The 106178-nt window shown below is 32.9% G+C and overlaps 10 protein-coding genes and 3 pseudogenes across 14 annotated transcripts; 11 read left to right on the top strand and 2 right to left on the bottom strand.

The window, feature by feature from the left end:
- The first annotated feature begins 26770 nt into the window (after positions 1–26770).
- On the top strand, positions 26771–31884 carry ATMS1 (Cobalamin-independent synthase family protein). 2 transcript variants are annotated; one of them, XM_085730982.1, is made up of 12 exons: positions 26771–26860; positions 27580–27933; positions 28040–28127; positions 28627–28754; positions 28849–29240; positions 29333–29496; positions 29865–29945; positions 30042–30208; positions 30290–30395; positions 30607–30857; positions 30984–31185; positions 31270–31884. In XM_085730982.1, exons 2-12 carry the CDS (start codon positions 27584–27586, stop codon positions 31630–31632), a joined length of 2292 nt encoding a protein of 763 aa, XP_085587108.1. In that variant the 5' UTR covers positions 26771–26860; positions 27580–27583; the 3' UTR covers positions 31633–31884. The 2 variants fall into 2 exon arrangements, with proteins under 2 accessions (XP_085587108.1, XP_085587109.1); XM_085730983.1 differs by having other exon boundaries at positions 26771–26864.
- Positions 31885–33630: 1746 nt separating this feature from the next.
- On the bottom strand, positions 33631–42148 carry LOC146909393 (MIF4G domain-containing protein / MA3 domain-containing protein). 2 transcript variants are annotated; one of them, XM_085730980.1, is made up of 13 exons: positions 42016–42148; positions 41822–41919; positions 40916–41723; positions 40756–40823; positions 39997–40079; positions 39233–39332; positions 38980–39065; positions 38812–38894; positions 37163–37290; positions 36862–36954; positions 34912–35205; positions 34701–34823; positions 33631–34397 (listed from the first exon to the last, which is right to left on the bottom strand). In XM_085730980.1, the coding sequence occupies exons 1-13, from the start codon at positions 42017–42019 to the stop codon at positions 34008–34010; spliced, it is 2358 nt and encodes a 785-aa protein (XP_085587106.1). In that variant the 5' UTR covers positions 42020–42148; the 3' UTR covers positions 33631–34007. The 2 variants fall into 2 exon arrangements, with proteins under 2 accessions (XP_085587106.1, XP_085587107.1); XM_085730981.1 differs by having other exon boundaries at positions 41822–41916.
- A 4490-nt stretch (positions 42149–46638) lies between these two features.
- Positions 46639–47373, top strand: LOC146909392 (blue copper protein 1a-like). The gene is made up of 2 exons (XM_085729897.1): positions 46639–46837; positions 46973–47373. Exons 1-2 carry the CDS (start codon positions 46672–46674, stop codon positions 47335–47337), a joined length of 531 nt encoding a protein of 176 aa, XP_085586023.1. The 5' UTR covers positions 46639–46671; the 3' UTR covers positions 47338–47373.
- Positions 47374–49863: 2490 nt separating this feature from the next.
- LOC146909391 (uncharacterized) lies at positions 49864–51226 on the top strand. Its single transcript, XM_085727057.1, has 3 exons — positions 49864–50251; positions 50528–50757; positions 50977–51226. The coding sequence occupies exons 1-3, from the start codon at positions 50147–50149 to the stop codon at positions 51020–51022; spliced, it is 381 nt and encodes a 126-aa protein (XP_085583183.1). The 5' UTR covers positions 49864–50146; the 3' UTR covers positions 51023–51226.
- Positions 51227–52360: 1134 nt separating this feature from the next.
- Positions 52361–53179, top strand: LOC146909390 (blue copper protein 1a-like). Its single transcript, XM_085727901.1, has 2 exons — positions 52361–52619; positions 52749–53179. The coding sequence occupies exons 1-2, from the start codon at positions 52361–52363 to the stop codon at positions 53111–53113; spliced, it is 624 nt and encodes a 207-aa protein (XP_085584027.1). The 3' UTR covers positions 53114–53179.
- A 2672-nt stretch (positions 53180–55851) lies between these two features.
- Positions 55852–56918, top strand: LOC146909389 (blue copper protein 1a-like). Its single transcript, XM_085730979.1, has 2 exons — positions 55852–56108; positions 56421–56918. The coding sequence occupies exons 1-2, from the start codon at positions 55946–55948 to the stop codon at positions 56738–56740; spliced, it is 483 nt and encodes a 160-aa protein (XP_085587105.1). The 5' UTR covers positions 55852–55945; the 3' UTR covers positions 56741–56918.
- Positions 56919–63472: 6554 nt separating this feature from the next.
- LOC146909388 (uncharacterized) lies at positions 63473–65059 on the top strand. Its single transcript, XM_085726342.1, has 5 exons — positions 63473–63737; positions 63826–64278; positions 64370–64562; positions 64651–64745; positions 64928–65059. Exons 1-5 carry the CDS (start codon positions 63489–63491, stop codon positions 65057–65059), a joined length of 1122 nt encoding a protein of 373 aa, XP_085582468.1. The 5' UTR covers positions 63473–63488.
- A 13994-nt stretch (positions 65060–79053) lies between these two features.
- LOC146909387 (uncharacterized) lies at positions 79054–81141 on the top strand (annotated as a pseudogene). The gene is made up of 7 exons (XR_015019483.1): positions 79054–79200; positions 79311–79391; positions 79502–79774; positions 79872–80353; positions 80445–80640; positions 80732–80826; positions 81010–81141. The product of XR_015019483.1 is annotated as an uncharacterized LOC146909387 (transcript).
- Positions 81142–86116: 4975 nt separating this feature from the next.
- Positions 86117–86756, top strand: LOC146909386 (blue copper protein 1a pseudogene; annotated as a pseudogene).
- A 3577-nt stretch (positions 86757–90333) lies between these two features.
- LOC146909385 (uncharacterized) lies at positions 90334–92197 on the top strand. Its single transcript, XM_085725357.1, has 4 exons — positions 90334–90442; positions 90553–90679; positions 91652–91797; positions 91904–92197. The coding sequence occupies exons 1-4, from the start codon at positions 90362–90364 to the stop codon at positions 92180–92182; spliced, it is 633 nt and encodes a 210-aa protein (XP_085581483.1). The 5' UTR covers positions 90334–90361; the 3' UTR covers positions 92183–92197.
- A 1497-nt stretch (positions 92198–93694) lies between these two features.
- LOC146909384 (blue copper protein 1a-like) lies at positions 93695–94315 on the top strand. The gene is made up of 2 exons (XM_085727657.1): positions 93695–93906; positions 93999–94315. Exons 1-2 carry the CDS (start codon positions 93744–93746, stop codon positions 94313–94315), a joined length of 480 nt encoding a protein of 159 aa, XP_085583783.1. The 5' UTR covers positions 93695–93743.
- Positions 94316–100216: 5901 nt separating this feature from the next.
- On the bottom strand, positions 100217–101281 carry LOC146909383 (uncharacterized). Its single transcript, XM_085729349.1, has 5 exons — positions 101224–101281; positions 101007–101104; positions 100649–100876; positions 100509–100604; positions 100217–100405 (listed from the first exon to the last, which is right to left on the bottom strand). Exons 1-5 carry the CDS (start codon positions 101279–101281, stop codon positions 100217–100219), a joined length of 669 nt encoding a protein of 222 aa, XP_085585475.1.
- Positions 101282–104267: 2986 nt separating this feature from the next.
- Positions 104268–104934, top strand: LOC146909382 (blue copper protein 1a pseudogene; annotated as a pseudogene). Its single transcript, XR_015020232.1, has 2 exons — positions 104268–104448; positions 104606–104934. The product of XR_015020232.1 is annotated as a blue copper protein 1a pseudogene (transcript).
- The last annotated feature ends 1244 nt before the right edge of the window (positions 104935–106178 follow it).

Below are 106178 nucleotides of genomic sequence, written 5' to 3'. Positions count from 1 at the left end.
CTTAATCCATCAAATAAATTCAATACATGAGCTACGGACCAATACATTCCAAAGGATTGACATACCATTCAATAAAATAAACACAGATACCCAAAAAAATTCCGCAAAAAACATTTCCAAGATGAGTATTTGATCCCTTCTACCACCTCCTGTACAGTGAATCTTTTGAACAAAAAATTATGTCATTCCTAGCCTTTCATATTGAACCCATAGCCGTGTGCCAAATCAACAACAATTCTTGCAACTTTCCTTTCTTAATGTAAAAACATAAGCTTTCTAGGAACATAAATAGAATTCCAGGTAATACCGATACTACACTGATCCACTTGTATATAAATGACATACCAAATTACCCCTGCAAAATGGCAATTATGAAACAATTATGAAACCATCTAATACAAGATGGTTTTCACCTACCCAAAAACTCTTCTTTTTGAGAGATTTATTCTTGTAGGTAAGAGAATATGACACCTTTGATAGTGCTCGACTTTGCCAAAATTTAGCCATTAATTCCCCTTTTATGTCCTTCAAAGAAAAATCTGTAGAAGAATGGAAGTTTCACCCATTCATACATCCTCATACAAACGTACCCTCCTAGGCTCCTACCATCACCTATTTTGCACCATACTGTACTATGTTGTTAAAAGCCAATCAAATATTGTTTATCAAATAGATATAATCATCAATAAAAGCTAGGGGGTGTATAATTGAAACTCTAAAAACTAACTAATCTTAAAACTACAAAGAGTTTTGAGTCCAAAAACATCACAATATATCAATACTCTATTTTTTATGTGTTGCAAATAAAGCACGGTAATTGGTTTCATTCATACTCGTGAAGTTTAAATAAATGTGTTCTACATTCTTTTTCTTTCGTCATGAATTTGTCACATTGTTCTTTTCTGATAAGGATTTTAACGATAAAATTTACATAAAAAAGATGATGTACTGTTTTTCATTCATTAAAAAAAAAAAATCACTTGTGTTTTTTTAGTAAATTCATGCATATGCACATTGAACATCCAAGAGGGTGTTATGAATAATTTGACCGCATGTCCACTTGTCATTGGTCCATACCATTTACTCATGTCATTGATCAATATCATTATTTTCCTATAAATAGGACTCTTCTTATAATAGAAACACCTTCTTGGAGAGTTTAAAAAATATTATATCTTCTCTTTCTCTCTTCTCTCTCTTTCATCTTTACTCTTATTTTGAAGAGATTCCTAACAAATTCAACAAAAAATTGACATAATATGAAAATTCAGTACATATTAATTTGAGTTCGCTTTGGAAGATTAGAAATATTGAAAGATTTGTATAAAATAATAAATAAATCTGTTAACTATAAATTTTATTTTGGTATGCTTTAGAGTTTTTTTTCCTTTTATGCAACGACCATGAATTTCAATTAAAATTGATTGTACCTCTAAAATTTGTAGCTTTTATCTTTCTTATAAATGTTTTGTATTTTTCAACTCATATAAATGGTTTTTATCAACTCACTTTCTGTTAAATGTATATAAAATATAAACCATTTTTATCTTACGATCACCTTTTCAAACCCTTGAACCAGACATATATACTACATTTGTTGTAATAAGTGTTCTATTTCTATAGTATGATTGACATCTTCAATTTTCAATACAATATTAATTATTTTTTCAATTGTTAACATGTTAAGCAATGATTGACATCTTCAATTTTCAATACAATACTTAATTATTTTTTACATGCGCTACTTCAAAGTTAACATGTTATACAAGCTAGCAAATGATGATATTAAAGAAACTCGTTCAAACAAGTTGTATCTTAAAAATATTAGTCAAACAATTCTCAAAATAAAAATGCCACATTATTTTTATATAAATTACTTCTTTTATTTTGTTAAAGAATGTCGTAGGAATATATTTTTTAAAGAAGAAGTGAATACGCATTTTCTAATTAACATTATTTTTCTTTCATTTATACGCATTTTTAAATTGTAAAACGGTCATCAAGAACAAATTGTTTAGAAAAACCTAAATTCGATTAGATTAAACAAATTCTTTTTCAAACTTATCTTGTGGCCGAACTTTAAATTATAGATGAAGATCAATCTAGGACATAGGACAGTTTGAGTAATTAATAGGGGAGTGCTAAATTAGTTGAGCAAATAGAAACCACTGGTTTTGAGTTTCCATGTATTCCTAGACAATACAAGTGGCAACAACACGCATAGAAAAAATCAGCGGTGCCGCTACAATAAACAATAGAAACCAAACCACTGATTTTGTTTTACCGTTAAAACAAAAACAGCAGTTCCAGCTAACAGAAAACACACAATCTGTGACCACTTTATATTCCTTCATTCTCTATATATAACTTTTGATATTTTCCTTCTTAACCATCAACTGCTATATACAATACAAATCTTGAAATTGAATTGCAATGGCTTCACTGATACTTCTATTTTCAGAACTTGTTAGGAACCATGAGTGGAATGCTACAGCTTTATTAGCCGCATATCCTCCCTCTTCTTTTCCTTCTTCTTCTTCTTCATGTGCTTCTGCTGCTGAGAAAAATTTGTTGAAAGATGAGGAAGCTCTTAAAGATGAGAGTGTATTGGAATCGAGGGTGTGTGTGGATTTTGTTTGGCCTTGAAGAACATCTTCAAGTTTCATTGCATTATTATTATGCATGTCTCCTCCTTCTTGTAAAATATGTAATGTTTAATGTAGTAACTAATTAGTTAGTGTGTAAATTATTTAGTCTTTGCATCATTTTGTTTAGTTTTTTTATGTTATTAATTATTAGGGGATGAAGTTTTAGTTCACCTTGTTTTGCTCTCTGTTATGACTTATGAGATAATGTATCTTGAGACCTCTTTTCCTTCATTAGCTTCCCTTAGATTTGTTGCACTCACCAATCCAAACATTCACTGATTCAGCATCTGATTTAAGATTAAACCGTTTAGATTTCAAGTTTGATATTTTACTTTTTTGAAAATTAAAATCTAACCATTAATTTGATCTAAATCCAACAATCACTGACATACTGAACGCGTGAATGTGCATTTATTAGTTAAGATGTACAATTGGTATGATTAATCTAGATAGGTTCATAGAAACAAAAAAAAAAAAATGTAAACATGTTCATTATTTTTAGTAAACTTTTCCCATGTTAGAGTAGTGGTATGAACGTCGCATAAGGGTCTTGGTTTAAACTTCAATTTCCTCACTTCTCTATGTTTAAAGTGTATGAACTTAATCACTAATATACTTGATTGAAAAAAAGTAGTGGTCCAAACTACGTCAAATAAAAAAATAGTGGTCCAGACATGCCAATTTTGGTTTAGTTTGTATTGTCGATAGCCTAAAAACAAGGCAAAGTAATTAAAAATCAATTAATCATTTGGACATTTGATCATAGTTGGCAAATCTTAGACTCCTATTTCATATATCCGAGTTGATCACTATACCCCCACGTTCTTTGTTCTATTTTGAAAAACAAAAACTAGATTACTAATTAGGTGTTTGTTTTCATGATCGATTAAGGGTAGACTCATGTCCAAGATAAAGTTTGTAGCTTCTTCAATTTCATGTGTACTACGGGTAGACTCGTGCCCAAGCTACACTTTCTAGCTTCTTCAATTTCATGTGTAATTGTTTTTAATAAATGTATTATTAAGCTTCTTGAAAGTGACACAACAACAATGTGAATTAAGAGAAAGAGGAGAACAAACATAAATCAAATAGGAATCTATGAAAACTCAATTTCAATTTTCAACACATTGTTTTTCAAAAAAATCATATATTTTAAAAAATTGAATTTAAAACACTCAAATTTCAGTTTTCGTTGACATATTTTTCGTTCCGAAATTTGATTACTATGAGAGAAAAATGGCAAAATGAAAAATTTTGAAAAATTGATGAATGGGGTCCAGGTGTGGGCCTAAAGAAAAAATAATCCAAATTTTAGTTGGGCCTGCCTCCTTATGATGATTACTATCTACACTCCGAAAAATGCTAAGAAACACCAATAAATGACAATTTTATTCCCGAATTCTATCTTCTATCGGCGGTTGCCACCGGTTAAAAATCATCGACAGTTAACTGGTATTTTTCTGGTGTTTCCTACCACCCTTTGATGTGGGAACAACAATCTTCCCTGCTTATTATTAGTTGGGCTTACTGACTTTATAGGAACTTTACTCGACAAAGCTGATTTTTTTTTCTTTCTTTTTTAATGAATAAACTTTAGCTTAAAAAAAATAGTCTCAAAATTTATTATCTATATTAGTTTTTATTGTTGACTAAAAAATATTTTTCTTACGTGTGCTTTGGACCAAATCAATATCACTGTACTTCATTTCGATTGTTCAAAAAAAAAATATTAGTGTACTTCAATCATAATTCTATTCTACTTGAATAAAATAATAGCCAGATGTACAACACATCTGTGTTTAATTTTATAATCTAGTAGTAGTCAAATCAAAACAAGTTAAATTTAGACCATAGTAGTAATTTAATAAATTCATTTTTGTCTGATCTTGTCCTCCCTTCTCCTTCATTTTCACGGTGTCACTATAAAATTATTATTACGTCACTATATCAATTTAAAAAGCAGAACATGGTCAAATCAAATGTTCAAATATACCAACTTGTAATATATTGAGAATCGAACATTTTAGATGGCTTAAAGTCGTGGTTTGTAATAAAAACAAGAAGTGTATCATGATTCATGAAAATGATTTGTTTGCGTTTGGTTGAAGTAGTAAAACGTAACAATCAATGGTTGGTGTCAAAATTTGGGTTGATGGATTTAGGTGTTACCAAACTAATGTATATTGCATGTAAACCAACCCTTTGAAACTTCTATGCCTTATGAGTTTATTCACCTACTACCAGTCACCATTTTGAACTTAAATTCCAAATAATCCCAACAACATTCGATGGCTTATTCAAGGTGTGCGTTTGGTTGGTTAAGTATGACATTTGCCCTTGGTCTATTATAGTTTTGCTATTTTCTTTTTGACTAAAACGTTATCAAAACGCACTATACATATTTGATTATCCTATTTTGACCAAGATTGCGTGATTTCCACTTAAGTACTTTTAAGATCTCATTAAAAAAAAAAGTGTGGATGTTATGTGAGAGGGGAAATATGAAGAAAAAAACTACAATTTTTTTATACCAAAAGAAAAACTAGAATTAAAAAAAAAATGCTTTAACATAAAGTTGAAAATGATATTTTATAACTGCGCATACTTTTCTTCAAATATTTAAACCAAGTATCCCACCCTAGCTTTCATTAGGTTCCAATGTATTATTCCGTTCCAAAAAAATTTCAATGTATTATTGCTTCAAGTGAATGCATGTATATGTTTCTTCTCCACAAACAAGCAGTAAGTTGCATATTATTTTCCATACCATTGATTTGCATACTTATACCTGTTTTATTCATAAGCTTGGTTAAGAAAATGTATATTTTCTTACTTCAACATTCAATCTCCAGTTTCTATATGAACACCAAACTAGAATTAATCCATAAAAAAATGATTTGATTTAATTTGTTGTTCATTTTCTAGGTTTGGTTCTTAGTCTCCAAAAGAAATTACTAAGATGATTTGATTTTATTGCCTAATGCTATACTTGTACAAATGATAATTAAATTCCATCTGCTTTATTTACTTTTTTAATAAATTCTTGCATTCATGACACTAGTACAAGATTTTCTAGCTTCATGATTTTATCATTGTTTGTTTGACTCATCTCAACCGATGATAAAGTACTATGTAGTAAGATAAATTATGCATATACATTTATGTACAAGTTAAATGATGTTTTTGAGTTGAAATGGCTCCTAGAGTATATATATATATATATGTCTGATTTTCTTCTTCTAGGAATCTCAGAGTAATGTATATCCAGCATCCATGTCATTTGCATCTTCTTCTAAAAGTTCTCTCTTAAAAGTGAAAACAAAATCTAAATATATCCTTCAAATGGAAGCATATATGATTCATCCACAGACTCAGAGCTTGATGAAAAATCATCAGAGAGTAAATGCCAAGGTAGATAATGGAGAGAATAGAGCAACTACAAGCCAATGTGCTTAGGGGAAGATGAAGTAACATTGAATAAGAACGTGTTCAATCACTACAATTCTCCTTATACACATGAGAAATTCTGACGAATATTTTGAATGTCTTCTTTCACATTGTAAATATTTTTTTCGAATAGGTATTTTTCTAGTGTTCTTTTTCATGAACATTTTTTTAATTATAAAAAATTTACAAATTTAGTATTTTATAAAACCTTAATTTCTATAAGTTAACATTTTATAAATCACATACTTATAGCTTTTTAAAATTAAGATAATTATGAATTAATTAGTAAACCATTGTTAAAGTATGATAATATTGGATTATTAGTAATGTTTTTGAAGGGGTAGGAATTGAGAAATAAACACTTCTAATTATTATTGAAGTTAATAGGTAAAACTGAGTAATTTCTTTTTGTGTTAATCCTCTAGTTCCGAAGGATTAAAGCCACGCAAATTAAGTAACACATGGATAATGAAGAGTTGTACGAGATTAGAGCAAGAAGGAATAAGAAATGGCGAAGAGAAAAAACCTGAAAATGAGGGGCTATTAACGAAATAGAAAAAGCAAGGATAAAATTGTAATTGAAATATTAATGTTTACATTTCATTGGATACGCTCCAAATTGGGGGAATGGGAAAAATAGTTAAATGAGCAGTATTGGATGGAATTGTTCCATCACATTCCATTCTTTTTTTACAAAACCAAACAATGGTGGCAAATGGTGACTTTATTTCACTCCATTCAATTTTATTCTACCATTTGCCACCAATCCAAACATAGTCTTAGCTCTCTCCCTTCGTACATGTTTGATGTCTATCATAATTAAGATTTTCATTACTTTTAATCCTTTTAATCCACACGAACATATATTTTACACGACAATGATATATCCTAAATCTTCTTACATTTATCTAACATTTCATTTTCTCTCTAACTTATCACATCATTTTCTCGTCTTGTTTATATCTCTCTCAATTAATTATTGTTAGAGATTGAATTCAAACTCAAATTCTTCTAAATAATTCATCATAAACTAAGATTCATTAATCACTTAGGTTGAATCCGTTAATTCGCCATAAATAATTTGATCAAGTTTTGCTTTATTTCATTATTTATTTGTGATGCATAGTTTTTAAGTTAAAATATATTTTTGGTTCGTTAACTATCTTGAGATTTTACTTGACAAAAAAATATATCTTGAGTTTTGTTTTTAATTCCTCTAACCACTCTTCATACCTAAAAAGTCATTCTATATTGTAATTTCTAAAAAGTGGATATAGGAATTAAAAATAAAATTTGAAATATTTATGTGAAATCAAAATTTAATCTTAGTTTTCTGTATAATATATCACCGTATTTTCTAGGTAGCATGGGTCCATATCACGTGAGCTTTGAGCATCTCAACTGAACTAGTACCGTAGTACCACCGACAGTTACCTAGTACCGACACCATAGAATACTAAAACCCAATCAATTTAAAATAAAAATAAAAAAAATAAACAACTGAATCTGGCCACTTATTCACCCATGTTCAACTTAAATCTGATCAATAAATATATTGATATAATGGCGATTTTGTCCCTGTCACAGAAAAACAAATTAACAAACACAGCACTCCTTCGTTGCCAGTCACAAAACGATGTTATTTAGAATCTCACATTTAACAGAATAAAATGGTTACTTTTTTTAATTTAAAGGGAATAAATGGTTATTCAATCCATAAAAAATATTTATTCATTCGATTATTTATTAAATATAAAAGGTTTTTGAAAAGAGAGGTAGCAAAGTAAGTAAAACAAAAACAATTTAATTGTAATAATTATCTTCAAATTTAAGTAAATTTTTTTTAATGGCAAAATATATTATATATAAATAGGGGATTAAATCTCAAGTATTACACCAGAAAGAAAATAAAAATACACCAAAACACCCAGCGGAAAATCAACAAACAATCAATTTTCCACTACCACCAACGGCGATAAAAAAAGTAGCCGACGATGATATGTTGCATCAAACAATCAGATTCACCCACTACTCAACACCGATAAGTTGGAGGAGCCACCAAAAAGCCGAAAAGAACTTGCATAAAAAAAACTAGCTCCCGATCTCGAATCAAAAATGACCGGTCCACCAGACTCCCGACACAAATCAAGACGACGCCCCTCAACTCACGACCCACCAAAGCAGACACCTTAACCTGTCCAAACTCGGCCCACCAATATCCCAATGTCAAACTCGAAGACAGAGAAAAGGTAGAAGAACAACGCAAATCGATCCAGCTCGAACAACAACAAACCAACACAAAAGCCACAACTCTACTACCACCACAAGCACCACCCCGAACACCTTATCAGCGCTACCCTCTGGACCACTGTACCGTCTTTCTTCGCGGAGGAGAATCAAATTTAAGTAAATAAATCTATATTTACTTTTGAAATTTATTTGACTTAATTTTATATTTTTGTCCACATAGTTTGACCAATATTCGACTTTGTCCCTTAGTAACTTTGTGAGTGATCTTAGTATCTCATTGTGTGGACAAAAGTCGAATATTTTGTTCATATAATTTGACTAATATTCGACTATTGTCCACATGATTTGACCATAAATTAGGAAGACCAAATATGTTACGAGCATCCTACCGAATGATATTTTGGGTACAAAACTTAAAATTAGCTAGCCTAGTGGCACAAATATTTTCTTCTCTAAAGATACGACAAAGTCGAAAATTCACCTTATTGGATGAAAATGATACAGTTTTCAATTGTTCAGTAAACCACAAAGAACATGTAAAAAACTTATAAACCAAAAGAAGCAAGTCACATTCCAACGAGTTTTACTCTTTTTCTTGTTGACGTTAAATATTTCACAACCTTAAATCAAAGATTGATGATCATCGCAAGCTCAACATATTTCTATTTCTATGATCTCTTGCTAGTACTTTTGGAAGTGTCAACAATATGTATAATTTTGTACGAAGGATTTAAACGTTCAAATGACTCGGCAAATCTTATACTACCGCTAGCGGTAGAGATTAAGACTGATAACCTTTTGAAGTATATTGTCAGTCATTTGCAACTGGAGATCATAGTTTTTTGTTGGATTTATCCTAATCAAAATTGGATCAAACTCAATTGTGATGACGCTTGCATAACCAATTTGGCCATTGGTGGATGTGGAGGCCTTTTACATTATTATTCTAGGCAATGAATAAAGGTGAATTGCGGGCAATATTGTTGTTTTTGGATTTCCAAACTGTTGTATTTGGATTTCCAAATTCTATTATCTACCGAAGTTGTTACTAGGTTGAGTCACGACCAGGTCGCTCTCTTTAAGACGTTTCGTGGCACTACCCAAAATTGTGCAAGGTAGACTATCAACCACGCCGCCTCCAGGATAAAACAAGCCCAGCTACAACTGTTCGATTAACTACTGCACTGTAGAAAATCGTTCGAGAATTACACCGTCAAATATGGTACTAAGACCACTCTTTAATACTGAAACCACTTTAATATGGTATTATTACCATTCTATTATGGTGCTAAGACCACTCAAATATGGTGTTTCCACCATTCTACCCTTTAAGTTCTCCAAACTTTCAACAGTTTGGAAATCCAAAAACAACAATTTTAAGACGTTTCGATCTGCTATGTCTACCGAAGGAATTACTTATTGAGATTTCGTTGTCCCTAAATACATAAATCAAGCTATAAAATTACATCTTTCGACTGAAACAATGAAGTGTATGTTGTTATAACAACAACACTAAGAAATTCACAATACGGTTATGTGAATAAATAACCTTAATTGGTACATGAATAGAACCCCCGAGTGTTGATGCATCGTTTCTAATTTTCTATTGAATCTTTGATGATTGACAAAGACAAACATTTAACGTAACACAGGGCTGATCGAGTAGGATAAAACTAATTGTCAAGGATTGGGAAATTTTGTACGGTGCATTGACAAATGAAAAAGGATGCTACGGTTCTGATTGAAAGATGAGTGTACATTGTTAGAATCAATGTGTGCCTGCTCTGCCAAAATTGCTTCAGTTCAGCACGTGCACTAAATAAATTTCTTTTGGTAAATGAAAGCTACAACATATATTATATTTATGTTATCGATTAAAACCATGTGCTAGAGCATCAATTTTGGCAGACGGATATAAATTTGAGCACTCAATTATTTTAGGATGTTAATCCTATAAGAACAGGTCTAGTGACTTGTACTTGTACTCTATGCATTCTTATGAGAAAAGACTGCACTTTGATGACATGATCAAAATTAAATTCTGCTTCTATTTTATTAGTTGTGTGATTTTAATATTTGACATGTGAACAAGCTTTTAATTTTAAATTTGAGTAACTTGGATTTAATTCCAACGTTATATGATTAGACAATTTTATTTATTGCAGTCAAGATATATGAACCAAAAGTTCATATAAATCAGAATTTAGAGAATATGAATCTCTAAACATAATAAATTATGATATGTGTGAATTTGATGACACATAAACTAGAAATGATAAAATGATATTTTATCATATTTATTGATGACTGTGCATTTTGAAAAATAAAATTGATATGCTTGAATGTTCAATTTTTATAACAAAAATTGAAATTTATGTTGTATAGAGAACCCAAGTCTAAGAACAAAAATTCTAATTAAGAAATTTTTGAAGAAAAGACAACTCAACTTGTCTTATTTTTTGAACTTGGGATTGCCTGACATAAGTTCGGACTTTGAACCCAAGAGAGTTAAACTCACTAGTAGAGCCTATGAATGTGTATTCATCGGGTATGCGATAAATAACGAAACATATAGGTTTTAGGACCTAAATGTTAAAGTGATCATAGAATTAAAAGATGCTGATTTCTATGAAGTAAGTACCCCTGTAAATTAAAGGATAGTGGGGGCACTAGTGGGGGTAAACTAAATTCCGTAATTAGAAATAGTTATGAGAACATCGTACGGGATGTTATAGAACCTCAAAGAGGTAAGAAAGCAAGAATTGCTAAAGAGTATGGACCTTATGGTTTATACATTGGAAGAAGATTCATTAAGCCTTAAACGAAGCTATATCCTTATTTGGATGTTGAATTTTGGCTAAAAGCAATAAACGATGAAATGAATTTTCTAGAGTCTAACAAAACATGACACTTTGTTGACTTGTCTCATAGTTGCAAAATCAATCGGTTATATTTGGATTTTGGAAAAAGGAACTAAAACCTGATGGAACAGTTGATGAATACAAGGCTCTCCTTGTAGTCAAAGGTTTTAGACAAAGAGAAAAATATAGACTTCTTCGACATTCATTCACCAGTCACGAAAATGCTATCCATGAAAGTACTAGTCCCTTTAGCCGCCGTTCATAACTCGATAGTACTCCAAATGGATGTGAAAGTTGCCTTTTTTATGGTGAATTAGAAGAAGAAATCTATATGAAACAACCTAAACGTTTTGCGATTCATGGACAAGAAAACAAAGTCTGTAAGTTAGATAATTCTTTGTGAGGTCTAAAATAAACTCTTAAGGAATGACATGAAAAATTTGACATTCTAATGCTATCGAATGAGTATAAAGTGAATGAAAGTGACAAATAATATTTGCACGATCATATGTCTCTATGAAGACGACTTGATCATATTTGATTTAAAGATTCATGTTATGGATTATGTGAAATCATTGTTTATCAATAACATTGATAAGAAAGACCAAGACAAAGTTGAAGTAATTCTTGGTTTCAAGATTACTAGATCAGAAAAGAGAATTTTTTTGATAAATCTCACAAAGTTGAGAAGTTCTTAAGGAAATATTATTATTTCGCCGTAAACTTGCAATCATATATTATGATCCAAGTGTAAGAACACTTGAGATGGAGTTAGAAAAACAGAATATGTGAGCATCATTGACAGTACTTAGGTATGTCACTGAATGTATTAGACCCGACATTGTTGATGTCGTAAAACTCTTGTGCAAGTTTACTAGTAGACGGATGAGAAGCATTGTCATGCTATAGAAAGAGTCATGAGGTGCCTTAAGAAGACTATGACTCTAGGATTACTTCATGAGGAGTAACCTATTGTACTTAAATGGTACAAGATATAAGAACATCTTCAGATGAGTATTAAAGCGACCAGTGAGTGCACATTGAGCATCACTGTAAGAATTGTTTGTTGAAACAAATGATATTGACTCAGTCCACTATGGAATGAATCTGAGATGAGAACACTAGAGAAAACTAGTGAAGAAGCAAGTTGATAAGATACTTGCTAGTTGAAATCCCTTAGTGGATAAAACCGGTTCCAGAAGTGTTAATTTATTGTGATAGTCTGCAGCTATTACAAAATTGAGAATCGTTACCACAATGGTAAGAGGCGATTATTAAGGCACGAACACATAGAGAAATAGAGAGCTAGCTACTCTCAAAAGGAACGGTTAAAGTAGATCATGTACGTACTGATAAAGAATTAGTCAATCCTTTGACGAAAGGAATTACTAAAAAGAAAGTCCTAAACACATCCAACAGGATGGGACTAATGCCCAAAGGTCACAAGTGATGGTAACCCGACCTACATGAATGGAGATCCCAAGAAATAGGTTCAATGGGTAATAACAAGTCGCAAGTGATAGAACATGCTATGTTAAAAGTAAGAAAGCATGATTCCTGCAGCGATAGAAGGATGAGATAATAGAAACTCTTAATGATATCTATACTCTATTTGGAGTGGAGTACATAGCTACAGGAGTACTCTTGATAGACTCACCTATACGAATGTGGAACTAAGGGCCGGTTCCTATGGAATTCGGGGCAGAATACCGAGAGCGTTCGTTAAAACCGGGATACACATGCAAGGCCATAAACGCACGGGCTTTTAGAATACACCTTATGAAAAGGTTTGTGTGTGGGTTCTATGTCTGAGATAGAGTTCAATGCTGTAAGCAACTCTTGTTAATCAGAATTTTACTCGCTATGCAAAGGTTCAAGTTGTAAGCGACACCTTTGTTTACTAGCAAATCTTATGGAGACGTTTTTGACGTTACTTCTGAAACCATTTTTTAAATTCAAGTGGGGGATTGTTGGAACATGTGTGGAAATTGAGTTAAAAGACTAAACACAAATTCCCATGTTGGGTAGAACTAGTGTTGTGTGAATTGAAAAAAGTGGAAGTCCCACATCGGATGGAACACACACATTAGTAGTGTTTATATAGTGGGGGTGTACCTCTAATTAATGGGGGTACATAAGCACTAGAGAAAAAATATATATTGATATATATTTTATTATTTGGAAATGATAAATTTAATCATTATTAGAAAGTGCTTTCTTAGTCCCCAAGTTTTGCTAAAATATTTTGGTACATAATATAATATATTTTTGTACTAAATTTAATATATTTTAGTACTCAATTAAGATATTTTTGTACTAGATCTAATATGTGAATTACTTAATCGCAAAGTAATATGTTACTTGTTCCCAAAGTTTCTCATATTACTTGTTCCCAAAGTTTCTTACTTATTAGTTGCGAGTTTTCCCTATAAATAGAGAACTCACATAGTGCATTCCACACACCGAAAAGAATTTCATTGAGTTGTCGGGAATTCTTTTCGGTGTGTGGAATGCACTATGTGAGTTCTCTATTTATAGGGAAAACTCGCAACTAATAAGTAAGAAACTTTGGGAACAAGTAATATGAGAAACTTTGGGAACAAGTAACATATTACTTTGCGATTAAGTAATTCACATATTAGATCTAGTACAAAAATATCTTAATTGAGTACTAAAATATATTAAATTTAGTACAAAAATATATTATATTATGTACCAAAATATTTTAGCAAAACTTGGGGACTAAGAAAGCACTTTCTAATAATGATTAAATTTATCATTTCCAAATAATAAAATATATATCAATATATATTTTTTCTCTAGTGCTTATGTACCCCCATTAATTAGAGGTACACCCCCACTATATAAACACTACTAATGTGTGTGTTCCATCCGATGTGGGACTTCCACTTTTTTCAATTCACACAACACTAGTTCTACCCAACATGGGAATTTGTGTTTAGTCTTTTAACTCAATTTCCACACATGTTCCAACAAATATTGAATGGTATGGACATAGCTTAAAGAGTCTAACTAAAAACTTGTTGTGGAAAATAACTCTAAAGCTTTGATTGACATGGTCCATCAAAATAATATGGACGATCACATTGTGAAAACCTTACTCCGTAGAATCAAAATGATAACTCAAAATGATTGGCATGTCAAATTCAATCATATATGGCATGAAAGCAAGTAGATTTGCTTGAACAATACAAAGTTATTAATTCCTCAAAATGTCCCATCAAATATATTGAAGATTCTTTTAGTTAATGATATTATCAGGGTCTCATCTGCCATAGTTGTTAGTTGTTTTCTTATTTTGATCCTTCGTGCTCTCTTTGGTACCAAAAATAAAACAAATCATACACATCAATTTTAAATTTAAAGAATAAGCCTAAATGTTGTAGAGAATCGATTTTATTTGACCAAATTAGACTATTTAAAGTTTATATTTGTACATAAAACTATTTAACATTTATATATGTCACACACAAAAAATTCACATAGTTTGTTTTTATAATTAGATTTGTCACATATTAAAGCAATCAAAAGCAGCAACTATTTAATGAAAAACAACAATTACTTATTAAAAATATCATTGATATCGGTCCCTGCCATCCCTTGTTAGGAAATATTATCCTTTTCGAAAAATAGACCCTTCATTTTAATTAATTTTTTAAGTGTCTTCATGCTTCGTTTTAAATGTAGATATATTATTGGGTCGACATCACTCGTGGTATAATAAAGAGTGCTGTTTGATTCTTAGCCATCGTTATGGACTAGAGTTGCATATAGGGGAACGGGATTACATTTCAGCGTACATATAATAGAGGAATATTATAAGGACAAATTTGTTGTACTTCATGTTTCAAGCGATTCAGCCAAATATACTTAGGTATACACGTTAAAAATGCAAAGCAATTGAGGTCAAAATAGGATGTCACTACAAAATTTCAATTGAGCACTTACATGAAGTGGCTGGTTAACTAAAGTTTGGCTGCTCATAACTTGCATAAATGATATCATAGTTGCAACTTTGTGAAAGTGACATCTACAGAAAAATACAACACATTGAATTTGGAAAGTGTTTATGAATCATTGATGTTGGATCTCTCACTTTCTTAGTTTCTTTAAGGGAAGATAAACTCTCCTTGATATGGGAATCAGAAAATTGTATTAGAGGATAAATTTGGAGTGGTTAAATAAATTCTTCAAAGTATTTTAATATTTTTATAATCAATATTGGTTCAACATGTTTAGAGGTCTAAAACAAATTTTATAGTGAATCTATAAAAATTGAAAAAAATATATATCCTCCCATCATTTACCCTCCAAACTCCGGAAGAGAACCAAAAAAATAATTATTTCTTGATTTTTTTCATAAAAAAAAGTCAAAATGGGAATCGCTACAATGTCAATGTACTTGCAGTGAGTACAATCTATCAGACTAGGGTTAATCTGTTTTTGTCATGTCTTGAGAATGCTCTCAAGGAGGTATTTATAGTGGTAATTGGGCATGTTTCTCCACTAGCTTAGGCATTAAGTTACTTGGGCTGAGATAAGCATCGAGGCTTCTAGAAGGTTTCAAAGGCGGCGCCCATGTAGAGGGCGTCTAAGGCCACTTTAGTCCCTATAGAGGGCGTTGTATCCTATATTCGGATATCTCCGGTCCTGTCAGTTTTAGTAAAATATCGCATATTTTTCTATCTTATTTAATATATATTTACAGATTCTTATTTTACTAAAAATGACAACAACAAAAATAGCTTTAGACCCTCTTTCTCGGGTCCATTATCATATATTTTCTTATCTGGATGGTATTTATTCGGTGAAAGCTGGGTATAAGTGGCTCTTGAAGTGGAATGCTAGAGAGAACGAGGTCAGATCGTGGAAGTGGATTTGGCGTTTAGCTGCTCCTAAAAAGATTAAATTTCTTTATTGGACGGTTTGTTGTTCCTACGAGGTTGTTGCTACACAACAGAGGTATTCTAGACACTAATAATTGTTTGAGTTGCTTAAATAGTGGTGAAAGTATCATGCACTGTTTTCGGGATTGTCCGTTTGTTAAACATCTTTGGCTTTCTCTTGGATTTGACAATATTAACTTCCATTTGGGGAATTCTATGGTCACCTAGCTCAGGCAAGGCGCGTTTAGCACAAATAATCATTTATTCTCTGCTGCTCTTTGGTGAATTTGGTGCGCTCGAAACTCTTTTTCTCTAGAGAATGATATAATTTCTATTGTCTCCTTAAAGGTAAAAATCTACAATTTGGCAGCCCTTCTTCATTCTGTTTTCTCTCCGGCTTTATCCACGGATATAGGAGGTCGTTATGTGACTTGGCATCCTAATGAGAGTATGGCCGTTGTCCTGAATGTTGATGACAGTAGTTTTGGAAATCCTGGAATATCTGGTTTTGGTGGCGTTCTTCGTAGGAATGATGGCAGTTGGCTATATGGGTTTGCTGGAAATGTTGGTATTTCGATAATCTTACATGTAGAGTTGTTAGCTTTGTATCATGGCTTGAAAGCAGCTTGGGAAAGAGGATATAGGGATGTGATTTGCTACTCTGACTCAACTTTGGTTGTTCAGTTAGTTTCAACCATGGTGAATCATTGGCATCATTATGCGGCAATAATCAGTAATGTGCATGATTTATTACAAAGGAGTTGGCGCGTCCAGTTAAAGCATTCTTTGAGGGAGGCGAATTCGTCTGCTGATTTCATGGCTAAACTAGGAGCTACAAGTACTTAGATTTTGCGTGAGTTTCTGGAGCCACCGGAGGGCTTGCTTCCTCAACTACATGCTGATGCCCGTCAAGAGATGTATCACAGAGATTAATTTTTAGCTATTTTTTTTTCTTTTCTTTTCTTTTTGCTAGCCTCCTTTCCCAAAAAAATAATCACCGAAGTTGTAATTCCACTCATCATGCAATTAACCACTGACAAAAAAAAATAACACAACTTTTTAGAGGATCCTCTTCCTATAGTCAATGATGTGGTGAACTCTGGAGTAGGTAAAGTTGTTAATCAACTTAATCCACTCAAATCTTCATTTTGAATAGTGTTTTAACTGGAAGAAAAAATCAAAAATAAAATACGAGAGAAAAAGAGAAGATTTTTCAAAATGACACTATTCCATTAGTGGATATCTACATATAAACCCTCTTGACTTATGACGTAACATAGAGACCGGAAAATGACACTTTTTGTCACTCATTCTCTTCAATTAGCTGCATATTATCAAACTTGTTTTTTATTTAACCAAAGAAAAAAAAGAAAAGAGCTTGAGAAATAGAAAAGAGAATGAGAATGAGTGATCATATATATAGCAAGTTATTTTTCTATTCCTTGGCACAAACACTTTTCACCACATAGACAACGCTTACCAACATCTTTATTCTTGGAAAAGGGTAGGTAAGATCCCTTTATCACATCTTCGTAGTGCTCATCCAACTAGACTCACCATCAGAATCTTTCCAACTATAATTAGTTGTTGGATGGGTGATATTAAATTAGAAACTATATAGTATTATATCCATTACAACAATGTGCACGATGGGGAAAATGGTTTGAAATATATGTGAAATTCTGTCATGTATGTATTATTAGGAGTGAAGATTTCCTGCAATGTGAACAAAAAAATTAGGAGTGAAGATTTCTTGCAATGTGAACAAAAAATGGAAGAAAATAAAAGTGTGAAATCCGCCGTGCAAAATCAAGAGAGGTTGAAAGTGTAACGTGAGAATAGATATCAACAAGGCTTTGGCTTCTTTTTTCTTTTCTTTTCATATTACTATAGACATGGGTACAAAGTTTTCATTATCGCTTAACAACAGCTAATCTCCATTGATAGAAATTTGTGGAGCTAACAAGGTGACTTTCCCACTTCAACCGTGTTTTTCGTGCGCATGAGACGGAAATTGAACATCTGACCACATGTTTAAGGTGCCTAAGTCCCTTATTACTTTGACCAATTCATTGTTGGCAAGACTTCAGCTTAATTTATTCGAGTTTAATTTCATTTGCAAACTATTTTCCTGACTCTCCAAAAAAAATTACATTATTTTTAGAACCGTCTTAAACAATTTGAAGACTCTAGTATAATCTTAAAACATAAACTTTAGTGCAAATTTGTTAGGCACTTAATTTTGAAACCATGTGTTAAGGGTCTTGTTACACTTACTAATAGTCGATTCAAGCTATGATTATTTTTATACTAGTGTATTTTTTTAAACATGTTCTACTAATTTTAGAGTTTAGTCTAATTAAGACCAGCAATGTAGTTGTTGTTCACAATTGAGTACGACATTTCTACAAAATTAGTTAGCTTTTAGATTTCTACTATTTTTCTATTTATTACTAATTTTTATAAAATAAAAATGGTTCTATTTTAGTAAAATAAGATGTAATATATATGCATCAACAACAACAAAAGGTGCCTCACAACAAAACATACAAATGAAATTGGATTAAGTTGGTTTGTACTAATTTCCACCTACCCTTGCATGATCGCACGACAAAAAAAAAAGGCACGTTAACCTTAAACCTACCAAGCCGCCATTTTTTGTAGTAGGAGAAGGGTATTGTGGGTAGTATCAAAAAAAAATTATACTAATTAAATACTAGTAATTATATTATTAAATGTAAATTATAGCCTAAAAAACATCGTGCAAACAGTTTCGAACCATGGGGCCCACCACCAATCCTCCACCAACTCCCATGACCAACCGCCATGGTCCCACCGACTTCCCAAAAACTTGCACTCACGTACGTAACATTTCTTCAGCTTCAATTCATTTCAATCACCGTTTCGCAATTTATTTTCTCACGATTTAGATTTTTGTCGTCTAAACAGAGATAGCGTCGTTTATATGGCGCGTGTCCGCGTGATGCTACGTTGGGAAAACAATCGGTTGGTGTTTTGCGAACGTGTCGTAATATGATTGTTGTTTTTTTTTGGGCCACCGATCCGTGCCTTTGTTTTGGAGGAAACGAAGTGTCGTTGAGTTTTGTTAACACTTGGCATTATGGTAGCGGAGGAAGTGAGGAAGATACTTTTTGTTTTTGTTTTTCTTCACAAAAAGGAAGAAACTTGATGTAAGGGCTCTGCTATTTGCTAACAGTACGCTAATAAGATTTGTTTGTTGATTTATAGTTGATGGTTGATCATCAATAAACTACGCTAATTAGTAAATGATTCAACTAATTGATAAATCAGATATCTTATGTACGTACACCATTTATAATCAATAGAACGCTTGAGTATACATGACATACCTCCTTAACATTCTCAACAAATTTTACATATGACATTCATTGACAATTGTTTAATCATATGCAATACTTTGATAAAATTGTTTAATTGACAATTGTTGCATTAACTTGTTCATTTGTTTTAAGGGATAATTGTTCCATCGGCAATAGAATGTGATCGTACCTAATAGAAATGATGACGTCTGACACAGTTGCTTTTGATTGTTTGTGAGCTCTAGAACGGTGGGGGTGTACCTGCAGACACTCTGACGCACAAGTCAATTCAGAGAATGGGAGTGAGGGTTTAGGTTAGAAAGAGTATTGTATCTTTTAGGACTGTGTAAAGTCCCCTTATATAGAGCTAACGTGGAGGAGCCGTTGTTAGTGGCACGTCGTGGGCTCGACGGTTACGAATTTGCAAGAATCGTAACCAGCGATCAAGATTTTAGGCACGTGGGGGAGACGTTACGACTCAATTTGAATTGATCTCCTGTAATGCTACGAACAACTCCCTCGTGGAGAGGGGTGTGTTAAGGAGAAGTTAACCCAGGTATGATATTGGGCTAGCTTGGTTTGGGTTTAAAGAAATAGGCCTTTTTACGTGTTTGCTCAGGTCTAGAACAAAATTCTAACGAGTGTCTCATTGCACCATTTAAGGATTTTTTGATAATAACTTTTCATAAATGATAATTGAACACATTTTTTTAAACACATACAACACACCATGGGTATTTATGTCATTTCAACTTTAATTGGAAGTGCAATTTTGTCATTTTCTCTCTTCTTCCTCCTCCTTTCGCTGTAGTTTCCCCTTTCTCTCTCTAACTGTTCTTCTTCTCTGGAACATCGCCTTCCATTCACTTTTCCTTCCTCAACAAAAGTTACAAAAATAGACCATAACAGACCACCACGAAAATAGAATCGGAGTAGAAACTTGTCTTCCAAAGCAAAGTAATGAACGGATCTGAGACAACGGGAACGACCAGATCTAAGACAACCGGAGATCCAGCCACCGGACGCATCATAATTGATGATGGATGGTGGCGGTTCTGATGGTGTTGTTACATTCGGAACATGGCGGTTACAACAAGGAGAGAGCACAAGGAGGTTGCGCAGAGAACTGACCCATCTTCGATGGCGGTGGCCGGCGTATGTCAGATGAACTGAGGCGATGGTGTAAGAAAGAGAAGTCTTGTGTTGAAGGAGAAAGAAGAAAAGGAAATAAAAAAATAAAAAAAAATAGATGTATTAAGCAACAGGGAAACGGTATACGGTTGAGATGGATCATAGAAGAATGTTAGAGGGTAGTGGTGTCGGAGCCGAAGAGAGGAAGCGGCGGTTGGTTGGTTGCTGGGTGGGTGGGAGATGACAGAGAAAGGAAGCAACATGGATGGGAGGGAGAAAAGAGAGAAAAAGAAAAAAGAAAAAAAGAAAAAAATAGATTATACGTATTTTATATGTGGTGTCTGTATTGTGTGAGATTGTGTGTTCAGTTATCATAACTGTAACGTTTTATAAAAACTTGTGTATTCAGTAAAAAAAAATTGTGGTGTCTGGGGTTCGAACCCCAAACCTTGCATATATTATGCATTGTCATGATCAACTAAGCTAAGCTCACAGGAACGTGTATTTAGTATATTTAAATTTGTAATATTTAACTTTTAAAATGAAAGATTTCTAAATTTAAGATCCTTAAATAATATTCGAGAGGCACTCGTTAAAAAAACCATTGTTTTAATTCATTCCATTCAAATACTCATTCAACCAAAATCATTTGGAAGGTGTATTCGATTATTATAGAGGGAAAAAATTAGTCACACTTCATCCTCACTAATTTGTGGCACCTGATGAAAAAATAGATCACAAATTATATTTTTAATATAATAAAAAGTGGTTGGCACATTGCTAATATACAAATATTTGTTACCAACAGATATTAAAAAAAATACAAGACAACTGTTTTTCACTAATACATAGATAAAATACGCAACAAATTATTTGTAATATTTGTCAAAAAAAAAAAAAATTGTAATGTATTCGGTGAATTTTGCGAGCTTCTTCGCCCCCCGCCCCCTCCAAAAAAAAAAAAAGATTGAAGGAAAGAAATTATATTTGTGGGAGCTTCGAAGAAAAAAAGAGAATAAACTGGAAGTGTCAACAAGACATATTTAATGAGCACAAGTCGATCACTTATTGAGATATTTTTACTCTTCAAACACGATAACTTTTTACGAACATGATGAAGCAATGGTTGCCAAAAAGATAATCGAAGGCGATTCCCTCCAATAGGAAGATCCAAATAAACGAAATGATTACATTTCATCACAACAACCGCTTCCACCAACCAGGAATCTCATACACTTACTTTGGCAGGCAAGCTTTTATGAAAATTCACTTTTAAGCCTTGTATAAGTTCAAAGAGAATCAAAATAGCTTTCAACCCTCAGATATTCCCCCAATGTTTGTCTCCCATGATGAATGTATCATCGACAAATTGAAGACGAGAGATTCTTAAAGGATAAGCTCTCGTGATTAAAAAAATACAATGACTAAATAATTATTTTCTAATTCCTTAAAGCTCTTTACCTCTTCTCCTAAATGTCATCACTTTTCTTCTTCTTTGTCTACCGAAGAAGGGTGATTTAAGGTCAATTTTGACTCAAAACTACCCATCTGAATTGTTTTTGTTCTTTTTTAGTTAAAAAAGTGACTTTTACATATTTTCAATTTTATTTCGTTTGTAATTGTGATTTCGTCGTCTTTGCACGACTTTGTTTGTTTTGATATCCCGTATTTGTGCGGTGTGTTTTTGATTTTTCATCTTAGTCCAATGTTTATTTGATTCAGTTGAAAGTTTAGCTTTGACAAAGTGCAGATTCAATCTATGACTTTAGCGTCATCAACGTTGCTGATCTGGAGACATGAGTATTCCGGAGACTTAAATATAGTCATATTTGTCGGCATATTTACTATACCGTTTTATCCCACTAACAAAGATACTTTGAGTTTGTTCGTAGATTTATCATTTATGTTTTTACCATATTTGAATTTGTATTGTATTGATGTATTGTATCAATTTGAATCAATGATTATCGTTTTTTCTATCAAAAAAGCAATACAATGACTTCCAATAAATATTTATTACGAGAAATTTATTTTTTAATAATACAATAATAAGAAAATCTACCAAAAAAACAATAATCAAAATATATTGAAAATTTATTTATTCAAATTTTAACTTTTAGAGTGAAACAACTTTTTATCTTTACTTTTTTAACTTTTCACAAAAGAAGTTTATTTTTAATTAATAATATTTAAAATACTTTAATTTTTTTTAAAGAACTTTTTTTTTAACTTTTTTTTAAAATATTATACACCCTCCGGTCACTAATATAAGCAAGAGTTAACATTTTAGATTCATTCATTAAATGATGTATGTGGTCTATAATAAAGACTATATACATCATTAATTGAATGAATGCAAAATGTAAATTTTTGTTTATATTGGTGATCGGAGGGTGTATAATATTTTAAAATACTTTATAATATTTGTTTTTTTTTGTAGGAATTCTTGTTATAATATTTGATGTTGACAATAAAATGAAAAAAGAAAATAATGGGAATGTAAAGGCAAAATATCCAGAGTTGGAAAAGAAAAAAGAAACGTTATTTTTTTATTGAGTAAGGAAAAAAACCAAAGAAAAAAGGAAACAGTATTACCTGGATTACGCGGCGTTCATTCTGTTAAATAAGGTTGTAATTTTCCTTTATTTTAGGCAATAAATCCCAGGCACGATCTATTTTCGCCTGAGAGCTACCATCACGTGCCATAAAAGCGCGTAGATTTTAAAACCTTCAAAATATCTCAATTGTTTGTTTGATAAAACAAAATATGTCAATTTTAATATTTTATTCATCTAGATTTTGTTTTTTAAAAATCATCGTTAACATTAAACTGAGAAATGAGTTTCTTATTTTGTATACCAAAAAAGAAAAAGAATTTTTTTTTTTGAGAAATGAGTCAAGTCGAACTCATTTCATCTCAATTTGATAGGAAGTAGTTTAGCTCAAAAATCAAAATTAAGTTTAAGCTAATTTTTTATTTTTGACAGGAGAAAAATTATATTAAATCAAACTAAAAAGATACAAAGATTGAGGGGACGTTAGACCCGACTCAAGAACAACCGAAACGAGAATATAGAGTGTATGTCAAACCTAGTAGATTAACCATACTTCATCCTTCAAAATAATAACTCATCATGAACGCAGCCCAGTGAACCTGAATACGACCGTGAAACCAAACTACAAAAAATATGAAGAACGAACATTTGCAAAGAAAGTGTAGAGTATAAAATTGGTGAATGGATTGACCGCTAACACGGTATCCAAATCTACGTACCAACAACCCTGACAAAAGTATCAAGTATAAAAGCTCTTTCGAGCATAACAATATCAGAGTAAAGGCATATCTGACGCCTTGATACATGCGAATCTCAACGGATCTAGAGCATCATATAATCAAAGATCATAGCACCAAAGCAACCAATTTCATTTGACGCGTAAAAACTTAGATCTAGGGATGAGTTCAATACGTTAATAACCAACTGACCTTTTCAGGTTAACATAACCATACCATTTCGAGTTTGCGAAACCTATCCACCATAGAAGAACAAATATGAAGCCACACCCAGTCTTTGAACAACCATAAACAACACAAAATAACATAGTCGGAGACCCACAAAAACAAACTTCCCCCCTGCGGTGAAGATCTGGCAACATACGAACAAAACAACTCGACGACCCAACACAAACAGAACACAACAGCTGGACCGACGACGGTGAACAACCCAAAAAGAGGTGCTGGGAACTTACAAGGCGCCCACCACCCAAAAAAACAACCACCCACCTCCAAGGAACATCATCACAACACCACGAGATCAAAGACACGCTCCTATGCTGCCGGACAACAACAAGACGACGATGCACCAAACAAGATACATCACTAAGTTTAAGTTTGATACACACTTTTATTTAGTTTGAGTTTTACTCATTTGTTTGAATTACAAATTTCAAAAGTCGTTTTTGTAAAAAAAAAATAAAAATCCTTGACCTTATAATTTTTTAAGACAAACGTTGAAATAAAGTTATCATTGATACAAAACGAGCACAACTATACATCGTTCATGTTCAATATGAGTGTTATGTGTTCAAATCTAAACCGATTCAAATTGAAACCGCATACTGATATAAAAAAGTGAAAATCTCACAAAATCGAATATTATTGGATGTTTTTTATGCCATTATACGAAAAATGCTCGAAAACGTAAATAAACATGACATATTATATTAGGCTATTATATATATTATTTTAACACTACATATTAGTTTAATTTAATATATTTTGTCACTATTTAATATGTTTGAAAAATAATCAATCATTGTTATTTCATACCGTTAATTTTTATCAAATCATATGTTATGTTTTGTATGAGATCTATATTTTACCGTATTTTTATAATATTATTAATAAAAGACATTACAATTATTTTTAAGAAAAAATATTACAAATTATAATTTGAATATCCAAAAACCAATCCAAATTAAACAATATTAAATTGGATTGTTTTTTCAAATTAACCGTTCAAAGCCAAATCGAACTGCATATAATTTTATCAACTCGATTTTCGTTCGAGTTCGCTTGATTTATTACCAGGCCAAATTACCTTTTAAAAAAACGAAAACTAATATATCCGTCTAAAATGTTTGTAAAAATGTAAATTACTTGTTTTTCAAACTATGGTATGCCTTTAGCAACTATTGTTCTTTATTTAACAACAACAGGTTGATTGCAAGAACAAAGATCGAACCTCTAATAACCATATATGAATTCTTTGCTATAATAAAAATTCCAAAGTTACAACCCCATGGATTGAGAGGTTAGACATCTCTAGTTTAAGTCAAGGGTTAAAAAGTTGGATGTCCTGAATTCAAACCCGGATAAAAATCAAACATTAATAAAACAACTAACTGCTAACATCTGGCAGGTAGTGTAGGTTTTAGACATTAAAATGTGTTGCTGTCTGTGTTCGATTGCCCTATGTGCCAACAATTTATGTGTTTGATTAGTTTTTGCTCCAACTTCAAGTGGACCATGACTAGTAGAATGTGTGTATGATCCCCCTTGATTAGCTTGTCTTTGAGTTGAATACCAAGTTTTGTAAAAAAATAAATAAGCAATTACTTGTTGTTTTAATTCTCGACAGTAGATCTATGATTTAAAACTTTAATTACTTGTTGTTTTAATTCTCGACAGTAGATCTATGATTTAAAACTTTATTTAAGCAGTACAGATCTCGATAGATTCACACAATTTGAGATGCTCTAACAGTCCACATACAATGACATCAAAGTTTCTAATCATTGAGTGCTCAAATTTTTTAACCAAATAGGATGTAGATGGATCTATCGCACCTCAAATGGATTAAAAAAAAAGGAAAAATATAGAAAACTAAGGGGATACAAAACTTTGACCCCATGCAAACAGAAAACAAACAATGAGCCACAAATCTCAAACGAAACAATCAACCACACACCAATTGCACAATCTAAAGAACCCACTTTTGTGCGCATAACCAAATTGCGAACAAAAAGAGGAGTGTAAGTAGACGAGCACTGATATAAGTTATTGATATAGGCGAATGAGTCCGTCTGCCAACACAGTAACAAATTCACGCACAAATAGTTTACTGAGACAAACAACAACTAATCGACACAGAAACACATGAGGTTCACATCGAACCCAACCATCCACGAAAGGACAGAAACTTTGCAAACATCCGCCACGTAGTCACCATAGGTTTTTGCCTTGAAATTACAACTGGACCAATCTAGAACCACCCAAAATCGCGTCACCACACCATACACACACAACCACTTGAAATGGCCACTTACTGGTAAATCTTGTTTATAATGTTTTCCTGAGGCCACTTGAAACAGGCCACTAAAACAACTAATTAATTTGTTCGAGTTTGTTTATAATGCCTCTGTCATTTCGTCTAATCTCAAACAACAACAATCAAACTTTATCTCACTAAGTGAGATTAATTATATGGATCAAATTACACCATAATGTTATTTGGATTGAACTTATTGACCAATAATTAATTCCAATATTATTCTACTAATTTAATTAAAGAAAATAATAACGTGAGTAGAAAATGAGGTGAAGGTGGGATTGTGATTGTGTGAGAGTCAGATCAGATCTGAGAGAAAACGGCTATAAATAACAGGAAAGACACTCTTAACACCTCGCACTCTGTTCTCTGCTTCAAGCTACTCCTTAACAAGAAGCGAAGAAGATTCACAGAGAACACTAGTCTCCTCTACACTAACACCGAAAGGTTCGTATGAGACTCTCTTCTTTCTCCCTCTTTTACGTCCTTCCCTTTTCCGTCTACCCATTTTCCTTCCCCCTTAATCATAATCATAATAATCACAATAATAAATAATTAACACTTAATTACTTCAATTCAACTTAATTTTCCACTCTAGATCCACCGCTAAACCTAACAAGAACACTCTTAGTTCTAGATCTGTATCATAACGTGTAGATCCATTAGATCTGAATCTGAAAATATGTTAGTTCATCAAATCGTTATTCTAAAACCATAATTTTCGTTAATTCACACTTAGATCCTTAATCACTAATCCATACTCCAATCAACTCCAATTCAATTAGTTTTACTCGTAATTTTTGTTTAATCATCAAATCACTGTTCTAAAACCTTCATGTTCGTTAAATTCACACTCTATTTTCAAGATCGAGTACATTTTAGGAACCTAGTTGCTTATTCCTTAATCCTCCAGTGAACTATTTAATTAATTTTCACTTCAATTAGTATTATTTAAGAGTTAACTAGCTTGAAATGTGCATCTTGTAATAATTTTAACATAAGAATATTATCAGTTTTATTAGTGGGATTTGTTCGCGATCCAATAGATTAGTCGGCCCTTAGGTCTGATACCGAGCTTTCAACAAAAAAATAAAAATAATATTAGTATTATGATTTTGTTGTTATTGTTGTTGGAATTTTGATTTGATTTGATTTGATTTATACAGAAAAATGGCTTCTCACATTGTTGGATACCCTCGTATGGGACCCAAGAGAGAGTTGAAATTTGCTTTGGAATCATTCTGGGACAAAAAGAGCAGTGCCGAGGATTTGAAGAAGGTTTCTGCTGATCTAAGAGCATCCATCTGGAAACAGATGTCTGATGTTGGGATCAAGTATATCCCAAGCAACACTTTTACTTACTATGATCATGTACTTGATACTACCGCCACTCTTGGCGCCGTTCCACCCAGGTATGGATGGACTGGTGGTGAGATTGGATTCGATACTTACTTTTCAATGGCTAGAGGTAATGCCACCGTCCCTGCTATGGAGATGACCAAGTGGTTCGACACCAACTAGTAAGTGACTGCGATGCAATGATCTCTTGTATTGTTTGATGAGTTAGTGACTCTGGGTTGTATTGATCTGGTAATTGAACTGTTTGTTTTGTTTGTGTTGATGCAGCCACTTTATTGTCCCAGAATTGGGTCCCGAGGTGAACTTTGTGTACTCTTCTCACAAGGCTGTTGAAGAATACAAGGAAGCCAAGGCGGTATGTGTTTTTTTCGTTTTGTTTTTGCTTATGCAGGAAAAAATGTTAGCTTTGTTAGCCTGGCTTAATGTTTAATGTCATTGGGAAGTATTGTTGGGTTCGAGTTTTTAATTAGAAGTGTGTGACATTTTTAACTAGATTTAGGTTGGAGTTTTTAATTAGGAGGGTGTGACATTTTTAATTAGATTTGGGATCGAGTTTGAACATTATGGTGTAATTTGATCCATGTAGCTAGCTTCACTTAGTGGAATAAGGCTTTGGTTTTTGTTGTTGTTTTTGGGTGAGTTTGAAAGATCTTTGGTTGGTGGGTTGCTAAATAAGAAATGATTGTTAGTTTGTCCTTTTTTGTATGGTTCTTGTTAACTGTTGCCAAGTGAATGCTTGGCAGAGTAGTGTTCTGTTATGTTCACCTGTGTGGTCTATTATAGTAGAAGTTTATTTTTTTAGCATTTTTATGTGTTGTAGATATTGTTGTTGAATATTTTGATTTGTCTTACAGCTTGGAGTAGACACTGTTCCCGTTCTTGTTGGCCCTGTTTCATACTTGTTGCTCTCCAAAGCCGCCAAGGGAGTTGACAAATCCTTTGATCTCCTATCTTTGCTTCCCAAGGTCCTTGCCGTCTACAAGTAAGAAGTTTAAATTGTTTTGGGGGATTATTGTTTTCTCAGCATGTATTAATGTCATTTTATTTTTCTAACTTGCTTTTAACTACTAATGCAGGGAGGTTATTGCTGATCTTAAGGCAGCTGGTGCTCAGTTTATTCAATTTGATGAACCCACACTTGTCCTGGATCTTGAAGCTCACAAGTTACAAGCATTTACTGATGCATATGCAGCACTTACACCTTCTTTTGAAGGTCTCCATGTTCTTGTTGAGACCTACTTCGCTGATATTCCCGCTGAGGCATACAAGACCCTCACATCTTTGAGTGGTGTCGCCGCTTATGGATTTGATTTAGTCCGTGGAACTAAGACTCTTGATTTGATCAAGGCTGGATTTCCCAGTGGAAAATGGATCTTTGCTGGAGTCGTTGATGGAAGGAACATCTGGGCAAATGATCTTGAGGCTTCTCTCAGTACATTAGAGGCTCTTGCCGGCATTGTGGGCAAAGGTATTTATTGAACATTCATTACATTGGAATATCTAAGAGTCTTTGAAGTAAACGTTGTCACTTGATGTATCTGATTTTCAAACTATATGCAGAGAGAATTGTTGTGTCCACTTCCTGCTCACTTCTTCACACTGCTGTGGATCTTGTTAACGAGACCAAGTTGGATGATGAAATTAAGTCATGGTTAGCTTTTGCTGCCCAAAAAGTTGTTGAAGTAAATGCATTGGCTAATGCACTTGCAGGCAACAAGGATGAGGTAATGTCCATTTCTTTCATTTCATCTCACATTTGACAACATATTTAGTTAACATAATTTGATTGTGTTTCTTAGCTGCAGACATTGTGGTATTCTATTTAATAAAAAAAAAAATATAATTGCACTATAATCGCTAGAATCAGAATTAAGTAAATTCAAGTATTGGTTGCCTATAATAGCATTAACAAGTGTCAATAGAAACATCAGACAATTGTTAGCAGTGGTAAACAATATATGAAAGTGTCAATAGTTTTTTTTTTTTTGGTGACTTTTTAACCTTTATGATAAAAGGTTCTATAGAAATGCAAATTCCTGTTTATTTCACCACATAATTCACTTAGTTAATGTTTTTATGGTTTCATTTTCAGGCCATCTTCTCTGCAAGTTCTGCAGCTCAGGCTTCAAGGAAGTCCTCTCCAAGAGTGACTAACGAGGCTGTTCAGAAGGCTGTGAGTGCTTATTTTTTATTCCCTCTGTTCTAATACTCGTTTTGTTTATTTGGATCTGTGGTGATATTAATTATACCCTTTCTATTCAACTTTCAGGCTGCTGCATTGAAGGGTTCAGACCATCGCCGTGCTACTAATGTCAGTGCCAGGTTGGATGCTCAACAAAAGAAGCTTAATCTTCCAATCCTCCCAACCACCACCATTGGATCATTCCCCCAGACCGTGGAACTAAGGAGGGTTCGCCGTGAATTCAAGGCTAAGAAGTAAGATAATGCTGCGATTGTTGATCTCTGCCTTGTTTATTTGACATTGTGTCTACCTTTATTGACTCTTGTTTTATTCAGGATCTCCGAGGAAGAGTACATTAAGGCAATTAAGGAGGAAATCCGCTCAGTTGTTGAGCTTCAAGAAGAGCTTGATATTGATGTCCTAGTACACGGAGAGCCCGAGGTCAGCTTTAATCATCTCTTATGACCTTCTTTTAGTCAATTGAAGCAAAGATAGCTTTATTACACCCGGATTTATTTAATTTTGTTAATATTTTCTCCGCCTCTTCTGTTTTGAAGAGAAACTGCTCTTGCCATATTTTATGCCCTTGATGTTAGATTGCCGATTCCCAATTGTACTTCCAACTAATTGTGGATCCTCTTTTTTTATGCAGAGGAATGATATGGTTGAGTATTTTGGCGAGCAGTTGTCAGGCTTCGCCTTTACTGCTAATGGATGGGTGCAATCCTATGGATCTCGTTGTGTCAAGCCACCAATCATCTATGGTGATGTGAGCCGCCCAAAGGCAATGACTGTCTTCTGGTCAGCTCTTGCTCAGAGCTTTACCAAGCGCCCAATGAAGGGAATGCTTACTGGCCCTGTCACCATTCTCAACTGGTCCTTCGTTAGAGTTGACCAGCCTAGGTATAAACTCGACCCCCCCTTGTAACATCACAGGAAAAGTTCAACATACAGAGCTAAATAAAGAGATGATCAGCATTCATATCATATATTTGGCATTTCTAACTTTGTATGTGAATCTATTTGCAGATCTGAGACCTGCTACCAGATTGCTTTGGCTATTAAGGATGAAGTTGAAGACCTTGAGAAAGGTGGTATTGGTGTCATCCAAATTGATGAGGCTGCTTTGAGAGAGGGACTACCACTGAGGAAGTCCGAGCACGCTCACTACTTGGACTGGGCTGTCCACTCCTTCAGAATCACCAATGTCGGTGTTCAGGACTCCACCCAGGTATGTTTGGCTCACAAGTCACTGTGTTCAAATTTTTTCCTTCTCTATTTGCCTACATGTTATAATAAAATTTCAAATTGACAGATCCACACTCACATGTGCTACTCCAACTTCAACGACATCATTCATTCCATCATTGATATGGATGCTGATGTTATCACAATTGAGAACTCCCGTTCCGACGAAAAGCTTCTATCAGTCTTCCGTGAAGGAGTTGTTTATGGTGCTGGAATTGGCCCTGGTGTGTATGACATCCACTCCCCAAGAATCCCACCAACTGACGAGATCGCCGACAGGATCAACAAGATGCTTGCTGTCCTTGAGAAGAACGTTTTGTGGGTCAACCCTGACTGTGGGCTAAAAACCCGTAAGTACACAGAGGTTAAGCCTGCCCTCCTCAACATGGTTGCTGCAGCCAAACAAATCCGTAACGAGCTTGCCAAGTGAAAAGGTTGAAGGAAAGAGAATCTCAGCAGTGATATTGAATCTGTTTGATTTACACAAAAGGATAATTTTCTATTTTGGATGTTTCAATAACTGTGTGCAATATTTAGGTATTTAGTATGCTCTGTGAGCAAATTAATCCCCCCTCCCAAAATTTCATTTTACCCCACTTTTCTGTTTTTCCAAATGTCTCTGTATCCGTGGCTCTGCCACAATCTTTATTGATATTGCAATTTTCCAGTTTTGTGCAAATAATCATGAGCGTTTCAATTCACTATTTTCAAATGCGGCTTTATACCTTAAAATATTAGGGCATAGTTTCACGCCATGGTTTCCAAGGATATTGTCACATCTTGGTTTGCAAGGATATTGTTGAAAGGTTAAACGTATAAGAGGTGATCTAAATTTTCAATGCCCTGTAATCAATATCTTACAATCTCTCAACTGTGAAATTCCCACATCAATTACTCCCTTGAATAAAGTAGGATCATAGGCATGATTTGGTTGGATTGACGGTGAAGTTAGATTGTGTATTCTGTAATGACAGCGGTGCGAGTATAGTGATGACTCATTCATGTGAGAAACAGATATATTATGCACGGTAGGCCCTTGCTACTTTTTGGCTAGATTTACTTTCCGACATGCATCGGTGGTCCAGAATAACAAAAATAAATGCAACTACTACTAATTCAGAGTGTTATAGCTATTTTTAACTAAAGAGCTATAGCCACTGTATTTATCATAAAAGGAATTCCGAAATTTGGACATGGATTTTGCTGTATGTCGGTGCAAGAAACTAATCATTGTAGATCAAACAAAAGAAACGGTGTGCATTTATTTTTGGCTTGGTTAATGTTTCTCCGTGGTGTATAAATGAGACATATACTAACCTCTTGTCGGAGCTACAAGCCTACAACTGTTTGAGGGGATGTGTTCGGAGCATTCAAACCAAAATTTTAAAGCTTAAAGCATGATTTTGTTATTCAGAATTATGTATAGAATAAGTTAATTTATTTTTTAATAAGACTTATAATGCACTTATAGTTTTGACATCTTATGTTTTTCTTTATCCCTTTATAATTTGGCAGTCCCTCCCTAAATTATACACCCTCCCCCTTAATTTAATTTTTTGAGCGATTTACTTTGCTACTTTCAACCGACATTCATTACACCTCTATTTGTTGAAAAATTGTACACCTATTCTAAATTTAAATGACACATTCTCTCTATGACTAAACAATGCCTTCTGAGCATTGATTAAGCAATCAAAACAAATACTAACTTCTTACAAAAAGTAGTGTAATTATTACTTAATCAAAAGTCAAAACTTATATTTTCAAGACAAATTTTCTATTTATAGTTTCCTTAATCATTGCCCTGAGGCACTGATTAGCAAGACCCTATTTTTTATTACTCCCTCCGTTTCAAAATGAGTGTCGCTTTAGCCAAAAAAAATTGTTTCAAAATGAGTGTCGCTTTCAGTTTCCAATGCAATAATAACTTTTTTTTTCAATTGTACCCTCCAATTAATACTCTGTACACTACTTCCAAAGTATTACTTTTAAAACTAACCAATAGTTAATAAGGATAATTTGGTAAAATAACCATTCTCTTTCTCTTAATCATTGCATTTCTTAATATGTGTGTAAATACCTAAAACGACACTCATTTTGAAACGGAGGGAGTATATAATACTACCTCCGTTCCTTTTTAAGTGTCACTTTTTAATATTTTACACAAACCAAGACACTCAATAAATGTTACTTTTTTTTATACAATAATCTATACTTTTACTATAATAGCCTTAGTCATTTAATATCTTATTTCATATATTTCTCTCTCCACAATAAATAACTAAGGGTAATGTTGGTAAAACAACATTTATTGTTGCATTGAACTTTGAAAGTGACAGTTAAATAGGAACAAAAATTTTCTCCAAAAGTGACACTTAAAAAGGAACGGAGGGAGTAACAGATGTTTAAAATTAAAGAGATCAACATCTTTCACACAATAGAAAGAGTGAACATGTCATTGAAGAATATATGAGAGGCGATATGGGAAATACTTCAGTGACTTAGAAATGGTGCCATTGGTGCCATAGCAGAGATCCTGGCCGTTGATGTGTGTGGGTCCGCGTGGGGATGTGTGTGTGTGTGGTGGAGATGGAATTGGATGGTGCCATTGGTGCCATTGATGGCACCAAAGTGGAACCCGATATGGGAAATACTATTACAAAAATCCTATTACAAAAATGATTGTAAGGCCTATACCAAAGTAATTGTACAATTCCTACTGGTCATAACTCAAAAGGACATCCAGAAGAATGATATAAATAGAAAATGATACAAGAAGCTCCAAAACTTGGTATTCTCCAAAATTTACTCTTGCATCAGGACTCCTTCTATGTTATTAAGGGCTCTTTTTACCAACTTAAATTTTTGAGATGCAGCTTTATTTGTTTTCACAATGTACTCCTTAATGAAAAACTCAATGCCTTGTCTAAAACCTTCAAGTTCCGGGGTCCCTGCTATACGTGTAAATATCTTCCACACCACGGTTTCAGGATATTCGAAAATGGCCTCAAACAGAATGCGGAAATGCATAATCCTTTTTGGGGTTAGCTGGGTGATATCACTCAGATCCACAGTTTTCAAAACTGCAAGGGAGAGAGTAAAAGAGGCAGCCATTTCAGCCACAAACTTTGCTAGGTGCATTGATCTCAAAAGAGCCATAGACTCCAGCTCCTTAAAGTGGTCCCATAGGCAAAACTGCAAATAAAAGGCAAAGGTATTATTATCATAATGTCAATTAAATCAAATTCCATTTTCAAGCCTTAGAAGGACTAGTTTGGCAATATTACTAGCTGATGTGGGATCTTAACACACACATATGAAATGTTGACAACTGCGGATGGCCCAACAACAGAGATCTTAACACCCTTTTCATACCCAGGACTAGACATATGTAATGTGAACAAATACAAGTGATCCAATAACAAATCTAGGATAGATTTTGAATTTTGAAACTATATTAAAATTTGGATTAGATCTAACCTAAAGAAAAAAAATTACCTGTAGAGTAAACTTGTGATTTTTGTCATGCTCACACAACTTGGAAGCCAGCACTGTATAGTACTTGTTAAAAACTTTCTCTTGCAAGCAACACTCAACAAGAACCCGCATTATATCTCTGTCCTAAAGCACATGAACGAAAAATATATCACAACATGGAAGGCCTCATAATTCGAAGAAGACATTACGAACCAGAGAAAAAATGGCTGACCTGCTTGCCCGGTAGTTCTAATCTTAGAAGCTTTTCAAATGCATCAATATAGTCCTCCCCAGACATTATAATACAAAAGATTGCCCTTCTGGAATCTGTGTTCATCCTTTGAGCAGCAGCAAGCTGCAACATTCGTTGGGTTTCAGCCACATCTTTGTCTATTTTGTTGGCAACTTCTTCAACATTATCTGTTGCTGAAACCATATCTCCGGACAACCACCATTGGCCCTTCTTGTCAGGATCAAGTAACTTACTCCATGTAAGCCCTCTAATTGAAATATCATCAACTCTTAACTGGAAACAAAGTTCAAATTAAGAATTTGAGGGACAAATGAATGCTTGCTGATTAACAGAAAAAAAATCAAATAGCAATCTGAAACAAGAATTTTCTTTTCAATAATACATTTATTAGTGTTTAATGTTATAGGCTTATGAGAATGCAAGCGAAAGTGATAGAAAATCAGGGAAAAAAAAGGAGAAAGAGAGTTCGCAATGTTTTGTAAGTAAGGATACAAATGATTTTCTTACATAGAACTGAGTCACACTGTATATATAGCTGATAGTAACTGTAAAAGAATGTTACTAGAACACTTATTGATCCATAACTACCAGAAACTGTTAATAATGACAGAACTATGGTTAACTAACACAATGTATATATCACGTGCCAAGTAAAAAGACAGACGGCAATTACTGATTCAGTAACTGTAAAAGCTATTTGTTCTATTATATAGATTACAGTAACTGTAAGAGAATGTTCACAGAACAATTACTGATTCAGATCTACTGAAAGAAACTGTTAATAATGACAGAACTAAATATGGTTAACACAATGCATCTATCACGTTCCAAGTAAAAAGACAAACAACATAACAAGAATTTGAAGAAAGCAATTTACAAGCCACTAGGCAAATAAAGTTAACACCTCATCTTTCAATAAGCAAATGACTTCAACAAGTCCTCCTTACTATTCCTAAATAAACCGTAGTATCTAAAGCTAGGATCTTCAATTATATATGTTTGAATAAAAAAGGGCAACCCGGTGCACTAAAGCTCCCGCATACGCAGGGTCTAGGAAGGGGTCCCACCATTTGGTGTATTGTACGCAGTCTTACCTTGTTTTTTACACAAGAGGCTGTTTCCAAGACTTGAACCCGTGACCTTTCAGTCACATGACAACAACTTTACCAGTTGCGCCAAGGTTACCCTTCAATTATATATGTTAGAATAATTTCAGAAAATAAAATGCACGATTTGGTCTAATAAATAATATCATTTCCAGCAAGGATCACAATCAGAGGAACTTCAGTTTTGTGCTGGCCAAGTAAAGTCATTAAAAAAAATCTTTTAGCACTGCATTAATGGTATGCTAATCAAAGGAGAGAAAATGCAAAAAAGAATGCCCTCTATCAGAAGAAAGTTGGACATTAGATAAGTACTACCTACACAATACAACAGTTGGAGTAGCCGCTGGGCTATGATGCATAGGTGCAGGTATGGTATGCGTACCCAGTACTGGTGCTTACCCGGTATGCGTACCCAGTACTGGTGCTTACCCGGTACGGGTACTTCACCATTTTTAGAGTACCCATGTTTCAAAGCTGGTGGGTCATTGGAATTCAGAAGGTCATAAATTCGAGTTATGATGTAAATCCAAGGTACTGCTGTTTAAATAGACCCATAACGGGTCCGACACTTCCCTGGACCCTAACATGGTAAGAGTTTTATAGCACCAGTACCAGTTAAGGAATTCCATGTTTTGCGGTGTCATTTAAGTTTCTTTAACGCATGTAGATGATCTCACCTAATGAAAAAGGCTATGGTTGTGGTTTGTAAGGAATTCCATTATATTTTGAAAATAAGCTATGGCGGAACATTAAATGTAATATATTCACAGAAAGGAACTCAAATAATAAAAAATGCCATAAAACATGGATCAGAGAATAGGACCTTCTGTAGCCACTTTTTAATTCGAGGGTTAACCTCTTCTGCCTTCTTCTTGTTGTTCTTGATGTCATATATGGTTTCAAGCATGAACTCCATCTACAAGTGTTACCAAGTAATCAGTGCTGAACTATGGGCAGAAAAACTAGAGGCAGTTTTCTGACAAGTAATGATAAAACAGTGTGTTTGGTTTTGTATTCAAAGTCTCCAAACCGTGGTTTGCAAAAGCTACAAGAGACAAGGTTTTGCCGAAGCCATGGTTTGGGACTTTCAAATGCAAAACAAAACATGCACTTTGCATGCTTACTCTTTTACTGTTATTCTTTTCAGGACCATCTCCAGAGGAAGCCTTCATCTTATTTGACGTGTCCTGAACATTAACAATGAATGTTTTCATGGCAGCGGGGTCATCAGCCCTTATTTTCATCCCACAACCTATATTTTTTTATAAAGCAACGGAATTTATTAAAAAGAAAAAAGAAAAGGTACAATATTGGGGGGACAAAGCCAAAACCCAATTAAACAAGAAAATAGACTAAAGCAGTTATGCATGCATCCTCCTGAAGAAGCCTATAACCACTTCTAAAGAAGGAGAGACGAAAATCCCAACTAAAAGTGATTCAAGAACCACTTCCTCTGTGAAAAACAAACTAAGATTGGAACCTTATTACAATTTGCTGCTATTGTTGCTAAATGCAAGGTTCAGAGCTCTAAAAGCCAAACCCCTGCACTGATAGCAACAGCAGCCAAGTAATCATCCCACAACCTATGAAGACAAATACAATAAAAATAATCATGGTTTCCTATTTGAGCAAGCTCCTATGAGAAAAGTCTAAAAAAGTCATGCTACAGTATAATATTACATTGAACCCATCAACTTGAACAAAAAAGGGAGAAATAAAGGGGATAATAGCAGTTCTATACAGCATCACGGGTCTTATGGCTATGCATATTACACGGAACCCATCAACATGAACAGAAAAAGGGAGAAATAAAGGGGATAATAGCAGTTCTATACAGCATGACCGGTCTTATGGCTATGCATGCAGTAAACATGATAAAAATGTAAACATAGAGATGATATTAATAATCAACTGTGGAATTTATGTAAATAATGATGTATATAAGTACATTGCATTAATTGTCTTAGAATTTGAGCTAGGCTTAACTAACTCCAAAATCTAGTTCAAGGGGCAAGAGCTAAGAATTCATCGAGCGCTATAAGGACAAATTGGTCACACCTGTAGTTGATGTGGAATCTCAACATACCCGTCACACCTATGATTAGACATATGGATTACGGACAAATATGAGTGGCCCAATAAAAGATCTAGGATATGATTTGATATCTTAAGATTTTGGGCTAAACCTAACTCGACCCCAAAAGTTAGCTCAAGGAGTGAGGAGAGGATTGCCAAGTGCTTGATAAACCCTTGGATTCTGAGGCTAACCTAGCCAAGCTTGGTTAACCCTCTTAATGAACAATAATAAATTACACTTTACGACTGAAGCTATCCAATAGTTGAGTTAGCCAAACCCATTTGGGTTGGTTTGGCGGTATTGGTTTGGGAGCTAGGAGTGTGCTCCTCCTTCAAGGTCTCAGATTCGATTCTCCCCGGTGCCAATTTATGTGGGCTAGTTTAGCTTCTTCAACAAAAAAAAAAGTTTTAAGTTAGCCAAATGAACCCCAAGTGCTTATTGAAATTTAAATTTGAATCGTTCAGTTCCTAAGTGCCAGAGCGGTCCGTCCAACCCAACAAAACAAACACTATGATATCAACGAAGTAGAAATTCTTCTATAAAGGAAAATAGTCTTAGAATTTAGTAAATGATGATCCAGCAGTCAGCAGTTACAAATGAGGATTTGAAGGGAACTGCACGGGCTTCTATAATTTGGAATAAAGCAGAATGCAAACCAACCAAAACTGCAAGAGATTTATGAAGACAAAAACTTACTTTGTAACACAGTCAAAATAATAGCGACATCCACCTCAGTCAAACGCTTACTCAGCATGATTAGAAAGTCAAATATTAAATCACTGAAAAGCATCAAAAGAGATATTTATTAGGAAAGTATAGTTAAAATGTTATTATATAGTGCTTGGTGCATTGCAATTTACCCACCTAGAACAAACTCCAAATATGCATAAATAAGATAAGAGAAGAGCAATATTCCGCAAGGAGAGATTGTCTTGTTTATGATACTCATCCTGCGCAGAAAACATATGAAGATTATAATTTTGTAGTCTTCAGAACACTGCAGTGAAAGCAAATGATGATTTGGAGAAGAAACCAAAACCGACAAATGAAACAGATAATAAACAAATATGTTAAACTGGACTTTAATTTACTTTGTTATTTTGTTAACGAGCTATACCTCAAAACATTTGGCAAAGGAAGCCATAAACTTTGCACCAAAGTCAATACCAACCGTACAGGCCAACCCTGCAACAAACGCAGCAAATACAGCAGCATATCTGCAAAAGAAAAAAATGTCAGTTACAACAAGCACAGCAACATAAAAAATCCAGAAAGCTAGACAATGAAACTTCACAGAAGTTGGGATTATGGATAAAAACAACATTCAAAGAAAGATAAAAAAAAAAAAAAAGAAAGCTAAGTGTCAAAGGACTACGCAATATTTTCTGAATGCCTATACAATCTTTACAAAAGGAACAACAGCCTCTACACTCAAGATCAATTGTTCTAAACAGAACCCTGCAGAAGTTTCAATTTTATCTATAGCTATTCAATCATTTCAAACACGCGTTTCTCAGACATGCTTTTTGAGCCACATTTTCCCTTCTCTTCTTTACAAAGAATATCCTCAATCTTTATTTTCCTTTGTTATCATTCCCACTCTTCCAGGTTGGAGAATCTCCATGCATCTAAGGCTTTAGGCTTAAACTAAACTAGACTAAATCCTTAGACAATCAACTTTTTATGGTCTAACCATCTCTTGTCTCATTATTTGTCTACAACTAAATTTGATTAAGTATCTTAGTCTATTTAATGGCTATCCCTAATCATCATCACAATGGTTCAACAATTTGCTTCGAAACATAGAAAACAAAATATCACAGACTTAGCAAGTTTGCATAGGGAGGTCTGAGTAAAACAGGAAGGCAAAAAAATCCTTACTGTTTATTGCCACGGGGGCCTCCAGAGCAGGATGCTAAAGTCTCCTCAATCATAATCTGTGAAGCAACACTACGAGCAACAGACTGCAAAGAAATTACATCATAGAAGTGCCTGTTAAAACTCCAGACAAATAATCTGTTTTTATTTCACATAAACAACAAGGAATTGAAAAAGTTACAAGAGATAGGCATATATCAAACATTGAAAGTTGGCATCTATATATGTCAAGGCCACAAAGTCAAGTAGTCAAACTAGAAGCTATTTGAATAACTATTTCAACATCCATTTCTATTAATTATTATGACCTTATATAATTCAATTTGAAGCATAAATACGTGCAGGTGCAACATGAGTTAGTATGGACAATAATTCTTCAAATAGTACGACAACAAAGATTATTATAATTTTTTAATCTTTTATTGAACTTATTTCAATTCATAACCATAAGATACATCAATTTTTAACCTCAGGAGAACATCAACCTCCATGGTAGGGTTAAAGGTCTTGAGTTTAACCCTTTATCACTGAACATATTCAAATTTGAGAAGGCAAACTAGGCTGAGTTCTTTCATCCTGATTGATCACTTTATTTTCATTAACGGGCACATATAATATAAAAATAGGGCCTTTTATTGTAAAAAGTTGGCAGGTTTCATTGTAAAAAAATTAGCAGGAATTTAAAAATTAACAAAAAAGAGAGTAAGGTTTCTTAGAATCATATGAAAATCCATTAGTTAAAAAATTATAGAAGTGGTATACCTGAAAGATCAAGGACAACTCTCCAGTAATTGACTCAACATTTGATTCAGAAATCCTATTAAGAAGACCTGAAGAAACAAGTTCAAATCAAAAGAGAAACAATTAATGACACACAAGAGTTAGAAATACAAAATCAAAACAAAGTCTCCCCCCTTCCTACCTCGTACACGTCTTCGAATTTGAGTATGCTCTTCAGGTTCATTGCCAGCACGACCTCTCAAGTGAGGCGCTATATATTTTCCTATCACTTTCTTCTCAGAAACATCAGCAGCAGCATCCCCCAATGTCATATCCGCTCCACTTGATTCCACAGGCTTATCTATGCAAACAGCATCATCCTCCGCACCATCTTCCTGCTCTTGACTCGACAATTTTCTTTTCTTATCCTTCTTCTTCTTCCTAGAAGTTCCACTATCGGGAACTTCTTCAAATACTGCATCTTGATTACGAGCTTCCACAGGTCCCTCAGTTTCCATCTCTTCCTTTGACAACTTACGCTTCTTACTCGACGAACTCTTCTTCGTCTTCCTTCTCGGTAATTCATCACTATCAAAACCCTCCATATCTCCGAATAAATCATCAGCAGACGGCATTCCTTCAAACAACATGTTCAATCCATCATCCAACCCCCTCAATTTTCCCTCTTTTACCTTAAGTTTCTTGGATAGCTTTCTTTCCAATTCCAAATCCATCTGGGCAGCCATTGATATATCCGACAAACCTATCTCAACCCTGTTTTTCTTCTTGGAACTTTTCTGAGAACCCTTCTTCACTTTCCTCACAACAGGGGCACCAATTTCATCTTCTGACAATGCACATTCTTCAGCTGCCACTTTTTTCTTAGACGAAGATTTCGATTTCTTTGCAACTTGTGTTTCATTGATAGGAGGACTAATTGGTTGGTCCAATTTGGTTTGAGATTTTAACTCAGGATTTTGATTGTTAGTTCTTTTTGTAGCTTCAGATTTCTAAAGAATTAAATGAATAAACTTTTGTCATTGTTGTGGCTGTAACAGGAAACAAAAGTTGAATTGAGTAAAAGGGGTATAGAGAGAGAGTTAGTTACCTGGTGGTGTTGAAGCCAGGATTGATATTTAGATGCATTCTTAGCTAAACGGGATTCTTTTCTTCGTTCACGGCGTGATTTTTCTGCGGTTTGTTCTACTGAAACATAATTAAAAATAAGATTTTTAATGCAAAACATGAAGAAAGTAAATATTTTTTTGGTATTTGATTGAGATAGAGAAAAGGGAGACTTACCCATATTTCCAGCTTAGATTCAGAGATTGAATGGGAAGAGAGTGGCGGAGGAGGCGGCCAACCGGCAACGACGAGGGTTTGGGGGCAGGGAGATTTCGGGGACAAGGTTTTAGCAGCGTTGTAGAGAAGGAATGTTTACTAAGTATTTTTTCTTTCTTTTCTAGTAGACCTTTTTTTTTTCTTTCATCAAATTGAATTTTTACAAGGTTTTAGTTTAGTTTAATTTTTCTCTAAAAATAAAAAAAGGTTTAGTTTAATTTTTACAATTTTTTTTTTTAAAAATTCAAATTGATGCGATTTAATTTAAATTTGATTTTTTTTTCTTCATTTCTTTATATAAATTTGAAACGAGTTGAGTTTCGTAAGGTTCATCAAAGTTAAAGGACAATAACAAATGTTATCACAATCCATTCAACATCGATGTCATCATGGTAATAACTTGAGTTGATTCTATATCCTTAGGACATATACAATAACTCCTAACCAATTAAGTCATTTTTTTTCTTTTCTTTTTGGCCAAATTAAAAAAATTACACATGTTTTTTTTTTTTGACAAAACATGTTTTTTCTCTCTTGAATCTTGGAAGTATACTTGTACTTTTCCAAAAGTATACCGAAGTCACTGTGAAGCCCCGATACTTCAAAATGGATGACGTACCGTATCCCCTGCGTATCCTGCACCGATACCTGCCCGATACTTCCCGATACGTATCCGGAGAGTATCCAAATATTAAATTTTATTTTTTAAAAAAATAATTATCCGATACTTCCCGATACATCCCGATACGCACGTATACTTGTGTTTTTTTATATTATTTTGATTTCTGTTTTTTTTTTTAAAAAAAATAAGAATAAAAACATTATATTACTATACTATATATACATTTCATTTATCTTTCTTCGGTGCCAGTACGACCCACACCACACCACACAAACAATTGCATCTTCCCCTTTCTAAAAAATTAGGGTTTCAACTTTTTCTTCCAAAGTGGTCGCCGTCCACTTTGGCCACCGTTGAATTGCTCGGCCATTTTCTTGTCAAGGAAAGAAGATGGATATAAGAAAGGACAATCAAGAATGTGGGACATTAGTAGAGATGTGCATGAACCGCTTGATGATGTTGGAATTAAGTTAGCAGTTGTCTTTGGAAGAACCGAATTTGGAAGCTGATTTGTATCTTGATGATGGGAATGGAGGGGAGGAGATGTAAAAGTTAGTTACATGTTAGTGTTAACTCTTAGCACTGATGTGTTCTTTTTTGGATATAGTGCTTCTTTTTTGGATCGATATAGTATAGCACTAACAATGTTCCTTTTGGATATAGTGTAACATTGATGTATAGCACTGATGGTGCTCTTTTTGGTATATATTGCGTATGTAATTGACTAATGACCACTCTCTTAATCGTCAATATTATTTATATTTATGTTAATGTGCTACGAGCCTGGTTTCTTGTGTTTGTTAATATATTTGCATATTAAAAAAAATGGTTATAATTATATTGTACATTTAATTATATAATTTTTTTATTAACGTATCCCAGCCGTATCGTATCTTGATTTTTGAAATTTTTCCGTATCGGCGTATCGATGCAGTATCGTATCCGTATCGTATCTCGTATCTGGGCTTCACACAGACACTTTTCCATAATAAGAATAGAAGCTCCATTGTTCAATGATCGGAGAATGGAGACTCATGAAGCTCTCAATGCACAAAATTTGATTAAGAGTTATAGAAAATTCTCATAGTGATCTAAACACAACAATAAGTATGCACACACTCAAAATACATATTATTTAATTATTTAAAAATTACACATTATTTAATTATTTAAGCTTTTTATTTTTGAAAAGTACTGTCAAATATTGTGTTCCAAATAGTTACCACGACTCACGTCTTAAGAGTTAACATTTTATTTTATTATTTTTTGGAGTTATTTATTATTAGTATTGTTTGAAACTGAACTTCGGTCCATATCGCTGACTCATTACACAACGGCTCAATAACGTATCCTTCCATGAACTTTTCCGCACAGAAGCATGACTCTGTCGATTAGGACTGCTGATATGATCTTTAACAAACTATTGTACTCCATCCGTCCCAAAATATAAACAAAATTGGTCAACAAAAGTTAATGTATTTGGTACAAATTTTTAACCAAATACATTAACTTTTGTTGACTAATTTTTGCTTATATTTTGGGACAGAGGGAGTATTTCACAAGATGGTATATGGTTGGGTACTCTTATATAAGGGCAATTGCGCGCCATTACAAGGGGAGACTATTTTTTCCAACACTTTCACCGACTATTCTAGGAAATTTCCTCTAGGATTTCTCTTTGTAATATCATTGTACTCTCACCGAAGAGCTACCTCCGTTGTAAGCTAACATAGCACTGTCGTACTGACGAATATCTTTGTCGATTACTTCAACCGAATACATTACGATATTGTATACACTAGATCAAATTATATATATATATATATATATATATATATATATATATATATAGAGTTAGGATCCGTTGACACCAGGTGTCAACGGATTCGTTAACACCAAATCTCAACCGTCTAATTTATTTAATCCAATGATCCATAATTATTTGTTAAATTAATTAGCATGATCTTTTTTCCCTTGCCTCACCTGATTCCACGCTCATTTTTCTACTTCATCGTCTTCAAGAGATTAAAGTTAATGGCCAACAATCAAAGTATACCCATCCAAAATTCAACCGATCAATTACAATCCATCCAAAATTTGATTTCCATGTCAATTCACCTAGATTTTAGAGACTCAAGAACTAAATTTCAAAATAATTTTCCAAAACAAATCTTCCACTAGAATTTCTACAAGTAAATTAAAAGTGGTGAAACTGAATAAATCAATTTCAAAAACGAATTTCCGTCTCAATTTATAGAACTGAAGAACACACACGATAATAAGCAATTTCATAAACTCTATTTTTATACTGAAAAACCCACCAATCAAAGGAAACCCATCTAATCCAAAATACCCTAGATTCACGATTAATCACTAGTTTGTTCTAATTTCAAATGATTTCATGAATTTTAGATAAATTATGTGCATAGGTTGCAATATGTATGAGAAATCTATCAAGGAGTGGATGTGGTAGAGAATAACTAATTGTCCAGAAGCAAAAATGAGTATGTTCTTCAATTTGTGATCAGAAGAGATACATTACCGTGAGTCAATTTAGAAACTATTTATTAGCCTTTGATTAAAATAAATTGACGGTTGAGATTTGGTGTCAATGAATTCGTTGACACCAGGTGTCAATGGATCCTAACTCATATATATATATATATATATATATATATATATATATATATGTTTGATTTCATATATCTAGTAGACTTTGTAAAGACTCTAAAGCTGCCATATTTAAATAAGGAAAATGCTAATTTGGGGTAATGATTAAGGAATCAAATATAGTAGTATTACATTGAAATTTGTACGGTCAATTATTCAAAAATCTAAAAAGTGTGATTTTCAACTTAAAACGTTCTCTTTAAGCTTCCTTAACCAGTGCGCAGGAGCACTCGTTAACACAACTCTTTAAATAAATAGGATTTATGAAAAGTCTTAGTCTAACCTTTTTACTAAACGAGTTAGACTAATCAAAACTTTAAGTAGGTTATACCATAAATCCACGAGTGATATGGCTATTAAAGAGTTCAGAGGTGGAATATGAAAGTATTGTGATTCGGGATCATATTGACGCCAATAATGAGATATACGTAAGCTCACGAGGACAAAGAGAATTCCCTTTAATTCTGCAAGGAGAGTATTTCTTGATTGAAATTACATATGAAACATTCCACTACAACCAAGCGTGCAAGCAAGGGCATTGCTATTTATCTAGAGAGTTTTTATCAAGAATTTATCAAGAAAAGATCTCAACCAATTAAATTTGTTATTTGGCGGAAATCAAGGGAGGTAATGGTGTGTAATTAAGGAAAGGTGTTAGCAAATACACTGTCTTGAAATTTTCTTGATAAATTTTGTCACTGTATCTATCATTTCCCTACAAGCAAAGACTAAAATATCTGGTCAAGTTGTAAACGTCCTCGCAATCTCGAAGCTTATAATATGTCTTTTGAATGTTGAAAATAAGACTTAGTAGTATTCCTACAAAGCAAATTTCAAATTCCTGCAAGAGTGAAATTTAGGCAAATACTATTAGTTTTTTTTTTGAAGGAATACTATTAGGTTTTTAAACATAAATAAAAAACTTAATATGAAAATAAAATAAAATTACTACATTTATTTACGAGAAGCAACATATGAACATATTAGAACAGGAGAAGGGGTCAAGCCTCATGAGTCATGACTATTGCATGCATTGGATATATTACCTTACCTCAACATTATTTACAATTACAATATTACGTTATTTTACAATTACAATATTACGTTATTTCTTATCAAGTCTGCATACAATATTATATTTGTGGTTAAATAAATTAATATTCAAATTCTGCCAAGCCGTCCTTAGCCGTTTGTTGCAAATCCCCTCACCCCTGAAATTTTATGTGTATATATACCCGTGTTCAATCTCTTATACTAAGTAACTAAACTAAACAAGAAAGAGCAATATACTAGTACTTCATACAGTGAATTGATCAACCATCACCATGGCTCTTTCTCGTGCTTTTATCCTCTTTGCTCTCATTGCTACTATCTTCACAACCACGGTTGTGGCAAAAGATTTTGTAGTTGGAGATGAAAAGGGTTGGACTACTTTGTTTGATTACCAAACTTGGACCGCAGACAAGGTCTTTCGTCTCGGGGACACACTAAGTAAGCTCATTTCCGTTTGTATATTCTTTCATTATCTCTAATTTCATTGCTAAGAAAAACTAAAATTGGCGATTAATTTCATTCTTTTTTATGTATCATTATGTTTTGTCTCTAAGTTTTTCAATTAATGTGCAGCATTCAATTATGTTGGTGGCAAAGACAATGTGGTGAGAGTAAATGGAAGCGACTTCAAGAGTTGCTCAGTTCCTTTGACAGCACCTGTGTTAACAAGTGGACAAGATAAAATTATAATTACAACCTATGGGAGAAGATGGTACATTTCAAGTGTTACCAATCACTGCCAAAACGGACAAAAGCTTTTCATAACTGTGCAGCCAAAACAAGATGGTTGGTCTCCAGTACCTTCACCTTCTCCATCACCATCATTTGACCTGTCGACACCTGAAGCACCGCCTTCGAATGCACCATGGCCTGCTAGTAGTGTCCCCCGTCGATCCCTGCTGCCAACGAAGCTTTTCCAAATATTTAACAGAGATTGATAGCTGTTTAATATTGGATGTTAACTGATGATCATGTGTGATGTTTGAAGGAGAGGCTATTTTTTTTCCTAGTTATTACTAATAATTAGCCCCCTTCATTGTTATTTATTCTGTTTACATTGGTGAATGTAATATCGTTTTGTTATTGATGATTAATAAAAGCCATGGGAGCAGGGGCGGACCTGAACTTACAATGTTGGTGAGGCACAATTTTTTTGTCAAATAATTAAATAAAATTAAATTTAATAAAAAATTATATTAAAAATAGTTGTAGCAACCAAAATTACAAAAAACAATACTCTATTTTTCATTTGTTGAAAATGAGTTAAAATTACATCATTACTAATTGTTCTAAGAACATCTCTTTCTATATACGTTATAAGACGTTCATTTAACCGTTGATCACTCATCTTGTTACTTAGTTAACTCTGTACATATTCTTCATCCTAATTCAATTTCAATTTCAAACATTATAAAATCAATTTTAGTAGTCAAAACCTAATAATAGCTTGACAAACATATATATGTCACTAACAATAAAAACTCAATTTTTAGGTCTTTTGTAAAACCACTTTCCAACAAGTAGCACAAAAAATATAGCTTGATAATCACAAAAACTTATATTACTTATTATTAATATTAAATTAAATAATTAATTTCATTCTCTATTTTTTTATAGAAGTAATTTCATTCTCTATATGTAAAAAAAAATACTTCATGTTATTATATGTGCTTTGTAAAACATAGATAGATACTAAGTCCCACATCAGCAACATTGCAAGCTTACAAAGCCAAACTATTATATAAATAGGTAAATAACATGAGGCAAATGTAGAACAATTCTCTTTGTGCCGCATCAAATACACTACACTAGTTTAAAGTTTTTGGCTATGCTTGTGTTTTGGACCAAACAAACAAAAAAAAATTGGATGAGTTTGGTGTGGCACTTGCCACACCAGGACCTTAACAGGTCCGCCCCTGCATGGGAGGCATTGAAATTATTTGCTGAGGGATAATATGTCACTTTATCATAATCTCAAATGATTATATCGTGAAACCATACAATGAAGTGCTAGTGCTGGCTAGAGGTGAAGTTGAAAGTAGCTTGATGTGGTTGGCTCTAAGGGTGTATGTGGAAAATTGTTGCAATATTTTGTTGGATACACATGGCTGCAATCACATTTATTTATCATACCAAAGTATCGTTGATGATAACTCGTTAAATTAAGGTTGATCCATTTAATAAGAAGTTGACTCATACTTGTAAGGGTGTGTGTTTGACTTCCGCTGCTAGCGTTAGGACTTCGTTGACAAACAATATGTAAGTACGCTATTTGAGCATCAATGTGAAAGTTGTGAATTTAGATCAAAACTCATGCCAATAGTTTGATGTGTAGAGCAAAATTAGCAGCAACCAAACTTAAGTGATCAAACAAATACATACAATGAAATAATATAAAGGAGAAGAAGAAGAAAACGATGATATTTAGTACCCCATTCGGACCAAATTGACCTAGGAGATAACAACTCTAAAATCCACTATCAACGAGTTCTTTACAAAGAGAAACCAAAATGTTACAATCCTAATTTCTACCCTTTGCCTGAATCTCTCCTTGTGGTCAAGAGACTCAATGATATATAATACCCAAGGTAAAGTACTCGATTCTCGACTTTTGATCTCCTAAGAATCTCCCTTTTTGATAAACCCTAGTTTGCCTCACACCACCTACTCAACCTATGTTGAAATTTTTTTATAAACAGATTGGGGGCAAGCGTGTGCCCCACAAATGGGACAAAGACACATGGGCACAACCATGCGCCCCACACATGATTCTATGCACCCCCTTTTTGATTCTATGTGCGTGGGACAAAGGCAGATAATCTTGAAATTAAAACATCAATTTTAAGGCATGCTCAACAATTTTCCACCTTATCTTTAAATCGATGGTTGCCTCAGGTAGACTTAAATGTAATGTTAATGCATCCTTCTTTTACTTTGATAATAAGATTGATATTGAGATGTGTATTCGTGATTCCAATGGTTGTTTTGTGCTAAGGAAAACCACATGGTTCTCCCCACTATGTTTAATTGGTGGATGTAGGTGAAGCGTCAGGGCTTTGTCAAGCATTGCAATGAGTAGCTGAGTTGGGTTTTGCTAGCATGAATTTTTTTTCTTGATTCGAAGGTTGTCATTGATGCTTTCAATGGTGATAATAATAACAGAATTGAATTTGACAACATTATTCTTCAATGTATGCAGTTGCTTAGTAATTCTTTTAACAACTCTAAAGTTGAGTTTAACCGAAGGCAAATGAATGAGGACGCTCATCGGTTAACATAGTCAGCCCCATTAGAAGCTAACTCCCAATTGTTTGTTGATGTACCACCTTATATTTGTGACTTATTATCTAATATCCGTCTTATATTTTAATGAAATGAGTTGAATTTCTTCCTCTAAAAAACATAAGCTAAAAATGTGAATTAAGCATGTTTATTTACAAAGAATAAAAACAAATAAATATAACCCCTACAAAAAGCAAATAAATATAACTATACAAGATATACATTATTTTAAAAAAAGACATGCATTATTTTCTTGGCGAAGAAGTTTTTCTCTTTTGTTGATGTATTTCTTGGGGAAGAAGTTTTGGATTTTGAAAGCGGTTTACACTTTATAAAGTGAAATATTATTGGAGCTATATTGCTTGTGAAATCATAAAACCTCAATCGTGCCTTCAATATCTCTCATCAATCTTCCCACCAGTTGTTTAATTCCTCAAAGTTTGCGAATCAATTTCGTGTGACACAATGGAAGCAATCAAACAAAGAATGGAAGCAACCAAATTGCGAGCCTCTGAGCTTCAAGAACTGCTTGTCTCCCGGTTTCAAGAACGGTTTTATCCCCAATATCAGGTTCACCACAAAAATATATCTTCAGTTTCTCTAACAATAATGTTTTGAAAATTTTGTACATATTGTTTGTTTTAAATATTGCAATCGCATCATGATTTTTATGTTATGGAGAATTGCAGTCAAATACCGCAAATGCGACCTAGATTGCTGTGGAACTGTTGTTTTAACTACATAAAAAAACAATATATCCTAACCTAGATCGTGACCTTAGACAATTTTATGTAAAAACGTTGCGCTTGTTCTCTATCTAATAGTAATTGTGATTGTTAATAACAGGCTACTTATGAAAATTTCGAAGATTGGTGTAAGGAATATAACAGAACATACTCTTCAGAGAAAGAGAAGCACTACAGGTTCAAAGTGTTTAAGAAAAGGTATGCAATGGTCACCCGACATAATCAAATCGGAAATTCTGGTTCCGAACTCGGCCTCAACGATTTCGCTGATCTATCTTGGGTCGAACTTGCTCATCTTAGGGAAGGACGTCCGTCACCAATGATTTTAGGGTAATTGTTCTAAACAGTCTGTTGAATAATTGTGCAATAAGGTCTACATGGTTGTGAGTTTACTGACACAATCATGATTTAGACCTTGTTATTTTTTATTTTTTTTGGTACATTGACCTTGTTATTTTATTCATGTTAGTTAAATAAATCATGTATTTAAAATTAATTGATTGCTTACTAGTATATTTTCTTCTTGTTGTTTTTCACTGTGCCTTGCAGGATGAAATATTATATGGATTGCAGGAAGAAATATTTTGGCTATTAGGATGAAATAGGCGATCTTGGAAAATGCAACATCCTATCCTAATCTTGTTAAATTTATAGGTTTATGGATTATTATTAATACGCAAGTACTATATTTTAGTTTATGAATTTATAAATAAGTGTAGTGTGGAGAATTTGCTGTTCAGCAGCCAAGTTATCTTATGAATTTTGAATGTTAGTATCTTAATATGTTAATTGTTATGTTAATATTTTCATTGCAAGGACCTGAACGCCGAACCAGGGACGGACCTGAACAAGGCATGGTGTGGCAAGTGCCACACCAGTTCAGGTCCGATTTATTTTTTTATAATTTTGTTTTGTTCGATTCACTTTATATTTTTACTCGTATATTAATACAGACATCTAATTTTTATTATGTTTATACGTCTGTCTATATTTTTACTCATATATTAATATGAAAATATTTTTTTTAATTTATATACGTGTCTATATTTTTACTCATATAAAAGAACCTTTTTTTTTTAATTTATACATGTATTTATATTTTAACTTGTATATTAATACGGAGACCGATTTTTATTTTTAATTTATACGCATGTCTATGTTTTTACTCATAGTTAATACGAAAATAAATTTTTGTACAATTTGTACATATGTCTATATTTTTATTAATATATCAATATAGAGATTTTTTTTATAATTTACATGCAATTGCGACTTGCTTCCAAATAAAGAGCGAAACGCTCTCACCCGTCTGTATGCACGGGTATCCTGCTAGAGCATTTGACATCTCTTTTTTTTTTTGAAGGAATGTTCTTATATAGAAAGAAATGTTCTTAGCACAATTAGTAATGATATAATTTTAGTTCATTTTCAACAAATGAAAAATTTATTATAAAGAAAAAAATATTTAATTATTTGACAAAAAAAAATTGCCCCACTAGTATTGAAAGTCCAGATCCGCCCCTGCGCCGAACCCTTAACTTCTCAAATTAAATAAAAAACTTAATACGAAAAAATAAAAAATAAAATTGCTACATGAACGCCGAACCCTTAACTTCTCAAATTAAATAAAAAACTTAATACGAAAAAATAAAAAATAAAATTGCTACATTTATCTACGAGACGCAAAATATGAACAGAAGAAGGGTCAAGCCTCGTGGCTATTGCATGCATTGGATCTATTATCGTACCTCAACACTTTTTTTTTTTTTTTTTTTTAAGATACCTCAACATTATTTACAATTACAATATTAATATTACGTTATTTCTTATCTAGTCTAAATACAATATTATATTTGTAGTTAAATCAAATTAATATTGAAATTCTGTCAAGCCGTCCCTAGCCGTTTGTCACAATCCCCTTACCTGAAATTTTATGTGTATATATATCCATATTGAATCTCTTATAGCAAGTAACCAAATTAAACAAAGAGCAATACTAGTACTTCATACATTGAATCGATCAACCATGGCTCTTTCTCATGCTATTTTCCTCTTTGCTCTCATTGCTACTATCTTCTCAACCACGGTTGTGGCAAAAGATTTTGTAGTTGGAGATGAAAAGGGTTGGACTACTTTGTTTGACTATCAAACTTGGACTGCAGACAAGGTCTTTCGTCTCGGGGACACACTCAGTAAGCTCATTTCCATTTGTATATTCTTTCATTATCTCTAATTTCATTGCCAAGAAAAACTAAAATTGGTGATTAATTTCATTCTTATGTATCATTATGTTTTGTCTAAGTTTTTGAATTAACGTGCAGCATTCAATTATGTTGGTGGCAAAGACAATGTTGTGAGAGTGAATGGAAGTGACTTCAAGAGTTGCTCAGTTCCTTCCACTGCACCTGTGTTAACAAGTGGACAAGATAAAATTATAATTACAACCTATGGGAGAAGATGGTACATTTCAAGTGTTACCAATCACTGCCAAAATGGACAAAAGCTTTTCATAACTGTGCAGCCAAAACAAGATGGTTGGTCTCCAGTACCTTCACCTTCTCCATCACCATCACTTGACCTGGTGACGCCAGAAGCACCGCCTTCGAATGCACCATGGCCTGCTAGTAATGTTCCCCGTCGATCCCTGCTGCCAAAGAAGTTGTTCCAAATATTTAAGAGAGATTGATAGCTGTTTAAGATTGGATGTTGAATGATCATGTGTGATGTTTCAAGGAGAGGCTGTTTTTTTTTTTCCCAGTTAGTTATTACTAATAATTAGCCCCCTTCATTATTATTTATTTTGTTTACATTGGTGAATGTAATATCGTTTTGTTATAGATGATTAATAAAAGCCATGAGAGACATTGAAATTATTTGCTGAGGGATAATATGTCCCTTAATCTCACTCTGAAATTGTTTATTATGGTAAAACCATAGAATGAAGTGCTGGAGGTTCAAGTGGAAAGGTCTAACTAAGGGTTCATGTGGTAAATTATAGCAATATTTTGTTGGATACATGAGGCTGCAATCACATTTATTTATCATATCAAAACATCATTCTTAAGTCATATCTGTCATTGATCATTTTTATAGGTTAGGTAAATACAAATTAAATGATTTCTTTGCGCATGTGTAAAGTAGTTTTACACTATCGGTAAATACAAATTAAATTATTGATAATAATTTGTTCCTAAATTAAGAAGAAAATAAAGTAGCTAAAATGGCTTTCATATGCACATATTATATGAACAACAATCATATTTTGTACACATTTTATTTCTTACTCTCATTCAACATCTCATCTTATCTTTTTCACTCTATTCTTATTATTTCATCAATTTATCACATCTATCAAATCACTCTATTTATCTCTTTATCTCTTAAGATGTATACACAAGGTAGTGTTCACAAAATATTTTTCTTAACAAAATAATTTAGGAAATTACAATATTTTAGTAAATTTATTTAGATTCAGTGTCTTCTATTATATGTTTAATTTAACATGCTTGCTGTTAATTAGTTAATACATGTGCAAAATTATTTGAATAAATTTTCAGCAGCAATGGTGTGAGTATATTTCTTGTGACAAATGGTGTGAGCATATGTAGATATACTCACACATATTTCTCCTATTATTTAATCATATATATACTGTGCACCATAATTACATTCAACCTCAAACTTCTAATTCACACTTATACATCAACGTACTATACCACGTATACATTTTTAAAATATGGGACTTAATGATTTCGACTAATAAAAGAACGATTGTGCTAAAATGACACAAATTAAGAAGCTAAAAGGAGAACCGAAAAGCAACTATTGCATTAAAAAGAATGTTTAAATTTTTAAGATATTGAATACATAATTTTTAAAAAAATATTTCAATATTTAGTTTCTTTAGGAGTGCTATAGACACTTTTTTTAACGTTCACTCTAGCACCCATTCTCTTATTTGATGAAATATATGTGGGTCTAACATAAAATGGCGAGACTCACATGAGTTTCATCCAACATAAGAGTGAGTGTTAGAAAAAGAGTATTCATAAATTTTTTCTTAACTTCTTATGTCGTAGCTCTATGATTCAAGTTAGTATTTTGCACATAAGAATGAGTGTTAAGTAAGTTTTAGAAAGGGATCAATGTTGAAAACTTTGCTGAAAAATTATGGCTCAACTTTCATGTTGGCTTTCTCAAAAAGTTCTCCTGCAATCAGCATAATCTCACAAAATACCTCACATCAATACCAACCAATGTTTGTGTGCAAATCAACACTGTGTAAAATCTTTATTGTATCAACACATCATTGATATGTATTATTCCATTAGAGAATATTGATTTTTTTTTTTCCATCAAATTACTTTTCGTCAAACTTCACAACGCTTGGAAGAGCTAGACATATTTATGTTGTAGCGAGTCACAATGAAAAACTCAAGTATCAAATCATTTCAAGTCATAACTTAGTCAAAACAACACTTTTACAATAGATTAATTATAAGTTGACACCCTTTTTTTTACCATCCTTGTACATCCCCATGTGGCACTAGGGAGAAGAGGGAGTGAAAAACAAAGTTGGTGAGTGTATGAGGACCACGTCGCCACTATCACTTTTGTGTGTGGAGGTACAAAAAGTGTATGCCACATGGGGTGGTCAACCTATCATTGCTCTTTACAATACCACCTTCTTTTCTAACGTGTAGGATCGGACAATGCAATCACATAACATAATAAAAAATTCATATCTCTAGATCAAATTAAAGCTCTAATATCAAATGTTGAGAAAAACAACATATATAGAGAAATTAAGAAACAAAACACACTGTTTAATATGAAAAATTTCAAAACCAGGTAAATTTCAAAATCTAATTGGTCATTTTTTAGTGGGATCTTCCCTCTTAACTACATTATTTTTATCTATAAGATCGGAACTTGAGATATTATTTAAGGGATCAGAGTCTAATTCTTTGCTGTTTTTTTTATATATCTCTTTCACCTTATGGAGAAAATAATACGAAAGTGCAGAAGGCAGGCCGTGAGAAAAAATCTACTCATTTTCGATTATATTTATTTGTTACTATACTCATTTTCTATTTCCCTTTGACAAGTTCCACATGGCATATATTGAAGAACTCGCCAATCCAAAACAAAGGACTAAGCATATTTCGTTTTCTCCAAATTTAAAGTATAACTCCGTTCTATTCGATAGGACCAAGTACTTACCATTCTCCACTTCATACGATTAATTAAAAAAAACTATATTGATGCAAATAAATAAATAAACTAGTAAAAGTTCTACAAAAGCCATATCCATCATTGTAAAAAGCCGACCTAATCCGGTACCCTACACTTGGTAGCTTCCAAATTTGTACAACGGCAAAATCAATATCCAAACCCTATATATATAGTCCAAGTTAGAATACAATCTAACAAATCATCTAAGCAATAACATTTAATTTGCATAGCATTTGCTAACATTCAATTCTTAGCTTATATTATCTCTTAAGAACAAATCAAAATGGCTCTTAATCGCGTAGCAATCCTCGCAATTTCAATGGTTTTGCTTTCTTCAGTTGCAATGGCAGCTGATCACATTGTGGGTGATGACAAGGGATGGACCGTTGATTTTAACTATACTCAGTGGACTCAGGACAAGGTTTTCCGTGTTGGTGACAACCTTGGTATGGAAAATTAAAATATTTGTTACTTGATCTTGACTTTCATTTGCACATAGGGAGAAGAATCTCATTGGTTTTGTTGATTTTTAACAAATTAGTATTGCTAGTTATTTTTGTAGAGGGTGAAAATTGAACTCTTGACTTTCATTATCACTCCACTCTTCTATATTTGATTTATGCATATTTGATTTGTGCACACAATATATCATGAAGAAGTATCACATGGTACACAATACGGAGTATATGTTATTTTACTTTTTAAAGTATATAAACTTGTCTAAGATGAACTTACTCTTAAATTATCTCTTATTTCAGTATTCAATTATGACAACACAAAGCACAACATCTTCAAAGTGAATGGTACACTTTTTAAAGACTGCACTTTTCCACCAAAAAATGAAGCACTTTCTACAGGAAAGGATATCATTCAACTAAAAACTGAAGGAAGAAAGTGGTATGTTTGTGGCGTAGCTGATCACTGTTCTGCTCATCAAATGAAGTTTGTCATCACTGTTCTAGCAGAAGGCGCACCTGCTCCTTCCCCTCCTCCATCTTCTAATGCTCACTCTATTGTATCATCTATGTGTGGAGTCGTCATGGTAGCCATAGTGGCCATGGCAACCATTTTTGCTTAAGAGACATCGTCACATCTTGATCTTTGTTATATATGTTATTCAAATAAGAGTTTGCATTGGCAAACCTGGCAAGATATTGCCATATTTGTTTGAATTTTTTTCTTCAATAAATTATATATGATGATTTATTTATAATATTATTGTAATTTGATCCCAAATATTGATGCTATTATATTGAAAGTCTACCTAGCGGTGTAGTTATAATGATTAATGAATGTAATGTAAGTATAGGATGTTGGTGATTTCCAAAATAATGGAATCACTTTAGAACCAAAAGTTGTAACTCTTCATGGGAATCATTCATATACATTGGAACCTTTGGCAAAGAGATGCTTAATGAACATTTGCATTGATTCAAATGTATATGGTTATAACACTTGGCAAAAGGATGCTTAATGAACCATAACATTGATTCAAGTGTATATGGTTATAACCTTTGGTAAAAGGGTGCTTAATGAACCATAACATTGATTCAAGTGTATATGATCATAATCTTTGGCAAATGGGTGTTTAATGAATCATAGCATTGATTCAAGTCAAATGGGTGTTTTCTCTCATGTGAAGAGTCATATAATGCACTATAAATGTTTGGCATTTGGGCATTAGTTGGACACACACAAAAAAGAACAACAACATAATTCTCCACCATTCTCTTACTCTAAATCATCCATCAATTCTCTAATGCATGAGTGAATTGCTGGAACCATAAATCTGTAAAATATTGTTAGGAGATACGCTTGGTGTGGTTGTGCAATACACGTCAAGGAACTCATAGTATCCTGAAGGGGATTCGCCGGTCATTCCTTATTGCATCCAATATACAGTTATTGGTGGGGGCGAATCGAACCTAAAGGTTAGTATGACAACCCCATACGCTTTGAGTTTACATGCATAACCATTAATCTTTTCAGGTTTCAAGTACAGCAGCATCTTCCCAACAATCAAGATATACAACAAATCTTTGGAATTTATGTACACACTTCATCATAGTCATCTTCATCATCTTCTTGGTCAAGTTATTGCAGCAGACCCCCAACACAAGTTCCAACAATCTTTAGGTTCGATTTATGATTTACTTGTGATTAATGGCTGCAATTTTGGGTGAGATGAAAGCTTACATTTTCATTCATGACTACGGTGAACGGTAAACAAATTCCTTTTATGAATATATGTTATGAAAATTTATGGATAAATATTTCATATGTGATGTGTTTATGTTAAATTTACATGTGGTTGTAGATAATATATGCATGATAAATTTTGATATGTATAAAATTTATCGTTTGAAATCTGTTTAATGTTAATTTGAACATGAGATAATATCCATATAAGTGATGACGTATTATGAAATATTTAGTGTTCTAAATGATTGTATATAGTAACTAAGTAAAATATGAATATGTTAGATTTAACATGTGGTGACATATATATGCATGATTTAGAAATTGTTCAAGTATATGAATTTTGATGAGTATAGTAATACGTTAAGAATGTTTAAACACTATTTTATTTATGAAAGTAGTGTAGATAAATTGCCAAAATATCAAGTGGTTGTTTTAATGATATTATTTACTTTGTGTAAGAGATTATTATCATTAGTATTGTGTTGATATTATATGTACATGATAATATGAAAAGTAATGGTTAATTTCTTGTTTATCATGATATTAAAATAATTTGGGTATGTTTTGAATTATTGTAAGTTGATATATGTTCATGGAAGAAAGTCATAGAAAATATTAATGATTTTGGTTCATTGTTTATTCTTTTATGTCATTGTTTATTGAAATTTAGTATTGAACATATTTAAACATAAACTTGAATTTAACACAATGAATTTATGATATATGTATTAGTTATATGATAACTAAGATCAAAATGATTGTGTTATATTTAATTTTATGTGGAGTATATGACTTACATGTTTAATCTCATCTTATGAAGTTTGGTTATGACATTCTTTTATGATCAATTTTTATTTTGCTATGTATGTTTAATGCATTCAATGTATGATATATCTTGGCTAGATATAAAAGAAAAGTTGAAGTTCAAATTGAAATGCATGTTAAATATTGTTATAGCAAAGGTGTAATGACATAAAAGTTTGTGCATTATTACAATATACTCAATTGACAAAAGTGTGTCATGGTTTGATGATAGTTGGTGAATACTATCAAGAGTATATAAGTTGATCCATAGACATAGCTATGAGAATACAAAATCTATGTGAAGAATTGAATATTCAAAGTTTATAAAAGTTAAAAGAAAATCTTGCAATTATTTGACGAAATGATTGACAAGGAATGATGTCTTTGGAAATGATGTTGAATACATTGAAGACATTATTAGGGATGTGGTACAAACCCAAATCTAATTGATTACCAATGGTGGAAACTCAACCCACACTTGAGTAGCATCAAGTCTTGGGTTCAATGGTGAAAGTACACTATTAGAGTAATTGAAGTACTTGACAATAGATAACATCCCAAGGGGCAAAAGTACTTGGACCTTAAGAAGAAAAAGGGTAGGATGAGGTTTTCCTCTTAATGGACATATAGCATATATTTGCTGGAATGCATACTTATGGGGCATTTCCGATATAGTCTACCTATGTGAGAATGAAGTTTGGCCGCTTCACGGAGTTCAAGGGTTTGACTCTTAAATTCTCATGAAAAGGGATATATGACACAAGGCCTTCTTAATGTGTCATCTTACAAGTCTCTTTATCAATGGTACCGAGATTCTATGTGTAAGTTATGCACACTTGTTCTAATGAATAGTTGGTTCAAAGCTTGCCTACCATACTATTTGGGAATGAGCGAAAACTTAACTTACTAAGTAATGGTTCAAATCGCGAGATACCATTATCTGAAGGCATGGAATTTCCGGATTTATGTGATTTAGTATTTTGAAAATGGTGGGGGATTGTTGGTGATTTCCAAAATAATGGAATCACTTTAGAACCAAAAGTTGTAACTCTTCATGGGAATCATTCATATACATTGGAACCTTTGGCAAAGAGATGCTTAATGAACATTTGCATTGATTCAAATGTATATGGTTATAACACTTGGCAAAAGGATGCTTAATGAACCATAACATTGATTCAAGTGTATATGGTTATAACCTTTGGTAAAAGGGTGCTTAATGAACCATAACATTGATTCAAGTGTATATGATCATAATCTTTGGCAAATGGGTGTTTAATGAATCATAGCATTGATTCAAGTCAAATGGGTGTTTTCTCTCATGTGAAGAGTCATATAATGCACTATAAATGTTTGGCATTTGGGCATTAGTTGGACACACACAAAAAAGAACAACAACATAATTCTCCACCATTCTCTTACTCTAAATCATCCATCAATTCTCTAATGCATGAGTGAATTGCTGGAACCATAAATCTGTAAAATATTGTTAGGAGATACGCTTGGTGTGGTTGTGCAATACACGTCAAGGAACTCATAGTATCCTGAAGGGGATTCGCCGGTCATTCCTTATTGCATCCAATATACAGTTATTGGTGGGGGCGAATCGAACCTAAAGGTTAGTATGACAACCCCATACGCTTTGAGTTTACATGCATAACCATTAATCTTTTCAGGTTTCAAGTACAGCAGCATCTTCCCAACAATCAAGATATACAACAAATCTTTGGAATTTATGTACACACTTCATCATAGTCATCTTCATCATCTTCTTGGTCAAGTTATTGCAGCAGACCCCCAACACAAGTTCCAACATAGGATGTGGAAAACTCACTTGAAGAGGGATTGCTAATTATTGAGGTTCAAAGTGCCTGATTGGTCTTACATCAACTACGAACAAGCTAAATATTGAATATAGATAGGTGATCCACCCAATATCTTAAGATTTGGGACAGATATGTGGTGACATGATCTCCAAGTGGTCCTGGATGACTGACAAGTTGTTGCTTTAGGTGCTACCTCCCTCGAGTTTTTTAGGTTCAAAGTGCAAAGTTGGTAGGAACTACAAACCTAACAAGGCCATCCCAAAAAAGAAAACAAAAAAACACCTAAGAACTACCATAAACTAAAACAAACACCTCAAAACTCCCAGCAAAAAGAAATCAACTGGAACAACTCCCGCACCTCTGAACCTCAACCAAAAGCTCGTTCAAAGGAACAATGAATCAAACCTACTCCACCAGGGACAAGGTATATAGCACAAGAAACAAATCCTAGGAATCCTTAGACATGACAATTGAACCCGCCCCTGCTCAGACCCGGCCGCTCCCGCCCCGTATTTAACGGGGAAAAGCCGATTTGGTTGGGTGCGGGTTAGGGGAAAACCCGTTGCTTTAGTACGGGGGCAGGGGCAGGGTCGGGGGAAGGTCAGTCCCGCACCCGCCTCGTTTGTTTTAAATTATATTTAACCCTTATATTTGATAATCATGTTACTCTTATACCCTTCTTTTGTTTTAATAATCTTGCAACTAAGCATGTTTTTTTTACTGTGACATTACGATCTTTAAAAGATGTAATGTGTTGTAATGATTTTAGAAGCTTTTGTTATTAGAATTTTTTTTTTGCTGTGGAAAAAAAGAAAAAAAATGTTAATTATTTTTTACTACAGTTGCGGGTGGGGGCATGGCTGGGAATCCCGTCTCCGTTGGAGGCAGGTTTGGGTGTGAATTTTTTATCCCCGACGGGTTTGGGGGCGGGAGCGGATATGCTAAAACCCATCCCCTCCCTGTTGCCATGTCTAGGGATCCTGCTAAAAGGTGCCAAAACAATTGCCACCACACAAATAGACACTTGAAATATGAGGATTGGCAGCATTTCAAAACTTCTTTTGCAAACCTAATGTATTATTATTTTTATTGATGGATGTCAAATGATAAGAGAAAAGTAAAATGAAAGTTTTATTGATAATGAAAGTATGAATTATATCAAGGATGATAGATAAAAAAAATTATTGCCTATGAGTAGAACAACTAACTAAGGTAACTAACCAATGAATTAGTGTAATTAACCTTTTTTTAGAGAAATTAGCGTGCTTAACTTTTATATCTCCAATGAGTGGGAATGTGTTTTCTACACTTTTAAGTTGGAAAATAAAAAAAAGAAATGCTGGAAAGTTGGAAAATACATTGGCTGAAAATAATATGAAATGTCAAAAATATTTGGGTGAGAGAATCACTAATTAAGAACACTCTCTTATTTCTTCAAAAAAAAAAAAAAAGAACACTCTCTTATTGAATAGACATTATGATATAACCACTCCGTCGTCCCCTTTTATAAGAATAATTATTTTTGTATTTTTAATAATTTGAAGGTTAATTCGTCTAAGATGAACGATTCTAGAGTGGTGCAAGGAGACTCGATGGGAGTCTTTAGAGAAGGGGTTGATTTGTATGTGGAGAATTTATGGGCGCGTCATGACTTCCTTAAGAAGCATTGTGGCCCTGATCCCTCCCCAACGCTGCAAGAACTTGCTGATGAAATCCTCTTTTCGTTCACCCAAACTATAAGTAAAAACTAAATAAATAAATTAATCACTTAATTAATTTCTCATTTTTGTTTTTATTTATTCTGATTTTATTCTTTTTTTATGTTGAAAAAAGAGCCGTGTCCATAATTTTAAAACAAAAAGTAAACTCTCCCCTTCCTTTCCCTCCTAAACCCTCTATCCAAACACACCCTTATGGAAGTTTGCCTCCTACTTCACCATCAAATTAATGGGTTCTAAGCATAATCCATGTTTCAAATTTACTTCCTTGAAATACACTTTGTGCGAAATCTACTAGTTAGATTGTGATAATAATTCATGGATGAAACTTCATATTAAACATGCAAAAGGTAATAAACAACAATTAAACACATTTTTTTTTTAGTTTTAGCATTTATCTAACAGTATCAAGGATCAGTTTGATAATTAAACTAAATAATTGAGAGATCGATTTGATGGGGAGTTACATAATTCAGGGACCATCTTGATTTATAATGAATAATCCAGAGATCGATTTGACAATGTAACAATTCGTAATGACTTTCATTTAAAAAAAGTCCAAAAAAATTCAATATTTTCGATCAATTTCGTCCCTGAGTACTTGACATCTGATTTGACAATCCACGTCGGTGTTTAACGTCACATGTCATCGCAGTTAACGGTGAGACTTGACGAAGGGACAAAATCGATCGATGTTTTTTAAAATTCAAGAACGTTTTAGCTATTTCGAATAATTTGATGACGAAATTGATCGGTGCATACAAGTTGAAGTACGAAAAAGAACATTCACTTCAGAGAAAATATGTTAAAGATAAAATTATTTTGAGGTAAATGGAGTAGTTTATAGGACCCTTTTGGCCAAAAAAATTCACAGCACCCAAAATATAATCATAGCGGCCCATTAATTAATTAATATATAAAGAATGGCATTAATCCCAAACCCTAAATAAATAAAATTGTTTCTCCTTCTCCTTTTTCCATCGAGTGCTCGCTCGTTTCCACTTACTATTTTGCTTTCAATCATCCCGTTTGCAAATCGTTCGTTCTTTTTGAAGGTAAAGTTTTTCACTTGTTCTCGTTTTTTCTACGTTGCTTCGTTTTTTTTTTTTTTTATATCAATTCATTCTTTAGGTGCTCCTCACACTGTGCATGCATTGGTGCTGTATCATGTTCTATTTTCTTGAATTATATTATGTATTTTTGATTCGAAGGATAGTCTTTTGATTCGAAGATGGAAGGATGTTCTAGAGATGTGCAAGGTTCAGAAGAGGATTCAATGAAAGTATTGAGGGAAGGGATTAGTTTGGTTATCAACTTTTGGTGGCTTATTCGATTGAAAATTACGGACAGAAGCCTCTTTGACTCCGAGCCCCCCAAGCTATGGGTTGACAGCCTTTGTGACAGCCTATTTTCTTGTTTCATTCAATCCAAACACCTGCCTTGTGCAAATATTAAACTTAAACTCGAACAACAACTTACACTTTTCCTTGAAAATGAATCTCCTGATGATAACAGCATTCCAAAGGTGCGTGCGTGCCCTTATTTTATTCATTCAATAATCTTTTTCTATTTATCAACCATCTTTGCAATCAATCTTTACTTTTATTTTGTAGGTTTGTGATCAACTAGTGTCTATGTACCAAGAATGCTTACAACATGATTTTAGCTCTATTCAAATTCTCAAGGAAGCCGATGCTCATCGGAAACGAGTAAATAAGTTTCAAATAGATAGCCTACCCTCTATTCAGAAACACAGGAAGACCATACTTTATCTGCAAGATCGTTTACGGCAGGGGCGCCTTAAGCAATTAAGCCAATCCACCTCTTCTAAAGAGACAATGAAGAAAGCTATTCGTCTCGGTATTAGCCTTGGAATCTCACCCCCCTCCTACCTTGAGACATTTGAGGAAGAGGTAACTAAGTTTGGAATGGAAACTTACCTCCTCAAAGGAAAAAGAAAGTATGAAATGGAAACAACTCCCTCTGTTGAGATCATCCAGGAAACCCCCTCTTTTGATAATAGAATCCAGGAAGCCAACATTAGCTGTCCGCTAATGCAGAAACAGGTAACATATAATCAACCTTAACTTACCTAGTTATTACTGTGTCTCCCTTTCCTTTCCTCATAATAACAGTTTTTGTATTTTTAATTTGAAGGCTAATTCTTCGTCCGAGATGGATGGTTCTAATCTTACTAACTCAATCTTAGTGTTTAAAGAAGGGGTTGGTTTGCTTATGGAAGATTTGTGGGCGCGTCATGTCTTCGTTCACAACAGATGTGGCTCTAATCCCTCCCTAATGCTTCAACAACTTGCTGAAGACATCTTCTTTTGGTTCACTCAAACCATAAGTAAACACATTAAATTAATCACTTAATTGATTTCTCTTATTTGTTATTATTTTTTCTAATTTCATTCATCTTTTTTTGTTCGAAAAAGAGCCGGTTTCTTTTGATTACATAGAATGGATAATCAGGAACGAATTGTATCCTCTTCCTATTCCTGTCAAAAATGTCTTTGCCACCACTCAAGAGGTACATGTCATTTTTCCATTCGTTTCCAAAATTTATTTTATATTGCTTTAGAATTATCTCTTATTCCTATTATGAATTTTTGGCGCCGTTTTATTTTTGGTTCTCCTATTTTCTTACATTCATGATTTCTATTTTATGTATGAAGAATGCTTACAATGTCTGCTTGTTCATGATTTACATAGGTAGCTAAGAAACTCATGGTTATGTATGAAGAATGCTTACTAGATAATTTTAGCTCTGTCATGACACTCCGGGGAGAAAACCTATCTCGAGGGAACTGCTCAACCTCATCCAATGAAACCACAGGTGAGTGATTTTGGAATTAATTTCTTTGTATTTATGATTAATTTATATAAATTCTGAAGAACATTGCTCGAATGAGATGTGTGATTTTGGTATAGACTATTCTCTATCCACGTGCAACATGTCCATACAGAGTAGTGTTATATTTACCTTCACCCCATTTTTTCGTATCTGGTTATACTTTATACCAGTGACTGGTGTGGCAGTATTTACACATTCACGATGTCATAACCGAGTGTAACATGATCATGTGGCTTGTCATATGTTTATTTTCTTTTGACTTCGATTATTTTTGAAAATATGATGTGATTTGTGTTAGAACTTGGAGGAGTCTACCGAATCACCCAACTTTAGGAATCTTGCTAAACCTTTTTATAAAACTAGATTTTTATGTTTTCAATCATTAATTTATGCTTTGTTCTTTCAATTTACTTACAAAATTTGTCTGCGTGATTCCGATTTAATTTCTAAATTGCACATGTCAGGGCAAAGTAATGCTGATTCAGAGATCGTAATTGGTTAGCAGCACTTGATTTGACCGGTAATGTCATTTAGATTTTGCATTTTTTTTCAATGCTAAACGTAGCAAGTCCTAAATGATTTATCAACTCTCTTTATTAATTGTTGATATTTTGTAAGTGATTGCATATGTTTGCTTGATTTGTTTAAAATAGTACTTCACAAAAACCCCAACATATTCCAATAAATGTTCTTGGAAATACAGGGGGCTAACCTAGATTATGGAGTGAGGATTTTTGTTGTTGAGAAGATTAGTTTAACTTTCAAAATTTAGGTTGAGGAGGAGGGAGTTTGGAACTACTTAAATCCTGAATATGTCTTTGTGTTCATGCAGTTCAACCTCAGGTATAGGTGTGGCTAGGGTGTAAGCCTCATTTTCTTTTGATATAGCATAGCCAAAAATCAAGGACTTGTTATTGTTTTCTTGCATATTATACTTATTGTTCATTTTATATTTTGCAGGTATTGAAGTATGCATAATATTTTAACAATTCAAATATTTCTTTAATTATAATTATAATATTTGAATGAATTTTTATTTTTTTATCGTACTCATTTGTGCGTGCCTTGTTTTGCACTTTGCAATTTACCACTGTGCTATTTGATACTGGTCCATTTTGACTTAGTCTCGAAAGACTTTTAAAAAAAATTGACAAAATTATTCAGCTCTTTAAACTTAATTTTAGGTAATAATTTTATTATTTATCTTTTTTTAAGTCACTTTCGTCATTTTGATCAATTTGTATATGGATTTTCCGGATTCAATAAATCTATGGTTTTATATATTTCAACATGAGTTATTTGTGTTCAAATATACGATCATTCGTTCATGTTTTCATATGAATTTTACATTTGATATTTGAAAACTCATGCAAACAGACCAAAAAAATAAAAAATTATGTAGAAAAAAATAAAGAACGAAATTGTTATATGAAATTAAGTTAACGAATGAGTAAGGTGTATGGGTTTCGAATTCCGACCCCTACATATATAATGCAATGTTCATTATACCAACCGAGCAAAACGCATAGTAACGGACCCCACAACTTATTCAATAACTAAAAATTATTATTATTTTTGTATACAAAAATTGTTAGTAGTTCTAAAAAATCTAAGGTTGGAATCACACATTTCTTTGTCTATTGTTGTTGCTTATTGCCTTCTTTCAACCCATTTTTGTTCTTTTTTTTTTATTTTTAGAAATACCCTACCTTTTTTTTCCTTCATTTTTTCACGATTTGGTAACTATAACAGGGATTATAGTTAGGGTCATGTTATCTTGTGTTCTACATATTTAAGATTCTACAAATAAAAAGTATTTAATGTTAAAAAATAATTTTAAATTTCACATTGAGTTTCAAAGGGCACATGTTAGCGTTTACCTTAACATATGCCCTTAAAGTATGTGTTTGCATGACCAATAAATTATAGGTATATTTTATAATTCATATATAACTATTGTTTTAAAAAAAATCATATATAAATATTAATAGAAAAATTATTATATGAAAAATAAAATGAAATTATAACTGTGGGGGGAGGATTGGGGAATTGTCGAATTAAGTTTATCTTTTAATAATGTAAAATATATATAGCGCATTATTGCATGTATAAAATAAATAAAGGCTCGATCCAAAATAAAATGTTATATTTTTTTTGTGCATTATTAAACGACAATAATTGAGAAAATGTACATAATGTAAAATATATATAGCGCATTATTGCATGTATAAAATAAATAAAGGCTCGATCCAAAATAAAATGTTATATTTTTTTTGTGCATTATTAAACGACAATAATTGAGAAAATGTACAATTGACAAATATAGTATCAAAACGAATAGAAAAAAATAAAAACTAAATCGACACTTCAAAGACTGAAAGAACATTTTAGCGGCGGTTTTCACTTGGCCTTTAACTCTTTCTCTTTATTTCATTTTTTTTATGAAGCCAAAACATCGTTAGGAGTCTCGTCTCTGAACAATGGAGATAATCAATTTCTTGAAGAAAATGAGGGATATTTATATGAAGGTCAGAGGGCAAAGTAATGATTGCTGCTGGAATTAATTTATTAACTCATCAATAGAAAACATGGTCTACAAAGATTAAAACTATAATCATACTCTCTCTAGAAAATTTTCTCTCTCTAGACTCTAACACTTTTCAGTCGCATCTTCTCCCCCAGATCCAAATTTTGTCCGCCGCGATGTAGATCCATGAGAGGGTGGACGTCGAGTGTTGCTCTTCGAACCACCGTCGTCCTTTCCTTTCCTCCGGCGTTTGCATGTGTTCCCGTCTTTCCTCTGTTCTCTGTTCAGATTTTGTTGCCTGTCGTCGCTTTCTCTCAGACAGCTCCTCCGTCGCTTGATGGGTTGTTGTTTGCGAGCTAGGGTGTCTTTTCTGCTCAGTCTAGTGGGTTCGCCGGTTGTCCTGTTCTCGTCGGAGTTTTGGGGGTTTTGTGTTTTTTGTTGTTGTGCCACTTCTGTTTCGGTGGCCGTTATCCTTCCCTGTCTTTCTGTTGTTGTTTTCCCGGTTGTGTGGTGGTTGTGTTGTGTTTTTCCGGTTATGTTGTGGTTATGTGGCGGTTGTGGTGTGGTTTGTTGTTTTTCCGGCAGGTTTTGTTGGTGGTGATGGGGGTGGTGTTGGTGAGGTGGTTGTTTTGGTGGTGATGGGGTGACGATAGGTTGTGTGGTGGTGTTGATGTGGTGTGAGGAGGACACGGGTACAGATCCGGGAAGTGCGGGTCAGATCCGCTGTTTCGCTCCATCATTGGTTCTCTTTTACTCCGGCGACGAACGCTTCTCCTTGTTATCGGCAGCTGCCTTTTACGATCTGGGTTGTGTTTCCGCTTCAAACCGGCGTCGCTGCCCGTGTTTTGTTGTAAGGTTTCGTCTCCCTCTTAATCTGTGTTTGTGTTGTTGCCTGTTTCTTGGTGGGGCTGTTTTTTGCGACGTAGTAATGCAGTGGTGGTGGTGGTGTTGCAGTGGTTATGGAGTTTATTCTGTTGTGGTGGTGATGAGTGGTGGTGGTGGTGATGAGTGGTGGTGTTGATGTGTGATGGCGGTGGAGGTGATGATGTGTGGTGGTGGTTGGTTTTGTTTTAGGTGAGGAGGTGGGTTGATGTGAGTGATTTCTTTTGGATGTCGCCTCTGGTATTCGGGTCCATTCTCGTTGTCGCTAGCTCTTATTGGAGTTTTGGGTTGTTAAGGTGTTTAGGGTGGTTTGAGGGCGTGTCGTTCGAGCTGAGCTTTTTTCCATTTTGAGTGATGTTTGCTCCACCGCAAATCATGTCGTCTGTCTTACTTATTGCGTGCTTGATTTTGATGGGCCGGTTATTTTTGCTTCGAGATCGGAAGTGGAAGTCTAGCAGCAATCTTGTTTGGTTGGCTTCGATGTTTCTCTGGTGGACCGAGGGTAAGGGGTGCCCTTCTGATTTGGTTCTGAAGTATGGTGGGTCGATCGCTTTTGATTCGAGATCGGGAGTCAGTTCTTGGATTCAAGTTTGGTTTTGGGCTTTTATGCTGTTCTTTTGGTGGACCGAAGGTTGCGCGGTGGTGGAAGCTGAATGATTTTTAGAAAAGAAGTTCTTCGGATGTGGCACGGTGTTGGTGATGAGGACTGGGTTTCTATTATAAGGGTGTTCTTTTGGGGTGAGCAATGGCGATGACTGTTTTGGATTTTGTTTCTCGGTGGTTGGCAAGTTTAGGAGCCACTTTTAGGGGGTGATGTTTATTTGGATGGGTGTTGTCCTAATGGGTGTTGATCGCAGGGGTGTCTTTGTTGGTGTTTGATTTTCGGGTGTTCCGCCTATATACGGCGCCTGTTATTTGTACTTTCTGTAACACCAGTCTCTGTTCGTCTTGTGCAGAGACCTGGGTTTTTAATAAAATTCTGCTGATTCAAAAAAAAAAGTTTGGAATGCTGATGTAGAATTTCTACATGTCATATAACTATGTACACGTGAGTATATATAGGATCGTTTTCCACAGGGAGTTGCGTTATATCATAAGCGTTTTCACAATCTTTCACATTAAGGTATCATTTATAAAATGTTTGTTTGTAACACTATATCCATAGATGACAATAAAGTAAAAATGAGAAGAGATCGAACTATTTCGCTTGCGGTATAAGATAACGAGCAAGCATAACAGCAGCAATCTCTCGATCGATTAACAGACTCTAGCTTTATAACCAATATTATTACAATCATTTCTACAACATCCTTCGTGTCCAAAGCGACATCGTTATTTCTAAGTTAGCGTTTAAACATTCGTGTCCAAATCCCTTAAACGATAACAAAGTCGATCGGATAACTTAATCGACCGTGTCCAGCCTGATTAAGTATCCGAAAGCATTAAAATCTTGATTAAAAGTAATTATCAAAGGTTTACAAACTTGTCAAGAGTGATATAACATAAGATAGATTGTTATTCTAGTTCTAGATTCAAGAGTTCGTGTCCAAATCATCTTGAATCTCTTTGAAAGCATTAAAAGCAAGAATAACAATAATATTGAATCATTAAGCTAGAACCTTATATATTAAAAGATCAAAAGATTATATAATAGCTTGATTGTTACCTCAATACTACAAAGAAGGTGATAGCTACACATAGACATGTAAACTAATGCAAGGAATGAAGGAAAGATGAAGATTCCATGCCAAGATCCTTGATGTCTCAATGAATCTAGGGTTGAATCTACTCCTTAATCACTTGCTTTGTGTTTCTCTCTTTGAAATAGCTCTAACCTCTCTCTAAAAATGTATAAAATGTTTCAATGGAATAGTGAATAGTCCTAGAGAGAGGGAAAAGTTATATTTAAATGGGCTGAAAACGTGACCACTCGCGTAAGCGATCTACATCTCGCGTAAGGGAGTAGCATAAATATCTACTTCTGACCAATGAAGTCTTGCCACGTAGCCCTTAGACCTGATGAAAATGCATCTCGCTTAAGCGATCTGGAAGCGATCCAGAAGCGAGTTCCTGAAGTTCCTTTCGACAATGATTTCGCGTAAGCGACATTAACTCGCGTAAGCGAACTTGCTTCAATCTTTAAACCGCCTTTGAACATGGCTTGCGCGAACTGGAAGCGAGATTAAAAGCGAGATTCTTTTTGCTCTCGACATTGATCTCGCGTAAGCGAGTTACACTCGCGTAAGCGAGATTCCATTATCCATGAGTGAGATGAAAGCCATCTGGAAGCGAAATGATAAGTTGCTCTCTGGAACTTTCTCGCGTAAGCAAAATGTGCTCGCTTAAGCGAGTTTTGCTTGGTTCACAAACTTAAGTTTTGGTCCTTGCTTGTCATTTCCTGCATAAATTGGGTAGAATCAGGCATGTAAAGCATAAATGGTACAAATACAACAATTGAAAGCTTTTCCGTAGATAACTTGCATAACAAGTCACTAAAAATGCCTCTTTTAACACATGAAAGATATTACTTTTGAGCACTTATCAAATGTGTAACACCCCGTTTTCCCAACATAAAAATTTCATTTAAAATCAGAGTATTTTAATCACAACGGAATGTCACATACTTCATTTAAATCATAAAATGGATAATAATAATTATCCTTCAAATTCAACATCATGAAAAATCTTAAACTATTGCAGCGGAAAATAGTTCAACATTTAAAAGTCTTGGCACGCAGGCCTTATTGAAAAAAATCTCATAAAATTAGTTCATAAAAGAGACACGTAAGGAATAGAAGTAAAAGCAAGCCCCCATCCCGTTACGTATCAGAGCACCTAGACACCAACTGAGAGTCCACTCATGAACGCCTCTAATCTTTATTACCTGCACATTACCCACGGTCGAGGCAACATATACGCAGAAGGGGTGAGATTTCATAGTCAATACATTAAGCATATAATCCAATAAAATGCATTTAACAACTTAAACATTAATAACATGTCAACAATTAACAATCAGTATATTTTTCATTTCATAACAAATACAATCATCAAATATCATTACTAATTTTCATCACAAATCATAATCAACTTAACACTCAGCTTGACGACACAACTCATCTTTGACCATGCAACTCTATCAACTCAACAACAACTCGACAACACAACTCATCTTAGACCATGCAACTCTATCAACTCAACAACAACTTGACAACTTAACATCATGAACTTCTTGATATGCAAATGCATGTGGTACCAATCAACAACAAATGAGCATAATAGGCTCTTCAACGTGTGAGCACAAAGGCTGCCGGGCCTAAAGCCCCCAACTTTAATGAGCACAAAGGCTGCCGGGCCTAAAGCCCCCAACTTTAATGAGCACAAAGGCTGCCGGGCCTAAAGCCCCCAACTTTAATGAGCACAAAGGCTGCCGGGCCTAAAGCCCCCAACTTTAATGAGCACAAAGGCTGCCGGGCCTAAAGCCCCCAACTTTAATGAGCACAAAGGCTGCCGGGCCTAAAGCCCCCAACTTTAATGAGCACAAAGGCTGCCGGGCCTAAAGCCCCCAACTTTAATGAGTATGCAATGGACTCAAACTTCCAGCAACTTAGACGACATCATGAACGACTCATACGACTCATAATCATGGACAACTTCTTAATTTCTTGCAACATAGACCGACTCATGCAATCTCAAGACGTTAAAGGTCAACAGCAATGAACAGCAACATTACTAATCATTTCAGTCATATAAACATACTTCTGTAACATCTGGAAACATTCTAAATCACCCTCATTCTTACTTCTAAGGTCAGCTCAAGACTATACGTGCGAAAGGATCGCATCGGACAATTTTGGGCAACTAACAGCCTAACTCGCAGTTGCGAGTAACTTCACTCGCAATGGCGAGCAAAGTGTGCATTCTGGGTTCCTACGTATTTACTCGCAGTGGCGAGTTATTCTGCTCGCAGTTGCAAGCTTACAGGTCACTCGCAGTTGCGAGTTGCATTGCTCGCAGTTGCGAGTTCTGGGTTCTAGCTCGCAGATGCGAGTGTTCCTGCTCGCAGGTGCGAGCGATGAATGTCAGTACGGCCAGAAACCTAAAAATCACAACTTTTCACCTATATTCATGATTCCTTCATCCAAATAGCATCTAATTATCATCTTAAGTCATATCTAAGGTCTGTACACTAATTTTGCATCAATCTAACATCTGTTCTTGATTCATTCATCAAAATTGATCCTAAACCTAATTCTCAATTCTCACCAAAACTTAACCTAATCATGCTAAATTCATCCTATAGAATTATACCCTTAATAATATTGAAAATTAGTCTCACCCTTACCTGATAATAGCAGAATCGCAGCTCTCCTTGGTTCTTCTCTCTTTCTGACTTTTTCTCCAAAAACGTACGTACTACTTTTCTTAACTTATGTCTGTCTATTTATCTATCCTAATTACTCTTATCACTACTAATTGCTCATCTCACCACACAGCCCAATTTTTAATATTTTTTTATTTTATTTGTCAAATCTTATTTTATTTAATAATAAAATAAGTCATAACAACCTAGCAACTTCACCACAACAAAATACTCCACATTATGCAGTTATAAATCATATAACCCACTCAACTTCATGAATCATAAAATTCACACATATCAATCATGAAAATCACGTAAATCATATATATAAATATATTTTTAAATAATCGAATAATTAAGACAGGCGTTACAAAATGCGTATAAACTAGGATCCATGCCATGTTGATTTATCAACGATATTAAGAATTTGGAATACCATGTTGGATGGATTTCATGATAGCCTCTATATCGATAGTAGAGATATGAAACAGAAAGATGGATGAATGAGGAGCACTTGTTGGTATGTGGTTCTTTCTCACAATGTAAGTCTTATGCCTTAGTCACCTTTTTTTTTGACAAAATTCCTTAGTCACTTTTAACATGGGAGAAGAGGCAATATGCGGTGTGCCTGTGCCGATATATTGATGATCTCTTAAAGTTTCTATTATTTTGAAATGAACATCAAGTCATCCACTCATATTGAACCCATATAAATTAATTTGATCACCAATTAATTTAGTCTCCTAATTGATAATAGCTACTATAATTATTATTTATTTATTTTGCACAAATTGATATTGAAATATCCTTAAAAATATTGATATTGAAATATAATTCGGTGACTAACATTGATTTTTATCTTGAGATTTACTTTTCCCACCCTACTGCCTTCTCGCGCGCCCTGCAAAAATTCTAAAAATACCCCTAGTCCGGATTACGTAATCCGGACAAGATTGTTAGTGATTTCCGGAATATGAAATCCGAACCAGATGTTGTGTGGTTTTTTGTGTCTTTCTTTGAGGTCAAGGGTCTCTGTTGACCGTTATATGAACCCCACACAAGCTGCAATGCAATTGCAGGGTTCATATGAACGGTCAACAATGACCATGACACCACCGAGACCCCAAAAAAACTAGAAACATTTGAAGAAAATGGAAAAAAAGAGGTGAAGTGAAGAATGAATGTATTTGTTGAAGATGGAAGCCTATTTATAGCCTAAAACAAGTCCTAGGTCATTAATACAGTCAATGAAAACGTGTTAGTGGTTGCAACCGTACAAACCCACATTAATGGTTCTCTTTCAAAAGAATCCAAGCTATCTTTCAAAGGAATCCAATGCTGAAGCGTTCCGAATTTTACATTCCGGAATGTCCTTAGCCATACAAGAAGTGCCAACTTTTCCCTCGTTCACCATTATCGCATTAAGCCGGAAAATATATTCCGAAAAACAGATGTGCATTCCGGATTATATATTCCGGAATGCATCAATCATGGCCGGTGGTCTGCACCACACGTTTTTGTCGATGGTCAAGTCAAAAAAACGCGTTTTACCACGTTTTTTGACTGCATTTATGGCCTCCCAACCGTTTTTGACCCACCCCTCCCTATAAATAGCCTTCCAAATCCCACCATTTCTCACACCATCCTCTCTCACCCTCTCCTCCTCTTCTTCCTTCTACAACCATTGTTTTCCATCGTTGGCCTTTCATAGATAAGGGCATCGTTGAAAACTTTCAGGGTTTGTATGAACGGTCAATGAGGATGGAACCGGCTGCAACTAAGTGCGGTTCATCTGAGGGTCATGTGGGTCAGTATGGTTCTTAGCTTCGTCTGTCTGGGTGTAAGTTTGATCACCTCCCACCTCCCTCAGGGGCATTGTTTTCTTCCCGCCCTCCTCTTCCCTCCTCCTCCGGTTTTCTTCCAATAGCTAAACTATTGGTATGTCCTATCACATACCAGTGGTTAGGCTCTTAGGAGATTAGAATTAGACTATTAGGAGATTAGAAATAGATTTAGGATCTTATGTAATAAGCTTAAAAAGCTTGAAAATTATTGTAATGTATTGTTCATATATTAATAAAGGGTTTTTCTAACATGTGCAAATTTGCACATGTTAAGAAGTTTAAATTGGTAAGTTTGCATTGGAACTTGTGTATTAGTATTAAATATGTATCTTTTTCATAAATATTTTTTGTTTTTCAATAAAAAGTTTCCCATTTTAGTTACTTTAACATGTGCAATGTTGCACATGTTAGACAAATCCATTAATAAAATGAGTTGTTTTTATGTTTATGTATTTTTATTTCTGTTTTTTATTTTATTCGCATTTTATTTTACGAATTGTAGAGCTTAAAATTGCAAAAGTTATGCTAAAATATATTCTGGATTTTAAAATCTGGAAACATCTGAAAAATTCTAACAATTCAATCCGGAATACGAAATCCAGACTAGGGGTAAAATTGGAAAAAAAAATAGGACGCGCGAGGAAAGGCATAAGGTGGAAAAAGTAATACTCTTTTATTTTCGCCACAACCCCAAATAAACAAAAAAATAACCAAAGCCCATTAAGAAAAAGTATGACCCAAATCACAAAGAGCATTACTTTTCCCACCCTATGGCCTTCTCCTGCGCCCTGTAAAATTTCCAAAAATGCCCTTGTGCATTTCGGATTTTAAAATCTGGATTCATGTTTACTATTTCGGATATTATAATCCGGACAATTCTTATGTATAATCAGCCATCAGACTCTCTCTCACACTTCAGCAATTTTGAGGTTTGGTTTTAAAAACAACAAAAAAACTAAGTAAAAAATGCTAAAAACCTGTCAAATAAAATCATAAAAATAGCACCAAAAAATTCTAAAAAATCAAATAAAACTAATGCAAATTTTTTCGGATTTTTCTGAGAATATGAAAAATTTAAAAAAAAATGAAAAATGGGTCTAAACGATGGAATTTTGGATTTTGAGGGGCGGAGTCCCGTAAGAAGTCCCTTCTACGGGAGTCATTTTTCTGATTTTCTGGGGATGTTTCGGAGCAATCCGATCAAGTAGCCCGAAAACCCGATTTTTGACTAAGAACAGGTAACAATGACCCAAAACAGAAGGATAAGAGTTAGGAAGATTAATATTGTCCCTAAAATGACTATCCATGTTACAAACATATTTAGAATTTGTGCTGATACAGTTCAGATTGTATAATTCGAACTGTTTTACCTTAATAAAGGTTGTTTAGGGGGTTTCCGGATTATGTAATCCGAAAACATCATTTAACGGGCCCTATTTTTTTGAAGTTTTCGGATAAATCCGGAAAAATCCGTTACTCATTTTTTCACCCTTTAACAAAAGAAAACACCATTCCAGATTATAAAATCCGAAAACTCAAGGGCATTTTTGGAAAAAATAGGGAGCGCGAGGAAACCCAAATGGCGGGAAAAGTAATTCCCAATCACAAAAGTCAAAGAAGATTTTTTTAGGCCCTTTAAAATTACGAAATTGTCTTTAATAACACATTATATAGATAACTACCAGAAGTTCATTTTAAAAATCCATATTTCGTACATCTGGTAGATAACTCCCAGATGTTCATTTTAAAAATATTCATTTTATACCTTCGATAGATAACTATCGGTCGGATGTTCATTTTATAAATATTCATTTTATACCTCAAGATTGCAGTTACTTCCTATTTTGCACTCAACTTGGATATGCTTCTAAACCTTGTGATTTTTGAGTTAATGTTGAGTGTGGTTGATAAATTGTTTGAGAAACTTACCTTAACTTTTTTTTTTTTTTTTCAGGTAATGCAATTGTAAAAAAAATATAGTACATGAATTTCTATCACAAACAAAATCACATTGTAATAAAATAAAATGTATATACAAAAGCAGAGCCGTCCCTATGAAATAGGAGGCTCGGCTCTCTATTTAAAATAGGCCCCCAATAAAATAAAAACACAATTTTTTTTGTGTAGCTAAGCTTTATTAAAAAATCAGAATCAGAAGGGATTCTGAACATGAAACGAAATACAAAAAAAATTAAGGGAAAGAGAGGTAGAATTTACTAACGACGTCGTTTGGTTTTGTCACTTATCCGTTGTGGAAAATGGAAAAATGAATGTTTTAGTGAAAAAGAAATGATTGTTGTGATTCTTTCAATGAAATAGGTTTTCAAATTGACTGCTTAAGTGATTATACATATTCGGGGAGCTTTGATAGTACTAGATTTATGTTCAGATATGAGAACTAAAGTCTAGAAAAAACACAAACGTGTAAAGAAGTAACACATATATTTTTTATTTAAGTGGGGGTACATTAGAGTTAATTATTTTTTTAGGCCCATAGCTTTTGGAGGCCCGGCTTGATGAGCACCTTGCACTCCCTCAAGGCCGGGCCCAGACAAAAGCGATCAACAAAAGGAAGCTCTATCAATATCAAATCATTAAAATTATAAAATTTAGGGTTAATTATGTTTTAGGTCCCTATAAATAGGCGCGTTTCCAACATTAGTCCTTACTTAAATTTTATTAAATTTTTAGTCCCCAACGTTTTTTCCCATTAGGAAAATAGGTCCTCGCTGTTAATTGGTACTAATTGAGCAAACGGTGAAGCACACGTGGATGCCACGTCTGACTTTTTTTTGTTGGATAAATATGTTTTTAGTCCCTATAAAATCGAGGCATTTTAAGTTTAGTCCTTACTTAATTTTAATAGTTGTTTTAGTCCTTACAAAAATACTATGCATTCAGTATTAGTCCTTGCTCAATTCAAATTTGTTTAATTTTTGCTTAAACTCTTATATTTTTTAACAATTTTTTGTAGACATGTTAAAAACATTACTAAAAGTTCCTCCGCAAAAAATTATTGCAAAATTTGATTTATATGTCCAGATTTTATTACTTTTATCTTTAACTTTTATCGTTTTCAAAAATTCATATTTAATTTGTTTCATGTTAAAAAATTCTAAATTTTAGTAATTGAACCTTTCATAGTGTTCAAAACTTGTCTAAAAAAAATCGTTCAAAAATTTAAGAGTTTAAGGATAATTAAACAAACTTTGTTTTGGTTACATGAGATAAGAAAGAAAAAAACAAAAGAAAAAACCTATTAAAATTAAGTAAGGATTAAACTATAACTTGAAAAGGTATTTATAAGCAATACAATCTGGTTTTGTAGAATTGAATTAAGCTTTACTCTTTGGTTGATTTGTAGGCATCTTGTATACTGCCACTAGTTTTGCATGAAATGGGAGCATATGGGTTGGTTTGAATTAGTATGGAATTATTTTCCCACACTCATTTAATATCTTGCCCATGGTTAATGATATTAGGTTCTATTCAAATAATCTATGCCGCTACAACATCTTTTGGTCAACGTATTTTAAAAAAAAGAATAGCTTATTCTTCGGTATCTCATATGAGTTTCATAATTCTAGGAATTGGTTCTATAAGTGATACTGGGATCAATGGGGCCGTTTTACAAATAATATCTTATGAATTTATTGACACTGCCCTTTTTTTCTTGGCAGGAACTAGTTATGACAGACTACGTTTTCTTTATCTTGACGAAATGAGCGGAATGGCTATCCCAATGCCAAAAATATTCACGATTTTCACTATCTTATCGATAACTTCTCTTGCATTGTCGGGCATGAGTGGTTTTGTTGCCGAATTGATAGTTTTTTTTTGGAATATTACTAGTCATCAAAAATATCTTTTCATGATGAAAATACTATCATAACTAGTTTTAGTAGGTTTTTTAGTCCCTACAAAAAAGAAATTACTTCTAATTTTAGTCCCTGCTAAAACAAAGTTTGTTTAATTATCCTTAAACTCTTAAAAAAGTCAGACGTGGCATCCACATGTGCTTCACCATTTGCTCAATCAGCAACAATTAACAGCGAGGACCTATTTTGCTAACGGAAAAAAACGTCGGGGACCAAAAATTTAATAAAATAAAAGTCAGACGTGGCGTCCACATGTGCTTCACCGTTTGCTCAATCAGCAACAATTAACAGCGAGGACCTATTTTGCTAACGGAAAAAAACGTTGGGGACCAAAAATTTAATAAAATTTAAGTAGGGACTAATGTTGGAAACACGCCTATTTATAGGGACCTAAAACATAATTAGCCCTAAAATTTAATAGTAGCAAAGTGAAATAAATCGCAATAGGGTGGAGAGAAACTCCCACAATGTTAAAAGATAGAAGGCCCAAGGCAACCAAAAGAATAAGAAGCAAACCCGTTAATCCCATCTGGAAACGAAACCCTAAGGATAAACTGCTTCTCGCTTTCGTTACCGGTCTGATTCCAATCGAATTCATTCGTTCCCATTCATCTAATCAGCTATGGAAGTTATTAAGGTAATATATCCTTTTGCTCTTGTTCTTGTCGATTGTTGAAGTTTTTTTTTGTATCGATGCATAGAATAATAATGAATGAATTATGTGTTTTTTATTTTGTTAATTAAAAGATGGAAGGTTGTTCTAGAGACGTGGATTCAATGAAAGCATTGAAGGAAGCTATGGGCATTTCCGTTGTTTTGGAAGAGAAGGTAATATATTCTTTTGCTCTCGTTCTTGTAGATTGTTGAAGTTTGTTTCTACTTTCTATATCGATGCATAGAATAATAATGAATGAATTACGTGTTTTGTTAATTCTCAGATGGATCCAGAAGATGATTCAATGAAAGTATTTAGGGAAGGGATTAGTTTGGCTATCAACTTTTGGTGGGTTATTCGATTGAAAATTAGGCGCAAAAGCCTCTGTGACTATGAGTCGTCCCCCGAGCGATGTGTTGAATGGCTTTGTGACAGCATATTTTCTCGTTTCATTCGATCCAAACACCTGCCTTCAGCAACTATTAAACTTCAACTCAAACTTCAACTTATTTCTTTCCTTAGTCATGTTCCTCCTCAGGATAACAGCATTCCAGAGGTGCGTGCGTGCGTGCCCTTATTTTTATTGATTCAATAATCATTTTCTATTTATCAACCGTCCGTGTTTGCAATCAATCTTTACTCTTATTTTGTAGGTCTGTGATCAACTAGTGTCTATGTACCAAGAATGCTTACAACATGATTTTAGCTCTATTCAAATTCTCAAGGAAGCCGATGCTCATCGGAAACGAGTAAATAAGTTTCAAATAGAAAGCCTACCCTCTATTCAGAAAGACAGGAAGACCTTGCTTTACCTGCATGATCGTTTACAGCAGGAGCACCTTAAGTATTTAAGCCAATCTTCCGCTCTTAAAGAGAGATTCAAGGAATCTATTCTTTTCAGTAATTACCTTGGAATCTCACCCCCCTCCTCCCTTGAGACATTTGAGGAAGAGATGATAACTAAATTTGGAATGGAAACTTACCTCAAAGAAAAAGAATGTTTGGAATCGAAATTCCCTCTTATGAGAAGATTATCCAGGAAACAACTCCCTCTGTTGAGATCATCCAGGAAACCCCCTCTTTTGATAAGAGAATCCAGGAAGTCAACATTAGTTGTCCTCTAATGCAGAAACAGGTAACATATAATCGAGCTTAACTTACCTGGTTATTACTGTGTCCCCCTTTCCTTTCCTCGTAATAACAGTTTTTGTATTTTTAATTTGAAGGCTGATTCTTCGTCCGATCAGATGGATGGTTCTAATCTTACTAACTCGATCAAAGTGTTTAAAGAAGGAGTTTGTTTGCTTATAGAGGATTTGTGGACACGTCATGTCTTCATTCACACCAAATGTGGCTCTAATCCCTCCCTAATGCTTCAACAACTTGCTGAAGACATCCTCTTTTGGTTCACTCAAACCATAAGTAAACACATTAAATTAATCACTTAATTGATTTTTTTTATTTATTCTATTCTAATGTTATTCTTCTTCCTTTTTTTTTTGGTTGGAAAAAGAGCCGGTTTCTTTTGATTACATAGAATGGATAGTCAGGAACGAATTGTATCCTCTCCCTATTCCTGCTAAAATTGTCTTTGCCACCACTCAAGAGGTATATGTCATTTTTCCATTCGTTTCCAAAATTTATTTTATATTGCTTTAGAATTATCTCTTATTACTATTATGAATTTTTGGCTTCGTTTTATTTTTGGTTCTCCTATTTTCTTAAGTTCATGATTTCTATTTTTATGTATGAAGAATGCTTACAATGTCTATTTGTTCCTGATTTACATAGGTAGCTAAGAAACTCATGGTTATGTATGAAGAATGCTTACTAGATAATTTTAGCTCTGTCGTGACACTCCGAGAAGAAAGCCTATCTCGGGGGAACTGCTCAACCTCATCTAATGAAACTACAGGTGAGTGATTTTGGAATTAATTTCTTTGTATTTATGATTAATTTATATAAATTCTGAAGAACATTGCTTGAATGAGATGCATGATTTTGGTATAGACTATTCTCTATCCAAGTGCAACCTGTCCATACAGAGTAGTGTAATATTTACCCTCACTGCATTTTTTCGTATCAGTGACTAATGGTGTACGATAAGACATTTATGCCTTCCCGATGTCGATAACCGAGTGCGACATGACCACGTGGCTTGTCATATATGTTTATTTTCTTTTGACTTCGATTGCTGTTTGAAAATATGATGCGATTTGTGTTAGAACTTTGTATATATGTGTTTTGAGAATCTTGCTAAATCATTTTATAAAACTATATATGTGTTTTGATTGTAGATTATAGTTGTTTTCAATTATTAATTTATGCTATGTTCTTTCAATTTACTTACAAACTTTGTATGGATATTCTGATTTAATTTCTAAATTGCACATGTCAGGGCAAAGTAATATCGATCCGGAGATTGTAATTGGTTAGCAGCACTTGATTTAACTGGTAATGTCATTTAGATTTTGCATTTTTTTCAATCCTAAACGTAGCAGGACCTAAATGGTTTATCAATTCTCTTTATTAATCGTTGATAGTTTGTAAGTGATATTGCATGTGTATGCTTGATTGTGGAGTGAGGATTTTTTTTTGTTGTTGAAAAGGTTAGTGTAACTTCTAAAATTTAGGTTGAGGAGGAGGGAGTTTGGAACTACTTAAATCCTGACTATGTCTTTGAGTTCACGCAGTTCAACCTCAAGTATAGGTGTGGCAAGGGTGTATGCCTCCTTCTCTATTGAAGGAGCATAGGCAACAATCAAGGACTTGTTAAGGACCTTTAATTTTCTCGAACACGGAAGATATATAACTTCCATAAAAGATAACATGAGTTGAGTATGTTGTAGCATATGTATGGTAGGTGATGTTATAATTAGGGTAAAATATGCTTTTCGTCCCTGTAATTATAGGCCATTTGAATTTTCGTCCCTGAGCTTACTAATCCTCCCATTTCGTCCCTGTAAAAGTTAATCACTTGAAATTTCGTCCCTCGCCCCTTTTAATCACTGCCACGTCAGCAAATTACCAAAATGGCATGGGAAATGACGAAAATACCCCTGGCTTATTTTTTTTTTGTTTTTTTTCCTTCAAAACATTTTTCCCATCTTTTTCCCGAATTTTTTTTTACGATTTTTTCTCCGAAAAATTTCAGTTTTTTCAGTTTTAATTTTAACATTTTTTTCCGAAATTTTTTATGTTTTTTAATTATTTTTTCAGATATTTTAATTTAAAAAAATAATTTTCACAAAATTTTTTTTCCCAGTTTTCTCCCGAATTTTTTTTTACGATTTTTTCTCCGAAAAATTTCAGTTTTTTCAGTTTTAATTTTAACATTTTTTTTCCGAAATTTTTTATGATTTTTAATTATTTTTTCAGATTTTTTTAATTTAAAAAAAGAATTTTCAAAATTTTGAAATTTTTTTTAAGGAAAAAAAATAAGTCAGGGGTATTTTCGTCATTTCCCATGCCATTTTGATAATTTGCTGACGTGGCAGTGATTAAAAGGGGCAAGGGACGAAATTTCAAGTGATTAACTTTTACAGGGACGAAATGGGAGGATTAGTAAGCTCAGGGACGAAAATTCAAATGGCCTATAATTACAGGGACGAAAAGCATATTTTACCCTTATAATTATATTATATTGTTTTAACAATTCTGATTGTTCATTTTATATTTTGCAGGTATTGAAGTATGCATAATATTTTAACAATTCAAATATTTCCCTAGTTATTTTAACAATTCAAATATTTCTTTAGTTATAATAATAGTATTTGAATGAGATTTTTTGTTTTGTTTTTATCGTACTCATTTGCGAGGTGCCTTGTTTTGCACTTTGCAATTTACTACTGCGCCATTTGATACTCATCCATTTTGACTTAGTCTCGGAAGACTTCTAAAAAAGTTTGACAAAATTATTCAACTCTTTTAACTTAATTTTAGTTAATAATTTTATCATATATATTTTTTTTCATGTCACTTTCGTCATTTTGATCAATTTGTATATGGATCTTCAAGATTCAAATCTATTGTTTTATATATTTCAATATGAGCTCTTTGCGTTCAAATATACGATCCTTCATTCTGTCTCATTACATTTGATATTTGATGTTTGAAAATTCATGTAAACAGGAAAAAAAAATTACGTAAAAAAAGATAAAGAACAAATTTGTTATATAAAATTAAGTTAACAAGCGAGTAAGATGTCTGAGGTTCGAACTCAGACCCCTGTATATATAATGCAGTGTCCATTATACCAATTGAGCTAAGCGCATAGAGACGAATTCCACAACTTATTCAATAACCAATTATTCTTTTTTTGTATAAAAAAAAATATTAGTAGGATATATATCGAGATAAATGAGTGTAGGTTAAAAAGAGTGTTAAACAATGTGTTGTTAATCTTTCATTGGACGAGGATGTATCTCACTTTTATTTTTCTTTTTGTACTTTGGGAAAACAAATTTTAAGTATTTGATTAATTTTGGAAGAAAAAAACACTAATTAATTAATTAATTAATTATTCTTTGTTCTCTCTAATATGGAAAAGAAACATTATGGGGTAAACTCAAGACATGCTTTTTAATAACATGTGGAATTGTTTTACGAAGGGAGTACGATGAATAGTTAAACTTAATACTGAGAGTTCTCGTGAGAATAACTCAGTTGATATGGACAATGCATAAAAATATGCAAGGTATGAGGTTCAAACCTCGGCCACCACAAAAAAAAAAAACTTAATACTGAGGGAATTTTACCTGAGAGAATCAATTCCCTACGTCAAAAAGAAAAAAATTCACAAGTAGTAAAGTAGAGTCCATATACGCCACAAACACTTGAGAAAGAAAGATACATAGCAGTGTAGACATGTGAGGGGCGTTTGTTTGAGGGTAGCACAAATAGTTCTAAAAAATCTAGGTTGGAATCACACATTTCTTTGTTTGGTAGATGGGAATAACACAGTTCCATCCATGCTTTCCTCCATTTTATTCCCATCGTATACGTTGGGAAAGTAGTTTTTTGGTAGGTAGACGAAATGACAAAGCCATTACAAACTCACACATACAAGTAGAGGTATCGGGGTTCGAACCCCGATCATAACATCCGACCTAATAATTTCGGTATTTTACCAGTTGAACTAGGACTTGTGGACATATTGGGAAAGTTTTATTCACATATACAATGTAAACCCTTGATCTTTAATAAAAAATCACTTTTTCCCCGGCTATTCCCGCGTTTCCTTTTCTCTGAGTTGTTAATTCCCGCGAAATATTCCCATCCCCCTGATTTTCTATAAAAACCTATGACGTTTGAGGTGTTCATCAAGTGCTTGATATTTGAGGTGTTCCATTACTCAACGTAGATTTGGTGATTTTTTATTTTGTTTACAATTAGATTTGGTGATTGATATCATTCTCTCATTTTTTTTGTCCATTGTTGTTGCTTATTGCCTTCTCTCAACCCATTTTTGTTCTTAACTGTTTAGAAATTTACCCCACCTTTTTTCATTTTTTGACAATTTGGCAACTATAACGAGGAATATAGTTAGGGTCATGTTAACTTGCGAGAGACTTCTATTTATTATTAGTACGGGTGGAAATATTGTCTGTCTTTCTGCTTTTTTAACTGCGTTAACGTGCGTAGATTATCAACGATATTTTAAAGAAATTTTTCATGTAAATTTTAAACGATATTTTATAGATTTTTTTGTATGAATTAAAATTATAAATATAGATATTTGTGAATTTCAAATGTAAAAAACTCAACAAACCATATTTATCATTTTGAATGATAACAATAATAATATAATAAATATAACAATTTTTTTATCTTTTTTTTTTTTTGGGTAGTGGCTGGGGTTTGAACCCCAGACCTTGCATATTTTATGCATTGTCCCAACCAACTGAGCTAAGCTCACAAGAAATTTTTATCTTTTTTAATAACAACAAAAATATAACATTATTATGGAAAAATTTGTTTAAGAGTATAAGGCAACTCAAAATCCCTTATTCTCTTTATATATAACTAGCGAAAAGACGGACACTCTTTTTATTGCGCTAACGTTTGGAAATTATAAACTGTTTTTTTTTCTGAAATTTTGATTTTGATTAAAAGTAAAAATATAAAAGCTTTTTGATTTTAAATTATAACAAATAAAACTAACTATGATTATCTATTTTAATGACATCGACAATATAACAAAAAAATATAATTTAAATTCTTATTTTTTTAATGACACCAACAACAATCTTTATTATTGAAAAAGTTGTTTAAGAGTATAATTGGGATAATGAAAATGTAAGTATAAATATACTCATATAATTTGTTACAATTTTTAAAGGATAAAGGAAAAAATAAAACAGGACATATATACATATTTCTTGTTTGTTACACTTTTATTTTAATATTTGAATTTACTCTTATCTATTTGTTATATGTGAAATTTTATTGAAAGTTGAGGGTAATTTTGGAAAGAGAAAAATTCATCCCAAAAGAACCAAAACATGCTATTTTCTTTATATATAGTATAGATATAAATAAATTAAAATTATAAGTATATATATTTGTGACTTTTAAATGTAACAAATTATTCCCTAACAAAATGTAACAAACTCAACAAACAATATTTATCTTTTTCAACGACAACAATAATATAACAAATGGAACAAAAATTCTTATCTTTTTTGGAAACAACAATATAAACATAACAATACTCTCAAATCTATATATACACCCTAGTCGAATTGCACAATTCATCAAATCAAAACAATAACATTATCGCAACATTTGCTAGCTAGCTATTCTTTTCATTGAGATTCATTCTAGGAACATTTACATATTTTACATTTAATTTCCATACTTAGGAGAGAAATATATTTCAAACTCAAATTTTGAGCAAATGGCTTCTCGTGTATTCTTGATCCTAGCCATTTCGATGGTTTTATTTTCCTCAGTTGCAATGGCTACGGATCATATTGTGGGTGATGACAATGGATGGACTATTAACTTCAACTACACTCAATGGGCTCAAGACAAAGTTTTTCGTGTTGGTGACAATCTTGGTATGTAAAACGATAATACAGTTTTCCATTTGGTTTAAAGTTTGTTTAGTTCATACTCAATTACTAAATCCATTACTGTATATCATAATTTTAACTTTTATTTAGATGAATTTTTATTAATCTAATACAAACTAATTATGTTTTATCTTCTTTTTTGTTTTCAACTATGACCCTTCAAGACACAATGTTTTCAAAGTGAATGAAACATTATTTCAGAGGTGCACTTTTCCACCACAAAACGAAGCACTTTCTACTGGAAAGGATATCATTCCCCTAAAGACGGAAGGAACAAAGTGGTATGTTTGTGGCATATTTGATCACTGTTCTGCTCGTCAAATGAAGTTCGTCATCACTGTTCTACCAGAAAGTGCACCTGCTCCTTTTCTTCCACCTTCTGCTGATGCTCATTCTGTTGTTTCATCTGTGTTTGGAGTTGTCATGGCAACCATAGTTGCAATTGCAGTCATCTTTGGATGAGAGACTTAGGAAGCTTTATATTGTTATTAATACAAGAGTTTGTGTTAACCTCTTGGCAATTAATACAAGAATTAATGAACTATATATGATTCTTTATTTTAATGATATTTTAATTAGATCTTCAATTTTATATATTCTTATGCTTTAACTTGTTCTTGATTTCTTTCAAATCAGATTGTAACTCTCACTTTCATTAATAATGTGTTGTTAAAAATGTTTTCTTACTTTTTGGTTCAACTTAATCCATGTGTGCAAAAGACCCAAGAGAAAGCAATATCATTCTTGAAATCAACTCAATTGAGATCCATAACCAAATTTAATTTCATGTAAAGTATATATAAATAATAAATAGGAAGGGGCCTGCTTATTACATTGGAATTTCATGTAAAATATAATTCCTAGTCTATAAAAGAGAAGGAGAAGACAACGATGAACGAGAAAGCTCACAGTGCTATTATCTTGAGCCTTAGAGATAAAGTTATGAGACAAGTTTCAAAAGAGAAGACGGTTGTAGTGGTTTAGGTCAAGCTTTAAAGACTTTACATTACAAAAAGGAATTTTGATAACAAGGTGATGAAATAAAAAAGGTGAAAATTGAGCCGAACAAGGAATTTGAAATGAAAGACATGGGAACTAAAATAAGGATCTTAGGAATGTAGATCAAAAGAGAGAGGAAAGGAAAAAAAAATATATCATCTGTCACAAGAGTTGTACTTCAAAAAGGTCCTTGACAGGTTTGGAATGTTAAATCTGTAAGTATCTTTGGAATGTTAAATGATAGCCAAAGTGCCATTCATTGATCTAAAGATCAAGTATACCATAAACCTTTATTTTGTCAGGTATATGATTGGGAAAGGATCACTATTGTTAAGAAGATTTCAACTTATCATAAAACTTATGATATGACAAAGGCTATTCCAAGAATCAAGTTCCTCCATTGCTTGAATTTGATTAATCTGAAGGGAGATTGAGACCTTAGGGGATGTGTTATAGCCGTAATTTCTAAGATTTTTTATGAATCAAGGTGGAGATTTGTGGCATATTGGTTCAGTCAACATTACTACTTTAACTGATTTCTGTTCAGTCTGTTAGAATAGCTAATTATTTTTATAGATTTAGACACTGAAATAATTCAAGAGAACAACTATAAAATGATCATTGTTCTGATTGCGAATTTTCACATTATAAACTTGGAGATTACTATATTAATATGTATGATTTCCCCTTGTGGTGTAAACCATTACTCTTTTGAAGAAACATAGGCAACAACCAATGAATTGTTCAGAATCTGTTAGACCTCTCAATTAGAAACATGATATACGAGGAATTGCAGAGACAAACACTCACTTGCAAGAGGCTTCTATTTATTATTAGTACCAGCGAAAAGACGGATACTCACATGTCCGACTTTCCACTCTTTTTATCGTGGTAACACACATATATTATCAACGATGTTTTATAAAAATTTTGTGTGTAAATTACAAACGATTTTTTATACAATTTTTTATATAAACTAGCGAAAAGACGGGCATGTAACGTTTAAAAATTATGAACGTTTTTTTTTTTTATTAAATTTTGATTTTGATTAAAACTAAAAATATAAATGTTTGTTGTTTCAAGCTATAACAAACAAAACTAACCATCTTTATATTTTTCAATGACACATAATCTTACTAGCCTTTTGAATTTGAGATGCCAACATAATTTTACTCACATAGTTTTTCAACTGTACTGAATCTGAGTCTTCTAACAAAACTGGTAGCCCTAAAGAAAGTGGTTTCACATATTTTGGTTTTGAAAATTTGAAGGTGCATGAATCTCACCTACAAGAAAAATTCCATCACAATTGTTTCATGATCCTCTCTTATTTACATAACCTGGATATATAATCACATATATTAAATGGAACCTTCTCAACAAACACCAAACCAATTTTTTCTCCTAGCTTCGCTATTTCCCATTTACTAAAAGGATTGTTATTTTTGTGTGTTATGTGAACTTCACCATCCTTAGTTAACATCTTTTTTGCACTCTTCAGAAACCCCCACACCACTTCTTGATGAAGTCTGAAAATACATTAGCTAAAAATGCTTAACCATCCGCTATCTTTATGGACAAAGGCTAAAATGTCAATGCGCCTAGATTCGTGGTAAGATTTGGAGAAATCTGGGCATGATTTTGTGCATGTTTTGGAGTTTTGGTATGACAAAATCGGGGCACGATATGTAGAAATCGGGTCCCGATTTTGTGGATAATGTTCATATAGTACTGTACAAACTTAAAATCGGTGCACGATTTCTCGGGATCTGAACTTTATAAAAGGCTTCATTCTTCATGTTTTGAGGTAGGCTTCAAGAGATAAAAACTTGAGAAATCAAAGGAGGTAACTTTAGGGCTGAAAGTCTTTGGTGATGGTTCTCTTGAGAGGTTCTCTTAGGTTGGGAAACATTTGTGAACACCTTGGGTGAGTGAAAATCATTGAGTGTCTTGTTCATTGGGGATATTGGGAAAATGGTAGAAATTAGGGTTTGTTCTTTGTGAGTTTGTTGAAGCTAATTTCTTGTAACCCTTTTATATCTCTTTGTAAAGAACTAATTGATAGCGGATTGGAGAGATCAATCTCTCCCCAAGGTAGATCAATTTGGACCGAACTGAGCAGACATTTCTTGGTGTGTTTGTTTCTCTTTGATATTGTTCTTTGTTCTTTGTTTGTTTTTCTTGTGGTTTGTTGCTGCTGCTTGGGAGGTTACTTTGATATTGTTTACTACTTTCGTTTGCTCCACACATCTAAGTTTATTGGTGTGAAATTTGAGTCCGAATCCACAAGGTGTGAAATTTGAGTCCGAATCCACAACAATGAAATTGCTTAGCCATCTATTATCTTTATATACAAATAGAAGTTGAAATGTCAACGAAGCTATAAAAAAAAATGAATTTGGTCAACCATCCCTTATCTAAGTGTGAGGGTGAATGCATTATGCCCATTCTAATATCAAACCACAGTACACCAGAAGATTTTGCTCTCACATTAGAGTCCATTCTTTTTGCCTCATCAACTTTTGATGAAGCCACACCCACATCAAGACTATACTTTGGTTTTATCTATTTGTGTTATAAATGCCAGAGATAGGTTTCACAGTGCTGTTCATTCGAGCCCTAGCTTCATTCTTGTTTAATGATCTATTTTTTTTATTTTCCATATTCCATTTAAACCACAACCCAAAAAAATAAAATAATAACCATAGCCATTAGCCATTAGGCCCATTATTAATATATAAAAGATGACACCAATCCCAGTCGCAAAACCACAGTCAAAACCCTAACCATATATACATATAAGTCAGGGATTAATTGCTTGCTTACTTGCTTGCCTCCTTCCAACCGAGTGCTTCCCACTGATTTTTTTAATCAACATTGATCGTGAGTCATGAGTTTTTCCGATTCGATGGTAATGTTTTCCTGATCTCCATATGTTGCTAATTCGTTCTCAGTTTGTTTTATATCCATCGTTGCACATAATTAAATTATATATATATATTTTTTAACTTTTAATTATGAGGATAATAATGAATTATGTGTTTTTTTTTTCTTCTGTTAATTAAAAGATGGAAGGTTGTTCTAGAGACGTGGATTCAATGAAAGCATTGAAGGAAGCTATGGGCATTTCCGTTGTTTTGGAAGAGAAGGTAATATATTCTTTTGCTCTCGTTCTTGTAGATTGTTGAAGTTTGTTTCTACTTTCTATATCGATGCATAGAATAATAATGAATGAATTACGTGTTTTGTTAATTCTCAGATGGATCCAGAAGATGATTCAATGAAAGTATTTAGGGAAGGGATTAGTTTGGCTATCAACTTTTGGTGGGTTATTCGATTGAAAATTAGGCGCAAAAGCCTCTGTGACTATGAGTCGTCCCCCGAGCCAGGGGCGTAGCCCTTCATATGGGAGGGGTAGCCTTGGCTACCCCAAAAAAAATATTATTCTTGAATTAGTCGGTATGTATTTATATCCGACTACCCCAAATAATAAATATTGAGCTACCCCAAACAAGTTTAGTTGCAAAAGTTAGCATAAATAATAAAGTAAAAAAACTACTACAAAATTGATAGATTTACTCCCTCCGTCCGTTAATGTAACCCTCCTTTGTTTTTTTCACATTTCTTAAGAAAAGTTGTCAGTGTGATTAATGTGTCTGTTTTGTGTATTAATATTACCAATTTGACCTTTGTTTGTATGTGTATTAAATTTGACTATTCATATATCAAGACAAGTTAGTGGTATTAATTAGGGGTATGTTTAGGAAAAAAGTAATAAATGCATCTAGTAATTTGAAAAGGAGTTTACATTCAGGGACAAAAATAAAATCAAATGGGTGCTTAGATATAGGGACGGAGAGAGTATTTGTATTGGTTTGATACTTTCGGTCTCAATAACAACAATAGAGAAACCTTTTTCAACAATAAAAATTATCAAGACAATAGTCATAGACAAATTAAATGGACAATGAGTTTCTTGCAAATAACTTATTTATTTATATTTGAAAAGACATTATTAATCTATTATTAAACAGACAGTTGATGAAATTGGGTTCTTCAAATGCATTTTGCCCAACGTTTTAAAATAGTGATTTTTATGTTAAGTATCTAAGATTTGTTAATTTTAGTCCTTAATTTTTTGTTAGAGATTAAATTCAAGACTAAAAACACTTTTTTTGTAAAATTTTAAAAAACTGAGAAAAAATTGAATAATTTTAAGGACTAAACCTAAAAAATTATAATTTATGGGACTAAAAATATATTTTATCCTTAAATTTAATACGTCTGTTTTCAAAAAAATTCTTCTTTATAGTTAGCCCCTGCATAAATTTTTCGCGAGCTTCGCCGCTGCCCCGAGCGATGTGTTGAATGGCTTTGTGACAGCATATTTTCTCGTTTCATTCGATCCAAACACCTGCCTTCAGCAACTATTAAACTTCAACTCAAACTTCAACTTATTTCTTTCCTTAGTCATGTTCCTCCTCAGGATAACAGCATTCCAGAGGTGCGTGCGTGCCCTTATTTTTATAATTTTATTGATTCAATAATCATTTTCTATTTTTTTCTTCAATCGTCCGTGTTTGCAATCAATCTTTACTCTTATTTTGTAGGTTTGTGATCAACTAGTGTCTATGTACCAAGAATGCTTACAACATGATTTTAGCTCTGCTCAGATTCTCAAGGAAGCCGATGCTCATCGGAAACGAGTAAATAAGTTTCAAATAGATAGCCTACCCTCTATTCAGAAACACAGGAAGACCATACTTTACCTGCAAGATTGTTTATGGCAGGACTACGTTAAGGCTTTGTTTGCGAGTTTTGAGGGGAAGGAAAGGAAAGGCTTAGGAGGGGAAGGGAAGGAAAGGGAGGGAAGGGAGAAAGGAGGGTAAACTTTCCCCTTGTTTGGGAGTTAAAAAACCAACAAGGAAAGGAAATGGAGGGCTTATGTTATAATTTTACTATTTTACCCTTTTTTTTCTCTTAAAAACAAAACCTTGTGTTATACTTTGCAATTTATCTTGAAAATTATTCAAAACAACTTATCTCATAAAAAGTAAATTATTACGATCTATTTTTAAAAAACAGCTTATTTATAAAATAAAAAAAAAGCTTATTACGATCTCTTTTTTTAAAAAACAGCTTATTCAAAACAACTTATTTATACAAAACAACTTATTACGATATCTTTTTCAAAAAACTTATTCAAAACAACTTATTTGTCCAAAACAACTTATTACGATCTCTTTTCAAAAAACAACTTATTCAAAACAACTTATTTATGCAAAACAACTTATTACGACCTCTTTTTCAAAAACAAATTATTCAAAACAACTTATTTATCCAAAACAGCTTATTACGATCTCTTTTTTAAAAAACAACTTATTTAAAACAGCTTATTTATACAAATCAGCTTAATACGAACTCTTTTTCAAAAACAACTTATTCAAAACAGCTTATTTATACAAATCAGCTTAATATGATCTCTTTTTCAAAAACAACTTATTCAAAACAACTTATTTATACAAAACTGCTTAATAAGATCTCTTTTTCAAAAACAACTTATTCAAAACAGCTTAATAAGATCTCTTTTTCAAAAACAACTTATTCAAAACAGCTTATTTATCGAAAACAGCATATTACAACCTCTTTTCAAAAAACAGCTTATTCAAAACAACTTATTTATGCAAAACAGCTTATTACCACGTCTTTATCAAAAACAGCTTATTTATCCAAAACAACTTATTACAACCTCTTTTCAAAAAACAGCTTATTCAAAACAGCTTATTTATGCAAATCAGCTTTTAACGACCTCTTGTTTAAGGGTATAATTGGGATAATGAAAATGTAAGTATAAATATACTCATCTAGTTTATTACAATTTTTAAAGGATAAAGGAAAAAAAACTGGACATATATACTCATATCTTGTTTGTTACACATTTATTTTAATATTTGAATTTACTTTTATATATTTGTTATATGTGATATTTTATTGAAAGTTGAGGGTAATTTTGGAAAGAGAAAAAGTCATCCCAAAAGAACCAAAATTATAAGTATAGATATAGATATAGTATAGATATAGATAAATTAAAAATTATAAGTATATATATATCTGTGGCTTTTAAACGTAACAAACTATTCCCTACAAAAATGTAACAAACTCAACAAACAATATTTATCTTTTTCAACGGCAACAATAATATAACAAATATAACAAAAAATTCTAATCTTTTTTTAGTAACAACAATATAAACATAACAATACTCGCAAATCTATGTATATATACCCTAGTTGAGTTGCACAATTCATCAAATCAAAACAATAACATTATCGCAGCATTTGCTAGCTAGCTATTGTTTTCATTGAGATTCATTCTAGGAACATTTACATATTTTACATTTAATTTCCATACTTAGGAGAGAAATATATTTCAAACTCAAATTTTGATCAAATGGCTTCTCGTGTATTCTTGATCCTAGCCATTTCGATGGTTTTACTTTCCTCAGTTGCAATGGCTACTGATCATATTGTGGGTGATGACAATGGATGGACTATTAACTTCAACTACACTCAATGGGCTCAAGACAAAGTTTTTCGTGTTGGTGACAATCTTGGTATGTAAAACGATAATACAATTTTCCATTTGGTTTTTAGATGAATTTTTATTAATCTAATACAAACTAATTATGTTTTATCTTCTTTTTAGTTTTCAACTATGACCCTTCAAGACACAATGTTTTCAAAGTGAATGAAACATTATTTCAGAGGTGCACTTTTCCCCCACAAAATGAAGCACTTTCTACCGGAAAGGATATCATTCCCCTAAAGACGGAAGGAACAAAGTGGTATGTTTGTGGCATAGCTGATCACTGTTCTGCTCGTCAAATGAAGTTCGTCATCACTGTTCTACCAGAAAGTGCACCTGCTCCTTTTCTTCCACCTTCTTCTGCTCATTCTGTTGTTTCGTCTGTGTTTGGAGTTGCCATGGCAACCATGGTTGCAATTGCAGTCATCTTTGCATGAGAGAATTAGGAAGCTTTATATTGTTATTAATACAAGAGTTTGTGTTAACCTCTTGGCAATTTTTTGAATTAATGAACTATATATGATTCTTTATTTTAATGATATTGTAATTAGATCTTCAATTTTATATCTTCTTATGCTCTAACTTGTTCTTGATTTCTTTCAAATCAGATTGTAACTCTCACTTTCATTAATAATGTGTTTTTAAAAATAAATTCTTACTTCTTAGTTCAACTTTATTCATGTGTGCAAAAGACCCAAGAGAAAGCAATATCATTCTGGAAATCAACTCAATTGAGATCCATAACCAAATTTAATTTCATGTAAACTATATATAAATAATAAATAGGGAGGGGCCTCGCTTATTACATTGGAATTTCATGTAAAATATAATTCCTAGTCTATAAAAGAGAATGAGAAGACAACAATGGTTTGAAACAGTGTATGCAATGGTTTGCACTAGACCAAATATATATAGCTCATGCAGTAAGCTTGGTTTGAAAGTTCACACTTGTAGACTCTAATTACGCAGTCTGTCTAGACACTAGAAAGTCTCTAAGCGGATCCTCTATCAAAGAGGCTCTATGGCTTGAAAGGATTTCTAAGGAATTGAGGCTACAGAATCAGGACATTATTGTTGGTTAGCTAGTTACTATGTCTATATATTAGTTCTATAGATAGTTGGTTCAAAGTCACATTGAATCAAACCGTTGTAATTCACTTGTAATCTATAAAGAGAACAATGAAAGTTGAGTGTGCCTTGTTTAAAGCATAATCACCACACTATCCATGTGTTGAATCACCCCTCCCTCCATCAATGAAGTAGGAAATATTGTTGTTACATTTGCCTTCGCCTAATTTCTCTTGGTTTGATTTATAGTCTGTATCTGTATTAGATTGAGAGAATGAAATAATTCAAGAGAACAACTATAAACTGATCATTATTCTGATTGGGAATTTTCACATTATAAACTTGGAGATTACAATATTAATATGTATGATTTAATTTCCCCTTATGGTGTAAACCATTACTCTTTTGAAAGAATATAGGCAACAAACATAGGCAACAATCAATGAATTCTTGAGAATCTGGTAGACCTCTCAATTAGAAACATGGTATATGAGGAAATGCCGAGACAAACACCCACTTGTGGTGTACAGTTATGTTTTACTACTCGCTCCGTTCCATAATATATGAGTGATCTTTTGCTTATTTCATACATATTAAGAACAATCTATAAGTGACGGAGAGAGAAAAATTGTCGAGTGTTCTTGTCAAGTATTGGTGCATTTACCATTATCATAAATGCAAGTGGAGGATGTTGAATTGGGAATGATAAAAGTTGTATTAATTATAATGTATAATTGGAAAAAAGTAATTAATATTGCATTGAAAACTGAAATGAGTCAGTTATTTTGGTACAATATTTTATTGCAAATGACTTAATTATTTTGGGACGTAGGGAGTATTTGTTTTCAGAGTGCACACACTTGTGATCTATACTATATAAAGAAAATAACCGCTTTTAGAAAGATTTTAGGTTGATTTTTTTGTTATATTTGTTATATTATTGTTGTCGTTGAAAAAGATAAATATGATTTATTGAGTTTGTTACATTTGAAAGTCACAAATATATATAATATCATTTGTAATTTACACGCAAATTTCTATAATATATCGTTGACAATTTATACATGTTAGTGCAATAAAAAGAGTGGAAAGACGGGCACATGAATGCTCGTCTTTCCGCTAGTCCCTAGAAATATAATCAATAAGAAAAGGAAAATTACCATCGATACATTGAGATAAAACATTTTCAAAGGAGTAATTTTAGAGAGTAAAACAGTGACTCTTATCATATGTGGGATAAAATATTTATGGGTAATGCTAACCGGGGCACTAGTTAAGGAAGGCAAAAGAGGAAATATTACCAAATATTTTAAGTATTTAATACATTAATTGCACAACTTTTAATGCAAATATTACCCTTTTTAGGTCATTATTTAAGCATTTAATGAAAACTAGAACATTGACCCGTGCGACGCACGGGTCCAACCAACGAAGAAAAGCGACGAATAAGTTATATCATCTAATTGGGTTGTAATTTAATAGTTCCATAAGGAATATGATGTATTACATAATTAGTATTAAGTTGACATCGGTAGAGTATGACATCATTAAAGTACAAATAAGAGACATGAACAATTTATGCAAACACGTTCTTGGGTTTACATGGACAATTTACAAAGCAAATTTTTACTACATTAGAATATATAACTATCTTTGATTTTTCTAAACTCTAAATGGGAATGAAGATAGTGGAGGTCAGATGTTTAAGACATGCTAACCTCTAAGGCTTAAGAGAGGTTACACGTTCATTCAACATTATGTTACTTAAAATAAATGGTTTCAAATATATACATTCAATCATAGTCAGGTGTGCTTTACCATATGACCAACTAACTTACATTAAAAAAGGATAACTAATGATAGAAAAATATCTTGGTCATTTTCGGATTGAAATTCCATATGGATGCATGTTAAAATCATAAAGTTGAACTTTTTCAAACTTGATCGTACTATTAATGTATCCAAACTGAGTTGAACTTGTTCAAATTTGAGTATTTTAGATCCTCTAAATTTATATGTAGGATACCTGCTTAAACTATATATTATGTGATGTCCGATAATTGTTAACTTGTAGTGCTTCTATCTCAGTCTGTTTGATGTCTTATAACTTTGCTTCTATCTCTTAAAATCTTAAAATAAGTTGAACTTATTTAAATTTAAGTGTTAACGATGTATCCAAACTTTGTTTAACTTATTTAAATTTTGTTTACGCTATGTCAGCGCATAATTTTTTTTGTCTTTTATATTTTCTTCTAACACTATATCAGATGGAATAATTTGCAAATACACTATATTATACTGAGTCAAAATAAAGGTGGACATATAACTTAACGCAAAAAAGACATATTCATTAGATTTTCTGAGGATAAGGAAACATCTTACACGTTACTGAAAACATAAAACAAAAATACATCTCTAAATCATCATTGGTAAGTCTGAGATTAAAAAACAGAAACAACTTAAAAACATATAAGAAAAATACATAGAACTAACCACATCTGAATCTCGTGTAATACAAATAAAATTCGATTTTATCTACAACTTGAAAAACCCCAATTAGAAATTTCTAAAACATGGATTGACTCAAAGAAAATATGGTGTATCTAAAATACCTCAAAAAAAAACACACATTTCCTTGACTATGTTGACCCGTGAGAGGGTGAAGATGATTTCTTCTGAGAGGGTTAAGCTTTAATAATAAGAGATAAACGTGAGGATATGAATGACATTCATTGCGTGACAAAGGGTTAGAAGGTCAAATGTTAGAATTTATTGTGTGGTAAAAGAGTATTTAAAAGATTGATTTTAAAGAAGAAGGTCAAACAATTGCATTTAAATGAGGAGAAATTTTTTGGATTTGATGTGAATGAAATTCATTGCGTGACAAATGGGTGAGAAGGTCAAATGTTAGAATTTATTGTGTGGTAAAGGAGCATTTAAAAGATTGATCTTAAAGAAGAATGTCAAACAATTGCATTTAAATGAGGAGAGAATTTTCAGATTTGATATAAATGGTAAAAGTGCATTTAATGAATGGCAAATGAGTGAGAATGTCAAATGTGAGAATTCAAAATGCTTTAAGGACATTTAAATGAGAAATTCAAACGATTGAATTTGAAATGAATGACGTTTATTGCATGACAAAGGGGTGATGAGGTTAAATCTGCGAATTTATTGCGTTGAAATGGGAGGGAAAAAGCTAGGTAAAAATCAGGGTTATGGATTGCTTGACCAGACAAACTTTAGAAACAAAGATAATTTGACTTGAACCATATTATTTTAATTTGCAATATCGTTTATTTTTTTTTAAAAAAAATTATTTAATGCATTTCTTTTATTTGAACCGTGTTTATTTTTTTGAAACCATATTATTGAAAATTTGCTACCATATTATCTTATTTTCCAACTGTGTTCTATTATTGAAATGTTGCAACCATATTATTTTATTTTTCAAACAACTGTGTCCTTAAATGAAATGAATTGTCAAACAACCTGAATTTAAATGAACTAGACCATTGACCCGTGCTACATCACGGGTCCTACCACATAGAAGTTAATCGAATCAATGAAAATAATGTAATCATACATAGCCGATAGAAGTTTTATATCATACATAACAAAATGAAATGGTAGTTAACAAAATTGAATAAAATTGAATACTTGTTAACAAAATTGCACATAGTCCTGCACTGCTCGATCTTAAGCAGCGGCGAAGCTAGCAAAAAAATTACGCATGGGCCAACTATAAAGAAACAATAAAATATTTTTAAAACCAATATATTAATTTTAAGGATAAAATATGTTTTTAGTCCTAACAAAAAATGTATTGAATTTTTGTCTCGATTTTTTTAAAATTTTGCAAAAAAAAAAAGTCTTTTTAGTCTTGCATTTAATCTATAACAAAAAATTAAGGACTAAATCTTAAGAACAAAATTGCACATAGTCTTGCATTTAATCAAACAAAATCTTAAGAATTTAAATTAAAAACCGCAAGTGTTGCAGAGACTAAAAACAAATTTAATCAAAATTTAACCAATACATGAAAAAAATCACAATAATTTTTACTTATATGAAATGTAAATTAAAGCAACCACAAAGGATAAAAATTGAAAATAATTATTTAGAAAAGTTGTGTAAAATGCATTTCAAGAAGCCAAATTTTTTCATAATTGACCGTTTATTAAATAGATTAATAATGTATTTTTCAATGTAAGAAAATAGGTTATTTGTAAGAAACTATTGTCCATTTAATATGTTTATGACTATTGTCTTAATAAGTTTTATTGTTGAAATTTTTTCACTATAACTTTTATTGAGATAGAAAGTATCAAACCAATACAAATAAATCTATCAATTATGTATTAATATTTTTACTTTCTTATTTATGTTAATTTTTGACAACTAAATTTGTTTGGGGTAGCTCAATGTTTATTATTTGAGGTGGCCGGATATAATTATATACCAGCCAATTGAAGAATAGTATATTTTTTGGGGTAGCCAAGGCTACCCCTTGTTCATGAAGGGCTACGCCCCTGATTTTAAGTCACGTCATAAAGAAAAATGAATAATACACTTTTAAACGAATATGCAAGTTAAAAGTTTTCAATTGCCATTAACTACGTTTTCAAGCCATTAACTACGCTCTTAATTGTCATTAACAGTGCGTCATTTGTTGTTAATTGCATTAAAAGTGTATTATTCGTTTTTAATTAGCATTAAGTAAGTTATTCATTTTTTAATTAGCATTAACTACGTTCTCATGGAGTAATTCAAATTTGATTTCTCATGTGACGATATACCTATTTTGTCGGTTTCTAAGAAATAAATATGTTGATCTCTTAAGACCTTATATTGTAAATCAAATGGCATTTATCGTCCATGGTTTGAGACATGATCACTACATAATTAATCAAAGAGCCATGATGACTATTATTATTATTTCTACAAATCGGTGACTGTATTTTTATCACTATTTTTATTCTAGTTTTAGTATTTGTTTAGATTGCAACAATAAGATTAATAGATGAACTTATTCTGGTTTCTTTAAGAAAATATAATTAATCTGGTTTTCAATCGCAATATATAAAAGTCTACAATAGATGAAAATAATGAATCAACCAAAACATAGCATCCTTCAATTGAAAATAATAAAAACATATCAAATAGGAATTACATGACATTAGATAGCACGTAATCAAAACCATCAGACAACTAAAAATCAAATGTGCAAAATAGGAATGCATTGGAGGCCAAAGTTTTTGCTCCAAGCCTTAATGCCTTCCATCGTACAGATTCCTTGTGGTGCAAAACATTTTCCAATCCCCTCCAAATTTGATTTCGTCCTTGTCAAAAAGAATGACCACATTGAACAACCAATGATGTCCGCTATCGTCAATAATTGCCAATTCTTTGCAATTCTTGTCAACTATGCTATCAAATACTTTAGCATAGGAGAAAGTCTGTGCAAAATAAGAAAACAGACACATATGAGATCTTATAAATAAATCGACATTGACAGATAACAAACTGAAATATGTGACTAAATCTATAAAGATTGTATACCAGTTGATCAGATGTTACATCTGCAAGTGTTAACCATTTGGTGACACTAAATTTAAAACAGTCGCATATGTGGGGATAAGGAGCAGGGTAGTCGATCTGGACAGATCCAAGTGGATTTCATAGTTATGGCGATCGTGAACCCGAATCACAAAAAGTTGAGGGAAAGCATAGATCAGAGATATCCAGCCACCATGCTCTAATTTATAGGCCTTGTTCAGTTCTTCTATTCCATGAGAGAAATACATCTTTCCATCATATTTATCCACGACAACCTCAAATTGATTGAGTCCTAGATCGATTAAAGTGACATACCTATTCAACTCATTGTCTATCTCCTTGTTGAGAGCTGTACCCAATATCAAATACGTCTGTATTAGAAACATATATCAAAATAAATCAATTATGCTCTTTATAGAAACTAAATAGCAATATATTTTCTTTCTTCTATTTTACTTTCTAACAGTATGATTGAGTTCCAGGATTTTTTGTATAAAATACCTCGTCTTGGTGGTACTGCACATGATATGTGTGCCACTTTAGCTTCAGTAGTTGCATAAATGCAGGATCTTCAACGTGATACTCCCATAGTGCAACATCTGCGAAGGAACAATGTTAATATATTATTGTTGTTCCATAGCTACGGTATATTTCACTCATCAAAAAATAAGAGTAATCAGATGATATTAACATAAAGTTTCTATTAAACAAAATATACATGAGCATGAGTATAGAGCGAAATCCGTGATATTTTTCGCTGTCGTAAGGTCTAACATCATAGAATTACAGAATCATATGTTGTTTTAAGGCTTTGATTCGAAAATATGCACCAAAGTTAGACAACATTTTATAGAATGCTAATTAATGTGAATGACCATTGTGCTTCTATTGGTACTAATTCCCATTCATTGCAAAAATTAAAAGCAATTAATTACCAGCCTATTTTATAGAAATATTTAAAGTAATTCCTATTTAGTCGAAATACTTTTTTTTTTGAGAGAAGTCAAAATACTTTTTGGACAGTGGCATATCATTTTATTTAAAGCAATTAGTTATAGCAATTTAATTATAGTTAATGACATATAATTTCGACTTTATTTAAAAAATGTATGTGTGAAACATTGTAATGTCAGTACAAAGAACACCTTTTGATCAGTAATTAGTTAGGGGATTGTTGACCGACTTTATTTGCATTAAATACGTCTTCAATTGCATTAACTAAGTAATATGAGAGAAAATTTGTAGACTTTGAATCAACGGGTGTGATCAAGTGTGAAAATAGAGGTTGAACGGATGAGATTAGATTAGTCATTAGTACATGTTTAGGAGGGAAAAATGCTAGGGATTAGGGCAAAGAAGGGTGAATTAGGGCAAACATGATAGCCAAACAAGTCTAGTTTTTATAATAAAGGATTTATGGCATGTATTAAGGGTTTAAATGAAATGAATTGTCAAACAACCTGAATTTAAATGTATTTATGGCATGTATTAAGGGTGAGGAGGTCAAACCTGGAATTAATGCGTTAGAAATAAGAGGGAAAATGCTAGTTTAATTTTAGGGTTAGGGTTAGCTTGACCTTACAAGCTTTAGTAAGTAAGATATTACTATATTTGTCTTCTTAACCAGTGCCTCGGGGAGCACCGGTTAGCATGACCCAATATTTATTCTTGGATCATTGATTATAGAATCAAGTTCCCAAAATAAATATTTGTTCCTTTTTTCACTAATTCATGTTTTTTTATCAAGGATTGGATCCCCTTCTGCCTTGGTCTCTCCTGCCATCCCTCCTGCTCTATTTTCAGCTGTTGGATCAATCCAACGGATGAATAATAAAAGGTCAAAAATAATTTCAAAGCAAAGAAAATTAGGAGAGAGAATTGTTTGCAGTTTTGTTTTCTTCTTCACGCTCACCCCCTGCTGCTACTCATAACCTATCTGCTATCAACTCTTCTTTTTCATCTCTAACAATTCTCATCTTTATGTTCTTTCTCTAAAACAATTCTCATCTTTATGTTCTTTCTCTAAACAACTACATCATTGTTGTCATAATAAATAAAAGGATTACAACATTTTATGGTTTGTTCTATTTACGGTTTCAAATGTTCACATCCCAATTAAGAACACTCAACATAACAATGCACTGAACCATTTAAAGTGGCTGTTTTGCAGATCCGATTACAGCATATACAATCTAATTTGATAAATAATTTTATAATTTATCCTTTCACCATTCTTATAATGTTTTGTAAGTATACTGCTTTCAAAAAACATCAAGAATAGAGATATAAAGCATAAATTATTTCTTGATACTGATCTGGGTTGATGTTAAATTGTTTGAAGACCGTCATCTGTTACCGTCGCCGTGCGTGGGGAAGTGGAGATGAAATCTTGTACGAAGACTTAATTGTACGAAGACTTAATTGAACTTTCCATAGGTCTTTTTTTATTAACTCTCCTTCAACCAATGGATTGATCAAACAGCTCATAATAGAGCAGGAGGGATGGCAGGAGAGAGCAGGGCAGGAGAGGATCTAGATCCTTTTTATCATTGTAATCATAAAATTCCAAAAAAAATAAAAAAGTGATTTATTTGGAATTATTATGAAATCGTTAATATTTGTTTTATTTAGTTTATTTCACACAAAAAATATATATAAAATCTCTGGTCCATACTATTTGGGTCATTGAGATTTGTCCATTTTTTTCAAAAGTTTGATGATTTCAATTTCATATTTGGATCATTTTCCAATTTTTTTCCCAGTTGTTGTTGTTCTACAATTTGATGAAGAATAACCAAAGAATGCATTCTTTGGTTAAAAAATTCATGCATTGATAAAAAAATTAAAATTCATGCATTGATAAATCCTATGTGGCTAGTGTAATGTGAAAAAATTAAAATTCATGCATTGATTAAAACTCATCAAATTTAATATTTTTAACCAAAGAATGCATAAATTTTAATGTTGTTGTGAAACATAGACCCTAATTGTGGCTAGTGTAATGTGACACGATTATTATGTTGTGGATTGTCTATGAATGTGTTGGATGTGGAAATCCTATCAACGTGGGAAAAACTTATAAGTATAGGTATAGATATTTGTGACTTTCAAATGTAACAAACTCAACAAACTATATTTATCTTTTTCAATGTCAACAATAAAATAACAAATATAATAAAAAAATTATCTTTTTTTTCTTATAGAAATTTCTTATCGTTTTTAATAACACCAACAATATAACATTGTTATAAGAAAAATTTGTTTAAGGATATAATTGGAATATAAAAAAAGTCATCCAAAAATCTCCTCAAAATGGGCTATTTTCTTTATATATAATATAGATATAAATATAGATATAAATAAATTAAAATTATAAATATACATATAATATAGATATAAATAAATTAAAATTATAAATATACATATTTGCGATAGATATTTGCGACTTTTAAATTTAACAAACTCTTCCTTAAAAAAAAGTAACAAACTCAATAAACAATATTTATCTTTTTCAATGACAACAATAGTATAACAAATATAACAAAAATTCTTATCTTTTTTAATAACAACAATATATATGAACATTATTATAACAACAATACTCACAAATCTATATATACCCTAGTCGAATAGCACAATTCATCAAATCAAAACAATATTTTGCTAGCTAGCTATTATTTTCATTGAGATTCATTCTAGGAACATTTTTCCCGACTCATATTTTACCTGTAATTTCCATACTTAGGAGAGAAATATATTTCAAACTCAAATTTTGATCAAATGGCTTCTCGTGTATTCTTGATCCTAGTCATGTCGATGGTTTTATTTTCCTCAGTTGCAATGGCTACAGATCATATTGTGGGTGATGACAATGGCTGGACTATTAACTTCAACTACACTCAATGGGCTCAAGACAAAGTTTTTCGTGTTGGTGACAATCTTGGTATGTAAAACGATAATACAGTTTTCCATTTGGTTTAAAGTTTGTTTAGTTCATACTCAATTACTAAATCCATTACTGTATATCATAATTTTAACTTTTATTTAGATGAATTTTTATTAATCTAATACAAACTAATTATGTTTTATCTTCTTTTTAGTTTTCAACTATGACCCTTCAAGACACAATGTTTTCAAAGTGAATGGCACATTCTTTCAGAGCTGCACTTTTCCACCACAAAATCAAGCACTTTCTACCGGAAAGGATATCATTCCCCTAAAGATTGAAGGAAGAAAGTGGTATGTTTGTGGCATAGCTGATCATTGTTCTGCTCGTCAAATGAAGTTGGTCATCACTGTTCTACCAGAAGCTGCAACGGCCGCTTCTCCACCACCTTCTTCACTTGCTCAGTCTGTTGAATCATCTGTCTATGGAGTCATCATGGCATCCATGGTTGCTATTGCAGTCATCTTTGCATTAGAGACTTAGAAAGTCTTATATTGTTATTAATACAAGAGTTTGTGTTTACCTTTTGGCAAGGTATATTGCCATATTTGTTTGAATTTTTTGAATTAATGAATTATATATGATGATTTATGTTAATGTTATTGTACTATGTTCCTTAATTTTTTACATTGTTTTCATTAATAAATTTTCTACTATTAAAAGTGTTTTGTCTCTAAAGTCTGGCTAAATTGGCTAAATTTGCTACTATGAAAACTCTTATTAGTCATCCTTTACACTCCCCTTGAATTGTTCGGTTCTTTTTCTTTCCTTTTTGATGAAGGAATAGTAATTGCTCTGTTTTCAAAATAAGATAAAATAAAACTATAAATTTAACACATAAGTTTTTATTTATTTATTTATTTGTTTTTTCATATGTTTATCTTCAAGTGAAATATACTCTTTATGATGGAGTTTGATAGTTCTTTTAAACTATAATTGTCGGTGAAACAATGTAATTTTTTTTTGTGAGGTTTTAGCTTCAAGTGAAGTATACTATTTATGGAGGAGTATGATAGTTCTTTCGAGGTAAAGATTGTTGGAGTTGGTTGAAATTGAAACATGTTGCAAAAATTCGACATTGGTTAGTATTATAGAGAGAGAGAGAGAGAGAGAGAGAGAGAGAGAGAGAGAAAGAGAGAGAGAGAGAGAGAGAGAGAGAACAAGACTATATTATATCAACCCCAGTTCTTCATTACATGCTGCATTAAGCATTTGCTTTAGAAAGTGTGAACATGGTCGATACAATTTGCTTAGAGGTCTAAGACAAATTTTATGGTAAGGTGTTTTTAAAATAATAATTAACACAGGCATACAAAAATAAAAAAATAAAATAAATCAAATTTTGTTGAGTGTGAGATTTGAACCTAGGTCAAAGAGTATTTGAGACGCTAAACTTACCAACTAATCTCAAAAAACTTACCTAGGTCAAAGAGTATTTGTGTCTCTACTAGGGGTCATGAAGTTTTTGAGAGTAGTTTATTTAATGCAGCAATTTTCACATAATGTTTTCTATGATTGTCATTAGACAACTACCGTGGTTTTTTCTTCAATTTTAGAGTTTTTGCGTCATATTCTTTTATTCTGATTGTGTTATTTATTTTCTCTCTGTTTGTTTTTCTCAACACAAGGTGATGTGTTTTTAAGGAGATATAGAATGATATAATATCGTTTCTTTGATTGGTATTCTAACCCAATGTGTTGCTTAAGAGTTGGTTAATCTATTTGAA

Source organism: Medicago sativa, chromosome 7, assembly GCF_051527215.1.
Source record: "Medicago sativa cultivar Bolivia chromosome 7, Bolivia_mono, whole genome shotgun sequence".
Classification (NCBI taxonomy): Eukaryota; Viridiplantae; Streptophyta; class Magnoliopsida; order Fabales; family Fabaceae; genus Medicago; species Medicago sativa.
This window is presented reverse-complemented; position numbering and strand designations above follow the sequence as displayed.

Coding starts and splice junctions, on each gene's coding strand:
- ATMS1 (XM_085730982.1), top strand. CDS start 27,584: ATGGCTTCTCACATTGTTGGATACCCTCGTATGGGACCCAAGAGAGAG. Junction 30,209..30,289: donor CGTGAATTCAAGGCTAAGAA/GTAAGATAATGC, acceptor TGTTTTATTCAG/GATCTCCGAGGAAGAGTACA. Junction 30,858..30,983: donor GTTAGAGTTGACCAGCCTAG/GTATAAACTCGA, acceptor ATCTATTTGCAG/ATCTGAGACCTGCTACCAGA.
- LOC146909393 (XM_085730980.1), bottom strand. Junction 41,724..41,821: donor CCTGGCTTCAACACCACCAG/GTAACTAACTCT, acceptor TTAATTCTTTAG/AAATCTGAAGCTACAAAAAG. Junction 34,824..34,911: donor TAGAACTACCGGGCAAGCAG/GTCAGCCATTTT, acceptor CATGTGCTTTAG/GACAGAGATATAATGCGGGT.
- LOC146909392 (XM_085729897.1), top strand. CDS start 46,672: ATGGCTCTTTCTCGTGCTTTTATCCTCTTTGCTCTCATTGCTACTATC. Junction 46,838..46,972: donor TCGTCTCGGGGACACACTAA/GTAAGCTCATTT, acceptor ATTAATGTGCAG/CATTCAATTATGTTGGTGGC.
- LOC146909391 (XM_085727057.1), top strand. CDS start 50,147: ATGGAAGCAATCAAACAAAGAATGGAAGCAACCAAATTGCGAGCCTCT. Junction 50,252..50,527: donor GGTTTTATCCCCAATATCAG/GTTCACCACAAA, acceptor TGTTAATAACAG/GCTACTTATGAAAATTTCGA. Junction 50,758..50,976: donor CCGTCACCAATGATTTTAGG/GTAATTGTTCTA, acceptor TGTGCCTTGCAG/GATGAAATATTATATGGATT.
- LOC146909390 (XM_085727901.1), top strand. CDS start 52,361: ATGTGTATATATATCCATATTGAATCTCTTATAGCAAGTAACCAAATT. Junction 52,620..52,748: donor TCGTCTCGGGGACACACTCA/GTAAGCTCATTT, acceptor ATTAACGTGCAG/CATTCAATTATGTTGGTGGC.
- LOC146909389 (XM_085730979.1), top strand. CDS start 55,946: ATGGCTCTTAATCGCGTAGCAATCCTCGCAATTTCAATGGTTTTGCTT. Junction 56,109..56,420: donor CCGTGTTGGTGACAACCTTG/GTATGGAAAATT, acceptor CTCTTATTTCAG/TATTCAATTATGACAACACA.
- LOC146909388 (XM_085726342.1), top strand. CDS start 63,489: ATGAAAGTATTGAGGGAAGGGATTAGTTTGGTTATCAACTTTTGGTGG. Junction 63,738..63,825: donor ATGATAACAGCATTCCAAAG/GTGCGTGCGTGC, acceptor TTTATTTTGTAG/GTTTGTGATCAACTAGTGTC. Junction 64,563..64,650: donor TTGGTTCACTCAAACCATAA/GTAAACACATTA, acceptor TGTTCGAAAAAG/AGCCGGTTTCTTTTGATTAC.
- LOC146909385 (XM_085725357.1), top strand. CDS start 90,362: ATGGAAGGTTGTTCTAGAGACGTGGATTCAATGAAAGCATTGAAGGAA. Junction 90,680..91,651: donor CTATGAGTCGTCCCCCGAGC/CAGGGGCGTAGC, acceptor GCTGCCCCGAGC/GATGTGTTGAATGGCTTTGT. Junction 91,798..91,903: donor AGGATAACAGCATTCCAGAG/GTGCGTGCGTGC, acceptor CTTATTTTGTAG/GTTTGTGATCAACTAGTGTC.
- LOC146909384 (XM_085727657.1), top strand. CDS start 93,744: ATGGCTTCTCGTGTATTCTTGATCCTAGCCATTTCGATGGTTTTACTT. Junction 93,907..93,998: donor TCGTGTTGGTGACAATCTTG/GTATGTAAAACG, acceptor TCTTCTTTTTAG/TTTTCAACTATGACCCTTCA.
- LOC146909383 (XM_085729349.1), bottom strand. CDS start 101,281: ATGTTAGACCTTACGACAGCGAAAAATATCACGGATTTCGCTCTATAC. Junction 101,105..101,223: donor CGCTCTATACTCATGCTCAT/GTATATTTTGTT, acceptor GTTCCTTCGCAG/ATGTTGCACTATGGGAGTAT. Junction 100,406..100,508: donor ATGTAACATCTGATCAACTG/GTATACAATCTT, acceptor TATTTTGCACAG/ACTTTCTCCTATGCTAAAGT.